At 43.3% G+C, this 142,788-nt stretch overlaps 4 protein-coding genes and 2 long non-coding RNA genes across 11 annotated transcripts in view; 2 read left to right on the top strand and 4 right to left on the bottom strand.

Annotated features, from left to right (window-relative positions):
• Positions 1–37,575: 37,575 nt before the first annotated feature.
• Positions 37,576–64,194, bottom strand: LOC309371838 (flavin-containing monooxygenase 1-like). Of its 3 annotated transcripts, none has more exons than XM_081914907.1 (9): positions 64,035–64,194; positions 51,459–51,595; positions 49,451–49,639; positions 48,573–48,735; positions 46,611–46,753; positions 45,606–45,805; positions 42,225–42,580; positions 40,332–40,404; positions 37,576–39,278 (listed from the first exon to the last, which is right to left on the bottom strand). In XM_081914907.1, the coding sequence occupies exons 2-9, from the start codon at positions 51,588–51,590 to the stop codon at positions 38,936–38,938; spliced, it is 1,599 nt and encodes a 532-aa protein (XP_081771033.1). In that variant the 5' UTR covers positions 51,591–51,595; positions 64,035–64,194; the 3' UTR covers positions 37,576–38,935. The 3 variants fall into 3 exon arrangements, with proteins under 3 accessions (XP_081771033.1, XP_081771031.1, XP_081771032.1); XM_081914905.1 differs by lacking the exon at positions 64,035–64,194 and adding an exon at positions 63,514–63,691; XM_081914906.1 differs by lacking the exon at positions 64,035–64,194 and adding an exon at positions 60,166–60,353.
• Positions 64,195–68,008: 3,814 nt separating this feature from the next.
• Positions 68,009–91,656, bottom strand: LOC309371837 (dimethylaniline monooxygenase [N-oxide-forming] 2-like). Of its 3 annotated transcripts, none has more exons than XM_081914902.1 (9): positions 91,387–91,656; positions 85,087–85,224; positions 83,003–83,191; positions 82,225–82,387; positions 79,038–79,180; positions 78,125–78,324; positions 75,117–75,472; positions 71,055–71,127; positions 68,009–69,283 (listed from the first exon to the last, which is right to left on the bottom strand). In XM_081914902.1, exons 2-9 carry the CDS (start codon positions 85,216–85,218, stop codon positions 68,932–68,934), a joined length of 1,608 nt encoding a protein of 535 aa, XP_081771028.1. In that variant the 5' UTR covers positions 85,219–85,224; positions 91,387–91,656; the 3' UTR covers positions 68,009–68,931. The 3 variants fall into 3 exon arrangements, with proteins under 3 accessions (XP_081771028.1, XP_081771029.1, XP_081771030.1); XM_081914903.1 differs by lacking the exon at positions 91,387–91,656 and adding an exon at positions 85,934–86,058; XM_081914904.1 differs by lacking the exon at positions 91,387–91,656 and having other exon boundaries at positions 85,087–85,244.
• Positions 88,329–103,376, top strand: LOC309371916. Its single transcript, XR_014169348.1, has 2 exons — positions 88,329–88,472; positions 101,765–103,376. It is a non-coding gene; the product is annotated as an uncharacterized lncRNA (long non-coding RNA).
• On the top strand, positions 95,942–98,506 carry LOC309371878. Its single transcript, XR_014169296.1, has 3 exons — positions 95,942–96,362; positions 97,187–97,220; positions 97,641–98,506. It is a non-coding gene; the product is annotated as an uncharacterized lncRNA (long non-coding RNA).
• Positions 98,652–116,303, bottom strand: LOC309371833 (flavin-containing monooxygenase 3-like). 2 transcript variants are annotated; one of them, XM_081914895.1, is made up of 9 exons: positions 116,081–116,303; positions 114,842–114,979; positions 107,504–107,692; positions 105,745–105,907; positions 104,866–105,008; positions 103,926–104,125; positions 101,078–101,436; positions 100,142–100,214; positions 98,652–99,050 (listed from the first exon to the last, which is right to left on the bottom strand). In XM_081914895.1, exons 2-9 carry the CDS (start codon positions 114,971–114,973, stop codon positions 98,708–98,710), a joined length of 1,602 nt encoding a protein of 533 aa, XP_081771021.1. In that variant the 5' UTR covers positions 114,974–114,979; positions 116,081–116,303; the 3' UTR covers positions 98,652–98,707. The 2 variants fall into 2 exon arrangements, with proteins under 2 accessions (XP_081771021.1, XP_081771020.1); XM_081914894.1 differs by having other exon boundaries at positions 116,086–116,302.
• Positions 116,304–130,325: 14,022 nt separating this feature from the next.
• The window catches only part of LOC309371836 (flavin-containing monooxygenase 5-like), a 19,896-nt gene continuing 7,433 nt past the window's right edge, over positions 130,326–142,788 (bottom strand). The window contains exons 4-9 of the mRNA XM_081914901.1: positions 138,712–138,874; positions 137,881–138,023; positions 136,667–136,866; positions 133,911–134,266; positions 132,957–133,029; positions 130,326–130,965 (exon numbers count right to left, since the gene is read on the bottom strand). Of these exons, the coding sequence (XP_081771027.1) occupies positions 130,611–130,965; positions 132,957–133,029; positions 133,911–134,266; positions 136,667–136,866; positions 137,881–138,023; positions 138,712–138,874 (1,290 nt within the window). The 3' untranslated portion in view covers positions 130,326–130,610. The remainder of the gene's footprint in view (positions 130,966–132,956; positions 133,030–133,910; positions 134,267–136,666; positions 136,867–137,880; positions 138,024–138,711; positions 138,875–142,788) is intronic.

Here is a 142,788-nt window from a genome sequence, read left to right as displayed (position 1 = left end):
TTTTTTGAAAAAATGCCTAAGCCGCGCGGTCACAATTTCTTCAAAATTTCTGACGTTCTGCAATTCACTCAAAAATGGTGCCAAACTGTTGCAAACCATCCCCTGAAAGGTTTTTTGGTGGAAACAGGTGGGTTTTTATCATCGGAAACAGAATTAGCCCTCAATGTCTGAACAACTTTTTTTAAAAAAATCCCTAAGCCGCGCGGTCACAATTTCTTCAAAATTTCTGACGTTCTGCAATTCACTCAACAATGGTGCCAAACTGTTGCAAACCATCCCCTTAAAGGTTTTTCGGTGGAAACAGGTAGGTTTTTATCATCGGAAACAGAATTTGCCCTCGATGTCTGAACAACTTTTTTTTGAAAAAATCCCTAAGCCGCGCGGTCACAATTTCTTCAAAATTTCTGACGTTCTGCAATTCACTCAAAAATGGTGCCAAACTGTTGCAAACCATCTTCTGAAAGGTTTTTCGGTGGAAACAGGTGGGTTTTTATCATCAGAAACAGAATTAGCCCTCGATGTCTGAACAACTTTTTTTTGAAAAAATCCCTAAGCCGCGCGGTCACAATTTCTTCAAAATTTCTGACGTTCTGCAATTCACTCAAAAATGGTGCCAAACTGTTGCAAACCATCTTCTGAAAGGTTTTTCGGTGGAAACAGGTGGGTTTTTATCATCAGAAACAGAATTAGCCCTCGATGTCTGAACAACTTTTTTTTGAAAAAATCCCTAAGCCGCGCGGTCACAATTTCTTCAAAATTTCTGACGTTCTTAAATTCACTCAAAAATGGTGCCAAACTGTTGCAAACCATCTCCTGAAAGGTTTTTCGGTGGAAACAGGTGGGTTTTTATCATTGGAAACAGAATTAGCCCTCGATGTCTGAACACCTTTTTTTTTGAAAAAATGCCTAAGCCGCGCGGTCACAATTTCTTCAAAATTTCTGACGTTCTGCAATTCACTCAAAAATGGTGCCAAACTGTTGCAAACCATCCCCTTAAAGGTTTTTCGGTTGAAACAGATCTGTTTTTATCATCGGAAACAGAATTTGGCCTCGATGTCTGAACAACTTTTTTTGAAAAAATCCCTAAGCCGCGCGGTCACAATTTCTTCAAAATTTCTGACGTTCTGCAATTCACTCAAAAATGGTGCCAAACTGTTGCAAACCATCCTCTGAAAGGTTTTTCGGTGGAAACAGGTGGGTTTTTATCATCAGAAACAGAATTAGCCCTCGATGTCTGAACAACTTTTTTTAAAAAAATCCCTAAGCCGCGCGTTCACAATTTCCTCAAAATTTCTGACGTTCTTAAATTCACTCAAAAATGGTGCCAAACTATTGCAAACCATCTCCTGAAAGGTTTTTCAGTGGAAACAGATGGGTTTTTATCATCGGAAACAGAAGTAGCCCTCGATGCCTGAACAACTTTTTTTTGAAAAAATCCCTAAGCCGCGCGGTCACAATTTCTTCAAAATTTCTGACGTTCTGCAATTCACTCAAAAATGGTGCCAAACTGTTGCAAACCATCCTCTGAAAGGTTTTTCGGTGGAAACAGGTGGGTTTTTATCATCGGAAACAGAATTTGCCCTCGATGTCTGAACAACTTTTTTTGAAAAAATCCCTAAGCCGCGGGGTCACAATTTCTTCAAAATTTCTGACGTTCTGCAATTCACTCAAAAATGGTGCCAAACTGTTGCAAACCATCCCCTGAAAGGTTTTTCGGTGGAAACAGGTGGGTTTTTATCATCGGAAACAGAATTAGCCCTCAATGTCTGAACAACTTTTTTTTAAAAAATCCCTAAGCCGCGCGGTCACAATTTCTTCAAAATTTCTGACGTTCTTAAATTCACTCAAAAATGGTGCCAAACTGTTGCAAACCATCTCCTGAAAGGTTTTTCAGTGGAAACAGGTGGGTTTTTATCATTGGAAACAGAATTAGCCCTCGATGTCTGAACACCTTTTTTTTTGAAAAAATGCCTAAGCCGCGCGGTCACAATTTCTTCAAAATTTCTGACGTTCTGCAATTCACTCAAAAATGGTGCCAAACTGTTGCAAACCATCCCCTTAAAGGTTTTTCGGTTGAAACAGATATGTTTTTATCATCGGAAACAGAATTTGGCCTCGATGTCTGAACAACTTTTTTTGAAAAAATCCCTAAGCCGCGCGGTCACAATTTCTTCAAAATTTCTGACGTTCTGCAATTCACTCAAAAATGGTGCCAAACTGTTGCAAACCATCCTCTGAAAGGTTTTTCGGTGGAAACAGGTGGGTTTTTATCATCAGAAACAGAATTAGCCCTCGATGTCTGAACAACTTTTTTTTGAAAAAATCCCTAAGCCGCGCGGTCACAATTTCTTCAAAATTTCTGACGTTCTGCAATTCACTCAAAAATGGGGCCAAACTGTTGCAAACCATCTTCTGAAAGGTTTTTCGGTGGAAACAGGTGGGTTTTTATCATCAGAAACAGAATTAGCCCTCGATGTCTGAACAACCTTTTTTTGAAAAAATCCCTAAGCCGCGCGGTCACAATTTCTTCAAAATTTCTGACGTTCTGCAATTCACTCAAAAATGGTGCCAAACTATTGCAAACCATCTCCTGAAAGGTTTTTCGGTGGAAACAGGTGGGTTTTTATCATCGGAAACAGAATTAGCCCTCAAAGTCTGAACAACTTTTTTTAAAAAAATCCCTAAGCCGCGCGGTCACAATTTCTTCAAAATTTCTGACGTTCTGCAATTCACTCAAAAATGGTGCCAAACTGTTGCAAACCATCCTCTGAAAGGTTTTTCGGTAGAAACAGGTGGGTTTTTATCATCAGAAACAGAATTAGCCCTCGATGTCTGAACACCTTTTTTTTGAAAAAATGCCTAAGCCGCGCGGTCACAATTTCTTCAAAATTTCTGACGTTCTGCAATTCACTCAAAAATGGTGCCAAACTGTTGCAAACCATCCCCTGAAAGGTTTTTCGGTGGAAACAGGTGGGTTTTTATCATCGGAAACAGAATTAGCCCTCAATGTCTGAACAACTTTTTTTAAAAAAATCCCTAAGCCGCGCGGTCACAATTTCTTCAAAATTTCTGACGTTCTTAAATTCACTCAAAAATGGTGCCAAACTGTTGCAAACCATCTCCTGAAAGGTTTTTCGGTGGAAACAGGTGGGTTTTTATCATCGGAAACAGAATTAGCCCTCGATGTCTGAACACCTTTTTTTTTGAAAAAATGCCTAAGCCGCGCGGTCACAATTTCTTCAAAATTTCTGACGTTCTGCAATTCACTCAAAAATGGTGCCAAACTGTTGCAAACCATCCCCTTAAAGGTTTTTCGGTTGAAACAGATCCCTTTTTTTATCATCGGAAACAGAATTAGCCCTCGATGTCTGAACAACTTTTTTTTGAAAAAATCCCCAAGCCGCGCGGTCACAATTTCTTCAAAATTTCTGACGTTCTGCAATTCTCTCAAAAATGGTGCCAAACTGTTGCAAACCATCTCCAGAAAGGTTTTTCGATGGAAACAGATGTGTTTTTATCATCGGAAACAGAATTAGCCCTCCATGTCTGAACAACTTTTTAAAAAAAAAATCCCTAAGCCGCGCTATCACAATTTCTTCAAAATTTCTGACGTTCTTAAATTCACTCAAAAATGGTGCCAAACTGTTGCAAACCATCTCCTGAAAGGTTTTTCGGTGGAAGCAGGTGGGATTTTATCATCGGAAACAGAAGTAGCCCTCGATGTCTGAACAACTTTTTTTTGAAAAAATCCCTAAGCCGCGCGGTCACAATTTCTTCAAAATTTCTGACGTTCTGCAATTCACTCAAAAATGGTGCCAAACTGTTGAAAACCATCCCCTGAAAGGTTTTTCGGTGGAAACAGGTGGGTTTTTATCATCGGAAACAGAATTAGCCCTCGATGTCTGAACAACTTTTTTTTGAAAAAATCCCTAAGCCGCGCGGTCACAATTTCTTCAAAATTTCTGACGTTCTGCAATTCACTCAAAAATGGTGCCAAACTGTTGCAAACCATCTCCTGAAAGGTTTTTCGGTGGAAACAGATGTGTTTTTATCATCGGAAACAGAATTAGCCCTCAATGTCTGAACAACTTTTTTAAAAAAAAATACATAAGCCGCGCGATGACAATTTCTTCAAAATTTCTGACGTTCTTAAATTCACTCAAAAATGGTGCCAAACTGTTCCAAACCATCTCCTGAAAGGTTTTTCGGTGGAAACAGGTGGGTTTTTATCATCGGAAACAGAATTAGCCCTCGATGTCTGAACAACATTTTTTTGAAAAAATCCCTAAGCCGCGCGGTCACAATTTCTTCAAAATTTCTGACGTTCTGCAATTCACTCAAAAATGGTGCCAAACTGTTGCAAACCATCCCCTGAAAGGTTTTTCGGTGGAAACAGGTGGGTTTTTATCATCAGAAACAGAATTAGCCCTCGATGTCTGAACAACTTTTTTTTGAAAAAATCCCTAAGCCGCGCGGTCACAATTACCTCAAAATTTCTGACGTTCTGCAATTCACTCAGAAATGGTGCCAAACTGTTGCAAACGATCCACTGAAAGGTTTTTCAGTGTAAACAGGTGGGTTTTTATCATTGGAAACAGAATTAGCCCTCGAAGTCTGAACAACTTTTTTGGAAAAAATCCCTAAGCTCACAATTTCAGGAAAATCTGACGTTCTGCAATTCATTCTAAGATGGTGCTAAACTGTTGCAAACGATCCCGTGAAGGGTTTTTCTGTGGAAACAGGTTGGTTTTTATCATTGAAAACAGAATTAGCCCTCGATGTCTGAACAACATTTTTTGAAAAAGTCCCTAAGCCGCGCGGTCACAATTTCTTCAAAATTTCTGACGTTCTGCAATTCACTCAAAAATGGTGCCAAACTGTTGCAAACCATCTCCTGAAAGGTTTTTCGGTGAAAACAGATGTGTTTTTATCATCAGAAACAGAATTAGCCCTCAATGTCTGAACAACTTTTTTTAAAAAAAATCCCTAAGCCGCGCGGTCACAATTTCTTCAAAATTTCTGACGTTCTTAAATTCACTCAAAAATGGTGCCAAACTGTTGCAAACCATCTCCTGAAAGGTTTTTCGGTGGAAACAGGTGGGTTTTTATCATCGGAAACAGAAGTAGCCCTCGATGCCTGAACAACTTTTTTTTGAAAAAATCCCTAAGCCGCGCGGTCACAATTTCTTCAAAATTTCTGACGTTCTGCAATTCACTCAAAAATGGTGCCAAACTGTTGCAAACCATCCCCTGAAAGGTTTTTCGGTGGAAACAGGTGGGTTTTTATCATCGGAAACAGAATTAGCCCTCGATGTCTGAACAACTTTTTTTTAAAAAAATCCCTAAGCCGCGCGGTCACAATATCTTCAAAATTTCTGACGTTCTGCAATTCACTCAAAAATGGTGCCAAACTATTGCAAACCATCCCCTGAAAGGTTTTTCGGTGGAAACAGATGTGTTTTTATTATCGGAAACAGAATTAGCCCTCAATGTCTGAACAACTTTTTTAAAAAAAAATCCATAAGCCGCGCAGTCACAATTTCTTCAAAATTTCTGACGTTCTTAAATTCACTCAAAAATGGTGCCAAACTGTTGCAAACCATCCCCTTAAAGGTTTTTCGGTGGAAACAGGTGGGTTTTTATCATCAGAAACAGAATTAGCCCTCGATGTCTGAACAACCTTTTTTTGAAAAAATCCCTAAGCCGCGCGGTCACAATTTCTTTAAAATTTCTGACGTTCTGCAATTCACTCAAAAATGGTGCCAAACTGTTGCAAACAATCCCCTGAAAGGTTTTTCGGTGGAATCAGATCTGTTTTTATCATCGAAAACAGAATTAGCCCTCGATGTCCGAGAAACTCTTTTTTTAAAAAATCCCTAAGCCGCGCGGTCACAATTTCCTCAAAATTTCTGACGTTCTGCAATTCACTCAAAAATGGTGCCAAACTGTTGCAAACCAACCCCTGAAAGGTTTTTCGGTGGAAACAGGTGGGTTTTTATCATCGGACACAGAATTAGCCCTCAACGTCTGAACAACTTTTTTTAAAAAAATCCCTAAGCCGCGCGGTCACAATTACTTCAAAATTTCTGACGTTCTGCAATTCACTCAGAAATGGTGCCAAACTGTTGCAAACGATCCACTGAAAGGTTTTTCAGTGTAAACAGGTGGGTTTTTATCATTGGAAACAGAATTAGCCCTCGAAGTCTGAACAACTTTTTTGGAAAAAATCCCTAAGCTCACAATTTCAGGAAAATCTGACGTTCTGCAATTGATTCAAAGATGGTGCTAAACTGTTGCAAACGATCCCGTGAAGGGTTTTTCTGTGGAAACAGGTTGGTTTTTATCATTGAAAACAGAATTAGCCCTCGATGTCTGAACAACATTTTTTGAAAAAGTCCCTAAGCCGCGCGGTCACAATTTCTTCAAAATTTCTGACGTTCTGCAATTCACTCAAAAAGGGTGCCAAACTGTTGCAAACCATCTCCTGAAAGGTTTTTCGGTGGAAACAGATGTGTTTTTATCATCAGAAACAGAATTAGCCCTCAATGTCTGAACAACTTTTTTTTGAAAAAATCCCTAAGCCGCGCGGTCACAATTTCTTCAAAATTTCTGACGTTCTTAAATTCACTCAAAAATGGTGCCAAACTGTTGCAAACCATCTCCTGAAAGGTTTTTCGGTGGAAACAGGTGGGTTTTTATCATCGGAAACAGAAGTAGCCCTCGATGCCTGAACAACTTTTTTTTGAAAAAATCCCTAAGCCGCGCGGTCACAATTTCTTCAAAATTTCTGACGTTCTGCAATTCACTCAAAAATGGTGCCAAACTGTTGCAAACCATCCCCTGAAAGGTTTTTCGGTGGAAACAGGTGGGTTTTTATCATCGGAAACAGAATTAGCCCTCGATGTCTGAACAACTTTTTTTAAAAAAAATCCCTAAGCCGCGCGGTCACAATATCTTCAAAATTTCTGACGTTCTGCAATTCACTCAAAAATGGTGCCAAACTATTGCAAACCATCCCCTGAAAGGTTTTTCGGTGGAAACAGATGTGTTTTTATTATCGGAAACAGAATTAGCCCTCAATGTCTGAACAACTTTTTTAAAAAAAAATCCATAAGCCGCGCAGTCACAATTTCTTCAAAATTTCTGACGTTCTTAAATTCACTCAAAAATGGTGCCAAACTGTTGCAAACCATCCCCTTAAAGGTTTTTCGGTGGAAACAGGTGGGTTTTTATCATCAGAAACAGAATTAGCCCTCGATGTCTGAACAACCTTTTTTTGAAAAAATCCCTAAGCCGCGCGGTCACAATTTCTTTAAAATTTCTGACGTTCTGCAATTCACTCAAAAATGGTGCCAAACTGTTGCAAACCATCCCCTGAAAGGTTTTTCGGTGGAATCAGATCTGTTTTTATCATCGAAAACAGAATTAGCCCTCGATGTCCGAGCAACTCTTTTTTTAAAAAATCCCTAAGCCGCGCGGTCACAATTACTTCAAAATTTCTGACGTTCTGCAATTCACTCAGAAATGGTGCCAAACTGTTGCAAACGATCCACTGAAAGGTTTTTCAGTGTAAACAGGTGGGTTTTTATCATTGGAAACAGAATTAGCCCTCGAAGTCTGAACAACTTTTTTGGAAAAAATCCCTAAGCTCACAATTTCAGGAAAATCTGACGTTCTGCAATTGATTCAAAGATGGTGCTAAACTGTTGCAAACGATCCCGTGAAGGGTTTTTCTGTGGAAACAGGTTGGTTTTTATCATTGAAAACAGAATTAGCCCTCGATGTCTGAACAACATTTTTTGAAAAAGTCCCTAAGCCGCGCGGTCACAATTTCTTCAAAATTTCTGACGTTCTGCAATTCACTCAAAAAGGGTGCCAAACTGTTGCAAACCATCTCCTGAAAGGTTTTTCGGTGGAAACAGATGTGTTTTTATCATCAGAAACAGAATTAGCCCTCAATGTCTGAACAACTTTTTTTTGAAAAAATCCCTAAGCCGCGCGGTCACAATTTCTTCAAAATTTCTGACGTTCTTAAATTCACTCAAAAATGGTGCCAAACTGTTGCAAACCATCTCCTGAAAGGTTTTTCGGTGGAAACAGGTGGGTTTTTATCATCGGAAACAGAAGTAGCCCTCGATGCCTGAACAACTTTTTTTTGAAAAAATCCCTAAGCCGCGCGGTCACAATTTCTTCAAAATTTCTGACGTTCTGCAATTCACTCAAAAATGGTGCCAAACTGTTGCAAACCATCCCCTGAAAGGTTTTTCGGTGGAAACAGGTGGGTTTTTATCATCGGAAACAGAATTAGCCCTCGATGTCTGAACAACTTTTTTTAAAAAAAATCCCTAAGCCGCGCGGTCACAATATCTTCAAAATTTCTGACGTTCTGCAATTCACTCAAAAATGGTGCCAAACTGTTGCAAACCATCCCCTGAAAGGTTTTTCGGTGGAAACAGATGTGTTTTTATTATCGGAAACAGAATTAGCCCTCAATGTCTGAACAACTTTTTTTTAAAAAAATCCCTAAGCCGCGCGGTCACAATTTCTTCAAAATTTCTGACGTTCTTAAATTCACTCAAAAATGGTGCCAAACTGTTGCAAACAATCCCCTGAAAGGTTTTTCGGTGGAAACAGGTGGGTTTTTATCATCGAAAACAGAATTAGCCCTCGATGTCTGAGCAACTCTTTTTTAAAAAAATCCCTAAGCCGCGCGGTCACAATTTCTTCAAAATTTCTGACGTTCTGCAATTCACTCAAAAATGGTGCCAAACTGTTGCAAACCATCCCCTGAAAGGTTTTTCGGTGGAAACAGGTGGGTTTTTATCATCAGAAACAGAATTAGCCCTCGATGTCTGAACAACTTTTTTTTGAAAAAATCCCTAAGCCGCGCGGTCACAATTTCTTCAAAATTTCTGACATTCTGCAATTCACTCAAAAATGGTGCCAAACTGTTGCAAACCATCCCCTGAAAGGTTTTTCGGTGGAAACAGGTGGGTTTTTATCATCGGACACAGAATTAGCCCTCAACGTCTGAACAACTTTTTTTAAAAAAATCCCTAAGCCGCGCGGTCACAATTACCTCAAAATTTCTGACCTTCTGCAATTCACTCAGAAATGGTGCCAAACTGTTGCAAACGATCCACTGAAAGGTTTTTCAGTGTAAACAGGTGGGTTTTTATCATTGGAAACAGAATTAGCCCTCGAAGTCTGAACAACTTTTTTGGAAAAAATCCCTAAGCTCACAATTTCAGGAAAATCTGACGTTCTGCAATTCATTCAAAGATGGTGCTAAACTGTTGCAAACGATCCCGTGAAGGGTTTTTCTGTGGAAACAGGTTGGTTTTTATCATTGAAAACAGAATTAGCCCTCGATGTCTGAACAACATTTTTTGAAAAAGTCCCTAAGCCGCGCGGTCACAATTTCTTCAAAATTTCTGACGTTCTGCAATTCACTCAAAAAGGGTGCCAAACTGTTGCAAACCATCTCCTGAAAGGTTTTTCGGTGGAAACAGATGGGTTTTTATCATCGGAAACAGAAGTAGCCCTCGATGTCTGAACAACTTTTTTTTAAAAAAATCCCTAAGCCGCGCGGTCACAATTTCTTCAAAATTTCTAACGTTCTGCAATTCACTCAAAAATGCTGCCAAACTGTTGCAAACCATCCCCTGAAAGGTTTTTCGGTGGAAACAGATGTGTTTTTATTATCGGAAACAGAATTAGCCCTCAATGTCTGAACAACTTTTTTAAAAAAAAATCCATAAGCCGCGCGGTCACAATTTCTTCAAAATTTCTGACGTTCTTAAATTCACTCAAAAATGGTGCCAAACTGTTGCAAACCATCTCCTGAAAGGTTTTTCGGTGGAAACAGGTGGGTTTTTATCATCAGAAACAGAATTAGCCCTCGATGTCTGAACAACCTTTTTTTGAAAAAATCCCTAAGCCGCGCGGTCACAATTTCTTTAAAATTTCTGACGTTCTGCAATTCACTCAAAAATGGTGCCAAACTGTTGCAAACCATCCCCTGAAAGGTTTTTCGGTGGAAACAGATGCATTTTTATCATCGGTAACAGAATTAGCCCTCAATGTCTGAACAACTTTTTTAAAAAAAAATCCATAAGCCGCGTGATCACAATTTCTTCAAAATTTCTGACGTTCTTAAATTCACTCAAAAATGGTGCCAAACTGTTACAAACCATCCCCTGGAAGGTTTATCGGTGGAAACAGATGCGTTTTTATTATCGGAAACAGAATTAGCCCTCAATGTCCGAACAACTTTTTTTTGAAAAAATCCCTAAGCCGCGCGGTCACAATTTCTTCAAAATTTCTGACCTTCTGCAATTCACTCAAAAATGGTGCCAAACTGTTGCAAACCATCTCCTGAAAGGTTTTTCGGTGGAAACAGATGTGTTTTTATCATCGGAAACAGAATTAGCCCTCAATGTCTGAACAACTTTTTTTAAAAAAAATCCCTAAGCCGCGCGGTCACAATTTCTTCAAAATTTCTGACGTTCTTAAATTCACTCAAAAATGGTGCCAAACTGTTGCAAACCATCTCCTGAAAGGTTTTTCGGTGGAAACAGGTGGGTTTTTATCATCGGAAACAGAATTAGCCCTCAATGTCTGAACAACTTTTTTTAAAAAAAATCCCTAAGCCGCGCGGTCACAATTTCTTCAAAATTTCTGACGTTCTTAAATTCACTCAAAAATGGTGCCAAACTGTTGCAAACCATCTCCTGAAAGGTTTTTCGGTGGAAACAGGTGGGTTTTTATCATCGGAAACAGAAGTAGCCCTCGATGTCTGAACAACTTTTTTTGAAAAAATCCCTAAGCCGCGCGGTCACAATATCTTTAAAATTTCTGACGTTCTGCAATTCACTCAAAAATGCTGCCAAACTGTTGCAAACCATCCCCTGAAAGGTTTTTCGGTGGAAACAGATGTGTTTTTATTATCGGAAACAGAATTAGCCCTCAATGTCTGAACAACTTTTTTTTAAAAAAATCCATAAGCCGCGCGGTCACAATTTCTTCAAAATTTCTGACGTTCTTAAATTCACTCAAAAATGGTGCCAAACTGTTGCAAAACATCTCCTGAAAGGTTTTTCGGTGGAAACAGGTGGGTTTTTATCATCAGAAACAGAATTAGCCCTCGATGTCTGAACAACCTTTTTTTGAAAAAACCCCTAGCCACGCAGTCACAATTTCTTTAAAATTTCTGACGTTCTGCAATTCACTCAAAAATGGTGCCAAACTGTTGCAAACAATCCCCTGAAACGTTTTTCGGTGGAATCAGATCTGTTTTTATCATCGAAAACAGAATTAGCCCTCGATGTCTGAGCAACTCTTTTTTTAAAAAATCCCTAAGCCGCGCGGTCACAATTTCCTCAAAATTTCTGACGTTCTGCAATTCACTCAAAAATGGTGCCAAACTGTTGCAAACCATCCCCTGAAAGGTTTTTCGGTGGAAACAGATGCATTTTTATCATCGGTAACAGAATTAGCCCTCAATGTCTGAACAACTTTTTTTTAAAAAAATCCATAAGCCGCGTGATCACAATTTCTTCAAAATTTCTGACGTTCTAAAATTCACTCAAAAATGGTGCCAAACTGTTACAAACCATCCCCTGGAAGGTTTATCGGTGGAAACAGATGCGTTTTTATTATCGGAAACAGAATTAGCCCTCAATGTCCGAACAACTTTTTTTTGAAAAAATCCCTAAGCCGCGCGGTCACAATTTCTTCAAAATTTCTGACCTTCTGCAATTCACTCAAAAATGGTGCCAAACTGTTGCAAACCATCTCCTGAAAGGTTTTTCGGTGGAAACAGATGTGTTTTTATCATCTGAAACAGAATTAGCCCTCAATGTCTGAACAACTTTTTAAAAAAAAAATCCCTAAGCCGCGCGGTCACAATTTCTTCAAAATTTCTGACGATCTTAAATTCACTCAAAAATGGTGCCAAACTGTTGCAAACCATCTCCTGAAAGGTTTTTCGGTGGAAACAGGTGGGTTTTTATCATCGGAAACAGAATTAGCCCTCAATGTCTGAACAACTTTTTTTTAAAAAAATCCCTAAGCCGCGCGGTCACAATTTCTTCAAAATTTCTGACGTTCTTAAATTCACTCAAAAATGGTGCCAAACTGTTGCAAACCATCTCCTGAAAGGTTTTTCGGTGGAAACAGGTGGGTTTTTATCATCGGAAACAGAAGTAGCCCTCGATGTCTGAACAACTTTTTTTTAAAAAAACCCCTAAGCCGCGCGGTCACAATTTCCTCAAAATTTCTGACGTTCTGCAATTCACTCAAAAATGGTGCCAAACTGTTGCAAACCATCCCCTGAAAGGTTTTTCGGTGGAAACAGGTGGGTTTTTATCATCGGAAATAGAATTAGCCCTCGATGTCTGAACAACTTTTTTTTGAAAAAATCCATAAGCCGCGTGTTCACAATTTCTTCAAAATTTCTGACGTTCTTAAATTCACTCAAAAATGGTGCCAAACTGTTACAAACCATCCCCTGGAAGGTTTATCGGTGGAAACAGATGTGTTTTTATCATCGGGAACAGAATTAGCCCTCGTTGTCTGAACAACTTTTTTTTGAAAAAATCCCTAAGCCGGGCGGTCACAATTTCTTCAAAATTTCTGACGTTCTGCAATTCACTCAAAAATGGTGCCCAACTGTTGCAAACCATCCCCTGAAAGGTTTTTCGGTGGAAACAGGTGGGTTTTTATCATCGGATACAGAATTAGCCCTCAATGTCTAAACAACGTTTTTAAAAAAAATACCTAAGCCGCGCGGTCACAATTTCTTCAAAATTTCTGACGTTCGGGAATTCACTCAAAAATGGTGCCAAACTGTTGCAAACGATCCCTTTAAAGGTTTTTCGGTGGAAACAGATGTGTTTTTATCGTCGGAAACAGAATTAGCCCTCAATGTCTGAACAACTTTTTTTGAAAAAATCCCTAAGCCGCAAGGTCACAATTTCTTCAAAATTTCTGACGTTCTGCAATTCACTCAAAACTGGTGTCAAACTGTTGCAAACCATCTCCTGAAAGGTTTTTGGTGGAAACAGGTGGGTTTTTATCATCGGAAACAGAATTAGCCCTCAATGTCTGAACAACTTTTTTTTGAAAAAACCCCTAAGCCGCGCGGTCACAATTTCTTCAAAATTTCTGACGTTCTGCAATTCACTCAAAAATGGTGCCAAACTGTTGCAAACCATCCCCTTAAAGGTTTTTCGGTGGAAACAGGTGGGTTTTTATCATCGGAAACAGAATTAGCCCTCAATGTCTGAACAACTTTTTTTAAAAAAATCCCTAAGCCGCGCGGTCACAATTTCTTCAAAATTTCTGACGTTCTTAAATTCACTCAAAAATGATGCCAAACTGTTGCAAACCATCTCCTGAAAGGTTTTTCGGTGGAAACAGGTGGGTTTTTATCATCGGAAACAGAATTAGCCCTCGATGTCTGAACACCTTTTTTTTGAAAAAAACCCTAAGCCGCGCGGTCACAATTTCTTCAAAATTTTTGACGTTCTGCAATTCACTCAAAAATGGTGCCAAACTGTTGCAAACCATCCCCTGAAAGGTTTTTCAGTGGAAACAGGTGGGTTTTTATCATCGGAAACAGAATTAGCCCTCGATGTCTGAACAACTTTTTTTTGAAAAAATCCCTAAGCCGCGCGGTCACAATTTCTTCAAAATTTCTGACGTTCTTAAATTCACTCAAAAATGGTTCCAAACTGTTGCAAACCATCTCCTGAAAGGTTTTTCGGTGGAAACAGGTGGGTTTTTATCATCGGAAACAGAATTAGCCCTCGATGTCTGAACACCTTTTTTTTGAAAAAACCCCTAAGCCGCGCGGTCACAATTTCTTCAAAATTTCTGACGTTCTGTAATTCACTCAAAAATGGTGCCAAACTGTTGAAAACCATCCCCTGAAAGGTTTTTCGGTGGAAACAGATGTGTTTTTATCATCGGAAACAGAATTAGCCCTCAATGTCTGAACAACTTTTTTTAAAAAAATCCCTAAGCCGAGCGGTCACAATTTCTTCAAAATTTCTGACGTTCTTAAATTCACTCAAAAGGTTTTTCTGTGGAAACAGGTGTGTTTTTATCATCGGAAACAGAATTAGCCCTCGATGTCTGAACAACTTTTTTTAAAAAAAAATCCCTAACCCGCCGGTTAGAATTTCTTCAAAATTTCTGACGTTCTGCAATTCACTCAAAAATGGTGCCAAACTGTTGCAAACCATCTCCTGAAAGGTTTTTCGGTGGAAACAGATGTGTTTTAATCATCGGAAACAGAATTAGCCCTCAATGTCTGAACAACTTTTTAAAAAAAAAATCCCTAAGCCGCGCGGTCACAATTTCTTCAAAATTTCTGACGTTCTTAAATTCACTCAAAAATGGTGCCAAACTGTTGCAAACCATCCCCTGAAAGGTTTTTCGGTGGAAACAGGTGGGTTTTTATCATTGGAAACAGAATTAGCCCTCAATGTCTAAACAACGTTTTTTAAAAAAATACCTAAGCCGCGCGGTCACAATTTCTTCAAAATTTCTGACGTTCGGGAATTCACTCAAAAATGGTGCCAAACTGTTGCAAACGATCCCTTTAAAGGTTTTTCGGTGGAAACAGATGTGTTTTTATCATCGGAAACAGAATTAGCCCTCAATGTCTGAACAACTTTTTTTGAAAAAATCCCTAAGCCGCGCGGTCACAATTTCTTCAAAATTTCTGACGTTCTGCAATTCACTCAAAACTGGTGTCAAACTGTTGCAAACCATCTCCTGAAAGGTTTTTTGGTGGAAACAGGTGGGTTTTTATCATCGGAAACAGAATTAGCCCTCGATGTCTGAACACCTTTTTTTTGAAAAAACCCCTAAGCCGCGCGGTCACAATTTCTTCAAAATTTCTGACTTTCTGCAATTCACTCAAAAATGGTGCCAAACTGTTGCAAACCATCCCCTGAAAGGTTTTTCAGTGGAAACAGGTGGGTTTTTATCATCGGAAACAGAATTAGCCCTCGATGTCTGAACAACTTTTTTTTGAAAAAATCCCTAAGCCGCGCGGTCACAATTTCTTCAAAATTTCTGACGTTCTTAAATTCACTCAAAAATGATGCCAAACTGTTGCAAACCATCTCCTGAAAGGTTTTTCGGTGGAAACAGGTGGGTTTTTATCATCGGAAACAGAATTAGCCCTCGATGTCTGAAGACCTTTTTTTTGAAAAAACCCCTAAGCCGCGCGGTCACAAATTCTTCAAAATTTTTGACGTTCTGCAACTCACTCAAAAATGGTGCCAAACTGTTGCAAACCATCCCCTGAAAGGTTTTTCAGTGGAAACAGGTGGGTTTTTATCATCGGAAACAGAATTAGCCCTCGATGTCTGAACAACTTTTTTTTGAAAAAATCCCTAAGCCGCGCGGTCACAATTTCTTCAAAATTTCTGACGTTCTTAAATTCACTCAAAAATGGTGCCAAACTGTTGCAAACCATCTCCTGAAAGGTTTTTCGGTGGAAACAGGTGGGTTTTTATCATCGGAAACAGAATTAGCCCTCGATGTCTGAACACCTTTTTTTTGAAAAAACCCCTAAGCCGCGCGGTCACAATTTCTTCAAAATTTCTGACGTTCTGCAATTCACTCAAAAATGGTGCCAAACTGTTGAAAACCATCCCCTGAAAGGTTTTTCGGTGGAAACAGATGTGTTTTTATCATCGGAAACAGAATTAGCCCTCGATGTCTGAACAACTTTTTTTAAAAAAATCCCTAAGCCGCGCGGTCACAATTTCTTCAAAATTTCTGACGTTCTTAAATTCACTCAAAAGGTTTTTCTGTGGAAACAGATGTGTTTTTATCATCGGAAACAGAATTAGCCCTCGATGTCTGAACAACTTTTTTTAAAAAAAAATCCCTAACCCGCCGGTTAGAATTTCTTCAAAATTTCTGACGTTCTGCAATTCACTCAAAAATGGTGCCAAACTGTTGCAAACCATCCCCTGAAAGGTTTTTCCAGTGGAAACAGATGTGTTTTTATCATCGGAAACAGAATTAGCCCTCGATGTCTGAACAACTTTTTTTTGAAAAAATCCCTAAGCCGCGCGGTCACAATTTCTTCAAAATTTCTGACGTTCTGCAATTCACTCAAAAATGGTGCCAAACTGTTGCAAACCATCTCCTGAAAGGTTTTTCGGTGGAAACAGATGTGTTTTAATCATCGGAAACAGAATTAGCCCTCAATGTCTGAACAACTTTTTTTAAAAAAAATCCCTAAGCCGCGCGGTCACAATTTCTTCAAAATTTCTGACGTTCTTAAATTCACTCAAAAATGGTGCCAAACTGTTGCAAACCATCTCCTGAAAGGTTTTTCGGTGGAAACAGGTGGGTTTTTATCATCGGAAACAGAATTAGCCCTCGATGTCTGAACAACTTTTTTTTGAAAAAATCCCTACGCCGTGCGGTCACAATATCTTCAAAATTTCTGACATTCTGCAATTCACTCAAAAATGGTGCCCAACTGTTGCAAACCATTCCCTGAAAGGTTTTTCGGTGGAAACAGGTGGGTTTTTATCATCGGAAACAGAATTACCCCTCAATGGGTGAACAACTTTTTTTGAAAAAATCCCTAAGCCGCGCGGTCACAATTTCTTCAAAATTGCTGACGTTCTGCAATTCACTCAAAACTGGTGTCAAACTGTTGCAAACCATCTCCTGAAAGGTTTTTCGGTGGAAACAGGTGGGTTTTTATCATCGGAAACAGAATTAGCCCTCGATGTCTGAACACCTTTTTTTAAAAAAAAACCCCTAAGCCGCGCGGTCACAATTTCTTCAAAATTTCTGACGTTCTGCAATTCACTCAAAAATGGTGCCAAACTGTTGCAAACCATCCCCTGAAAGGTTTTTCAGTGGAAACAGGTGGGTTTTTATCATCGGAAACAGAATTAGCCCTCGATGTCTGAACACCTTTTTTTTGAAAAAACCCCTAAGCCGCGCGGTCACAATTTCTTCAAAATTTCTGACGTTCTGCAATTCACTCAAAAATGGTGCCAAACTGTTGCAAACCATCTCCTGAAAGGTTTTTCAGTGGAAACAGGTGGGTTTTTATCATCGGAAACAGAATTAGCCCTCGATGTCTGAACACCTTTTTTTTGAAAAAACCCCTAAGCCGCGCGGTCACAATTTCTTCAAAATTTCTGACGTTCTGCAATTCACTCAAAAATGGTGCCAAACTGTTGCAAACCATCCCCTGAAAGGTTTTTCGGTGGAAACAGATGTGTTTTTATCATCGGAAACAGAATTAGCCCTCAATGTCTGAACAACTTTTTTAAAAAAAATCCCTAAGCCGCGCGGTCACAATTTCTTCAAAATTTCTGACGTTCTTAAATTCACTCAAAAGGTTTTTCTGTGGAAACAGATGTGTTTTTATCATCGGAAACAGAATTAGCCCTCGATGTCTGAACAACTTTTTTTTAAAAAAAATCCCTAACCCGCCGGTTAGAATTTCTTCAAAATTTCTGACGTTCTGCAATTCACTCAAAAATGGTGCCAAACTGTTGCAAACCATCCCCTGAAAGGTTTTTCCAGTGGAAACAGATGCGTTTTTATCATCGGAAACAGAATTAGCCCTCGATGTCTGAACAACTTTTTTTTGAAAAAATCCCTAAGCCGCGCTCTCACAATTTCTTCAAAATTTCTGACGTTCTGCAATTCACTCAAAAATGGTGCCAAACTGTTGCAAACCATCCCCTGAAAGGTTTTTCGGTGGAAACAGATGTGTTTTTATCATCGGAAACAGAATTAGCCCTCAATGTCTGAACAACTTTTTTTAAAAAAATCCCTAAGCCGCGCGGTCACAATTTCTTCAAAATTTCTGACGTTCTTAAATTCACTCAAAAGGTTTTTCGGTGGAAACAGATGTGTTTTTATCATCGGAAACAGAATTAGCCCTCGATGTCTGAACAACTTTTTTTTTGAAAAAATCCCTAACCCGCCGGTTAGAATTTCTTCAAAATTTCTGACGTTCTGCAATTCACTCAAAACTGGTACCAAACTGTTGCAAACCATCTCCTGAAAGGTTTTTTGGTGGAAACAGGTGGGTTTTTATCATCGGAAACAGAATTAGCCCTCGATGTCTGAACACCTTTTTTTTGAAAAAACCCCTAAGCCGCGCGGTCACAAATTCTTCAAAATTTTTGACGTTCTGCAACTCACTCAAAAATGGTGCCAAACTGTTGCAAACCATCCCCTGAAAGGTTTTTCAGTGGAAACAGGTGGGTTTTTATCATCGGAAACAGAATTAGCCCTCGATGTCTGAACAACTTTTTTTTGAAAAAATCCCTAAGCCGCGCGGTCACAATTTCTTCAAAATTTCTGACGTTCTTAAATTCACTCAAAAATGGTGCCAAACTGTTGCAAACCATCTCCTGAAAGGTTTTTCGGTGGAAACAGGTGGGTTTTTATCATCGGAAACAGAATTAGCCCTCGATGTCTGAACACCTTTTTTTTGAAAAAACCCCTAAGCCGCGCGGTCACAATTTCTTCAAAATTTCTGACGTTCTGCAATTCACTCAAAAATGGTGCCAAATTGTTGAAAACCATCCCCTGAAAGGTTTTTCGGTGGAAACAGATGTGTTTTTATCATCGGAAACAGAATTAGCCCTCAATGTCTGAACAACTTTTTTTAAAAAAATCCCTAAGCCGCGCGGTCACAATTTCTTCAAAATTTCTGACGTTCTTAAATTCACTCAAAAGGTTTTTCTGTGGAAACAGATGTGTTTTTATCATCGGAAACAGAATTAGCCCTCAATGTCTGAACAACTTTTTTTAAAAAAAAATCCCTAACCCGCCGGTTAGAATTTCTTCAAAATTTCTGACGTTCTGCAATTCACTCAAAAATGGTGCCAAACTGTTGCAAACCATCCCCTGAAAGGTTTTTCCAGTGGAAACAGATGTGTTTTTATCATCGGAAACAGAATTAGCCCTCAATGTCTAAACAACGTTTTTTTAAAAAATACCTAAGCCGCGCGGTCACAATTTCTTCAAAATTTCTGACGTTCTGCAATTCACTCAAAAATGGTGCCAAACTGTTGAAAACCATCCCCTGAAAGGTTTTTCGGTGGAAACAGATGTGTTTTTATCGTCGGGAACAGAATTAGCCCTCAATGTCTGAACAACTTTTTTTGAAAAAATCCCTAAGCCGCGCGGTCACAATTTCTTCAAAATTTCTGACGTTCTTAAATTCACTCAAAAATGGTGCCAAACTGTTGCAAACCATCTCCTGAAAGGTTTTTCGGTGGAAACAGGTGGGTTTTTATCATCGGAAACAGAATTAGCCCTCGATGTCTGAACAACTTTTTTTTGAAAAAATCCCTAAGCCGCGCGGTCACAATATCTTCAAAATTTCTGACGTTCTGCAATTCACTCAAAAATGGTGCCCAACTGTTGCAAACCATCCCCTGAAAGGTTTTTCGGTGGAAACAGGTGGGTTTTTATCATCGGAAACAGAATTAGCCCTCGATGTCTGAACAACTTTTTTTTGAAAAAATCCCTAAGCCGCGCGGTCACAATTTCTTCAAAATTTCTGACATTCTGCAATTCACTCAAAAATGGTGCCCAACTGTTGCAAACCATCCCCTGAAAGGTTTTTCGGTGGAAACAGGTGGGTTTTTATCATCGGAAACAGAATTAGCCCTCAATGTCTAAACAACGTTTTTAAAAAAAATACCTAAGCCGCGCGGTCACAATTTCTTCAAAATTTCTGACGTTCGGGAATTCACTCAAAAATGGTGCCAAACTGTTGCAAACGATCCCTTTAAAGGTTTTTCGGAGGAAACAGATGTGTTTTTATCGTCGGAAACAGAATTAGCCCTCAATGTCTGAACAACTTTTTTTGAAAAAATCCCTAAGCCGCGCGGTCACAATTTCTTCAAAATTTCTGACGTTCTGCAATTCACTCAAAAATGGTGCCAAACTGTTGCAAACCATCTCCTGAAAGGTTTTCGGTGGAAACAGGTGGGTTTTTATCATCGGAAACAGAATTAGCCCTCAATGTCTGAACAACTTTTTTTTGAAAAAACCCCTAAGCCGCGCGGTCACAATTTCTTCAAAATTTCTGACGTTCTGCAATTCACTCAAAAATGGTGCCAAACTGTTGCAAACCATCCCCTTAAAGGTTTTTCGGTGGAAACAGGTGGGTTTTTATCATCGGAAACAGAATTAGCCCTCAATGTCTGAACAACTTTTTTTAAAAAAATCCCTAAGCCGCGCGGTCACAATTTCTTCAAAATTTCTGACGTTCTTAAATTCACTCAAAAATGATGCCAAACTGTTGCAAACCATCTCCTGAAAGGTTTTTCGGTGGAAACAGGTGGGTTTTTATCATCGGAAACAGAATTAGCCCTCGATGTCTGAACACCTTTTTTTTGAAAAAATCCCTAAGCCGCACGGTCACAATTTCTTCAAAATTTTTGACGTTCTGCAATTCACTCAAAAATGGTGCCAAACTGTTGCAAACCATCCCCTGAAAGGTTTTTCAGTGGAAACAGGTGGGTTTTTATCATCGAAAACAGAATTAGCCCTCGATGTCTGAACAACTTTTTTTTGAAAAAATCCCTAAGCCGCGCGGTCACAATTTCTTCAAAATTTCTGACGTTCTTAAATTCACTCAAAAATGGTGCCCAACTGTTGCAAACCATCCCTTGAAAGGTTTTTCGGTGGAAACAAGTGGGTTTTTATCATCGGAAACAGAATTAGCCCTCAATGTCTAAACAACGTTTTTAAAAAAAATACCTAAGCCGCGCGGTCACAATTTCTTCAAAATTTCTGACGTTCGGGAATTCACTCAAAAATGGTGCCAAACTGTTGCAAACGATCCCTTTAAAGGTTTTTGGGTGGAAACAGATGTGTTTTTATCGTCGGAAACAGAATTAGCCCTCAATGTCTGAACAACTTTTTTTGAAAAAATCCCTAAGCCGCGCGGTCACAATTTCTTCAAAATTTCTGACGTTCTGCAATTCACTCAAAACTGGTGTCAAACTGTTGCAAACCATCTCCTGAAAGGTTTTTGGTGGAAACAGGTGGGTTTTTATCATCGGAAACAGAATTAGCCCTCAATGTCTGAACAACTTTTTTTTGAAAAAACCCCTAAGCCGCGCGGTCACAATTTCTTCAAAATTTCTGACGTTCTGCAATTCACTCAAAAATGGTGCCAAACTGTTGCAAACCATCCCCTTAAAGGTTTTTCGGTGGAAACAGGTGGGTTTTTATCATCGGAAACAGAATTAGCCCTCGATGTCTGAACACCTTTTTTTTGAAAAAATCCCTAAGCCGCGCGGTCACAATTTCTTCAAAATTTTTGACGTTCTGCAATTCACTCAAAAATGGTGCCAAACTGTTGCAAACCATCCCCTGAAAGGTTTTTCAGTGGAAACAGGTGGGTTTTTATCATCGGAAACAGAATTAGCCCTCGATGTCTGAACAACTTTTTTTTGAAAAAATCCCTAAGCCGCGCCGTCACAATTTCTTCAAAATTTCTGACGTTCTTAAATTCACTCAAAAATGGTGCCAAACTGTTGCAAACCATCTCCTGAAAGGTTTTTCGGTGGAAACAGGTGGGTTTTTATCATCGGAAACAGAATTAGCCCTCGATGTCTGAACACCTTTTTTTTGAAAAAACCCCTAAGCCGCGCGGTCACAATTTCTTCAAAATTTCTGACGTTCTGCAATTCACTCAAAAATGGTGCCAAACTGTTGAAAACCATCCCCTGAAAGGTTTTTCGGTGGAAACAGATGTGTTTTTATCATCGGAAACAGAATTAGCCCTCAATGTCTGAACAACTTTTTTTAAAAAAATCCCTAAGCCGCGCGGTCACAATTTCTTCAAAATTTCTGACGTTCTTAAATTCACTCAAAAGGTTTTTCTGTGGAAACAGATGTGTTTTTATCATCGGAAACAGAATTAGCCCTCGATGTCTGAACAACTTTTTTAAAAAAAAAATCCCTAACCCGCCGGTTAGAATTTCTTCAAAATTTCTGACGTTCTGCAATTCACTCAAAAATGGTGCCAAACTGTTGCAAACCATCCCCTGAAAGGTTTTTCCAGTGGAAACAGATGTGTTTTTATCATCGGAAACAGAATTAGCCCTCGATGTCTGAACAACTTTTTTTTGAAAAAATCCCTAAGCCGCGCGGTCACAATTTCTTCAAAATTTCTGACGTTCTGCAATTCACTCAAAAATGGTGCCAAACTGTTGAAAACCATCCCCTGAAAGGTTTTTCGGTGGAAACAGATGTGTTTTTATCATCGGAAACAGAATTAGCCCTCAATGTCTGAACAACTTTTTTTAAAAAAATCCCTAAGCCGCGCGGTCACAATTTCTTCAAAATTTCTGACGTTCTTAAATTCACTCAAAAGGTTTTTCTGTGGAAACAGATGTGTTTTTATCATCGGAAACAGAATTAGCCCTCGATGTCTGAACAACTTTTTTAAAAAAAAAATCCCTAACCCGCCGGTTAGAATTTCTTCAAAATTTCTGACGTTCTGCAATTCACTCAAAAATGGTGCCAAACTGTTGCAAACCATCCCCTGAAAGGTTTTTCCAGTGGAAACAGATGTGTTTTTATCATCGGAAACAGAATTAGCCCTCGATGTCTGAACAACTTTTTTTTGAAAAAATCCCTAAGCCGCGCGGTCACAATTTCTTCAAAATTTCTGACGTTCTGCAATTCACTCAAAAATGGTGCCAAACTGTTGCAAACCATCTCCTGAAAGGTTTTTCGGTGGAAACAGATGTGTTTTAATCATCGGAAACAGAATTAGCCCTCAATGTCTGAACAACTTTTTAAAAAAAAAATCCCTAAGCCGCGCGGTCACAATTTCTTCAAAATTTCTGACGTTCTTAAATTCACTCAAAAATGGTGCCAAACTGTTGCAAACCATCTCCTGAAAGGTTTTTCGGTGGAAACAGGTGGGTTTTTATCATCGGAAACAGAATTAGCCCTCGATGTCTGAACAACTTTTTTTTGAAAAAATCCCTACGCCGCGCGGTCACAATATCTTCAAAATTTCTGACGTTCTGCAATTCACTCAAAAATGGTGCCCAACTGTTGCAAACCATTCCCTGAAAGGTTTTTCGGTGGAAACAGGTGGGTTTTTATCATCGGAAACAGAATTACCCCTCAATGTCTGAACAACTTTTTTTGAAAAAATCCCTAAGCCGCGCGGTCACAATTTCTTCAAAATTTCTGACGTTCTGCAATTCACTCAAAAATGGTGCCAAACTGTTGCAAACCATCTCCTGAAAGGTTTTTCAGTGGAAACAGGTGGGTTTTTATCATCGGAAACAGAATTAGCCCTCGATGTCTGAACACCTTTTTTTTGAAAAAACCCCTAAGCCGCGCGGTCACAATTTCTTCAAAATTTCTGACGTTCTGCAATTCACTCAAAAATGGTGCCAAACTGTTGCAAACCATCCCCTGAAAGGTTTTTCGGTGGAAACAGATGTGTTTTTATCATCGGAAACAGAATTAGCCCTCAATGTCTGAACAACTTTTTTTAAAAAAATCCCTAAGCCGCGCGGTCACAATTTCTTCAAAATTTCTGACGTTCTTAAATTCACTCAAAAGGTTTTTCTGTGGAAACAGATGTGTTTTTATCATCGGAAACAGAATTAGCCCTCGATGTCTGAACAACTTTTTTAAAAAAAAAATCCCTAACCCGCCGGTTAGAATTTCTTCAAAATTTCTGACGTTCTGCAATTCACTCAAAAATGGTGCCAAACTGTTGCAAACCATCCCCTGAAAGGTTTTTCCAGTGGAAACAGATGCGTTTTTATCATCGGAAACAGAATTAGCCCTCGATGTCTGAACAACTTTTTTTTGAAAAAATCCCTAAGCCGCGCTCTCACAATTTCTTCAAAATTTCTGACGTTCTGCAATTCACTCAAAAATGGTGCCAAACTGTTGCAAACCATCCCCTGAAAGGTTTTTCGGTGGAAACAGATGTGTTTTTATCATCGGAAACAGAATTAGCCCTCAATGTCTGAACAACTTTTTTTAAAAAAATCCCTAAGCCGCGCGGTCACAATTTCTTCAAAATTTCTGACGTTCTTAAATTCACTCAAAAGGTTTTTCGGTGGAAACAGATGTGTTTTTATCATCGGAAACAGAATTAGCCCTCGATGTCTGAACAACTTTTTTTTTGAAAAAATCCCTAACCCGCCGGTTAGAATTTCTTCAAAATTTCTGACGTTCTGCAATTCACTCAAGAATGGTGCCAAACTGTTGCAAACCATCCCCTGAAAGGTTTTTCGGTGGAAACAGATGCGTTTTTATCATCGGAAACAGAATTAGCCCTCGATGTCTGAACAACTTTTTTTACAAAAATCCCTAAGCCGCGCGGTCACAATTTCTTCAAAATTTCTGACGTTCTGCAATTCACTCAAAAATGGTGCCAAACTGTTGCAAACCATCCCCTGAAAGGTTTTTCCAGTGGAAACAGATGTGTTTTTATCATCGGAAACAGAATTAGCCCTCGATGTCTGAACAACTTTTTTTTGAAAAAATCCCTAAGCCGCGCTCTCACAATTTCTTCAAAATTTCTGACGTTCTGCAATTCACTCAAAAATGGTGCCAAACTGTTGCAAACCATCCCCTGAAAGGTTTTTCGGTGCAAACAGGTGGGTTTTTATCATCAATCAATCAATCAATCAAACCTTTATTGCATTAGCATACAGCCATAGCAGGATAAGACAAAAAAAATGCTAGAGACAAGCAACCAAACAAGATTCAAAACGATATTACTGGCGTTATGACATTTAAATTACCCTAAGACAATAATGTAAAGATTTAGTTGCCAGTGCCGGGAATCTAAAATGCGGATGTATTGGAAAAAAATTAAGGACTTTTTGCAAAAATATCATAAGTTGTATGAATGTTAAAAATCTGCATGTTTTGGAATTTAGCTCCCGCAACTAGATTGAGAAAACAGGAAGATAAGATATTGTTAGAAAAAGTTGAAGTTTAAAGTTAGCATATTCTTTATTCTAAGGCATAGATTTTGGTTAAAAGATACTTTAAAATTAAAAGTAAAATATATTGAAAGATATAATTAAGATACGAAACAAGGTAATAATTTGCTGATAGGTTTTATTGTAAAGAACGCAGGGGGAGGGAGATGTGGGGAAGTCTTGTTAATAACTTAAAAATGTATTTTGAAAGTTGGAGTATTATTTTTTCTTCTTTTTTCTTGTCTTAAACTGAAAATGTAATAAAAATGTTAAAAAAAATAAATAAATAAAATGCGGATGTATATAAAGCATATGATGGCCCCAAAATAGGCTCGGCACATTAAGTTAAAAAGGTAATAAAGGATTAAAACAGGTCCAGGTCTAGGACACACTGCCCAGTCAGGGTAGCCCTGAGTTTCAAAGCCTGCACTATAAAGATTGCCACCCCACGTGAAATTTGGGGGTTTGCGTCCACAAGAAGTGATTTCAAGCAGTCTTCCTTAGATGTGATGGTGGACGGGATCAAGAGGAGAAGCTTAGTTCTTATTAGCTCATAAATAGGGCAGTAGAAAAAGAAATGTATGAAGTCCTCTACTTCATTCATTGTGCATGGACATAGACGCTGAGTGATAGGGGTCTTAGAATAAATCCCCTGTAAGAAGGCCGTGGGTATAGAATGGAAACGGGCCATGGTAAACGCTCTTCTCAAATTGGGCTCCGTCAGGTCTATCAAGTAGTTGGCAAGTGATCTTACCACTTTCACTTTAGGGAGCCACATGGAGAGGCGAGCTGTGGTGGACTGTGCCCGGTCCATGGCCTCGTCTCTTGTAAGAATCCAGGCCCGGATTTTATGTTGATCCCAAGATGACAGTGTGTCAAGAACTGGGAGGGAGTAGCGTGCAGTAATAGTCTCCATGGCCTTGGACCATTTGTTGGTATGAGAACAAGTTAAAAAGGCTTGCCTGGCTAGTAGGGAATCTGGGGCTTTGATTAATTTACAATAAAAACTGATAATTCTAATGTGGGCTCTCGCAACAATGGAAGAAGAAGAAGAAGAAGAAGAGTTTGGATTTGATATCCCGCCTTTCACTCCCTTTAAGGAGTCTCAAAGCGGCTAACATTCTCCTTTCCCTTCCTCCCCCACAACAAACACTCTGTGAGGTGAGTGGGGCTGAGAGACTTCACAGAAGTGTGACTGGCCCAAGGTCACCCAGCAGCTGCATGTGGAGGAGCGGAGACGCGAACCCGGTTCCCCAGATTAGAGACTACCGCTCTTAACCACTACACCACACTGGCTCAGTGGAGAGGAGGCCCAGTTCTGTTCTTAACTGTGCAGCAACCGAGCCCTTGGGGAGACCCAGTAACTTCCGTGCAAAAGTGTTTTGTAGAATCTCGAGCCGTTGTAGTGTTTTTAAATTCCACCCCCAGATTTCAACCCCATACAGTAACATCGGGAGGACTTTGCTGATAAATGCTTTTCTGATTGGTGGAACCAACTGGCCGCCTTTTGCATAGAAGAATTTCTCCAAGGCTTTGATGGTTCTACGGGCAGCCAGGATGGTCATATTTAGGTGAGCTGACCAGCTAAGCCCATGCTGAAAAGTGATACCCAAATACTTGAATGCTGAACAATATTCAATAGAGTGGCCCTCTAAATTCCAAAATTTCTTCCGAATTTCCGTGCCAAAAGTAAGAATTTTGGTTTTGGCAATATTGACTTTGAGGGAGTTGGTATCACAATATGTCATGAGCCCTCTGAGCATGTTGTTTAAGCCCTGCTTGGTTAAAGTCAGTATCACCATGTCATCCGCATAGAGTAATATGGGGATCTTGCGCTGTTGTAAAGAGGGGGCAGATTGGTTTAGGGCCTTCATGGTTGTAACGATGTCATTGATGTAGAAATTAAATAGAAAAGGGGCCAAGATGCAGCCCTGTTTGACCCCTTTATTCAGAGGGAAAGAATCAGAAAGCGCTCCCAGAGGGCCAAATTTTACTCTGGCCGATATGTCATTATGAATTTCCATAAGAAGGTGGAGGAGTCTCTTATCTATGTTGGTGTAACTAAGCTTCTGCCATAGCCTATCTCTAGGGATGGAGTCAAAAGCGGAGGTCAGGTCCACAAAGGCCATGTGTAGTTTACAGTTGAACCTGTTTAGGTATTTATCAATCAGGGTAGATAGAACAAGACATTGGCCAGATGTACTATGACCTTTACGGAAGCCAGCCTGTTCCGGGTGGAATAGCTTTGTTTCTTCTGCCCACTCGATTAATTTCTCTAGCAAAAATCTAGAGTAAACCTTGTATGATATGTCCAGCAGGCTGATAGGTCGATAGTTACGTGGATCTTGTGGGTCCCCCTTTTTATGTATTGGGATGACTATGCTCTGTTTCCAGTTAGGTGGAATCTTAAGAGTAGCATTAATAGTGGTAAAGAGAGATGCTAAGATAGGGGCCCACCACATCTGGTTCAATAAAAATACCTCAGGTGGAATCATATCCTCCCCCGGGGATTTATCCCCTGATAGCATGCTGATTAGTTGTAAACATCTCTCTGGGGAAACTGGTTCCCAGGTGGGCAAGGCAGATGCTGGAAGAGTGGAGACTATGATTACTTCGGGATCTGGGGCGGAATACATCTGAGCAAAGTGAGAGTGCCAACTGGCTGCTGTGATGTTATTAACGATGAATGAGTGGGGTCTTAAACCTGCATTAATTAAATTCCAGAATTTCTTGTCGTCATGGGTTTTAATGGCCACTGACAGCACCGTCCAGCATTCTTTCGCAAAGAGCAATTTCTTATGTTGAAGCAGCTTCTTGTAGTATGAACGAAATTGGGCTAACTCCCTGATTTTGCTCTGGGAGCTGTCTGATTTCATATCAGACTGAAGAAATCTAAGCCAGCTTCTGCACTGTTTGCATTCTTGGTCGAACCAAGTTTGATTCTTCCAGGTTAGAATCGCACGGGGAGGTTTCGTGAGTGAAGGAAGCAAGTAGGCTAGAATTTGCTGGAAAGTTGAGAAATGATTCACATTCATTGTTAACAGCTGAGCTTTCAAGGCTAGGATCTCAGGGGAATTTAGGAGGACTTTTATGTCTTGCTCCAGATAGGTATCCCACTTCTTACGTCCGGGGGCTAAGATCAGAGGGTCCTGGAGGTGGAGTGAGCTGGGAAGCCCCAGCTGTGTGTGGAGGAAGGAGATGGCGATTGGAAGGTGGTCACTTTCGGTTCTGTTGAACACATTGAAACAATATGCCTTATCATTAAATGCCGAGGAGGACCAGATGTAGTCTATAACGCTTGCCCCTCTCGATCCTAGAAAAGTATAGAATCCCCCGGACCAGTCTTTGGGTGTGCCATGCAAGCTGTGCAGCCCACTGTTTATGGTAAACTCCATTAGTATGATGCCAGCCCTATTGATGGTCTTATCATGTGAATTCCACGTAGGAAACCACTCCTCTTCTATGAATAATTGCGACTTATGGGTGAATGAGCTTATATCTGCTCCGATTCTGGCATTAAAGTCCCCCATTATAAGGATCTCTGACTTTGGAAATTCAGCCACGGATTTATCGAGGATAAATCTTAGATCCTCCCAAAGCTGATTTGAATGAGAAGGGGAGGAGGTAGATGGATTGTACAAGTTTACACATATGAAGTCCCCAACCGGGCTGTTAGTGATGTGTAAAGTTTGAATGGAATTACTCTCTAACCAAAAGAGAGGAGAGATATTAAGTTGAAGCTCCTGCGAAACAAATGTTACCAGGCCACCACTAGGGCGCCCATACAAATGTGTTTTGGTCGCAGGAATCACAAAGGCGTCATAGCCCAGTAGGGATGGGGGGGGGTGATGATTCTAGGCACCAGGTCTCTTGTATACCCATGATCTGGAATTTCGCTAAGAACTCTTTCATATCCCCACCATCCTGTTTGGACGTCCATCCCGCCACATTCCAGGATAGCACTTTAAAGCAGTTTGAAGAGGGACTATGTGCTAGTCAGTTACTCTGGTTGCTGGTGGGAGAGGCATTGCCAAGGGTCTGAGACAGCGCCAGGCGTGATATTGCCGAAGGTATCGAAGGGGTGGTAATTTGATTGATGTGGCCAGCAGGGTCCTCAATAAGACCTGAGCTGTCTCTTTGCGCTGTGGGTTCCTTAACGTTTATGTATTGGCTTGAAGAGGTTGCGGGTAAATAAGGTTCTACCAAAAGAGGTTGACTGGCAGAGGACGAAGAAGTACAGTCATCTGACTGGGCCGCACTGATTGAAGACTCCAGGTCAGGCATAGAAGAATAGGACAATGACAAATTTCCAAGATGAGGGGTGTTTTGCGCATTGCTCTTTAAGACGGAGGGCGAGGTAGTTGATTGCAGATCTATTAGTGGAGGTGAAGTGGGACTGCATTGCGACGGTGTATTAGGAGCTTCCACCAGGCAGACTGCCATATCATCCGTTATTGGAGTCCCAGTATTTGGCAGGGATTTCTCGGGTGTTAGTTCCTTCATGACTGCGTTCCTTTGATTTAGTAGGTTACTATGCCCAGATTTTGAGGAGTTTTTTTCTTGTAGTACATGTGTAAATTGCTGCTTGAGTATATCAAGCCTGTTTATAACTTCCTGCTGTTCTACTAATGGCAACTCGCCATAGGATGAAATAAGGCCCCTCTCCTCTGACGCAGCCAGATGGCTGGGCCCACTTTGGTCATACTTCTCTGTTACTGGAGTAGATAAACCAGGAAGCTTGGGCTGAGAGGGAGGGTGAGGTTCCCGGGTGGACAGCTTGAGTTTCAAGACTATGTCGCGCCAGTCTGGTGAGCGGATACCTTTTTGTACAATGTTACGGAAAAGAGGTGTAATCCTGGTGTCATGAAAGACTCTTGTTGGGAAGATGCCCCAGGTGGCCAAAAACGCTTTACGCCTAACCAGTATGGACGGAATTTTTGGTGACTGGAAGGAGAGCAGTACTTTTTGGAACCGAAGGTGGTAGTTCAAAAGTTTCACTGAGCTAAGATCTATTAGCGGAGGCCAAATCTGAAGGAGTTGCCTTAGATGATCTTTGCTATCTCTCAGATTATTCCACCTTGGGGACCTGGGGTCACTGCTGCATATAGTTAGGCAAATTTTGTTTGCTTGATGTTATGCAATGCAGTGAAAAATGGTGCCCAGCTCTTACAAATGCTCCCCTGAAAGGTTTTTTGGTGGAAACTGAAGGGTCTTTATCATCGGAAACAGAATTAGCCCTCGACGACTGAACTTGTGGAAAAACATTTTTTTGAAAAAAATCTCTAATCTGCGCGGTCACAATTTCAGCAAAAATCTGACATTCTGCAGTTCACTCAAAAATGGTGCCCAGCTGTTGCAAATGCTCCCCTGAAATGTTTTACGGTGGAAACAGAATTCTTTTTATCATCGGACAAAGAATTAGCCCTCGACGACTGAACGTGCGGAATAACATTTTTTTGAAAAGCCTAAGATCACAATTTCAGCAAAAATCTGACGTTCTGCAATTCACTTAAAAATGGTGCCAAGCTGTTCCAACTGCTCCTCAGAGACGTTTTTCGGTGGAAACAGAAGGCTTTTTAAAACAGGAACAAATATCTGCCCTTCACAATTTAACGTGCGTAAAAACCTTTTTTAAAACAGAAGGGTTTTTATCATTGGACAAAGAATTAGCCCTCGATGACTGAATTTGTGGAAAAACTTTTATAAAAAAAAAAAATCCTAAGCCGCCGGTCACAATTTCAGCAAAAATCTGACGTTCTGCAATGTAGTGAGAAATGCTGCCCAGCTGTTACAAATGCTCCCCTGAAAGGTTTTTCGGTGGAAACAGAAGGGCCTTTATCATCGGAAACAGAATTAGCCCTTGACAACTGAACTTGCGGAAAAACATTTTTTTGAAAAGATCCCTAAGCCGCGCAATCACAATTTCAGCAAAAATCTGATGTTCTGCAATTCACTTAAAAATGGTGTCCAGCTGTTCCAAATGCTCCCCAGAGACGTTTTTCAGTGGAAACAGAAGGCTTTTTATCACAGGACCAGAAATATGCCCTCCATAATTTAACCTGCGGAAAACCTTTTTTTTTTGAAATCATCCCTAAACTGCGCAGTTACAATTTCCACAAAAATCTGACGTTCTGCAATTCACTCAAAAATGGTGCCCAGCTGTTGCAAATGCTCTCCGGAAGGTTTTTCGGTGGAAACAGCAGGGTTTTTATCATCGGAAACAGAATTAGCCCTCGACGACTGAACTTGCGGGAAAACGTTTTTTGAAAAAATCCCTAAGCCGCGCGGTCACAATTTCAGCAAAAATCTGACGTTCTACAATTCACTCAAAAATGGTGCCCAGCTGTTGCAAATGCGCCCCTGGAAGGTTTTTCGGTGGAAACAAAAGGCTTTTTATCACAGGACCACAAATCTGCCCTCCACAATTTAACCTGCGGGAAAACTTTTTTTAAAAAAAATCCCTAAGCCACGCGGTCACAATTTCAGCAAAAATCTGACGTTCTGCAATGCAATGAAAAATGGTGCCCAGCTGTTACAAATGCTCCCCTGAAAAGTTTTTCGTTGGAAACAGGAGGGTTTTTATCATCGGAAACAGAATTAGCCCTCGACGACTGAACTTGCGGAAAAACTTTTTTTGAAAAAATCACTCAAAAATGGTGCCCAGCTATTGCAAATGCTCCTCTGAAAGGTTTTTCGGTGGAAACAGAAGGCTTTTTATCGAAAGTGGAAATCAACCCAAAAACGTTTTCCGACCACAATGCTGTAAGGATGGAGATGAAGCAAATAACAACTGGTTCTTTCAGATGGGGAATGAATGACACCTTATTTAGAGATGAAGAAGTGTATAAAAAGGCCCCAAAACTCTGAGAGACTTTTTAGAAATAAATATGAAGACCAATGTGGAAAAAAGAGTAATCTGGGACGCAAGCAAAGCTGTTATGAGAGGGTTTTTGATACAACAAAATGCAATAAAGAAGAGAAGCCATAATGAGAAACAGATAAAATCTTGGAGAAGATAAGAAAGGGGGAAAAGAAACTAAGAGCGAAACCAAAGTCTCAAGAGATTTTGAGAGAAATCAAGTTATATCAAACACAATATATGGAATTGATGAATCAAGAAATAGAATGGAAGATTAAACAAATGAGGCAAAAGACATTTGAATCCGCAGATAAATGTGGTAAACTATTGGCTTGGCAAATGAGGAAAAGACAAAAATTAAATACGGTTACAAACTTAGAAGTGGAAGGAAAGAACATTTATAACCCAATTGAGATCAGAAATTGTTTCCAGAGGTACTTTAAACAATTATACTCACAAGGGCCACAGAATGAAATGGACATAGACCGATTTCTTGAGACAAATGGATTACAAAAAAATTCCCATAAAGTAAAATACTGTTGAATCATAAAATAACTGAACAGGAAATAGAAGGTGCCATTCAAAACATGCAATTGGGCAAGTCTCCGGGACCGGATGGGCTGACTTCCAGATATTATAAAGCTTTGAAGGAGTGGCTACTACAACCTTTGAAGGAAGTCTGCAATGAAATTCTGGAGGGGAAAAGGGCACCAGAAACGTGAAAAGAGGCTTATATTACACTTATGCCGAAAACAGAGACTGAAAAGACTCAACTTAAGAACTACCACCCCATTTCGTTATTAAATGTGGATTACAAAATTTTTGCTGACATTTTGGTTAAGAGATTGAAAAAAGTGTTGATGGAGGAGATTCATGGAGACCAAGCGGGCTTTCTCCCGGGAAGACACTTGTCAGATAACGTGAGGAATATAATTGACATTTTGGAAAAATTGGAAGTGAACATAAACACTAAAGCAGTTTTGATATTTGTGGATGCGGAGAAAGCCTTTGACAATATTTCTTGGAGTTTTATGAAAAAGAATCTTCAGGGGATGGGGGTAGGCCAAGGATTTGAAAACGGTATAGGTGCAATATATTCTGAGCAAAAAGCTAAATTAATCGTAAATAATGTGGTTACGGAAGAATTCAAGATAGAAAAAGGGACACGTCAGGGGGTGCCCAATTTCCCCATTACTTTTTATATCAGTCCTGGAGGTTTTGTCGAACATGATCAGAAGGGACCGGTTGGTTAAAGGTATACAGGTCGGAGCTAAACAGTGCAAATTGAGAGCATTTGCAGATGACCTTGTACTAACATTACAAAAGCCAGAATCTAGTACTAAAAGGGTTTTAGAATTAATTCAAGAGTTTGGTCAAGTAGCAGGATTTAAACTGAATAAGTCAAAACCTAAGGTTTTAGAGAAAAACTTAACAGCTATTGAAAAAGAGAGGTTTCAGAATGAGACAGGTTTAAATGTGGTTAAGAAGGTGAAATATTTGGGGATTAATATGACAGCCAAAAATGTTAATTTGTTTAAAGATAATTATGAGAAATGTTGGATAGAAGTGAAAAAAGATTTAGAAATCTGGTCAAACTTGAAGCTTTCCTTGTCTGGTCGAATTGCGGTTATAAAGATGAATGTATTGCCTAGAATGCTGTTTTTGTTCCAAACATTGCAAACTGTGGACAAATTGGACTGTTTCAAGAAGTGGCAGAAAGATATTTCTAGATTTGTCTGGCAGGGCAAGAAGCCCAGAATAAAATTTAAGATATTAACTGATGCAAAGGAAAGGGGTGGATTTGCCCTGCCAGACTTCAAACTTTACTATGAATCAGCAGCATTCTGCTGGTTGAAAGACTGGCTGCTTCTCGAGAATACAGACATTTTGGATTTAGAAGGTTTTAACAATATTTTTGGGTGGCATGCATATTTGTGGTATGACAAAGTTAAAGCTCACAAAGCATTTAAAAACCATATTGTCAGGAAAGCATTGTATAATGTTTGGGTTAAATACAAAGACTTGTTGGAAAATAAAATCCCAAGGTGGTTGTCGCCAAGGGAGGCAAAGGCTGTGAAAAGACTTAATATGGAGTCCAAATGGCCGAAATATTGGGAAATATTGGAACAAGAAGGAGACAAATTGAAATTGCAGAGTTTTGAGAAATTAAAAGATAAAGTGCGAGACTGGCTTCATTATTATCAAATAATGGAGGTTTATAAGTTGGACAGGAAAATTGGCTTCCAGGTGGAAAAATCAAAATTGGAAACAGAATTGTTAGAACCAAAAAGTAAGAATTTGTCAAAGATGTATAACTTGCTGTTGAAATGGAATACGCAGGATGAAACGGTTAAATCAGCTATGATTAAATGGGCACAAGATGTTGGTCATAACACTATGTTTGCTGACTGGGAACAGTTGTGGACCACTGGCATGAAATTTACGGCATGCAATGCCTTAAGAGAGAATATTATGAAAATGATTTATAGGTGGTACATGACCCCAGTCAAGCTTGCAAAAATCTACCATCGGCCCGATAATAAATGTTGGAAATGTAAAGAAAATGAAGGTACATTCTTTCACCTTTGGTGGACGTGCCCAAGGATTAAGGCTTTCTGGGAAATGATATATAATGAAATGAAAAAGGTATTTAAATATACCTTCCTGAAGAAACCAGAGGCCTTTCCCCTGGGCATGGTCAGCCAATTGGTGTCAAAGAAGGATAGAACATTTTTTATGTATGCAACAACAGCAGCAAGAATACTCATCGCAAAGTATTGGAAGACACAAGATTTACCCACCCGGGAAGAATGGCAGATGAAGTTGATGGACTACATGGAACTGGGGAAATGACTGGCAGAATCCGAGACCAGGGAAGAGAGACGGCGGAAGAAGATTGGAAGAAATTTAAGGACTATCTTGGGAAATATTGTAAAATTAATGAGTGTTAGAATGATGTTGGATTAGAAATTAAGTGGTCTACAGCTGTAATGATTAAGTAAAAAGAAAAGAAAGGTTGAAAATTAAATGGAAATTAAGGGTGAGGATTTGCTGAATTAATAATTAGAATTGGAATACACAAAGGGGAGGTATGAGGAGGTCTGGGAAGTAAGGTATAAGAAAATAAGGGAATGAAATTTTACTTGTTTTTCTTAAATTGTTTTTAATTTTGTATTTTTTCATATTTGATATGGTTTTTTCGTTTGTGTTTTGTTTTTATTGTTGTCTTTTTTGTAAAATTTTTGAAATGTCAATAAATATCTTATAAAAAAACAAAAAAGGCTTTTTATCATAGGACAAAGAATTAGCCCTCGACGACTGAACTTGTGGAAAAACATTTTTTTGAAATAATCCCTAAAACGTGCGGTCACAATTTCAGCAAAAATCTGACGTTCTGCAATTCCCTCAAAAGTGGTGCCCAGCTATAGCAAATGCTCCCCTGAAAGGTTTTTCGGTGGAAACAGAAGGGTCTTTATCATTGGAAACAGAATTAGCCCTCGACGACTGAACTTGCGGAAAAACCTTTTTTTGAAAAAATCCCTAAGCCGTGCGGTCACAATTTCAGCAAAAATCTGACGTTCTGCAATTCAGTCAAAAATGGTGCCCAGCTGTTACAAATGCTCCCCTGAAATGTTTTTCGGTGGAAACAGAAGGCTTTTTATCACAGGACCAGAAATATGCCCTACAGAATTTAACCTGCGGGAAAACCTTTTTTTAAAAAAATAATAATCCCTAAACCGCGTGGTCACAATTTCAGCAAAAATCTGACGTTCTGCAATTCAATCAAAAATGGTGCCCAGCTGTTGCAAATGCTCCCCTGAAAGGTTTTTCGGTGGAAACAGAAGGCTTTTTATCATCGGAAACAGAATTAGCCCTTGACGACTGAACTTGCGGAAAAACTTCTTTTTGAAAAAATCCCTAAACCGCGCAGTCACAATTTCAGCAAAAATCTGACGTTCTGCAATGCAGTGAAAAATGGTGCCCAGCTGTTGCAAATGTTCCCCTAAGCCGCGCGGTCACAATTTCAGCAAAAATCTGATGTTCTGCAATTCACTCAAAAATGGTGCCACGGCCACAGGCTAATGCTGCCTGTGGTTTTCCTGCCTGGGTCTCCGCTTCGCCGTAGCGGACTACCCGTTTCTGCGGAGCTTCCCCTTCACCGGGTGAAGAGGTCCGCCATTGCTGTTCGCGCCGCCCCGGAATGTTAAAGTGATGCAGGATAGGGAGACAATGTGGCATTAGTGACAAAGCTGAAAAAATGTGCAAAGAAGTTTTATGAACAACAAGTAAAGAAACACAGTTGAATTAATCAAATGATGGGGGATTAGAACATAAGTGGACAGCAGTGGGAATGGTTAATTTAAAAGAAATTAAGAAATATTAAAATCAGTTAAAATAGAGGAAGAATTTGCTGAAACTAAATTGGAAATTTGAATACAGGAAAGGGAGATGTGAGGAAGTCAGGAAAGTAAGCTATATGAAATTAAGATTTGAACGTATATATTTTGTTTGGTTTTTGTGTTTTTTATTGTTTATTGTTTGTTGTTGTGTTATTTTGTCTTGTTTGTTACTATAAACCTGTTGAAACTTTAATAAAAATCTTTTTAAAAAAAGAAAAGTTTTTCGGTGGAAACAAAAGAAATCTCTAAGCCGCGCGGTCACAATTTCAGCAAAAATCTGACGTTCTGCAATTCACTCAAAAATGTTGCCCAGCTGTTGCAAATGCTCCCCTGAAATGTTTTTCAGTGGAAACAGAAGGGATTTCAGCAAAAATCTGACGTTCTGCGAGTAGAACATTGGTGAGACATCTGGACCTCCGGGATGCCGCGGCCACGGGAAGGAGCGCGAGGCTGCCCTCTGGGGGGGTCTCGAACAACACGGAGGTCTAGAGGGGTCACGAAGGCTCCGTGAACCTCGAAACCTCAGGAGGATTTTTCTGGGGGACGGAGTACCCAGCGACGCTGCTTGTGCTCGCCTGTGTTGTCGGCGTTTAACAGGGCTGTTGGTCACCAGGGGTATTGTGTATATAGTTTTCACTCAGGTCCACGTCAATTAATTTAGGCGGGAAACCCTGGGGTGTTGTTGTTAGAATGTTGACGGCTGGCTTCCTATAAAAGCAGGCCGGCTGAGCTGTTCAGTTCAGTTCAGTTCCAGCTTACTATAAAGAACCACTTGGAGAAATCTCTGTATCGTCTGCTTTGTCAACCCACTACTTAATAATTACTGGCAACCCTCACATCTTGTTCTGCTGCTACTGAATGCCCTGATAGGCCACAATAAAATATTCCTCCATGACTTGATCGGGGATGAGGGGGCTGACCTGCTGTCTTCCTCACCAGCAATATTATTTTCTCTCTCCAGGATAACAGAATATAGTTTGGTGAAAAAAGAACTGGCACTGCTATACCAGTTGCTAATGGTGATTTCAATTCATATATATTTGATGGGCCTATCAAAAAACATGAGTCTGCTGAAAGAAAAAAACAGCTTATGTAAGAGTTAAGGATAAAGTACAATATCCCCCATGAAATTCAATAAAACACTTTGCTGTGAAATTTAAACATATTTATAAAATCAGCAAGTCCTTCTTTGAAATTTCTTAACATATGCAACCAGTTAGTTGTATCTAAATGGCATGTTCCTAAAGGAGACATAAACCACGAAATTACTGAAGTATCCAGTTGAGGCAGGGAAGAAGGAAAGCAAACTTTTGAATTATATTCATTGTCATTTATTGATAGAAATATCAATATAATTTAAACAAGCATGATTCTTTTGACTATATAATAAAATCATCTGTTTTAACATCTGGTTTTTCCATGTAGCAATATAATAAGCCCCATTATTTTTTCATTCTGTACCTGCCCTTTTCAACTGAAGCTGAAATATTTGCGATAGTCTGTGTTATAATGATATTCAAAGTTGTTGATACATAATTTTGTTTTTTTGCAGAGCAAAGTCGCAAAGGTATAGCTGTATAATTGACAAGCCCTAGTGCTATGAATCCACCAGGGCTATGATTTTTGGTTTGGGTGAAAGAGGACTCAGGTGCAAATCTCAGACAAGCCGCGACTTGGTGGGAGAAGATGGATGCACCTGACTCTCTTAAGATGTTCTTTCAGGTGACTTTAAAAAATGATTAGATAAATTCATGGAGGAGAGGCCTGTGAATGGGCGCTTCCAGACTGTCACTATTTTCAGGTGGGATTTGATCACATACTGGCAAATTCAGGTCGCATTGATCACATACTGGCAAATTCAGGTTGATTTGGAAGTCTTGCACGACATACCTGCTTCCTCAAAAGATCAAACTTTTTGCAATAAGGAAAGTGATTGGGAATGCCCTGGAAAGTGTGCTGTGACACTTGCTTTGAGGTAACAACATCTAAGCTTCCTTCAAAATAATAATAATAAATCAGAATGAATGCTCATTAAATAGCTAACGATGCCTAATCTCCCTACGAATAGATCAGAATGAACGTTCAATAATCAGGTTCTCTGGAAGCACCCAGGGACTATTAAACAGAATACCTAAAGAAAACCTTCAAAACAGAGACAGCATAAATACCATTTGCTGGGAAGGCAGCAATCCTTTGCAACCTGGGTGTGGGTTTTCCAGAGGTATCTGAGACACTGTTGAAAACCGAATTCTGGACTAAATGGACTTTTGATCTCCTCTAGTAGGGGTCTTCTTATGCCCTCAATGTAAGTAGCAGCATAACTTTAATAAAGAGCACTATGTCTTACAGAGTAAATGAATATCAAAATAATAATTCTGTGCATTTATAATAGCCAAGCATGTAGAGCAGATTTCTTTGTGCATTGCACACAGCAGCGTGCAAATAGTGCGCCAACAAGAGCACATTTTCATGTTCAGGTGTCAAAGATTTGTGCTTCCATTTTGATTTTTTTAAACCTCGGGTATAAAAATGTCAAATTGTCCACATTTAGATTTGAGTATGTACTTTAGAAAAGGCCCTTCTTTCTTTTCTTACTTCTGGAAGGTGAAGTATCACGTAGGCAGAACATATGCATCTGGAAAGATACAGGTAATAATGCTGTAGAACTGGCGAAACTAATTGAAACTGAAGAAAATCCCGACAAAAATAGCAAAGATGGCAAGGACTTTCAGTAGGTATGTGAGGAAACTTCCAGAGTCTTCCACCACTCGGATTCTTGTGGGCTTCACTGTCCTCTCCCACTGGGTCATGATGGCGTTTCTGGCCCCATCCCACTTCCCTGGTCCACTCAGGCGGAATTGATAGGCAGAGCAGGGGCCAAAGAAGATCTTCAGGGCCAGTTCTGGATCTTGGAGAAGGAGGGCTGGCACACTCGGTTTTATGCCGATGTAGGAAGCAAGTTGGTCCATGTATACAAGGCAATCTGTTTTCAAAACCTCATCAAAGGTCAAGCCAAACCTAAATGAAACAATATACAAGGGGAAATGGGGAGGAGTGGAATGGTTTGAAGCTGAACATAAGTGTGGACAAGCCCTTGCGCTTGTTGTGTGTTCATTGGCTTTGCCTTTCTCCCACACAACTGCACAGCCAGCTGTAAGGTAAAAGGCAAAGGAGCCCTGGACGTTTAAGTCCAGTCAAAGGCGACTATGGGGTTGCGGTGTTCATCCCACTTTCAGGCTGAGGAAGCCGGTGTTTGTCCACAGACAGCTTTCCAGGTCATGTGGCCGGCATGACTAAACCGCTTCTGGAGCAACAGAACACCATGATGGTGTGGTACCTATTTATCTACTCACACTGGTGTGCTTTCGAACTGCTAGGTCGGCAGAAGCTGGAACAGAGCAACAGCAGCTCACCAAGTCGCGGGGATTCAAACCGCCAACCTTCTGATCGGCAAGCCCAAGACGCTCAGTGGTTTAGACCACAGCACCAGTCTCCAGCTCACAGCAGCTGTAGCTGGGTCTGTTACAGGCTTTGTCAAACATGCCTTTAGCTGTGGCACATTGGGCAGACATTCACATATTTACGTCTGTAATGTGAAAATCTCCACCCCCTGTTTTCTAAAGATCAAGCAGCAGCTGAAGGCACAAGAACATCTCAGGCTTTCTTTCTGATCAGCTGCCACCCCTCATGCACCTCTATCTGACCAATGAATAATAATAATAATAATAATAATAATAATAATAATAGTAATTTATACCCCGCCCATCTGGCTGGGTTTCCCCAGCCACTCTGGGTGGCTTCCAACAAAACACTAAAATGCAGCAACCTATTAAACATTAAAAGCTTCCCTAAACAGGGCTGCCTTCAGATGTCTTCTAAAAGTCTGGTAGTTGTTTTTCTCTTTGACATCTGGTGGGAGGGCGTTCCACAGGGTGGGAGCCACTACCAAGAAGGCCCTCTGCCTGGTTCCCTGTAACTTGGCTTCTCACAGCGAGGGGACCGCCAGAAGGCCCTCAGTGCTGGACCTCAGTGTCCTGGCTCAACGTTGTCGGGTCATATGTAGGAGCTTACCAGTTGCGCTTGTTTTTCTTCTTTTCGTTGACCTCCTCCATCATTTCGGTCACTGGAGGCAACTTACACAAGCCTAGAAGACAGGAAGGATTTTTCAGTGAGTCACATTTATTTATTTTTTTGAGGTGAGTCAAAAGGGACTTTCTTTTTGCAGAGGGGTGAAAACTGAGCAGGTGCCTTCCAAGCAGAAGTACAGGCTGTCCAATTATTAGTAGCATCCATTTCTGCCTGGTGTGAGACGAAGCAGGGTTTCAAACACAACACATTGCATGTGAGAGAGACCCCTTCAAATAGAGACAATCGTGGTATTGTCCACCGATGGGGTGAGAATCCTGGTTAGCCTCGAAACTGGGCTAGGAAAACTAGTCTATTTCCCTCAAAAGGCTTCAAAGAAGGTTCCAGATTCAACCCCAAGCATCTCCATTGGTCCATTTAGTTCAGCATTATCAACACCAACCTTCGCCAACTGGGTGCCCACCAGAGGTTTTGGACTAGACCTCCCATCAACCCCCAGCCAGCAACTGGAGGGCACCCAGTTGGCGATGGTTGGTGTTGATAATGCTGATCTAAATGGACCAATGCTTTTGTCCAATGTAAGGTGGCTTTAGGGACGCGGGTGGCGTTGTGGGTTAAACCACAGAACCTAGGACTTGCCGATCAGAAGGCCGGTGGTTCAAATCCCTGTGACAGGGTGAGCTCCCGTTGCTTGGTCCCTGCTCCTGCCAACCTAGCAGTTCGAAAGCACCTCAAAGTGCAAGTGGATAAATAGGTACCGCTTTTCTGTGCGCTGCTCTCGTTTGTCAGAAGCGGCTTAGTCATGCTGGCCACGTGACCCAGAAGCTGTCTGCGGACAAACGCCGGCTCCCTTGGCCTATAGAGCGAGATGAGCGCCGCAACCCCAGAGTCAGTCACGACTGGACCTAATGGTTAGGGGTCCGTTTACCTTTACCTTATATTATGGAACTGTCATTGCAGTGGAGTGAGGCATTCTGTGAATTTTGAGGAATAATATGTGCTTTAATAAAAACGAGAGAGAGAGAGAGAGAGAGAGAGAGAGAGAGAGAGAGAGAGAGAGAGAGAGAGAAGGACACATGATGCAGCGCCCTTGCTGAAGCTCAGGAGATCTGGGTCTAAAGTCAGTACAGTAATGAAGTAATTTTACTTTATTGACAGTACAGTCAATAAACCATCACCACCAATAACAACCTTGGGTGTCCCTGAGCTCTGCTGAGCTTCAGTACTTCTCTCTAGCCCACTGAATGGGAGCAAATGGCAATCTGCAGAAAACCTGAATAGATGTTTGTTTGTTCTGATTGAGTGTTCAAAAGCAGGTTTTCCTGGGGAAATTGGCTAGGAAGAAGAAGAAGAAGAAGAAGAAGAAGAAGAAGAAGAAGAAGAAGAAGAAGAAGAAGAAGAAGAAGAAGAAGAAGTGGTGCTTGGACAGGCATCCTTTGGCCCACCAGATGTTTTGGACTACAATTCCCATCATCCCTGACCACTGGTCCTGTTAGCTAGGGATCATGGGAGTTGTAGGCCAAAACATCTGGAGGGCCAAAGCTTGGGGATGCCTGTGCTTGGACATGGGGCTTTAAAGCCCAAACCAGTGCCTAGAAAGTGCTGGGCAAAAGCTAAGGGGGCACAGCACAATGTTGACCTTCTGTCGCCCTCCAGATTTCTTACTCTAAAATTCTCATCCCTTCTGGCCATTGGCTATGCTACTTAGGGCCAATGGGAGGGTGAGTCCAATAACATCTGGAGGGCCACAGGTCCCCCCTACCCATGGCACCGAGAGTAACTGCCTGGTCCAGATGACAGGTTGAGCTTCCCTAGGATTTCCACACACATCCAAGCACCCCCTGGCCTCCTAGGGTGCTGGTATCTCCCCCTTCCTACCATTAAAGATGCGTGTGACCCAGCGCGCTTGAGTTTCCACAACAGGCATCACCGCCCCAAATGGCCTGAGGAAGCCGATGAAGGCGAGGGTCGGTTTCTCTAGCCGAGGGGGGAAGATGTATTTGTACAAGGAAGCCTGCTGGTTTTCCACCTTGACAATCGACTCGTCGATGAAAGGGAAAGAAGCTTTGTATCCCGTGGCGAAGACAACGACGTCCACTTCTTCTGCCCCAGGAGCGTTCACAAACACAACGGCGTTTTCTCTGAACTCCTTCACCTCGGGCCTAACAGACACCTTCCCACTGATGATGCAGGACGGGAGCTCGTCATTCAAAAGGGGCTCTCTCATCACCGTCCTACAGGGAGGAGGAAGAATGGGAAAGATTGCCAAATAAGGAAGCTGCAGACAAAAGAGAGCGGTTCTGAAATATACTCAGAGTCGCAAAGTGATTTCATGCTCTTTTATTCAGCTCATAGTGGTGAGGAGGAATGAATGGAAGTCCCCTCAAAGTATCTGCTTTATATACATTATTTACACAATGGGCTGCACATGATTGGCTAATTCCGGAATTCTACTGTAAGCCAATCAGGTTGTGGATTCACTTCTATCTGGAGCATGATTGGGTGGTTCCTGCCAACCAATCATACTGCTGCATTGTTCTAGGACCAATCAGACTGCTGCATTCTGAATCCTATTGTTCTAGGACCAATCAGACAGCTGCCTTTTGGATCCTATTGTTCTAGGACCATTCAGACTGCTGCAGTTTGGATCCTATTCAGCTCAGTACATAACAGGTTCAGTGTGTTGTTGCCAGTGGTTTGATTCTGCATGCCTTTGAGTACCCCCAGAAAAAAGCACTGGTTGTTGCCATGCTGGTTTTACAAAATGTGAGGCAAAGAGTGGTAGCCCCTCCCCCATATTACTCGCTTTCCTTCTCTGCCCTTCATTTTATTACAACCCCTTCAGCAGCCAAATGCTCCTGGGAAGTCTCTAAGCATCATATAAGGATGACCACCCATCACCTGTTGTCTCCTGCACCTGTTCAAAGGTACACTGCGCTTGAACCTGGAGGTTCCATGTACCTCTCATGGCCAATAGCTCATCCTCCACGAATGTGGCAGCTAAGCTAGTAGCCATCACCACAACTTGTGGCCAGAGGTGGAGCTAGCTGCTCTGGCACCTGGAGCGGTGCACATGCTGTGCACCCGAGGGTGGGGCCATGGGGCGGGGCAAGCAGCCCGGGGGGGGGGGAGAAGCCCATGGGGTGGAGTGAGCCACCAATGGTGGGCTGCTTCCTGGGCGGAGAGCCACGCAGCTTTGCCAGAAGCCTTCCTCCCTTCCTTTTGACAGCTCAGGGGAGGCTACCCCCCCCAGGAAGCAGCCCAGAAGCGGGGGCCAATGGCGCTCCACCCGCCCGCAACGTCCAAGCCTCCCCTGAGCTGTCAAAACGAAGGGAGAAGGGGGGGAAGGCCGCTGGCAAGGCGGCACAGCTCCGGTTAGGTTTCTGTTTATGCCACTGTGCAGCTTTTGGAGTCACAAGACTCTGTTTACATTCCAGACTGTTGGAAGTCTCACGGGAGATGGATGTTGATGTTACTGGTTTCCTTTGTGCTTGCTGTGCACTGACTCTCACAGAGAGCAGATGCATATTCTTTTTCTGTCCTGCATAAACATATCGATGTAGCACATATTTCCATCTCCTTCTGCTGTTTGGATACTCTGCGTAATGAGGGAACGTGCCTGAAGTCTCATTCAAAGGCTTAGGTCGTTAACCACCGTCGGAGGAGAGCCTCGATGGATTCCGAAGTACAGTGGTGCCTCGCAAGACGAAATTAATTCGTTCCGTGAATTTTTTCGTCTAGCGAATTTTTCTTCTTGCGAAGCACGAAATCCCATAGGAATGCATTGAAAATCAATTAATGTGTTCCTATGGTCAAAAAAGTCCAAACAAAGCCAAATTTGGTACAACAAGAGTTTATTAAGTGCTCTTTAAAGTCACACATACTGTAAAGAGCATTTCAAAATTCAAACCCAGATTTTTTTTAAAAAAACAGCAGAGTGGCCCAATGGTCACAGAAAATCATAAAAATGCAGGGGGGAAAAACAAGCTTCCAGATTCTTGCAAACCCCTCCCCAACTGTTCCCCCAGCACCCAGCACACAGAAATTCAAATCCAGAATTTTTTTAAAAAAACAGCAGAGTGCCCCGGTGGTCACAGAAAATCATAAAAATGCAGGAAAAAAACACAAGCTTCCAGATTCTTGCAAACCCCTCCCCAACACCAAGTCCTTGAATTCCAAACACCCCAACCCAAAATCCAAAACCCCCCAAAAAGTTTTAAAAGCTTAACTTACCAAATGGCTGCAAAAGAAGTTTTGGAAAAGCATCAAAAATCACCAAAGTCTTTAAAAACCTCAAAAAAGGCTACTATGTACACTGCGTTCTATGAGTTGCTCCTCGAAGTCAAGTCGCAACTGTATTAACGGTGTTAAGAAAAAGGAAACAAACTTGCAAGATGTTTTCGTCTTGCGAAGCAAGCCCATAGGGAAATTCGTCTTGCGAAGCAGCTCATAAAACGGAAAACCCTTTTGTCTAGCGAGTTTTCCGTCTTGCGAGGCATTCGTCTTGCGGGGCACCACTGTACATCGTGTGGGAGAGCCATTTCAGCTCGGTCGTATGGAATCTCCGACAGCTCCGCCCCTCCCCTCCCAATGGCTGGGGGTAGGCTTGGGAGTCGCGGGCGGCGTGCCGAATGTCACCCCCCTCAGTGATGACACCCGGGGCAGACCACCCCCACTGCCCCCTTCCTCCGCCCCTGCTTTTGGCAATGAACCCCAGATGCATTGTGTCTAAAAAAAAGAAGTCATAAAAACTGTATTAGGTAGTTGCTGAAACAACAGGCCATCAGTTTCACTGTGACGGGGGGAAACGAAATAGTCTCTTGTCCACTTCTTCCATAACATGCATACATTTTTGTCTCTAAGGTTATTATTATTATTTATTAAATTTGTACACTGCCCTATCCCCGTAGAACTCAAGGCAGTTCGTGAAACAAAACCACAATATAAAAAACTCAAAAGGTTATGTCAGTGCTGGGTTTTGGGGTGCTTCTCCCACACAGGGTGCCGGGCCGAATGGGTACATACCTGAGAAGTTCCATAACTGAGAAGATCCATTTGGGGTCAACAAATGTTGTCCTTGCTCAGGGGGCCATATTACCCAAGATTACCCAGGTCCGCCCCTGGTTATGTCAATATAACCACAGGGACAGTTCTGTTACCTATCACAGAGAGCCAGTGTGGTGTAGTGGTTAAGAGCGGTAGTCTTGTAATCTGGGGAACCGGGTTCCCCACTTTCAAACCTGTGTTGATGCCACGTACCTGTCCTTTGGAATTAAGCCATAGTTTGCATGGTTAAACCACTGGCTCACTCGGTTCTCAATTAGCCATCCTGTGAAGCGCCCGGGGAGGATATTTCGAACAATGTTCATAAAACGGGTTAGGAACACCATGTCCCAGGGGTAGCCATTGTCAAAGACACGGCTTATCACCCAAGCCCCTCTTTCTGTGCTGAGCATCACCTAGAAAGAAAACAGCCTGGTATAGTTTATGGAGCAGACCCAGAGTTTTGTTTTTAAAAAGGAAGTTTGGTACTTAGAGCAAGGAGCAAGGGAGATGTATTTCAGAGAATTCCAACTAAAGCAGAAGAGGAAATTACTGATGTTCGTGTCCCAAGCCTGAAACGGGCATCTATCCAGCAAATGCCAACCAGCAATGCTTCCTTTCTGGTATAATAATAATAATAATAATAATAATAATAATAATAATAATAATAATCCTTTTGGGCAGGGGTCAGCAAACTTTTTCAGCAGGGGCTTGGTCCACTGTCCTTCAAACCTTGTGGGGGGCCGGACTATATTTTGAAGGAAAAAAATGAACAAATTTCTATGCCCCACAAATAACCCAGAGAGGCAGTTTAAATAAAGGGACACGTTCTACTCATGTAAAAACACACTGATTCCTGGACCATCCGTGGGCCGGATTGAGAAGGTGATTGGGCCGGATCCGGCCCCCGGGCCTTAGTTTGCCTACCCATGTTCTGGACTAACTACGGAAACAAATAATATTTACAGTGCCATACCCAACTTTTCCCACTAGGTGGGGCCACCACATCTCCAGATGAGAGTTCAAGCTGTGCTTTCCTTACAGCAATAAAAACTTACATAACCCTGTTGCAAAGCTTAATTGTCTAAAATAAGAGTATTTCAGTGTCTGGAAAGTGTTAGCATCAGAAATGTCTAACCTGAATAAGAACAGCAATTCTATATTTAAAAGGTGAGTGAACGTGCCCAGTTTAAAACATGCAACTGGTCTGAGGCATGCTACCTTTTTTGCTGTCTGAGTTGCTTCCACGGCGATGTCGGTTCCAGAATTCCCCATGCCAATCACAAGGACTCTCTTATCCTTGAAGACCTCTGGGCTTTTGTAGTAGCGGCTGTGGAAATACTGCCCCTTGAAGTTGTCTAGACCTGTGTGGAAATGAGGACATGCCCCGGCAAATAATAACTGAAACAGCACCTATAATTCAGTCCTCTGCATGTTTGTTCAGAAGTCAACCCCGTGGGTGAGGTTTATTCTCAAGTACATGTGCCCATGACCGCAGATTTAATTTAATTTAATTATTTATACCCTGCCCGTCCGACTGGATTGCCTCAGCCACTCTGGGCAGCTTCCAGCACATATAAAAACATAATAAAACGTCAAACATTAAGAACTTCCTGATATAGGGCCACCTTCAGATGTCTTCTAAAAGTTGTGTAGTTCCTTATCTCCTTGACATCTGCTTGGAGGGTGTTCCACGGGGCAGGTGCCACTACCGAGAAGGCCCTCTGCCTGGTTCCCTGTAACCACAGTGAGGTAACCGCCAAAAGGCCCTCAGAGCTGGACCTCAGTGTCCGGGCAGAACGATGGGGGTGGAGATGCTCCTTCAGGTATACGGGGCTGAGGCCATTTAGGGCTTTAAAGGTCAGCACCAACACTTTGAATTGTACCCAGAAACGTACTGGGAGCCAATGTAGATCTTTCAGAACCGGTGTTATGTGGTCTCAGCGGCCGCTCCCAGTCACCAGTCTAGCTGCCACATTCTAGATTAGTTGTAGTTTCTGGGTCCCCTTCAAAGGTAGCCCCACATAGAGTGCATTGCAGTAGTCCAAGCAAGAGATAACTAGAGCATGCACCACTCTGGTGAGGCAGTCCGTGGGCAGGTAAGGTCTCAGCCTGCGTACTAGATGAAGCTGGTAAACAGCTGCCCTGGACACAGAATTGACCTGCGCCTCCATGGACAGCTGTGAGTCCAAAATGACTCCCAGGCTGCGCACCTGGGATTTATGCAGTGCTTGTCTAGTGTAAAGGTAAAGGGACCCCTGACCATTAGGTCCAGTCGTGACCGACTCTGGGGTTGCGGCGCTCATCTCGCTTTATTGGCCGAGGGAGCCGGCGTACAGCTTCCGGGTCATGTGGCCAGCACGACTAAGCTGCTTTTGGCGAACCAGAGCAGCGCACGGAAACACCGTTTACCTTCCCACCGGAGCGGTACCTATTTATCTGCTTGCACTTTGACGTGCTTTCGAACTGCTAGGTTGACAGGAGCAGGAACCGAGCAACGGGAGCTCACCCCATCACGGGGATTCGAACCGCCGACCTTCTGATCGGCAAGTCCTAGGCTCTGTGGTTTAACCCACAGTGCCACCCACGTCCCTTATGTCTAGTGTACAAGGTGCTAAATATACATTATTTCTATTACAGCAGAGCCACCCTTGGGCAGAAGGGATGTGCCACACCCTGGATGGCCTTTTCCACACTTGCCTTTTGCCCTGCTCCATGTCCGAGTGCTCCCCCTTCCCTGAGCTTCCCCCCCCCCCAAACCCGCTCTTTAAAGCTAAATTGGAGCACACTGCAATTCAGGGTTTCCAGAGACTGCTGTCTCCTCCAATTCAACTTTAAAGAGCGGGTTTTTGCGGGGGGGGGGGGAGGTCCCCTCGTGCTATCGTGGGGGAAAAACATGCTGATTTTCTGCATCCAGGAATCATTTTTGTTGGAGATGGAGCTTCAAAAAGCCTGAAATGTAATCAATCACTTTGAACTGTTGTCCTGAGAGGGACATGCACAGTTTTGCTTATATTTATACTTCAAAATATCTCTTTTAGGAAGACAAGCACATCTTTGGACCCTCGGGTACATGGAAGCAATATGAACTTTGCTTTTGTATGTGTTGCTTTTCTTCCTGAACGCATGCAAGAGCTTTTTAAAGCAAGCACTAAACAGAAAGAAACTCCAGATCAGCTATACCAGGGAAAGACTTGAGTGGCACTGAGGGATCGGCAAGATAACCAATGCAAACCATGACAGCATCAAAGATGGCAGATTTCTGTTTCCCATCAGTCTCCGTGACAACATCCCACTGGCCGGTGGCAGAAAAGTCGGGGCACTTCCTTACGCTGATCACGGTACTCTGAAATATTTAAAGGAAAGAACCAATTTCAACGAGAAACTAGTGGACTTGAAAATAAGAACAAGATTTAGGAGTCTGGCTTTACTAAGGTCATAGGCATCTTTTCGAACTAGAAACAAATATGCTTCTTGGATTAAACAGTGCAGGGTGAAAGACTGGAATCTTCAACTAAACATCTGGAAGAACTTTCTGACAGTAAGAGCTGTTGAACAGTGGAAGGACTCTCCCTCATTGGAAGTTTTTAAACAGAGGTTAGATGGCCATCTGTTGGAGATCCTTTAGCTGTGATCCCTGCTTTTCAGGGGTCAGCCAAGATGAGTCTTTGTGTCCCTTCCAACTCTACAATTCTATGATTCGAGCCAGGTTGGTTGCATACCCTAGCAATTTCTCAGCCTGAGTTTCAGATGCTTTGGTTTTGAGTTGTAAAAAAACTCAAGAAGAAGAAGAAGAGTTTGGATTTGATATCCCGCTTTATCACTACCCGAAGGAGTCTCTGGGAGGTGAGTGGGGCTGAGAGACTTCAAAGAAGTATGACTAGCCCAAGGTCACCCAGCAGCTGCATGTGGAGGAGCAGGGAATCGAACCCGGCTCACCAGATTATGAGACTACCGCTCTTAACCACTACACCACACTGGCTCTCACCAAGGTCCTTACATAGAAATATTCTGAAATGTTAACATGTTAATTTCAGCAGTTCATGGGGGGGGTGTCTTACCTTGAACTGAATATGCTTCTGAAGATCAAAATGTTTTGTATACATCCTCAGATATTCCAGGAGCTTGGCGTGTGGTAAAAAGACGGGGAAATCTTCTGGGTATGGAAAGTCAGCAAAAGCTGACATCTCTTTACAGGTGTTACTGACCACTGATCTGTAGAGGCTGGCCCTTCCTTCTTCGACATCCTCCTGGGCCACAAAACAGCACAAGAAACATTTCTCATTATTTATTATTTTTATTGCCTTATTATGCAGAAATCAACAGGAAGTGTTGGAAACACCGTTAAATAGATCCTTTCTTTTCATCCACCTCACATACCAAAAGTTGTATATACCGTATTACAAGATTGCCAAGGTATCCAAAACTATGGACCAAATGTGGTCCTAAAAGATCAGAAACTATAGGCATACTTAACCTTGCCCCCTTCACGTGCTGGGAACTATGGTTTGGTGAGGATGCTCAGAATTCAGGTGGAGACCCATCCATCTGGATGTGTGCGGAAGGCAGTTCAAAGTGGATTCAATTCACCTCAGGTGTGCATGTTCTTCCTGTCATCCTCATCTAAGTGGCAGACTGCACTTTCTACCCATTCTATTCAGATTTCTCCGATAATAAGAATAATAATTCTTTATTTATACCCTGCCCATCTGGCTGGCACTCTGGGTGGCTTCCAACAGAATTAAAAGCACAATAAAACATCAAACATTAAAAACTTCCCTAAACACGGCTGCCTTCAGATGTCTTCTAAAAGTTTTTTATTTCCTTGACATCTGATGAGAGGGCTTTCCACAGGGCGGGCACCACCACCAAGAAGGCCCTTTGCCTGGTTCCCTATAACCTCACTTCTTGCAGTGAGGGAACCACCAGAAGGCCCTTGGAGCTGGACCTCAGTGTCTGGGCTGAACAATTTGGGTGGAGACGCTCCTTCAGGTATACTGGACCAAGGCCATTTAGGGCTTTAAAGGTCAGCACCAACACTTTGAATTGTGCCCGGAAACGTACTGGGAGCCAATGTAAGTATTTCAGGACCAGGGTTATATGGTCTCAGTGGCCACTCCCTGTCACCAATCTAGCTGCCACATTCTGGATTAGTTGTAGTTTCCGGGTCACCTTCAAAGGTAGCCCCACATAGAGCGCATTGCAGTAGTCCAAGCAGGAGATAACTAGAGCATGCACCATTCTGGCCAGACAGTCCGTGGGCAGATAGGGTCTCAGCCTGCGTACCAGATGGAGCTGGTAAACAGCTGCCCTGGACACAGAATTGACCTGCGCCTCCATGGACAGCTGTGAGTCCAAAATGACTCCCAGGCTGTGCACCTGGTCCTTCAAGGGCACAGTTACACCATTCAGGATCCAACCATCCCATCAAGCAGCACTGTGAAGAATGCTAATGCTGATTTTTCACTAAAAAGCCAAAATGCTGCATCTGCTAGATAACCGCAAACAATGCAGATCTGCTTACATTTATATTTAGAATGGCTTCTGGTTAGGATGCTCATAAATAAGACAGCCTGCAGCTGGAATATGGTTTATTTCCATGCTTCAGCAGGTCTAGAACTTGTTTACACCTGTTAGTGGTCAGGATGTGACCTGTATTGGAAAACTGGGATGCTTTTTTTTTGGGGGGGGGAGAGGCAAGTAGAGGAGAAAGTGTTCATAATTTGTTTCTGTCAAAGAGGACCCAACCAATGGGCAGAATATTCACAAAAATTTAAAACTGTACAATACTTTGGTTCAGGTTTTGAATGTGTTGCAAAATCCAAGTGTTTATAGATTTATTAACAGACGCCAAAATTAACAGACACCAAATGCAAATATTAAATATTTGGCTACTATTTTGGAATCACATGCTGAATAGTCATCAGAATTTGCAGAGGATTTCGCTCAATTTGTTTGTTTATTTTGAATAGGATTATTACTGACGACTGACTAGCCCTGCTTAACCCAAATGTGAGCTTCTTCAGTTGAGCAACCCTAGTCAGAGATCAAAGCCCCTCCTCAATTTACCGTGAATCGCCACACGCCCCCAATGTCATCGCTCCTCTCGAAGCAGGTTGGCTCCAGTCCTTCATCCAGGCAACATTTGATGGATGCCAGTCCACTCACTCCTGCCCCAACAATCGCTACTTTCTTGGCCATGGTTTCTTGAGGCAGAAAAGAACAAAAACACAGAAAGAAAGTTTTTAAAGGGTGAGTTTGCTTTGCTGAATTTAGATTTTAAAGCTACACCTTTAAAGTCTGTTTCCTGACACATACTCGAATATATGTACACAATGGTGCAGTTAGATAATATAAGACTCTGGACTTAATGGTCTTACGGGGGGGGGCTATCGGGTGGGGGCCTCATCCGTCCATTCTACATTCCTTTTATGTTACAGCAAACACTAAAAACAAAAGAAGCTGCTTGCCAACTCTAATAAAAAATTTAAAAAATACTCTGAGCACGTGCAGTTTCACATTTTAAGCTCACTTAAATCATAGCACCATCTATAGGCCTGTAGAAATAAAATACCTTGGTTTTCAAACAGCTTAGCTCACGAACAAGTTGGAACTCGAATGCTGCAAACCCGGAAGTAGGTGTTCCGGTTTGCGAACTTTGCCTCGGAAGCCGAATGTCCAGCGTGGCTTCCACAGCTTCCGAGTGGCTGCAGGACACTTCTGCAGCCAATCGGAAGCCATGCCTTGCTTTGCGAACGTTTCAGAAGTCGAACGGACTCCCGGAACGCATTCTGTTCGAGAACCAAGGTACGACTGTAGAGCTTGCTTCTGTTGCCCTGATACAATAATAATAATAATAATAATAATAATAATAATAATAATAATAATAATACAGTCATACCTCGGGTTACAGACGCTTCAGGTTGCGTTCTTTTGGGTTGTGGACCACCGAAACCCGGAAGTAATGGGTTACTTCCAGGTTTCAGCGGTCGCGCATGCGCAGGAGCGCAAAATCACAACCTGCGTGAGCGCAGACGTGTTGCTGCGGGTTGCGGACTCCGCGGGTTGTGAATGTGCATCCCGCACGGATCACGTTCGCAACCCAAGCATTCACTGTAGTAGTAGTAGTAATAATAATAATAATAATAATAATAATAATTTGTTATTTATACCCCGCCCTTCTGGCGGGGTTTCCCCAGCCACTCTGGGCAGCTTCCAAGAGAATATTAAAATACAATAGTCTATTAAACATTAAAAGTTTCCCTAAACAGGGCTGCCTTCAGATGTCTTCTCAAAGTCTGGTAGTTGTTTACTAAACCCATTTGCTTGGGAATAAGTATGCTTTTGGCGTCCAGTGGGTAAAGAAAGAAAAAAATAGGAACACAATGAGCATCTGTAACCATGTACATGTTCTGAAGAGATAGGTGTCAACAGTGGCGGCTGGGGCACTGAATAGCACAGGAGTAAGGGTAGAACATGGTTGTACTCAGAATCTGAGGATTGAGTTTGGCGAACATGGCAAGGGAAGGAAGCAAATGGCAAGACTTCTCAAGCCAAGCTGGAAAGAGGTTGTCCTTACCCTTAAATATACAGACAAAAGACCTCCCCATGTGATGCTGACACAACCCCCCTACGCTAAGAATAGGCAATAGAATGAAAGAACAAGACCCCCACCTCTCTCCCCCACTCCTCTCCCCCAACAACAAGATGTCTATAACATAAGTGCCTCTCACCAAATGTAAACGAACTGTGAAAAAGACTATGAATTAAAAATGGAGACCACAGGTGTACCACTCCCTGTTTATCTGTTTGCTTTGTAACACAAAAAAACCTCAATAAAAACTAATTTAACAAACAGAAAAAGAAAACACAGCACAAAAGGAAGTCTACATGAGCCCTAAATGTGAACTCAGTTGAATTTCTTCCCCATCCCTAGTCCTAACAACCTTGTTTGTGAAAAGATTCCAGTAGCACTTCATGCCACAGGCTGACTGCAATCTGTAAGTACAGATCAGATTGCAACCCCACAACCCACAAAGTGCACATTTATTATTATTTTAGCTCAGATGGAAACCAGTGGCCCAGATGCCTATTTAGTATCTGAAGAAGTGTGTGCACACGAAAACTTATACCCAGAATAAACTTAGTTGGTCTCTAAGGTGCTAATGGATTTTTTTAAAAAAATATTTATTTATTTTGACTGCGTCAGACCAACACAACTACCTACCTGAATCTGGCCTGTTATGATTTAGAATAAAGTGTTATTTTTAAATACTCTGCTGTGACATAACTAAGGGTGCTGTTGCTAGAGGCAAAACTAAGCTTTATTTCACTTGGGTCAAAGACCCACTGGCATTTGCGTACACACCCACCCACCCCACCTACAGGCTGGGGCTTGCCGATCAGACGTCGGCGGTTCGAATCCCCGTGACAGGGTGAGCTCCGGTTGCTCCTGCCAACCTGGCAATTCGAAAGCACGTCAAGGTGCAAGTAGATAAATAGGTACCACTCCGGGGGAAGGCAAATGGTGTTTCCATGCGCTGCTCTGGTTCGCCAGAAGTGGCTTAGTCATGCTGGCCACATGACCTGGAAGCTGTCTGCGGACAAACGTCGGCTCCCTCGGTCTATAGAGCGAGATGAGCGTGCAACCCCAGAGTCGTCTGCAACTGGACCTAACGGTCAGGGGTACCTTTACCTTTTTACCTACTGCTCTGGCTGTTGTCACCAAGCTCTGGAGTAATCACTTCACAAGGGCAGAACTTTTGGTTGCACAAGAGTTCTTGCTGATCAAGCCAGAAGTGGTAGTCAGAGGCTTCCCATGCTATAGCATGCATTGTTTGGTCATGTAAGTGAATGTGATGTGCTGAAAATTGGATTTGTGCAGCTTCTATCTCCTCTATAGAGGAGGGATGCCCCCAGATGTTGTTAGGTTCCAACTCCCTTCATCCCTGATCATTGTCCATGTTTGTTGGGGCTGATGGTAGTTGGAGCCCAACATCCTCTAGATGTGCACAGGCTGTGCCAATGCTCAGCCTTGGCTGGCTTCCCACTTCATTGATAAACACAGCCTGATGTGGAAGACAGTGGCATAGCGTGGTTTGCCAGTGCCCGGGGCCATGCTGAAATAGGAGGCAGTAGAACAGGTGGAATATGCTTATGCATTCAACTGGCCAATGGCACCTGCATCACCCAGGAGACTGCAGCCACAGAGAAAAGAAAAGAAGAGTCATTCTGTTGTTTGGAGAGGCCACTTGCATGGAGAAGCCATTTTCGACAGCCCAGTGATGCAAGCACCCAGCTGTACTGAGTCAGCATTGGTTGCTGAAATTTTGTGGCTCTAACAATTTTGCATGCGGGGCAACCACAATGCCACTAATGGAAGAGACTGAATACATGAATGACATGATGATGTGGGAGAAAAAAGCCTGCTTGGGTTAAGCCACAGAGCCTAGGGCTGTTCGAATCCCCGCGATGGGGTGAGCTCCTGCCAACCTAGCAGTTCGAAAGCACGAAGTGCAAGTAGATAAATAGGTACCGCTCTAGCGGGAAGGTGAACGGCATATCCGTGTGCTGCTCTGGTTCTCCATGCTGGCCACATGACCCAGAAGCTGTACGCCGGCTCCTTCGGCCAGTAAAGCGAGATGAGTGCCGCAACTCCAGAGTCGTCCACGACTGGACCTAATGGTCAGGGGTCCCTTTAACTTTACCTTACCACATCACATAAGTCACTAATATGTCATTGTAAACCAGGAGAACCCACACCCACCCCCCGATTGGGCAAAAAGAGGGAAGGAAGAGCTTGTGAAAGAGTTGAATGAGGAGAGTTACATGGTCATGGTTGCTCCAGGGGCATGTATTTTGAAATTTAATAGTTTCCCATCCTGTAAGCATGAGGGCTAGAAATGAATAAATGTAGGATTAGGGCATGCACCAGCAGCCCAAGAGCAGAAGTTGGTCAGAAGACATGGAGGGTAGGGCTCCTGGAGCTTTAAGAGTTAAGAACTCACTAAATTTCAGCAGGTGCAATTTACTTCTCTCTCCTAGATAACAAAGGCTGTATAACCTGTCTGTGTAATAATTTCCCTCTGGTCCCCCTATCTCACTTATCACATTGGGTAGAATCTGTACAATGGTTGCCTGATATGACAGCTCTGGAGACTGAAATGACAGGCATTTCCACATTGTCTTCTACTGAAATTACCACCATCATTGTTCTCAAGCAAGTCCTATTTCAACATCCAATTAGTTCACCTGAATGCTGACAGACTTTTCATGTCCAGTTGAAAATAGATTGTTCCCAGCCTTATGGAATGTCCTTCATGAAAGAATGCCTTGAGTGAAGGTCCTTGAGTTCTTGGGCATGACCTATTCAAGCTTGTGGACTTTAAAATATGTGAGGTAGATTGGCCAAAGTACTCATGGCACCGGGGTTTTTCTGCCAGCAGATATGCATTTTATCAACTTCCTCAACAGAGAAAGTAAATATTCCCTCCAAACTTTGGTATCTAATTGCTCCCTTCAAGATAGGAATCTCAGAAGGCCAGGCAGGCATCTACAGAACTGAAAAGGGTTTGTGGGAAAGTCATAAACATGATTACCCTATGTCTGGTGTTTGTTCATCCTTAAAAGGGATCTACTTGCATTTGCCAACTTTCCTCTTACAGAACTCCTGCACCTTGTGGATCAGAACATGGAGCCACTCCGGAATCCACAATCCTCTGAATTCTGTGAGATGGCCTTGACAACGGCATGGTTCCATCATTGCAAGTATTTCCACTTGCACAATGAGACTTCCCTTTCTCCTCTTCCTGATGTGCACCCCACCCTCCCCAAATCTTCTCCAGAGGTTGATGGAGCCCCCAGAACAGATTTGGGGGCACAAGGCGGGAGGAAGGCAGAAAGAGTCCGTAGCACAAACACAAATCTTTGTGCTGAAGGGACAATTACTTTATGCTACATGTGATACATGCCAAATTTATTCTTCCTTTCGCAGGAAAGAATTGTTTGGAGTGGCTAGAAAGCATATACCGTATTTTTTGCTCTATAAGACTCACTTTTTCCCTACTAAAAAGTAAGGGGAAATGTGTGTGCGTCTTATGGAGTGAATGCAGGCTGCGCAGCTATCCCAGAAGCCAGAACAGCAAGAGGGATCGCTGCTTTCACTGCGCAGTGATCCCTCTTGCTTTTCTGGCTTCTGAGATTCAGAATATTTTTTTTCTTGTTTTCCTCCTCCAAAAACTAGGTGCGTCTTGTGGTCTGGTGCGTCTTATAGAGCGAAAAATACGGTAGCTTTGCTTCAGTTCACACTTGAATGTGACTCTACTTAATCCACACTTCTGAAAACAATCCTAACTGAAACCACAGCTATCCTTTGAAACCTGCAGTTCTCCAACAACAACAAAAAGTGTACGTATTAGGGGGAGCAGTGGTGTAGCGTGGGGGGTGCAGGGGGGCCGGCCGCACCGGGCGCAACATCGGGGAGGCGCGCTCACACTAACTAATCTAGTGGAAGAGACTCGAGTGCTAAAATCCACGGGTTAGGGGGCGCAAATTACTTGCCTTGCCCCGGGTGCTGACAACCCACTCTACACCACTGAAGGGGAGTACACATAAAATGCATGCTTTCAATTAAAAGTACATTAAAATGCATTGCTATTATATTTACAATCCATTTAGATTCCAGAAAAAGACAAAAGAAATGAACAGATAGCCAGCTCTGAAAACATGCAACAAACTTCCATACCAGAATCAGGACCCAGCATACAGAAATCACGAGATTCCAGGTAATATATATGGATCGTTAAGCTTGTTACATCAGTAAACACTCGTTACTAAAGCTGTGTTCTCTTTCATCTGCTATACAAAGGACATGATTGCTTTTTGAATCTAACAACATGCCAGACTACCCAACAAGAGTTAAATTGCTATGTAATCAATGTAAGGTGCCATCCTGTACATACTTTTGGAAATAAAGTGTTGAACTCAGCTGGGCTTACTTTTGACTTAAGATCAGCATTGCATAAAATGTTATATACTGCTAGATTGTAAAAAAAAAAAAAAACCACAACCCTCAGTGTGGTTTACAGTAAAAATAAAACAATAAAATCATTAGTGAAGACAGTTCTTTGAAACATTCAACAGATAAAATCAGCAACAAACAGATTATAACATACTTCAGCACCCTACATGCCTGGGTAGACTTGTCTAAACAAAAATGTTTTCATCAGGAGCTGAATAGTGTAGTGAAGACATCTGCCAGTGTCAACAGGCGGGGAGTTCCACAGTGTAGGTGCTCCCACACTAAATGATTGATATCACTAAATGATTGATATCTTGCAGATGCAGAACAAGTAGTATGTGGCACCTGTAATAGTGCCAGACTGTTATTTACCATAGTCAATTTATAGACCCACCCTTCAGTAACATGACTCTCTGGCCGATATCCAGTTTAATCACACTCACCCACATACCCCGCTTCCGAGCTCCAGGATGCAAATTCCTGGGTAACAGGAGCTGGAAGTAACATAATAAAAGCAGCCTGATTTGTCACAAGTAGGGGGAGTGGGTGGGTTGTAAGACCAGCCAGCCGTGAGTGCCAGCACAGCGACAAGTTTTGAGAAATGTGGCAAGGAGGACTGGAAAACCACAGTACAGGTATGTTCAAGCAGCACCAAAAGGCGCCTGCAGGGGACATTGTGAGAGCAGGTGACGCTCCTGGGAGCATTGCACACTTACAGAGCTTACTTTAAAAGACAGGGTAGCAGGGCCAATGAGACTCTGGGGTTGTGCTCTCATCTCGCTTTATTAGCCGAGGGAGCCGGCGTACAGCTTCCGGGTCATGTGGCCAGCATGACTAAGCTGCTTCTGGCGAACCAGAGCAGCACACGGAAACGCCATTTACCTTCCCGCTGGAGTGGTACCTATTTATCTACTTGAACTTTGGCGTGCTTTTGAACTGCTAGGTGGGCAGGAGCAGGGACCGAGAAATGGGAGCTCACCCCATTGCAGGGATTCAAACCGCCGACCTTCCGATCGGCAAGTCCTAGGCTCTGTGGTTTAACCCACAGTGCCACCCACGTCGCTCCCTGATTCTGTAGGGCTCCTATAAAGTACACTTTCCTATCAACCTCTTCCTGCCCAGTTGAGAAAACTAGGTCCAGTGTGTGGCCTGCCACATGCGTTGGGTCAATGACCTGTTGATACAGCCCCATGGTCGTTACGGCAGCCATGAAGTTGTAAGCCACCCCAAAGTCAGTTGCCATGCCATGGATGTTGAAGTCCCCCATAACCAGCAGTCTGGGAGTCCTCAACTCCGCCTCCGAGACCAGCCTTGTCTCTTTAAAAAAAAGAAGAAAAGAATTATTTATACTTTTCAAATTTATACATTTCACTAATTTTACAATCCTTTTGACCTTTCAAAGCTTGACTTCCTTCTCCCTCTTTCTGTGGTTCCTTAAATTTATTTTTAATACCTTCTGCATATCCAAATTAACTTAATTTGCTCAGTTATTCATCCTCTTTAAATATATACTCTTATGAAGCTGCAGGTTATTACAATAATCCTGCCCATGTTGAAAGTACGATAAGTACGATAATACGATAATCTTGATTGTCATTGTCCCATACAGAACAACGAAATTGAAAATCTACATCAGACATTCGGAAACCAACAAGCCTGCTATCCCAGCCTGGTTAGCCCCCTAAAAACTCTGATACCCCATAATTAAATACAATATACTCTCATAGAGACTACCTTACACTGCGTTTAAAACCAAAATCGCATTTGGATAGAAACTGTTTCTCAGGTGGCTAGTCCTAGTCCTTATAACCCTGTATCTTCTTCCAGAAGGCAGAAGTTGAAAGAGATCATTTCCAGGGTGCGCACTATCCTGCACTATCTCTGCAGCTTTCTTATGGCACCTGGAAGCATAGATTTGAGCCAAGGTGGGAAGGGTGCACCCAATTATTCTCTCTGCAGTCTTTACAACCCTGGACAACATTGTTTTCCCCCGTGCAGCTCCCAAACCACACACACGGATCATAAGTTAATACACTCTCAACAGTACAAAGGTAAAATGCCATCAACAGGTCCTTTGGTGTTCTTATTGGTTTAAATATTCGATAAACCATTTCCATTCTTTTGTTTAAAAAATTGGGAATTATAGGGATAAAACTACCTAAACAGTATAGAAACTTATTCATGTATGCTACTATAGCTGCAAGAACGTTGCATGCCCCCAAATGGAAAGAAGTAGAAGTCCCAGTAAAGGAAGAATGGATACATAAACTTACAGAATATGCAGAAATGGTGAAACTTCCCAGAAGAAGAAATCAAGATAAACTTTTTATAAAAGGATGGAAATGTTTTATTGAATATTTACAGACAAATTATAAGTAGATAAGAACATGGGCAGGATTATGGTAACCACCTTAAGTTTTATAAGAGTATATATTGAAAGCAGATGAATAAATGAGCAAATTGAGTTAATTTGGATATGCAGAAAATATTAAAAATAAATTTAAGGAACTGCAGAAAGAAGCAAGTCAAGTTTTGAAACGTTAAAACGATTGTAAAATTAGTGAGATGTAGAAACCTGAAAAGCATAAATGATTTGTTTATAAAAGTGGCATAGACCATATCAAGGCTCCTCATCCACAAATCAGGTCACGAAGGTCTTATTCAGAGCCGAGCTGACCTTCTGCCCCAGCAAATATAGCTGACTCTACAACCTGTGAGCTCAGTGCAACCCATTCCAGACTTTTCCCCATGACTTACCTGGCTAAACAGCACACTTCCAGAAGTCTTTGCTATGGGTTTCCCCAGCGTGGGTGAGGACAAAGAGGATGTGGAAAACCAGTTGGCTCTCTCTTAGCTGTCTTTTGAAGTTCTCAGAGTCATCATTTAAATGTTACAGTCCATATCAAGCTATGTCAATAGTCTCAACTGAGCATGCGTTCAATGTAATCCTGTTGTCATGAGCAGAGAGCCACCTGATTTTAGAAGAACCAGGCTAGCAGCCGCCGTTTAATCCAATGGTACTTGTTTTTTTCCAACCAGTGCTAATGCCTGCCCTTGCTGAACCAGACCCGCCTATCCTCTAATTAAAGATTTACAGTGTCTACTCATCTTCTACATTCTTTAATAAGCGGAAGTGTCATCGGAAGAAAGAACACAAACCTTTTGATGTGTACTCAGCTCCCGATATAGCTTAACATTCCTTCACCTCTATTCCAGAGGGATAACTTAAACAACCCTGTTGTGTAGGTTATGAGTCACTGGCCTGAATTAGGAGTTTTCATAGCCTGAAATTTAATTTGTGAGTGTCCAAAGTGTAAACTTGTCATTCATTATACCATGCTAGTTCTCATTTTGGCTCCACTTTGCTTCAGTCCTGATGTGCTTCTATGGTGTTAGAAGTAGACACATCTTTTGAATGCATGTGCATTTAAATGTCAGGTTTGGGGGGCAAAAATGGTCTGCGCTGCTGTTGTTACAGTAGGCTTAACGGTAGCAAGAAGTGCTTAGATTCTGCAATCTCCAGTAAAGGTAAAGGTAAAGGGGCACCTGACCATTAGGTCCAGTCATGACCGACTCTGGGGTTGCAGTGCTCATCTCGCTTTACTGGCCAAGGGAGCCGGCGTACAGCTTCCGGGTCATGTGGCCAGCATGACTAAGCCGTTTCTGGTGAACGCCGTTTACCTTCCCACCAGAGAGGTACCTATTTATCTACTTGCACTTTGACATGCTTTTGAACAGTTAGGTTGGCAGGAGCAGGGACCGAGCAATGGGAGCTCACCCCATCGCAGGATTTTGAACTGCCGACCTCCTGATCGGCAAGTCCTAGGCTCTGTGGTTTAACCCACAGTGCCACCCGTGTCCCACAATCTCCAGTAGTAATGGTAATAATCATCATAGTAACAGTAAGAAAAACCTAGATGCTATACAACAGCCTATCTCAAACTGGCATTGGGTAGGACTGATGGGAGTTGTAGACCCTTCTGGAGGGCACCAGGTTCAGGACAGCTGCTATACAAACACTTAGAACTGAGGTTTCCAACCTTTTTGAGTCCACCGCTCCCTAGACCAACTGCATTCTTTCTGAGGCACCCCTCAGGAGCGCAGTTATGTCACCCCTTTCCTGCAGAGCTGGCAGCCTCTCACACTTTTTAGAACACCCTCCCCTATGGATATTATTATTATTATTAATAATACCCCGCCCACTCTGGGCAGCTTCCAACAGAGTATTAAAATACAGTGATCTGTTAAACATTAAAATCTTCTCTAAACAGAGCTGCCTTCAGATGTCTTCTAAAAGTCTGGTAGTTGTTTTTCTCTTTGACATCTGCTGGGAGGGCATTCCACAAGGCAGGTGCCACTACTGAGAAGGCCCTCTGCCTGGTTCCCTGTAACTTGGCTTCTCGCAATGAGGGAACCGCCAGAAGGCACTCGGCGCTAGACCTCAGTGTCCGGGTAGAACGATGGGGGTGGAGACGCTCCTTCAGGTGTTCCCTCAGCCTCTCTCCTCTCCGCTCTCCTTGGGAGTCTGCTGCTGCCACACCTGGTCTCTGAGCCTCCACCCCACAAGAAAGGTGCCTCTTCATACTGCCCCACAGGGGCCTGGGACTTGTCCATTCCCAACAGCAAGGGCTGGTGGTCTGGCTGGGCTCCCTGGCCTGCTACATGCAGAGCTTGTGGACAGGGCTGCTGCAACAAGAGCTATGCAAGCCATTGGGAGGAAGAAACACAAGAAGGTATCAGAGGAGAGAGGGAAGGGAAGAGGGACAGAGGCCAGTGTTGCCTGCGGCACCCCGGACCATCATTCAAGGCACCCCAGGGTGCCACGGCACACTGGTTGAAAGCCACTGACTTAGAAAGACCCGGCCTTGTTCAAATGGGCTTTGAAAAACAATGGAACACAAATTGATGAAAACCTGTAGGAAGGGAGTGTGAAACTTAAAACCACAATGCGTTATACATAAGCATGCTGAAATACGCGAGTCAGGCAACAGCTTTGAAGAGAATCGATTGACTGGAAATCAACTAGCAAAAAGGATTGTGTGACTAACAGCCATAAGAGAAAGATGCAAAGCAGAAGGGAATCATCATAACTTAGAGATAGAGGTGAATGCTAAGCAAGAGCTAAAGAATGGACAGATTTAAATAACATAACTATGAACTGAAACCATAATTTTTAAATTTAAAGTGGAGAAATATAGACATATGTATTTGTGGAGAACTTCAGGCAAGAGAATGCAAGAAGGAAATAGAAGAAGACATGCATTGGTCTTGTACATTTCTACTTAAGAGTAAGAAGAAATTCCCACTGCATTCAACAGGATTTACTTCCAGGTAGTAAAGGGGGAGAAATTTGATTCAGTTTACATTTAAAGCCGCATTTTTTCAGATTTTCACTTTCGGAAACATATTGTACCAAAACGCAGGCATCCGAAATGTGCACTTTTGCAATGCACTTTTCCAATCAAATTATTATTTATATTTTTAAGTGTATACACTAGGGGAAAGTGTGCATAACAGTGAACATAACAAACAAAAATACATGCTATTAGGAGGAAATGCTTGCAGAAATGTGCATATTAGTCAAAACTGCATGCAACAGTGTTTATTAAGAGAAAATCGCATTACAATGAATTGTCATGAGGATTTTTTAAATCACAAAACCCTGCAGAAATATGGAGAGCTGGATTTAAGATTGGAAAAATGAGAAACAGAGAGGAAACCCAAATGGACAGGTCTTTCTATCCCTCAGAACCTCTCTTTCCCCCAAATAAAATCTTGCTGTATCACCCACCAAACTCTCCCAAATTCCAGAACCATTTCGAAAAGTAAAAAGTTCCCTTGGGTTTGGCATGGGCTGCTAGGCTCAATTTGGCCAATTTTGGGGAAAAGAGACCTTTTCCTATGACAGCAATTGGAGACAAAAAAAAGGCTGCTTTTCTTGTTCAGATGGCAACCTTAGGTCCCTATTTTCATTATACCTCTGAGGATGTAGCCTCTAACTGTATGTATAAAATATGAAGCAGCATTTGACCATATTCCTCCTAGGCTCCCTTTCCTCCTCTGAACTGTCTACACTGAAAGACCAACAGGTTACCCCTCTCTTACCTCAACTTTACAACCTGCACTGGAATACAGTATGCAGAAATTTCATAAGCTTTCCCAGGCACCTCTGGAGGGGTTTGTTCCTGATCCTAGCCGATCAACTTTTGAAAAGCCTATGAATAACATCCCTCATGCACAAAAGTCCTTCTGGAGAGCATTACATAAGCAGACTCTGTTGGCTGGCTCTGTCGGGATGTGGAAAGGGAACCCTTTGATCACTGTCCAGATTTAACATGACGAAAGGCATGTGTAAAAAAACAAATAAAAATTAGCATCACTTTGGTTGTTTCCAAATACCGCTTTAACCAGAGCTTAGAACCAGAGGGGCAGGCTGCTGTTGCGAAACGTAATGTTGTGACATCTTAAAATCTAAATAACAACATGTCTAGCTGGGAGGGGTGATCTCCAAACTAGTCCTGCAAGTTATTTGATTCCCAGTAGCTGCCAAGTTCTGTAAATGCTTTTTGCGCAGAACCTCTTGTACAGAATCTTAATGCATAGACGTTAGAAACATTAGTACTTACCTCCACGCTGCGAAAATATTCACCCCTGACAGCCAAACGAAACCTGCGATGGAGATGGAGGTGTTGACATGTTTCCCCCACAGCTGTGGCAAGTAGCAGCTGAGGCAAGATTTTCAGTGCTGAAATGGTACAAGCCTGTTGGTCACCTCCCTCTCCTCAAGCTATAGTCCTGAACGCATCTACGGCTGCTATTTAAAGAGGAAAAAATAATTGAAGATGATAGAGATGCATATAAGCACTTCCAGCATCATTTTGAATTTGGCCTATTACTGTTCACAGAAAAACCCAATCCAATTTTTCTCCAGTCCAGCTTGTATTTAAAACCATAGGAACCCCAACCTTCCTGAAATAAAGATTGAAGCACCATGTAACCAGCTGTGCAATCCCAATTAATTTTGGAGTTATGTTTCTCTCTCTCTCTCTCTTTCTTTTTTTTAAAAAAATTGTTGGTTTTTCCATGTATACATCCTCTAACAATATTTCTCTAACAGTTTTCCATATTTCCCCCACTCCTCCCCTAGACTTCCCTCATATTCCCATTTTCTTTTATTTCCATATTACTCATCCTGTGTGTAGTTTCCCAAAATTTTCCCAATACATATAATCTTACTTTTCGTTATATATAGTTGTGCTTGTTTTCTAAAGGTATGGCGTTTTCTGACTACTATTTATTAGAATCTTTGCTTTTGGAATGTTGCAAATGAGAAAAAATCATTGAATCAGTTTAGTCCCAACATCATATATTTGAATACATCCAGCAGAAAAGACCATCTAGCCCTGTCAAATGCCTTTTGGGTATTTAAAAACACACACAGGCGCTCTCTTTGTGTCATTGTACTTAGTCTTAGTAATCCAATGTCACACTTTCTAACATTGATATAGTGTTTCCTGTTGTTAACAGAGCCAATCTGATCCACCAGGAAATAATTTAACACCATCTGACTTAGCTGGGTTGTACATATGTGTGTATTCTAAAATTTAGCATATGTCCTCCCCCAGTACCTTCTGGTCTATGCAATTTAAATCAAAGGAAAAGCTGCAGTTTTCATGCTGGAGATGGACGTGAGTGTACATTGATCTTCTTGGTGCTCCCCATGCATGTAGTATCATTTCCCCGAGTTAGTCTTCATGGGGACATGCTGTGAAGCAGGCAGTCTATGTCACATTTCATGATGTGTCACTGTTGGTGTTCCACTTGCTTTGTTTTTAAAATACTGCAATTGGACAGAAGCCCTGCACTTACAGTGGCACCTCAGGTTAAGTACTTAATTCGTTCTGGAGGTCCGTACTTGACCTGAAACTGTTTTTAACCTGAAGCACCACTTTAGCTAATGGGGCCTCCTGCTGCTGTCGCGCTGCCAGAGCCCGATTTCTGTTCTCATCCTGAAGCAAAGTTCTTAACCTGAAGCACTATTTCTGGGTTAGCAGAGTCTGTAACCTGAAGCGTATGTAACCTGAAGCGTATGTAACCTGAGGTCCCACTGTATTTTCTTTCATTACTGTCTGTTCTGTTAAAGGTGATTTACTAATCTGTTTGAGCGCAAGACAAACAGGCCAATGCACATTGTCATCTTGAAGTCCTCTGCTGTCTCCAGTCACCCTCTCCAGGTGGGTGCAATTGAGCATACCCATACTAAGACAAATATACCAGACCAGAACTCGCAATTCTGAGAGAATAAAACACATCAGGATGGAAGATGCACAAAAGTGTGACAATTTGTTGTTGACAAAGGACAGCTGGACATATAAAGGGCCCCATTACCTTCAGTAGCTTAGGCCTCATCAAACCTAAATCCGGCCAATTCATACCAATTACTTTCTACCTTTAAAGATGGAGTTGTTTATGTGTGAGAGGAGGCAGATGATCTAAATATAGGGAAAAGGAGATGGTGAAACATGGAGATACAGTTATGGCACTTCTGGTTCTAGGTGATTTGTCCTGAGTACCTGTTTTGCCTCATTGATATGTTTCTTTTTCCACTTCATTGGGTGGATATTGTTGTTTTAAGAATGCCTGATGAGATATTTTCAGATGTTTGTCTTTAAGGTGCCAGCGGTACCTTTAGTTAGTTTTGCTTCAACACTTTTAACACAGCAACATCTCTGGAATGTGAATGTTTAGTTCCTCATGTGCAAAACTAAGAATTGGCTGCTTGTACCCTCATTCTTTTATTCACAAGTGCCCCAAACTAGGCTCCTTTAGCTGCCAAGAATTTGTTTCCCGGCTGGGTGGGGAGGAGAATATCAGGTTTTAGCTTTGAAAGGAGGTGTCTGGCAATGTTACAGATGGGCAAAAATGGAGAATTCTAAGTGGAAGAAAACCCACACACTTTGACCTTTGTACTAAGCCCTTTGTAATATAGTACCTCAGTATGTACAAAAACTGGACTAACTACACTGTTCTGCCCTCCCCGCCCCCCCGCCCAGAAAGTGATTCTAAAGTTACTTATCAGTCACTGATAGAAGTATTTACTTTTGCATTATTCTAGTAAGCTAAGGAAGTCAAAAGTATATACCGTATTTTTCGCTCTATAAGACGCACCAGACCACAAGACGCACCTAGTTTTTGGAGGAGGAAAACAAGGGGGGAAAATATTCTGAATCTCAGAAGCCAGAACAGCAAGAGGGATCGCTGCACAGTGAAAGCAACAATCCCTCTTGCTGTTCTGGCTTCTGGGATAGCTGCGCAGCCTGCGTTCGCTCCATAAGACGCACACACATTTCCCCTAACTTTTTAGGAGGGGAAAAGTGAGTCTTATAGAGCAAAAAATACGGTAAATCTAAGAGTGGGAACTAAGCTTTACATTGACAGCAGAGGATTCCCAACAACCCATGTCCAACCTGTAATGCTAATGTCAGTGAATTGATGGGAATTTACTTCTATCCGAGAATGGCAATTGTCCTCTAGAAACGTCTACTCAGATCTGCATTTGAATGCATGAAATGAAATTTGATCCCCACATCTCTTTTCATAGGATGACTGAAGGAAAAATGGAGGGGGGGGAGTTGAAGAGAGAGAACAGGCTGTTTAAGCCCCCCTTTTTTTCTTCCTCCCTCACATACCTATTATAAAAGGATAAAGAAACATGGATAATTCATTCTGGTCTTGCCCTTGAAGACTGGGATATCAGATCAATTATACTGTTTGCTACCTTGCTTTGCAGTAACAATAAATAAATAAAATTATTTATTATAAATATATAATTATATAATTATATAAAATTATAAATAAAAAAATATTATTATTATTATAACAATAAAGCGAGATGAGTGCCGCAACCCCAGAGTCATCCGCGACTGGACCTAATGGTCAGGGGTCCCTTTACCTTTACCTTTTAAAGTGTGATATAACACATCAAATAAATAAAACCCATCTATCAAGCCCTATAATAATATAATAATAATAATTTATTACTTATACTCTGCCCATCTGGCTGGGTTTCCCCAGCCACTCTGGACAACTTCCAACAGGAGATTAAAAATAGATTAAAACATCAGACTTTTTTTTATAAAAAAAAAACTTCCCTAAACAGGGCTGCCTTCAGATGTCTTCTAAAACTCTGGTAGTTGTTTATTTCTTTGACATCTGATGGGAAGGTGTTCCACAAGGTGGGAGCCACTACCAAGAAGGCCCTCTGCCTGGTTCCCCATAACTTTGCTTCTGGCAGTGAGGGAACCACCAGAAGGCTCTCGGAGCTGGACCTCAGTGTCTGGGCTGAACAATGGAGGGTGGAGACACTCCTTCAGGTATACTGGGCCGAGGCTGTTTAGGGCTTTAAAGGTCAGCAGCAACACTTTGAATTGTGCTCAGAAACGTACTGGGAGCCCTGTCTTCATAGCAAGAGTAACAAAGCATATCCCTTGATGTTCAGCATGAAATAAACTTGAAGGAACCAGGGGCTCAGCTCCTATAGAACAGAATGATGCACTGGTCTGAATGGCAGTGTTAAATGAGTGATTAAAAACACATACAGTTTTGTTTCTTTGCGCACGATTTATTTGTAAACTCTTGCATTTTAGGTATTTGTCAGGCATGCAGAGGGTTTTAGTGGCACAGGTGCAATGAGTAACTGGAGCTCGGGGCAGGGGGTTCATGAGAAAGGGGGAAGCAGCACTAAAGAGATTCACCCTCACTGACTCTCTCAAGCCTTACATAGACCACACAGTTCAAATGTCCCTTCAAAGGACCAGAAACATACTTTTCTAAAAAATAAAAGCTACAATTCTAAGTTGCACCCAAAAGGCACAAGACCTTGCTGGCCTAGCCAATTGGTTTACCAGCCCATTCTCCCTGGTGTGTGTGTGTTTTCCTGACTTCACATTAGAAATGGGAGTGAAGCCCATTCAATTCACATTTTCAGGCAAATGTACCTATTTTGTGGGTCCTGAAACAGCTATCCTTCAACATTCACACTTCTCCTAATATACGTCTCTTTGTTCACTTTGTTGTTGTTGTTGGAAAACAACACCATTGGGAGAAGGTGCACATTCAAATGCACATATTTGTGAAAATAGCATATCAAAATGAACTGCATTAGGGAAAATTCCTAGCAAAAATGTATTAGGAGGAATGCTCACAAAAACATTGATGAATTTTCATGAGACACTTTTTCTTTTTAAGCAAGTTGATCGGGAAATGTGCAAAGTAAACTTGATAGGAAAGCATGAGGAATCGAGAGAAACCGAAACTGACAGATTTGCCTATATGTTCCTGTTTCATTGTTTCCCAGACATTTCCTTCTTTCCATTTGCTAAGTTTGTCGGAAACAGGAGACCCTAAGAGGGACACAAGTTTGAGAGTGGAAAGTTGGCCCTGTGTGACCCCTATACATGCATTGAAGAGCAAGCAGGCATCAGTAAAGCAGCAGTTTGCCATTGCTGCATCATTGGGTAGAGTTCAGCGCTGACCAATGGATAGGAAAACTGCAACCAAGAGAGCAAGGAAGCCAAGGATTTTAAGCAGGGAGAGCAGAGCGTTACTCGAGGAATTGCCCACTGTTCGAGTTTTTGTGGGCTTGATGATCCGCTGTGTCTGGGTCAGGATGGCGTTCCTGGCTCCAGCCCACTTCCCTGGTCCTATCAGGCGGAACTGGAATGGACTGCAGGGTCCAAAGAAAATGGTCACGGCCAGCTTGGGATCTCTCAGCAGGAGCTTCAACAGGTTTGGCTTTGCTCCTGTGAGAGCAGCAAGCTCGTCCAGATACTCAATGAAATCCGTTTGGATTGACTGGCTGCGGCTGGTGCCAAACCTTTGAATGTGAAGAAAGACATCAATCACACCAATATCTGAGGCGGAGAAGGCATTTCATGGTTTTATCTTGAGCACATAATTTAGGCAAGAACAAGTCTAGTACAGTGGTAACCTCGGGTTAAGTACTTAATTCATTCTGGAGATCTGTACTTAACCTGAAACTGTTCTTAACCTGAAGCACCACTTTAGCTAATGGGGCTTCCTGCTGCCGCCGTGCCGCCAGAGCACAATTTTTGTTCTCATCCTGAAGCAAAGTTCTTAACCTGAAGCACTATTTCTGGGTTAGCGGAGTCTGTAACCTGAAGCGTATGTAACCTGAAGCGTATGTAACCCGAGGTACCACTGTAGCAGAAAAGCGGAGGTGGGGGCATTCATCTTGAATCTGGCAGATGGAAGCTATCTATATTTGTTCCCCAAGCCCTCATAGCCTATCTTTCTTAACTACTTCATTCAAATGCTGATATTGTATCCATGTTGTTAATTTCCCTGATAATTCCTTAAATTCTTTCAATTGATACTCTCCTCCCTCCTGTTTTAATAAATTTCTATGTTGTCCACCCTTCTATTAATAATAATAATTTATAATAATTTATTATTTGTACCCCGCCCATCTGGCTGGGTTTCCCCAGCCACTCTGGGCGGCTTCCAACAGAAATGAAAAATACACTAAAATGTCACATATTAAAAACTTCCCTGAACAGGGCTGCCTTCAGATGTCTTCTGAATGTCAGGTAGTTGTCCATCGCCTTGACATCCGGTGGGAGGGCATTCCACAGGGCGGGCGCCACCACCGAGAAGGCCCTCTGCCTGGTTCCCTGCAACTTGGCCTCTCGCAGGGAGGGAACCGCCAGAAGGCCCTCGGAGCTGGACCTCAGTGTCCGGGCAGAACGATGGGGGAGGAGACGCTCCTTCAGATATACTGGACCGAGGCCATTTAGGGCTTTAAAGGTCAGCACCAACACTTTGAATTGTGCTCGGAAACGTACTGGGAGCCAATGTAGGTCTTTCAAGACCGGTGTTATATGGTCTCGGCGGCCGCTCCCAGTCACCAGTCTAGCTGCCGCATTCTGGATTAGTTGTAGTTTCCGGGTCACCTTCAAAGGTAGCCCCACGTAGAGCGCATTGCAGTAGTCCAAGCGGGAGATAACCAGAGCATGTACCACTCTGGCAAGACAGTCTGCAGGCAGATAGGGTCTCAGCCTACGTACCAGATGGAGCTGGTAAACAGCTGCCCTGGATACAGATTTGACCTGTGCCTCCATGGACAGCTGTGAGTCCAAAATGACTCCCAGGCTGCGCACCTGGTCCTGCAGGGGCACAGTTACCCCATTCAGGACCAGGGAATCCTCCACACCTGCCCGCCTCCTGTCCCCCAAAAACAGTACTATATTCTTTTTCCACCCCCATCGTTCAGCCCAGACACTGAGGTCCACTTCCAAGGGCCTCTGGTAGTTCCTTCCCTGAGAGAAGTGAGGTTACAGGGAACCAGGCAGAGGGCCTTCTTGGTAGTGGCGCCCGCCCTGTGGAACGCCCTCCCATCCGATGTCAAGGAAATAAACAACTATCTGACTCTTAGAAGACATTTGAAGGCAGCCCTGTTTAGGGAAGTTTTTCGTGTTGGATGTTTTATCATGTTTTTAATATTCTGTTGGGAGCCACTCAGAGTGGCTGGGGAAACCCAGCCAGATGGGCGAGGTATAAATCATCATCATCATCATCATCTGATCTGGAGCTGATATTAACCATAAAGCATTGGATGTTTCTCTTACCATTTGATCCTCTTCTCGTTCCTCTTGGTGGTGTCAGCCACCATAGTGCTCTCTGAAGGCAGCAAACTTAGCCCTAAAAAGATTAAGAGTTGGGGCTAAGGTCATGTCTACAATATATATTCTTGGGAGGAAGTCATGATAGTGGAGACCAGCTCTTTTGCCCCACTTCTTTTCATAGCTTCTCATCCCACCACCCTCCACCCCAATCTATTCTTTATGAGTTTGTGGGTGCCAGACCTTTCTAATGCCTGGACCCAACAAGTCTTGAAATATAAGCCAGGCTAGCTTTCTGACGAGGTCATTGCCTGGGATGATGAACTATTAAGAAAGCAAGGAGAGGGGGCTGTGTGCCGGATAGTGATAGGAAAGCGGAAGGCTGAAAAGCCAGAGAGGCTGAAGTCCTTCCCTATGGGGAAAGAAAGACCCTTTAGGGGTGTTAATCAACCTCTCCATTGTAGGCTAAGGTTATTTGTTTGTTTGTTTGTTTGATTGATTGATTGATTGATTGATTGATTGATTGATTTATATACCACCCTTTATTGCAAGATCTCAGGGTGCAAATGCAAGTGTAAATAACCCATATATCCTAAAGACACCACTGTGTCTCATTCCCAGAAGGAAACACGGAGCCTAAATTCCTAGAATCCCTGGAATCTCGCACCACCCAGAGACTGGGGTGGTGTGCAACCCTATTTTGCTTTTATATATAGTGGTACCTTGGGTTAAGAACTTAATTCATTCCAGAGGTCTGTTCTTAACATGAAACTGTTCTTAAACTGAAGCACCACTTTAGCTAATGGGGCCTCCTGCTGCTGCTGTGCCGCGGGACCACGATTTCTGTTCTCATCCTGAAGCAAAGTTCTTAACCCAAGGTACTATTTCTGGGTTAGTGGAGTCTGTAACCTGAAACGTATGTAACCCGAGGTACCACTTTACATCTTTAATAAGAATGATGTGTAGCTTTCCTCGCTTTAATAAAGTGGTGCTCCAGAATATTATTACTGATTTCTTTAACTCTGATAATGGAAAGTTAATATACTGCAAAGCAGTTACATTTGCAAAGAATCTTGGGAACTGGAGCTGTGTGAGGGGTGAACTATAGTTCCCACAATTCTTGGGGGGGGGGGAGCCAAGTGCTTTAAAATGTATGTTGTGGTTTGACCATAGACTGGAATGCTTTTCTTAACCTGTGTAGCGAATATAATGAGTTACGCAGCACCATCAACGCATGTTGTCTTTTACAGATTGACAAGTCCCAATCTCAACGAGATCCCAGTCAAAATGTTTATCACTGCCAGGAGGGAAAAGGGAGCAGGAGGAAGAAAACCAAGAGACAAGCAATGTAAGGTGCACAGAGCAACACAGCCAACTGAAATCATAGTTTGACCCCTTTTGCCACAGCCACAACATCTGGCTCATTCAAAATGCACCAGAGCGAATCAGAAGAGATCTACGGCACATAAAAGTGCTTTGGTTTTAATGTGCAACAGGTGGACCCACTGTTTTACTGAATGATGCTATAAGGAGCAATCTGGCTAAAAGAACAGCCAAAAACCCTCAACCCTCATAAAATCATAGTGGAGGGAGGCGTCCCCAAGAGACTAAGCCATCAGAGATGGGACCGTCCTCAGAAGGAGGTCCTTCTTGAGACTGGGCCCCTGGACACACCCCTGACTAAGTAGGTTTTGTTTCTTGGTCTAAGTTTCATTTCTCTAAATAGGCATCAGGGGTCACAGCCAATCAGGAAAGGGGGGTGGTGGTTAAGGAATTATATAAGCATCAGTGCAAGAGGGCCCTAGGCACTTGATTGGCACTGCTGAACACCCGCCCTCCCACCCTTAGTGTAGGTTCTTGGCCTTGCTTTGGACTTTGTGTGAGTCGCCTGTCTTGGGACAGGGGCCGGGTAGGAATTGTTATCCATCTGGCAAATTGGCACTGGCCACTTGGTTTTTTGCCTACCCCCTTAGCAATCATCACAACTTTCCAGGTTTGGCGGTTAGGCATTGGTTTAATTTTGCGTGTGTAGGGGAGGTGTGGCCATCACCTGCCCCTCAATGATCAAAAGGTATTCCATTAAAGGAATCTGGGGGTCCTGGATCTCGTCCGAAGTCCACTTGATGGGCTAGGGCCATGCCAGGATCACAGGAAGAGTTTGGATTTGATATCCCGCTCTATCACTACCCTAAGGTAGTCTTAAAGCGGCTAACATTCTCCTTTCCCTTCCTCCCCCACAACAAACACTCTGTGAGGTGAGTGGGGCTGAGAGACTTCAAAGAAGTGTGACTAGCCCAAGGTCACCCAGCAGCTGCATGTGGAGGGGTGGAGAAGCGAACCCAGTTCACCAGATTACGAGTTTACCACTCTTAACCACTATGCCACACTGGTAAGCTTCTGTCGGGCAAAACCCCGATGTTGCTGCCCCAATGGGTTTACCATAGACTCTGTCAACTGGGGCAGTAGTCCATTATAGTCTTCAGCCAATGCCTATGCCAATACCACTCACATTTAATTTGCAATCAATAAAGTTGTGGCCTTAATTTTACCCATCAACCTTAATTGTGTCCGTGTGTAGTTATTTCATGGGGCACTGGCTTGGGGCCTCAAGACGCAACTGCCATTCCAACAGTTGCAGGTCTGCAACAGGTCTGCAACTTGGCCGTGACCCCGTTAACAGGTCAAGAAGTAAACGAGTTCCATTCCTTCCCCAGCAAGTGCCATTGGCCAAGTGCCTCTACTTTTCCCACCAGCCAATTCTTGCTTCACAGCCTTGGAGTCTATCTACCCCATGATACTGAAAGACAGAAAGACCACATATTGTCCCACCCAATTTCCTTCTCCCTTCCCCTAGTGCCCACGTAGGCATCCCAAGGCTGGGAGAAGATGTCTGTGCTTGATGGAGTTCCCAGTTCAAATCTCATTATTTTTTTTCTTAAAAGAAGAGTTTGGATTTGATATCCCGCTTTATCACTACCCGAAGGAGTCTCAAAGCGGCTAACATTCTCCTTTCCCTTCCTCCCCCACAACAAACACTCTGTGAGGTGAGTGGGGCTGAGAGACTTCAGAGAGAAGTGTGACTAGCTCAGGGTCACCCAGCAGCTGCATGTGGACGAGCGGAGACGTGAACCCGGTTCACCAGATTATGAGACTACCGCTCTTAACTACTACACCACACTGGCTCTCAGTTCAAATCTCACTTAAGCAAGCCACTCATCTCTCATCTACAGCTGCTGGTTTGTAGTGGTACAGTGACAACATCGACCCATTTCAGAAAGCTGTAGGTGCAATTGCCAAGATAATGTATGTGCAGTTCTTGGGCAGCTTTATATAAATGCTGATTGTCATAACCATTATTATTACAAATCCATGATCAAGCTACCCAGATTTTGGATATTGGATTTTTAAAGTTTTGATCAGGATTTATGGTGTCTTTGGCTGTCTGTTTTGATGTTAAACTATGTGTGCCTACAACTCGTGTTTCAACAGCAAAACTGGATTTTATAATCAAAGAACTATCAAAATATCCAAATTTTAAATTTGGGGACATGTCAAATGTGTAATTACAGTGGTACCTCGGGTTGCAGATGCTTCGGGTTACACGTTTTCAAGTTATGGATGCGCCAAAACCCGGAAGTATCAGAACGGCTTACTTCCGGGTTTTGGCGCTCGCGCATGCGCAGAAACACTAAATTGTGCTTTACGCATGCACAGAAACGCCGAATTGCGTCACACATGTGCACAGATGTGGCGCTGCAGGTTGTGAATGCTTCGGGTTGCGAACATGCCTCCCACACGGATCACGTTCGCAACCCGAGGTTCCACTGTAATCTGATATCCTAACTTTGAAAATTGCCAAACTACATGAGTAGCAAGGCAAAGCAAAACAATGCTTCACCAAAGGTGTAATTGTTATTTCCTGTTTACCTCCGCATTCACCCCCTTCTGCTTCTTATTTTGTTTACTCTATTGTAAAATGTTAGATTGCAACCTCCTCAAGGCAAGGAACTGTTCTTTTGTACTATGCACCCTGACTGAGGTGCTGTATAATCAGAACCAGAATCTTACCCTTAAAGACTCTGGTCGCCCAGCGAGCTTGCAGCTCTGCAGTGGGCATGATAGGCCCAAGGGGCTGGATGAGGCCAATAACAGCCAGCGTTGGCTTCTCCAGATGAAGAGGAAAGACGTGTTTATACAACGGGACCCGATTGTCTTCCACCTTGATCACTGACTTGTCCAGGAAAGGAAACGCAACAGTGTAGCCTGTTGCAAAGATGGCAATATCCACATTCTCCTCCACAGTTCCATCTTCAAAAATGACGGAGCTCTCGGTGAACTCCTTGACGAGTGGTTTCACCATCACCGCACCACAGAGGATACGGCTAGGCAAGTCGTCATTGAAGACTGGCTCTTTCATCAGGGATCTGGAAGGCAAAATGAGAGTGGAGAAACATGCTCAGAAACCGGAAGGGATAACACTGTTCTTATTCTCCACCAATAATACAGTAAGCCAGCAACCTATGTGCATTTTACTTGAGTGCATTTAACTTTTCGTGGGGGGGGGGGAGATAGTAAAAATTGATAGAAAAGGGGTGGAAAGAGGGCAGGCGTCCCTACAACTTCATGAAAAGGGGCAGGGGTGGAATGGGGCTGAATGGGGTTATATGCGCTCCACCGAAGGGTGAAGTGTCTGGAATGGAGGTAAAGGTAAAGGGACCCCTGACCATTAAGACCAGTCATGGACGACTCTGGGACTGCAGCGCTCATCTCGCTTTACATGCCAATGGAGCTGCCGTTTGTCCCCAACAGCTTCCGGGTCATGTGGCCAGCATGACTAAGCCGCTTCTGGTGAACCAGAGCAGCGCACGGAAATGCCATTCACCTTCCCGCCAGAGCGGTACCTATTTATCTACTTGCACTTTGACGTGCTTTCGAACTGCTAGGTTGGCAGGAGCAGGGACCGAGCAACGGGAGCTCACCCCATTGTGGGGATTCGAACTGCTGACCTTCTGATCAGCAAGCTCTAGGCTCTCTGTTTTAGACCACAGCGCCACCCGCATCCCTACATCTGGAATGGAACCCACATGTAAAACAAGGATTGCTTGTATATGCAATTTTGGCTTCAGGTGCAATCCCTGGAACACAACTCCTCTATAGTGCTTCATAGCTTCCTCAAAGTGCTTCACATACCGTACTTTTCTGTGCATTCAACGAAGTTTTTCTCTTTAAAAAAAAAGTTATAAATTTGGGGTCTTCTTATACATGGATAGTTGATTGGCGGGACTTTTGATTGGCTGCTGTGCCTATTCGGAGACTGTCAGAGGTGATTGAGTGTGTGAGTGGTGGCTGTGGCAATGGCTGCTGTCGATTGGCTGCTGCTGCAGGCGATTGGAGGCTGTTGGTGGGGAGTGGGTCAATTCCCCTCCCAAAAAAAGTTCAATAAATCTGGGCAATCCTCCACCCCACCCCCCCAAAAAAGCTTAACAACTCTTGGTAATCTCCCTCCATTTTCTTCATTTTGAGTCCCCAAAAATAGGGGGTGTCTTATACACGGGACGCAGGTGGCGCTGTGGGTTAAAGCCTCAGCGCCTAGGACTTGCCGATCGAAAGGTCGGCGGTTCGAATCCCTGCGGCGGGGTGCGCTCCCGCTGCTCGGTCCCAGCGCCTGCCAACCTAGCAGTTCGAAAGCACCTCCGGGTGCAAGTAGATAAATAGGGACCGCTTACCAGCGGGAAGGTAAACGGCGTTTCCGTGTGCGGCTCTGGCTCGCCAGAGCAGCGATGTCACACTGGCCACGTGACCCGGAAGTGTCTCCGGACAGCGCTGGCCCCTGGCCTCTTAAGTGAGATGGGCGCACAACCCCAGAGTCTGTCAAGACTGGCCCGTACGGGCAGGGGTACCTTTACCTTTACCTTATACACGGGGGCGTTTTATACATGGAAAAATACGGTACTTACATTTCCCAAAATGTTGGTGCAAGTTGGACATGTCCAGGAAATTTGGAATTCTGGATGCGTAACACACAGGCTCTTGGAGACGGGTGTGCGTTATTTCCTCATTCAAGAAAACACACTCTAGGCTTTTTCTAGCACTCACCTTTCAAGAGAAACGTTGCAGCCCAACCACAACCAGGTTTAACCGGAAACATGGCCAATTAAATAGGGATTTATTTATTTTTAGTTAGTGTGCTTAGACCTTATCTGGGACTGCCAAATCCTAAGCTGCTGCTCCTCTCCCTTCTCTACCATTCATGCCATACCCATCATTATCTATGTCCCAGACTCTCCGAACACAAAAATAGCTCTCTCTAAGCCTTGGGGCTGAAGGCCTGCTTCTTATAGGAACAGTTCTGTAACTAACCATAACTGTGCCTGGGTGCAAACAATATATTGTGCACCCCCTGCCCCATTGCTATTTGCATAAACAATCAAACAAAAATAATAATTTGCAGGGCAGTCTTTCCTTGACTTGAAGTCAGACTGGACCTGTTACACTTACACCCCCCAAAAATGTACTTTTTATAAGAATGCTTATAAGAAGTAAGGGTCACCTGTCCTCAAAGGAGACTAGTTTCTGTATTTCTGTTTGTGAATCTATTTTAGGTTTACTCTGCTGGCTGGACGGTGGAAAGCCCAGATCAGCGATCCATGCAGAGACTGAATGAATTATGAATGAATGAATCCATCAGCGATCCATGCAGAGGCACAACAGGTAGTAGCATCCTCAGTTGGTGCAAAATTCTTCTCACAGATTTCCCAGTCTAAACACAGGGATCACATGCCTTTTCAAAAAGGAGGTGGATGGAAGCATAGGACTGACAGAATTTGCGTCTAACTGATTTTCGTCTCTTGTTGTGTCTTGCAATAACCCTGGCAACAAACCCAGGTCAGATCAACCCCCCCCCCCTTTGAAGCAAAATGACCAGCTATATCAAGCCTAGGCAAACTCGGCCCTCCAGATGTTTTGAGACTACAATTCCCATCACCCCTGACCCCTGGTCCTGTTAGCTAGGGATGATGGGAGTTGTAGTCCCAAACATCTGGAGGGCCGAGTTTGCCTATGCCTGAACTATATACCTGTTTCGAGGCACCAAGCCATAGTTCTCGTGGCTAAACCACTGGTTCATTTTCCGTTCCGTCATCCATTGCAAAAGGAACCAAGGGACAGAATTTCGGATCAAGTCGTTGAAGCGAGTGTGAAAGATGGTGTCCCAAGGATAGCCATTGTCGTACACTCGGCTCATCACCCAGGTGCCTCCCCTTGTGCTGAGGAAAACCTGTGGGGCAGCAAGAGAAGCCGATGAGCCCCCAAAACTCTCTCAAAGCTTCTTCTCTCCTTCACAAATCCAGTGGTGTAGCGTGGGTTGCAAGGGTCCCGGGCCACATAGAGGCGAAGGGGGAGAGAGGGAAAGGGACTTAGTATGCATGCAAATTCAACTGCTTAACAGCGTCTGCATCACCCAGGAGATTGCAGCCGCAGAGATAAGACAAGAAGAGTTGTTTCATTGTCTGGAGAGGTCACTTCCTGGTTCACAGGAGGAAGCCGTGTTCAACAGAGCCCTGTGATGGAAGAGAACAGCTGTACTTAAGTAGCACGGGGTGTTGAAATCTTGTGCCCCTAACAATTTTGCACCCAGGATATATGTTTTTGTATATGTATGCTCAGTTGCTTTTTAATGTTTTCCGCTGCTGATCTCTTAGCTGTTCTTACTTTATCAGCAAGCGGATTTGAGTTCCTGACAGGCAGGGTATATATAAAATAACGTTTACTGTTACAATATCTGTTTACATTTATCCTCCTCTGTAAACCTTCTTCCCATTCCTCCTCCTCTCTCTTTGCTCCTTCCTTCAATCAGTGGGTCCTGCTGCCAGCCATCGTGTGGGTAAGTCCACCTTAGGTTGGATTCCACCTATTTTATTTTGTAATCCATGCCTATCAAGACGATATCTAAATCTTCACATCATCCCTCTCCCCAAACAGCCTCTTTACCTTCTTTGCCTTCCTGCAGATCTCCACAGCGATGTCAGCAGCCGAATTCCCCATTCCAATGATCACAACAGTCTTCCCATTGAACCCATCAGGGTTTTTGTAATTTCGGCTGTGGAAATAGTTTCCCCGGAACTTTTCAAAACCTGCCATGAAGCAAAGAGTTGCTACAGCACTTGCAGAATAACTTAATAGTTGCAAAAAAGTTGTTTTTGGATAGATTCCAGATCGGGATATCACAGCATTCAGGTACAAGACAAACTTTGCTTGGCTCATCTGCAGCGGAAGAATGCTATTCCCTCAAATATATCTTCTCACGAGAGGAAAAAACTGGTAAAAACAATATAGCTTTAGCCAAGTGTCTACCCGTTTTGTGATCAAACATTGGTGCAGTATGCAGTACAAGAAAGCAGCCTTTTAGAATGTGAAAGTCAATGACTTTAAATCAGTATATATTTGTAGAGTCAGTGATCTAGTGGCGCTATGGTTGTTGTTTTTTTAATTCCTATTTTTATTTTACATCCAAAGAGCATGCTAAGGACAAAAACATGTTAACTATGGCCTCTTCTTTTTTCTTTTTTTATTATATATCATGCTTTTAATACAAACTTTAAAAAATCTGGAACAATAGAAACTGTACAGATTTGATCAACCTTTGTTGTTTTTTAACTAACTAAATCTCTAGACACGCCAATGTCCTGTTCCAAAATATTGCACAACATTCTGAATACAAAACTCTGGTTGTATTCCTCCTTCGCTAGAGAAAAAAGAAAGAAAAAGAACGAAAAACCCCTCTGGATCCTTACTCACTGGCCCCCTGCATGTAAGAACCAAAAAACCAAACAAGAACAGCATGGACCTCTGCATTAAAAAACATACATAATTCTGTCCTCTTTGTGTCCATCCATACTCCAAGATCACACGTTGCTGATTCACTCTTCAAAAAGGGTCAGGAAGGAGGGAAGCGAGGGGAGTAAAGGAGCTTTCACTGATGCTTTTTTTAAATTTTCCTGAAAAAAATATTTTTTTCTCTCTCCTCTAAGAAAAAATCTTGAAAAGAAAAAAGTTCATTTTTTTTACGTTAGAAATATATATATATTATATATACCTCTTACATTTTACAAATGTAGCAAATTATTCAATATAAAGGGACAACAAAAAAATTAACACAAACCCATAAAAATAAAAGTTTTTTAAAAATCTCTTTTTCTTCCTAAGAAACCAGGTAAATTAGTGCAGGTTTTTAAAAAAAAATTGAAGCTGAACGTCTAAATCTTGACCAAAAAAGAGGCCGTGAGTTTCATTGTCGCCAGGACTGGAAATGCTTCTGGAACGCAGACTTCTTTTCAAAAAGCAGTGAAACATCACATGTTGCAGGTGCTAATGAGGTTCTTTCTCTCCCTTCAATATACTTAAGCTTGAGAAGGGTACATAACCCTACCCAAGGCAATGGCTCAGGTCAGCTTTCTGCTGCATGTAGTAGTTCTCGGTGGAGATTATGCTGTGGAGGGTTTGCTTGTTTTCTGGCAGCAGAAGGGTGAGCTTGATTATGTCTCCCTCTGAGCCATCATTTTCTGCCAGATCTTCTATCCGATGTATCCCCTCCTTCCCCTAGGACAGGGGTCTGCAACCCGTGGCTCCGGAGCCGCATGTGGCTCTAGCGAGGGGAGGAGGCGCATTGTGCGCCCCGACACTCCCCACTGTGGCAGGCGCTGTACTGGCTGTGACGCCGCATGGGGGCGGTGCGTGCGTTAGTCACGCACCGTCCCGACGTCACCTTCCCGCCCGCCCGCTACATTGTAAGGGGCATGTACGCTGGTCACTGTTTTGAAGGGGAGTGAAGAACACACACACACAAAAAAAAGGTAACTTGTTAATTTAACGTTTATTTCTATGAGGAGGAGTAATTCTGAGGGGTCAAACAAAGAAATAATAAAAAAGTGACAAAAAAGTTATTTTTATAATGACAAGTTTTGGGGCTCCCAGGTTTTTTTTCTTCGGAAACGGGTCCAAGTGGCTCTTTTTGTCTTAAAGGTTGCAGACCCCTGGCCTAGGAATTCCAAGTGTGAGTTGGCTAAGAGAAATACATTTGGAAATTTGACATGGGTGGGAAAAAATCCAGAATTTGGGGAAAAAATATGCAAAAGTTGAACAAATTAGGCAACAATGCATGATTTGTTTTCACCACGTAGCACAACTGGGGATGAAGAGACATGTCAAAAACATATATTTGAGATAGGAAAAGATTTCTCATGTGGAATTGTGGGGGATGTAAGGGCAAGGGACGCGGGTGGCGCTGTGGGTTAAACCACAGAGCCTAGGACTTGCTGATCGGAAGGTCAGTGGTTTGAATCCCCGCAACGGGGTGAGCTCCCGTTGCTCGGTCCCTGCTCCTGCCAACCTAGCAGTTCGAAAGCACATCAAAGTGCAAGTAGATCAATAGGTACCGCTCCGGCGGGAAGGTAAACGGCGTTTCTGTGCGCTGCTCTGGTTTCGCCAGAAGCGGCCTAGTCATGCTAGCCACATGACCCAGAAAAACTGTCTGCGGACAAACGTCAGCTCCCTTGGCCAGTAAAGTGAGATGAGCACAGTAACCCCAGAGTCGTTTGCGACTGGAAATAACTGTCAGGGGTCCTTTACCTTTACCTTTCAGGGCAAGGGAATGAGGATATTTATCTGCACAGGCATATGAAGGACCTTAATTCCTACCCAGGGCTGAGCTAAAATTTTCTTTTGCTCATTCCAGCCCTTCCCCCTGCAGAGAATAACTACAGCACATTCAATAAGAGTTGACTGCAAAACCCTTTTCTTGTTTGCATTTGTCATTTTTGTCCCTTCATTTCTCCCCCTCCAACTTTCAGCTGTCTGTGGCTGAGGCCAATTGTGGAGATCAGAACACTCTTGATCTTATCGCCCCCCCTGAAATGGTGTTGATCTGCTAAGCTGCCTCTGTTAAGCTGCCCCTCCTCCAAAAGTTCAAGCAGCAGCTCTCTCCTTGAAAGCTCATAACTAAGGTGAGAAGAGTCTCTTGAATTCTGGCACCCTGGATGCTTGCCTTACTTGCCTCTTCTAGTTGGTCCAGCATGACCTCATGCCTGGTCACTGAACCTCACAAACCCAACCAGACGCTGTGTTGTCAACTGAAATAAGTTCAGGGTTTCAACTCTCTGTTAGGCTGAAGAAACCTTACCAGGAAAAGACTCCACTGGGGTGTATGCTTCTATCTGGTGGCCAGTGCAGATCATGACAGCATCGAAGATGAATGACTCCTGCTTTCCATCTGTCTCTGTGACCATGGTCCATTGGCCAGTGGTAGCGTAATCTTGGCTTTTTTCTAAACTGATGACGGTGGTCTACCATAAGCCAGAAAAAATGACACTATTACTTTGCAACCAGTTCTCTCTGACACCACGTTCCTCACTCCCCACTTCATTGAACAGCAGGAAGTTCTGAAGGGGAAATTTTTGAAGGGCTTTTGGAAGGATATTGAGAAGCTGGACGAGGACGGCCAAGATGATCAAAGGTCTGGAAACCAAGGAACTACTTATGAAGAACAGTTGAGGGAATTAAGTATGTTTAGCCTGGATAAGAGGAGGTGGAGAGGAGATATGATAGCCATCTTCAAATGAAGGTGGTGGACTCCCCTTCCTTGGAGGTTTTTAAGCAGAGGTTGGGTGGCCTTCTGTCATGGTGCTTTAGTTATGATTACTACACTGCAGGGGTTTGGACTACGTGGTTGTAACTGCTAGTAAGTGTTGATACTGTATGAAAAAAAGCGGACTCGTTCCATATGTGGTGGATGTTCTACAGACATCAAACATTTTGAAAAAGAATTGTCCAAGCATCATCACTAAATGGCACTAAATTAGCACTAAAGCTAATGGATTCTTTTGTCTTCTTAACATTATACCAAATTTAGTTCCCAGAAAGAAACAGGAGATAGTATTGAGTGAATTAAATCAACATACCTTGAACCTGATATACTTGAGCAGACCAAAGTGCTTTGCATAGAGTCGCAAATACTCCAGGAACTTGGAGTTGTGCAGGAAGTTTGGAAAGTGGTCAGGCATTGGAAAGTCACTGAAGCAGGACATCTCTTTGGAGGAATTGGTGACGACAGAGTTGTAGATGCTAGCCCTGTTTTCCTCCACCTTTTCCTAGGGAGCAATAAGAAGATCTCTGCTTGATCAGCTGCCTCCCAGAATCCCACACACATAGCATGAAGCCAAAAGCTCTTAACCATTGTTTGCCAAAAGCTCTTCACCATTGTGAGAGCTGGACCATAAAGAAGGCTGATCGCCGAAGAATTGATGCTTTTGAATTATGGTGCTGGAGGAGACTCTTGAGAGTCCCATGGACTGCAAGAAGATCGAACGCATCCATTCTTAAGGAAATCAGCCATGAGTGCTCACTGGAAGGACAGATCGTGAAGCTGAGGCTCCAATACTTTGGCCACCTCATGAGAAGAAAAGACTCCCTGGAAAAGACCCTGATGTTGGGAAAGGTGGAGGGCACAAGGAGAAGGGGACGACAGAGGACGAGATGGTTGGACAGTGTTCTCGAAGCTACCAGCATGAGTTTGACCAAACTGTGGGAGGCAGTGGAAGACAGGAGTGCCTGGTGTGCTCTGGTCCATGGGGTCACGAAGAGTCGGACACAACTAAACGACTAAACAACAATTGTTTGCTTCTCAATCAACTGTTGCCAGATGGTTCACTATCTCTGAACATGGAGGCTCCATTAAAGTGCTATGACTAATAACCCAATTGGCCTCAAAATCTCCATAGAGATATAACGCATTCCCAGCAAGGTGTCACAACCAAAACATTCATCTCCCTATCTACGCAATCCAGTGCACCCATGAGTCATCTGACATCCCCAGCAGGATAAAAAATATTCCAAGAGAAGCCATTTTGAACAAGTTTTTGATATATGTATTGAACAATAATAACAACAAAAAATCCACCCAAAAGGGAATCCAGTTCATCCTCAGTTGAAAGCTGTTTACATACTATAAAGAAATAGAATGGGGCGCTCCCAGTGTTCCTAGGATGCCATTATTCCAAAAAGCACAGTAGAGGGTAAATAATCCACATGACTACAATCAATTGGTCACAGATCTTCCAGTTCTAGGAGCGAGGGTGAAACAATCCACCCAGTTATGTTCAGCAAAAGTGGAGGGCATTTATTAAACCATCAGCACATTGTTTGGTTTGTGACTGCCGAGGGACAAGCCAATTTTATTTTGGCACAATTCAGGATGAAAAGCAGCTCTGTCATAAGGCAAGATGAAATTTCTACCTCAGGCGGCAGATTATGTGTGCCGTATGGGCAGATCTGCCTGCTGGGGCATAATCCACTGCACAAAGTTCTCCTCTCGCAAACATTGCTCGACAACTTTGATTTCCTGAAAAGAAAGCTCGACAAATTTGGCTGCCCCCTCCCCTAACAAAAATCCTGGCTACACCCATGTGGAAGACATGAATGGCATGAAACTATTTACATTATTGAAAACATATTTCACACCTGGTTTGGCCCTTAGTGACCAACATTGGATGAGGATGGGTCTGGCAGTATATTCTGCCGTGTAATGTCCCGGCACCTATGCACACAATTTCAGCCACTTCTTTTCTGGACCAATGCAATTCAGCCAGAAATTTGAGTGCTGGCGAAGGTGAAGACAACTACCAGTTGATGCAGACTTTTAGAACTAGGTGCCTTCCGACATATTGGTGGCAGCTGAGGTCAAAAGGAGCTTAGCCACAGAACACAACTATCCGAATTGGGTGTGTCCCTCTGTGGGTTGTAGTGGAAGCAGTGGCGTAGTGTGGGGGGTGCAGGGGGGGCCGGCCGCACCGGGCGCAACATCTGGGGGTTAGGATTAGGGGGCACAAATCCACGGGTTAGGGGGCGCAAATCCACGGGTTAGGGGGTGCAAATTACTTGCCTTGCCCCGGGTGCTGACAACCCACGCTACACCACTGAGTGGAAGCTTCCCAAGATACATTCATTCAGTGTTCTAACCTTTCAAGCAACAAGTCTCCTGACTTACTGTGAATCTCCATAGTCCCCCGATGTCACTGCTTTGCTCAAAGCAAGTGGGCTCAAGACCTTCCTCCAGGCAGCCTTTGATGGATGTCAGCCCGCTCACTCCAGCACCGATAATGGCAACTTTCTTAGCCATGGTCCCCTATGGGAAGGAAAGATCAAAGGCACAGCTTACATTTCTCCCTTGAATCAGAAGGACACTTCTGGAAACCAGAGGTCTTCCTCCTGGGCATGGTCGGCCAATTGGTGCCAAAGAAGGATAGAACATTTTTTATGTACGCAACAACAGCAGCAAGAATACTCATCGCAAAGTATTGGAAGACACAAGATCTACCCACTCTGGAAGAATGGCAGGTGAAGGTGATAGACTACATGGGATTGGCAGAAATGACTGGCAGAATCCGAGACCAGGGAAGAGAGGCGGCGGAAGAAGATTGGAAGAAATTTAAGGACTATCTTGGGAAATATTACAAAATTAGTGAATGCTAGAATGATGTTGGTTAGAAATTAAGTGGTTTTCAGCTGTAATGAATAAGATAAGTCGGGGGTGGGGGTGGGAAAGAAAGAAAGGTTGAAAATTAAGTGAAAATTAATGGTGAGGATTTGCTGAACTAATAATTAGAATTGGGATACAAAAAGGGGAGGTACGAGGAGGTCTGGGAAGTAAGTTAAAAGAAAATAAGTGAATGGAATTTTATGTGTTTTTAAATTGTTTTAGTTTTGTATTTTTTGTATTTTTGTTATATTTTGTTTTTTCTTTTTGTATAATCTTTGAAAAGTCAATAAATATATATTTTTTAAAAAAACAGAAGGACACTTCTGTCCTCTTATTAACACTAGGGGTGTGCTACCTTCGCTCAGAGGCTTGGACAGACACTGTGCTTCACCCCAGATCTGTGGACAGTGGTCATTTCTCGAAGCCTTAGATGTCTTTCCCATTGACTGGAATGAACCAACAAAGGCATATCACTTTTCATTTGTTGGCAAATTTGGATGAAATGTGTTTGCGTTGATGCCCCTTCTGGGGAGTCTTTGCCAAGAACCACACAGTTAAGAATAGTGACATTGTGCCAATCGGGGCAGATGATTCGAGCAATGTTCACATCACATTGCAAGCAGCATGATCCGGGAAGCGTCCACATCACATTTCAAATGACCCGAGCGGTGTTCACATGATCCTTCACACAGGCTTTCTTTGCATAAAAGGGAGAGGGAAGTGAGGGGCAGATGTTCCAAGCCATGTTTACATGACCCTCCCCACAGACATATGATCCAAGAATCTAAGCATATTTCAAATGATCCAAATAGCAGCCACATCACATCTTAAACTCGCAGCACTCAGACCTGACAGTTTAGAAAGTACATTCACACTAGCGTTTTAACGATCGCTTAATGATATTGGAAAGTGCTCCAAGCTACTAAAATCAGGGGTGACGCAAGGGGTGTGTGTGGGGGTGCGGTCTGCCCCAGGTGTCATGCCCGGGGGGGGGGGTGACAAAAACCCCCTGGGCGGATCAGTGTGGTGGTGCTTGCACCCGTGTCGAGCGGATTTTTGCAATTGGAGTGATTGGCGTCGTGAAAATCCGCCCGCTGATCGCACAAATACGCCCAGCGATCAGCTTGGCACCCCCCGGCGGGCAGCGCTCACATCCCCGGTGGGCAGTTTTATGCAATCAGCGGACAGGTTTTCGCAATCGGCGGGTGGTGCTGGCACCCCTGGTGGGCAGTGCTCGCACCCCCGGCTGGCCAGCACCCCCCGCCGATAGTGAAAATCCAACCGCCGATCGTGCAAACTACTGCCTCGTCTGATATACAGCAACTAAAGGAGACTGTGAAACTTGCCACAAGAAAGTTTTCACCATTAATTGTATTAATTTTATACCCACTTCTCCCATTGGTGAGAAATCTGTGGGTAGCACTACCAATTTACAGTGCAACGCTGTACATGTCTGCTCTGGGGCAAGTGTGCATGGGTATAGGCAGGGCTTTTTATCAGTCGGAACTCAGTTTTGGCACTTTCCAGGTGGGCACCATGGCCATTATTTATGTGATCGTCAGTTGGATTTGCGCAAACTGCGGGCGTATCTGTTTCATGGCCAACCCTTCCTAATAAAACCTTAACAACTTTGGGTACCCTCCCTAAAAAGCTCAACAACTCTGGGCAACATTCCCAAAAATTGCAATGTGGGGTCCAACAGTAGAAGAATGGCAGATGAAGATGTTAGACTTTTTGGAGCTAGCCGACCTGACTGGAAGAATCCGCGATCAGAAAGAAAAGGAATATCAAGAAGATTGGAAGAAATTCAAAGACTATTTAGCCAAACATAAGATAAGTAGAAGTCACTTGAAAGTATCAAACAGGCCTAGGATTAGAGTAAGAATGAAATGTAAAATACTATGGATTTAGATAATTATGAAAAGAGAAAAAGATAGTAAATCAAAGGAGTTAATTTGATTAGAAAGAAGATATTGGAGAGCTGTTACAAGGTGATTCAATGAAACTCAGTAAGGGGGTATTCATGGAAGTCAGTTAACCATGAAAATTAAATTAGGTCTTAGAAGTAATATGTGTCTATATGTTTGTTTTTCCTTTTCTTTTTTTTCTTCTTTTTAGGATTGTAATGTGTTTTTTTCTTGGAGTGTTATATTCATTATAAATTTGGAAAATCAATTAAAAAATGGGGGGGGGGAATTGCAATGTGGTGTGTGTGTGTGTGTGTGTGTGTCAAAAAAAAATTGCACTGGGTACCACCTCACCTTGCTACGCCTTTGACTAAAATGTGACATTTCATCTGCAGAAATTCAACTTCAACATGGAATGAGATGAAGAGGGAACCATCCATAAATTATGTCGCATGCCTTATGGGGGGGAGAAGATAGCAAAGGGTGGGTTTTTCCCGGGAAAAGCACCGGGACAAAACAACAACAACGATGCTTGGACATGAAACTTTAAAGCATGGAACTGTGCCTCAAAATGCAACACCAAAGGAAGTCTGGATGAGACCATAGTTGAGGAGAAGAGATATTGGTTATATTGGATTAATGTGTGACATGGGAATTGGGATTTAAAAAATGGTTTTGCAACTTGCAGTCCCTTCTATTGCTTTCTTATCACAGCGAGGGATTGTGGGAGATTCGTTATCCACTGAAGCCTAGGAAAGGGGAGAAATGAGTCAAACCTCATTCCCAAGGTTAAATTCATACTTCTATAAGCATTATTATTCTTTCAGGCTATGGGGTAAAAAAGCTTCTCTGCTTTGCTGTCACCTTAAATTGAACGTCTAAATTCAGTTTAGAGTCAGGATTACAGGAAAACAACAAATTAGGTAGGTACAGAGCAGTGATCCCTGGAATAAACTTGAAGACTAAATTCCTCTGGCTTAAAAAATTGTGAGTACGGTATATTTATTGACCATAATCCAACAGAAACTTGTACACATTTAAGCCTGTTTATTTCAGTGACATTCAGAACGCTTAATTCTATGTTGGGTTATGGCTGGTGAGTATAAAGCTGATCTCATGGTTACAGCATAAATTTCACGCATCTGAGCACCATTAAAAATGTGTTTTTATTTTTATATATCCATATTCAGTTAAAGTTGTGACAGACAATTTCATTTACATAAAGCTATTCAGGCTGCTGCTCATTATTTTAAAAAGGCATTGATTAACACAGTAATTAATTAAAGAAAAGTCAGCTATATTTATAAGAAAAGGCAAAAAAGGAAAAGAATATAGGACTGTACTCAATGAAATATTCAGCTAATATTTATGCAGCTTGGATATTTGAAGGAAAATGTTTTGCAGCAGTACCCAGAATTAAACTGGACTCTTAGCAACAGCTGGTATACTAATAGCCACACAATGAGAAGCAGCATTAAATATTAGTTGATAAAACCATGGGAAAATAGATATAATGACAAAGTGAACATATTTGTAACAGTAAAAAAGAGGAGGGGATAACTAGAGACCTTTTATAAAATTCATTGACCCAAATATAAACAGAGGAAATATAGAATGAGGTTCCCTAGGTTGGGAAGGAAATGAAGGGAAAATATGGAATGATTTAATCTGTATCATGTAAATTATGTAAGTCAAATAATGCAAATTAGATATTAAGAAAGTGAATATAAAATCTGGTTAAAGGAAGAGCAGGTATGATTAAAGTATAGCTGGTTTTGGATAATTATGATGTGTTTTCTTGTTCTTTATTTGAAAAATGTTACCAATGTGATCTTTTGATATTTCCTTATGGGGGAAAAAGAAAGAAAATTAATGAAATTTTGTGTAATGGATCGACTTACGTATTAGTAGATTTTGCCAAATATTGACTTCTTAAATGCAGATAGGAAATGGGATTTGGAATTATGACAGTAGCACCCCATAATAGTAAATATTGGTGGCACTTTAAGAACCTAAGAGGATTCAAGAGAGATATCTCAGATTTTGAAGTGGTTTGCTGTCCAGGAAAGCTCATGATTGAGTAGTTTGAAAAGGTAAGTTGTATGACTTAAGATATATGTTTGTTTGTTTTTTTCCAAATACATTTTTATTAACATTATATACATAACAAGCATACAAACAGATACAAACAAATACAAAAAAAAAATTTCAACAAGAAAAAAATAAAAATATACAAGCCAAACTTTTTTCCTCTCTCTAACTATACAAAGAGAGATTAATCCGGCTACTTCACAAAAAAAGGAGGAAAAAGAAAAAGAAAAAAAAAACCAAAAACAACAACAACAAAAAACAAACAAACAAACAAACAGACAAACAAAAACCCCTCCTGGACTTCCTTCCATCCTTTTGGTAAGTATCAAATATTTACTTCCATTCACGTATTTGATTTTTGAACTGTAAACCTAAATTCACACGCTGGTAGTATTGTTCTGACCCCGCCAATCACATTAAACATTCATTCCAATGTAATTCCAGTATTTACTCCAATTTTTCAGAGATTTCTGTTCATCATGGTCTCTTATTTTACCTGTTAATTTATCAAGCTCAGCATATTTTATCATTTTAATTTGCCAATCATTTATATTGGGGATAGTTTCCACTTTCCAATATTGTGCCAACAGAATTCTCGCTGCTGTGGTGGCATAGAGGAATATCGTTCTATCTTCTTTTTTGATCTCTTTATCCAACATTCCCAACAAAAAGGCTTCGGGTCTTTTGGGGAAGGTGTATTTAAATATTTTTTTAAGCTCATTGTAAATCAATTCCCAAAAGCCTTTCACCCTTTTACATGTCCACCATAGATGATATAGGTCACCCTCCACCTCCCCACATTTCCAGCATTTCTTATCCTTTAATCTATACATTTTGGCCAACTTCACAGGGGTGTGACTTAAGATATATGTTTGTACTTTACATAATAGTGTATAGTAGATATATTTGTACAATACTCATATATGTCTCTTAAAATCATTCAAGTAAACTTTCTAATGTTATTTCAACTTGTCATGCAGAAATTATGATTATGGTAACTTTTGGCTGCTGGTTGCAGATGGACCTATTTACTTCGGACTTTGGGAAAGTTTGACATTTCGATCGTTTTTATATCATTTTTATCATCTGCTTTCATTCACTGCTGATGTTCTGTATTTCAGCATTGTGAAATGTTTGCAGTTCTTTGTTTAATGATTTCGATTGTGAGCTGCCCTTGTACCATATGAGATAAAACAATTACCGAAATAAAACGATGGCTATAAATCAGAGTACTTCAGCACACACAAGAGAGAAATTCCTCATTCTCTCTTCGGGAAACAGAGAAAGCAAAACCATTTTTAAATGCTCAACGAGAGCACAAAAATCCTAACTGAGCATTTAGAAAGAACAGGTTAAACCTCACATGTTGGTGAGAGGTTTGTGACCAGATCTCCCCTTCATTAAATTTGATTGGTGCAGCAGTCCTGCTGAAGGGGGTTTTAACACATTACTCTGCACTACTTTGACAAATCAAAACTGTCCCCTGGCCTGGCCAGAGATTACAGGTACAGTATTTGTATTTGGTGGAGGAGAGTGTGAGCATTGTAGGCGCGATAGGTAGATCTAGAAAATAGCAGAATGGGGGAAAGAGTGGAATACTTCTGCCTCCAGCACTGCTCTGAGCACAACGAGAGAGAGAGAGAGAGAGAGAGAGAGAGAGAGAGAGAGAGAGAGAGAGAGAGAGAGAGAGAGAGAGAGAGAGAGATGGCTGATCTGGTCACAGATTTCTCAAATATGTGGTTTGACTTGAAGAGTCAAGAGATAAAAAGGTTGAAGAGCCAAAGTACCGTAGGGAAACGGCAATTCTTACCTGGCTTTCTCTGTTGCTTGGATTAAGCAGATTGTCCCTTCAGTGTCTAGAGGGAAATCCACACTCCAGCTGAGCTCCAGAGACTTTTGACAAGGGGGCAGTCCATGCTCACGTGGTTCTTTATCTCTCAGGCACAGAGCACTAGGAGTTAACTTGTTGATGCAGATAGATGCCCCTTTCCCCTGGAACAGTCTTTAGGGGCACTGGGGTGTGTCTGTGTGATAAACAGAGTTGCCTTAAAATGTTCTGTGGATGTTTGTGAGCAACCTTCTTTGAAAACACAAGGAGTTTGGCAACCTTAGCCAAGGACTAGGGTTACACAATCACATGGAATGTGGGACTGTGGATTTGGGCTTATATGTTCTCCCTTTAATGACAGCTATAGGTAGTGGAGCGGTGGAAGCTGAACTTGCTGGCTTCCCTTGAAAAGACAACAAGACAACTGAGAAGCAGCTGCCGTGCCTTTGCTCTACCTACAGCTTGGAAGAACAGCCTGCCCAAACAAAGGATACTCAACTTAGACGAGTTCCAGCTGGTAGCAAAGTCCTCCTCCGTGAGATTTCCCCCTCTGCATCCCTTTCCTAACTCTATTTTTATAAATCATTTGTCCAACCATAGTTCAAATTTTTACTACAAGTTTTCTGTCAATCCTACCAATGTATGTAACTCTTTACAATAGCTTTTCAACGGAATTATAAACTTTCCCCATTCTTTATTAAAGAGGTCCTCTTCCTGGTTTCTAATTCTGCCGGTAAGCTTTGCCATCTCGACGTCGTTCACCAGTTTTGTCTGCCCCTCTCCTTTGGTGGGAGTTGGAGACCCTTAGGATCATCTAGTCCAACCCCCTGCAAAACACAGTCAGTCGTAGCAAAAGCAGCATGGCTCCATGAGTGCCGGATTTCTGTATAAGCTAAGCCAAAATCCCTTATTTTGGCTGCTGGCCCCTTATTTTCGAGGCTGCTGGTCCCTTATTTTCAAATCTGTAAGTTGACAGCTATGGGTTTTAGTCAACCAGAACCCAGCCTCTCCAAAGCTAAATAGTGATTCATTCCTAGCAAGCAAACCAGCTTCTGAATTCCCTTTGTCCCCAGGGCTCTTGGCACAACCTCAATGCACTTCTTCTTGGCTGACTCACCTTTGCAGGTAGAACCAGGAGCAAGAGGAAGCTGACGCAGCAGGGCATCTTTTCCATGCAGCTGTCTTGTTTAAGCAATATCTGCTCTTGTATCTTAGGTGCTGAGCACAGGAAGCAGAGAACAGGTAGGGATAGGCGCCAAGTGCTTCTCCCTGTATCTTGCAGGGCTGGTTCCAGGTTCCTGGAGCAGCTTGGCCTCTCTCCTTTCTCCTCAGATCATGTACTGTATTATTTGCTCTATAAGACTCACCTTTTCCCTCCTAAAAAGTAAGGGGAAATGTGTGTGCGTCTTATGGAGCGAATGCAGGCTGTGCAGCTATCCCAGAAGCCAGAACAGCAAGAGGGATTGCTGCTTTCACTGTGCAGCGATCCCTCTTGCTGTTCCGGCTTCTGAGATTCAGAATATATTTGTTTTTGTTTTCCTCCTCCTAAAACTAAGTGCGTCTTGTGGTCTGGTGCGTCTTATAGAGCGAAAAATACGGTATATTCTCCTTGATCCCACCCATTTATACTATAACAAATTGAAACAATAGTACAGCGCAACAACACGGGCTTTGCTAGTTGTTTCCCCCGGTCTCTTTTCCCCCTTCTTTTTCTAACTTTATTACATTTTTGAAATTTTCAAAAAAAAAGGTTAAAAAGAATAAATTGATCCTAAATTACATATTCTAAGATAAGAAAGTAATAATAATACAAAATACATAGTAAAGATGTATAGAGATCTAGGATAAAAAGGACAACAACGAATAAGAAAATAATACCCCCCAAAATTGATAAAAAGAAAAGAAAGGAACAAAACAGTAAAAAATCAACAATTTTTTTTTTGTCAAAACCAACATCTTTTAAGAAGTACAAACCATAACTTAAAAATTCTATACACAAAATCCTAAAAAGATATTACCTTCGTACTGGTTTGAGTCCCTTATAATTTTGTTGACTCTATCTCTTTGCAGTTTCAACTCAACTATTTTTTTTTCCAAATACGTTTTTATTAACATTATATACATAACAAGCATACAAACAGATACAAACAAATACAAATGAAAAAATTACAACAAGAAAAAAATAAAAATATACAAGCCAAACTTTTTTCCTCTCTCTAACTATACAAAGAGAGATTAATCCGGCTACTTCACAAAAGAGGAGGGGAAAAAAAGAAAAAAAAGAAAGAAAAAGAAGGGGGAAAAAAAAACCCTCCTGGACTTCCTTCCATCCTTTTGGTAAGTATCAAATATTTACTTCCATTCACGTATTTGATTTTTGATCTGTAAACCTAAATTCACACGCTGGTAGTATTGTTCTGACCCCGCCAATCACATTAAACATTCATTAAACATTCATTCCAATGTAGTTCCAGTATTTACTCCAATTTTTCAGAGATTTCTGTTCATCATGGTCTCTTATTTTACCTGTTAATTTATCAAGCTCAGCATATTTTATCATTTTAATTTGCCAATCATTTATATTGGGGATAGTTTCCACTTTCCAATATTGTGCCAACAGAATTCTCGCTGCTGTGGTGGCATAGAGGAATATCGTTCTATCTTCTTTTTTAATCTCTTTATCCAACATTCCCAGCAAAAAGGCTTTGGGTCTTTTGGGGAAGGTGCTGTATTATACTGTATTTTTTAAATTAGTGTTTTTATAGTTGTTTTGATTTTGTGTGGAGTGCCCTACCTGGGTGGATGGAGCAGCCAAGTAATTTCGTTGTCCCCGAGAGGGGACAATGACAATAAAGATATTATTATTATTATTATTATTATTATTATTATTATTATTATTATTATTATATCTTTTGTTGGTGTTGACTCATTTTTCCAATATTTTGCTATTAAAATTCTGGCTGCTGTTATTGCGTAGAGAAACACTCTTTTACTAATAAAAAAGGTAAAGGACCCCTGGACAGTTAAGTCCAGTCAAAGGCAACTATGGGGTTGCGGCGCACATCTCACTTTCAGGCCAAGGGAGCCGGTGTTTGTCCACAGACAGCTTTCCAGGTCATGTGGCCAGCATGACTAAGCCGCTTCTGGCTTAACGGGACACTGTGACGAAAACCAGAGAACACAGAAACACTGTTTACCTTCCCATCGCAGTGGTGTCTATTTATCTACTTGTACTGGTATGCTTTCAAACTGCAAGGTTGGCACGAGCTGGGGCAGAGCAACAGGAGCTCACCCCATCATGGGGATTCAAACCACTGACCTTCCAATCAGCAAACCCAAGAGGCTCAGTGGTTTAGACCACAGTGCCACCCGCTCCCATGTAATATATTATGAAAGGTCTTAATAAAATCTTATTGGGGAGAGGGACCACCTGTTGCCATGGTCTTCTTCTTTGGCGATGACTTGTAGCCGAGTAAGAATGTCTTCTACGAACACGGTCTTAACCAGTCATAGTCAAACTCAGCCCTCCAGATGTTTTGGGACTATAACTCCCATCATCACTAGCTAACAGGATGTGCTGGTCCCGGGGGGCGGTTACCATGAGGCCTGGTCAGGGGCCTGGGTTGAGGGTCTGCAGACTGACCTCCAAGGGCGAAGCGGGGTCCAACGCGAGAAGCTGGGCAAGGACGGGAACTCTGGAAGAACAGGTCTGGGTGCTGGCCGAAACAGGTCTTCAACGACGTTGCTCCCGCAACCTGGGACCGGGCTGACTGGCCTTTATCTTCTCTGAGGCCAGGGGTGGTCCCAGCCCCCAGGTGACTCACCTCTCCTGGCCTTAAGGTGAGCACTCCTCCTGGGAGAAACCAGTTCCCTCCGCCTCTCTGCCCTGAGCCTCTGCAGCTCAGGAGAGGCTGGAGGGTTACTGGACCCAGGGGGAGACTCACCTTCCCCTGACAGGGCTGGGAGAGGCGCACCTGTAGGCAATGTGTCCTCAATCACCTCCAGAGCCAGAGTGGATTCACCTGGTGCCTGCTCCTGAGGATCCAGCACAGGTGCAGGCGCTTCAGATCCAAGGTCCTGCCCCAACTCAGCCGGCCCTGGAGGCGGGGACTCCCGTGCAGGCTGGGATTCCTCCAGTTCAGCCTCTGAATCGGATTCCCAGGCCATCACACAGCACCAGTGGTCAGGGATGGTGGGAATTGTAGTCTCAAAACATCTGGAGGACCAAGTTTGCCTGTGCCTGGTCTTAACAGTGAGTCTGTAAGTGACTGTGGAGGCCAATTCTGGATCCACACATCCTTCCACAGTGGGGACATAGGTTTCCGGGTGGGAGTTGATCACAGGGTCGCCATGGTATTGCTTACGCAGATAGGAGCATGTTTTTGGTAACCAACGAAAGTGATCACAGTGCTGATCACATTGTGTTCACGTGGAGCTTTGTAGAGGAGCCATAAAAATATGAGCCCTGTGCCTTGGAAAGATGTGCTTTGGGGTTTTAACACATCTGTTCCTCTCTTGAAATAAACTTTTCACAACTTTCCATGCCAGCAGTGATTTATTGGTATTTTTGAGTCTGCCCAAGAACTTTGCTACAACTTCATGACAGAGTGTGGCTTTCTGCTGCTCTTTGAATCCAATGATGTGCTTATAGAGAATAGGCCCTTTTGGGATGTGAATGCTGTATATACCATTAAGACACCAGTCTCCACTGTACCTCACTGTCCGAAAGGAAACTCAGACCCTTTTAAGGGCACCTGAAACCCCCTGAATCTTGTACCGCTCAGACACTGGAGTGCTGTGTAGCAGTATTCAGGCCCCAGAGTATTTGGCATAGCATTATTGTGTTAGTTTTGGGGGTGGGAAGAATATGCCCTCCATGAATTACAGTGATCTTGGGAGATGAGTGGGCAGATTTGAAGCATTTGTGGGCAGTGGGTGGATGTGTTTTAAAATCTGAGGTAACTTACAGGTGGTACATGACCCCAGTCAAGCTTGCAAAAATCTATCATTTGCCCGATAATAAATGTTGGAAATGTAAGGAAAATGAAGGCACATTCTTTCACCTTTGGTGGACGTGCCCAAGGATTAAGGCTTTCTGGGAGATGATATATAATGAACTGAAAAAGGTATTTAAATATACCCTCTTGAAGAAACCAGAGGCCTTTCTCCTGGGCATAGTTGACCAATCGGTGTTAAAGAAGGATAGAACTTTCTTTATGTATGCCACAACAGCAGCAAGAATACTTATCGCAAAATATTGGAAGACACAAGATCTACCCACTTTGGAAGAATGGCAGATGAAGGTGATGGACTATATGGAATTGGCGGAAATGACCGGCAGGATTCGAGACCAGGGAGAAGAGTCAGTGGAGGAAGATTGGAAGAAATTTAAAGACTATTTACAGAGATATTGTAAAATTAAGGAATTTTAGAATAATGTTGGATTGGAACTAAGTGGTTTCTAGCTGTGATGGGTTAAAAGAATATGAAAAAATGGGTTTATATAAGTAAAAATCTAAGATTGTAATAATTTAAGAATAAGATCTGGGTAGTAAAAAGAGGGAAAGAAATTGTTGAATTAATAATTTGATTTGGAATACAAAAAAGGGTGGTATGAGGAGGTCCGAGAAACAAGTAAATGAAAAATAAGGAGATGGAAAAATTGATTGTTTTTAACATTTTTTGTTTGATATTTTTTTCTTTTTTCTGTTTTTTCCCTTTTATTTTTTGTAATGTAAAATCCTTAATAAAAATTATTATAAAAAATAAAATAAAATCTGAGGTAACAGAGAGTCCTGTCCCCCTTCTTTATTTAGGTACACCAGGGGTCTGCAACCTTTAAGACAAAAAGAGCCACTTGGACCCGTTTCCGAAGGAAAAAAAAACTGGGAGCCGCAAAACTCGTCATTATAAAAATAACTTTTTTGCCACTTTTTTATTATTTCTTTGTTTGATCCCTCAGAATTATTCCTCCTGATAGAAATAAACGTTAAATTAACAAGTTACCTTTTTTGGTGTGTGTGTGTTCTTCACTCCCCTTCAAAACAGTGACCAGCGTACATGCCCCCTTTCAATGCAGTGACCAGCGTACATGCCCCTTACAATGTAGCGGGTGGGCGGGAAGGTGACGTTGGGATGGTGCGCCTCCTCCCTTCGCTAGTTTCCGCCCTGGAGCCGCGGCAAAGGTGTAAAAGAGCCACATGCGGCTCCGGAGCCGCGGGTTGCAGACCCCTGAGCTACACAAAAGCCTTATCACTACTTTGTGGCAACTCAACTCCTCTGGCCATGTTGTTGAGCTGGTTTCGGGGGCAGCTCCACTCCCAATAATACCCCTGGGAATTATGCTATGGCATATTGTGGTGCCACTTCAAGGGGAATTCTGCCCCAGAAATGTGGCTGCAGCACCCATGCAGCTGCTTGAAGTTGTTCCAAGGCTGCATCATCTTCTCTGGTAGAATACCCTCAGCCATTTTGTAGGTCAAAGCACGAACCTTTCTCCTCAAATTCTTAAAATTTGCCCTTCCCAACTCCTGAAAATATCTCTTTCACAAGGGACAAATAGTTCTCCAAATGGAGACAGGATGTTCAGCCCATACGGAATGGTCAGATAAAATATGGAAAGCTGGCAACCCCCAAAGGATGGAATAGTTCATGTTTGTTCTCTGTGGCATGCTGACATTTTATACCTGCAATAAATCTAAGATGCTGCCTCTTTTCTGACAAGTTATGTGTCGGTACCAGAGAGGAACAAGACTTAAACAGAGAAAGACTGCAGAGAAAGAAGGCAAAAGCATTTTGAGTATGTGTGCGAAATTGCGTAAAATGGGGAGTTGCTTGTAGCAGCTCAGCTGAGAGCTGTCCCTCCAGCTCGCATGCATGAGAATAAATGTAAAATAATGGAGAATACAGACTCCCCGTCAATGATTTACCTTTGAGCAGCTTCTGTCCCCAAATCCTTTTCTCCTCAGACCAGCTAGGAATGTTCTGAGCAGGGGAAAAGGTACTTGACAAGTAAGGCTGTGGTGAGGTGGGGATGCCTTATTTATTACTACTACTACTACTTCTACTATTACTGTTGTCAGCCCTTCTTTCCCGCCTTTCCTATTTGGCTTCATGTTCAACATCATGTGCACTGATTTCTGTATCTCCCCTACCATGCTTCACTTATGTTTATGCATGCTATTTGCTTTGGGGGTTTTTTTCCCTCTCTCTTGCATGAAAAATAACATCTTCAATAAAAATGCAGCTTTTCCAACAAAAACCACATGGGATTCTGTCACGTATATTTTGGCACTGCAGTCACTCAGTTGAACATCATGAAAATGGCAAGAAGGAGAAGGGGGAGGGCGAGTATTTTGAGCATAGAGAAGAGCGGGAAAGAATTCTGGTCGCCCTTCACGGCACGGGTTCTTGTGGCCTTCAGCGTTCGGTCCCACTGCGTCAAGATGGCGTCTCTGGCTCCGTCCCACTTCCCTGGTCCGGACAAACGAAACTGATATGGACTGCAGGGGCCAAAATAAACCTGCCAAGCCAACTTGGGATCTGTCAGGAAAAGGACTGGAATATTGGGCTTCACACCGATACTGGAGGCGAGTTCATCCATGTAGACAACGTAATCTGTTTGTATGGTATCGCTCTGGCCGTACCTGAAAGGAAAGGAAAGGGGACGTTTGGTAGATGTATTTCTAAGCAGAACAGGGAAAAGGCAGAAGAAAACTGTCAGGGAACTTTATTCCCATGTGGCTAAATTGTGCCATCTAGAATATCTGGGATTTTACACACCCTGAAATGAACCCAATCCTTTGCTTCTGAATAAGCAGAAGTGAAGCTCATTGAAAGAACTCTGTGTCTAGCTGGAATTGGCTAGCTCTTTTGACATGCGCATGCAAAATCATTTAGGAGATTATTTTTTCATAATTTTCTGATTGGCCGTGGATACCAATGGCGTAGAGTTTGTGACTGGGGCAAAAATCCAACATAGCTAAATGGAAGCATAAAAGCCAACAAAACCAAACAACATATTAATTGTAAAAACACAGCAGCAGCCTAAAACACTCGACAACAGTGATTATCCCTCATCCCCTTCAAAAGCTCTGTTACCTGGAGTTATGGAGCTCCACAACACAGGGGCCACTGTTGAAAAGTCCCTCTCCTTTGTGGCTGCTGAGGGCTTCTCCATACTTTCCCTTCCGCTGCTCTTTCCAGGCAAGGCCAACAATTTAAAGTTCCATGTCTAAGAACCCTTTTCTTTTTTGCTTCGGAGCTTTCCCCATGAAAACCCGCTCTTTAAAGCTCAATTGGAGCAAAAGTCAGTCTGCGGAAAACCCCAATTGCCATTTGCTCCGACTGAGCTCTAAAGAGCAGTTTTCGCCAGGGGAAAGCAGTGGGATTGGTGTGGGTGAGCCCTTCACCTCGCATAGAGTTGGGACAGATAGTGACCTAAGAAGGCAGCTTCATATAGGATCAGCTGGTCCTTCAGGGTTGATGCTTTCAATATTTCCAAGAACGTTTTTTGTGATCTGCACGGAGGACCACCTGGGGCAACTGTAGCATATATACATGAGGACGATGGACCAATTGAAGCATATTGTAAATTTTAGCATAGAATCCTCAAACCACCTGATTGCAGGAAATCAAAGAATCCTTTAAAATGCAGGGAGATAGAGGAGTTTCGTCCTAGGTGAGCAGAAAACTAAAAACAAACAAACAAAATCTAATATGTGTACTTAAAACTCACCATTTGAGCTTTTTCCCCATTTTCTCATCTATGTCATCCATCATGCTGCTCTGTGGAGGCAGCTTACATAAACCTGAAAAATAAGAAAGAACTAATGATCCCCTATGTCCCTTGAAACTCACTTTCCCAAATACAAACAAACTTATGCACAAAAACACACCAATGTGCATGCAATCTGGAATACCCAGGTGAAGACGCATAATAGGTTACTGGATCATAGGAAGCAGCCTTAGACTGAAACAGACCACCAGTCTATCTTTTTGTAGGAAGGGGGAGTTAAATGCAGACTTTTCCGGGGGGGGGGGCTGTTAAAAGTCCCTTTTCAGCGCTGCATGACCAAATTGGTTTGTTGGCTACTTTTAACTTTAAACAAGCAAATAAACATGGGAGATCTTGAACATGGATCTCCAGTTTAAACCCTCAGTTTAAGTCAGCTTCCTATGTTCATATTAAGATAGGAGATAGCGACTTGTTTATTGCCACCTAGTATGTTAACAGAAGAGGGACGCGGGTGGCGCTGTGGGTTAAACCACAGAGCCTAGGACTTGCCAATCAGAAGGTCAGTGGCTCGAATCCCCGTGACGGGGTGAGCTCCCATTGCTCGGTCCCTGCTCCTGCCAACCTAGCAGTTCGAAAGCACGTCAAAGTGCAAGTAGATAAATAGGTACCACTCCGGCAGGAAGGTAAACGGCGTTTCCGTGCACTGCTTTGGTTCGCCAGAAGCAACTTAGTCATGCTGGCAACATGACCCGGAAGCTGTATGCCAGCTCCCTCAGCCAATAAAGCGAGATGAGTGCCACAACCCCAGAGTCAGCCATGACTGGGCCTAATGGTCAGGGGTCCCTTTACCTTTACCTATGTCAACATAAACATTGAGATTTGAAACAGGGGTTTCCAGCTCACAGGCTCGTTACTTAGCCATGATGCCGTGCTCACCTTTAAACACTCTTACGGCCCACCGGGCCTGAAGGTCTGCGGTTGGGATAGCTGCCCCAAGCGACTGGACTAAGCCAATAACCGCCAAGGTGGGTTTTTCCAGCAGAGGAGGGACAATGCTTTTGTACAAGGTGACTTGGTCATTCCTGCATTTGATGATGGACTGGTCCTCCATGAATGGGTAGGCAAAGCTGTAGCCCGTTGCAAAAATGACATAGTCAAGGCCTTCCTGTGCAGTGCCATCATGAAATATCGCAGACGTTTCCCTGAACTCCTTCACATTTGGCTTAACAACCACGGTTCCGCATGCGATGCGGCTCGGGAGGTCATCGTTGAAGACAGGCTCCTTGCGCGAGGTTCTGGGGTAGGGAGAGAAGAAGAAGAGGAGGAGGAGGAGGATTTGATATCCCGCTTTATCACTAAGGAGACCCTAAGGAGTCTCAAAGCGGCTCACAATCTCCTTTTCCCTTCCTCCCCCACAACAAACACTCTGTGAGGTGAGTGAGGCTGAGAGACTTCAGAGAAGTGTGACTGGCCCAAAGTCACCCAGCAGCTGCATGTGGAGGAGCGGGGAAGCGAACCCTGTTCACCAGATTACGAGTCCACCGCTCTTAACCACTACACCACACTGGAGAGAGACAGAAACCAAAGCAAAATCCAAACAGGCTCTCTTCTCCCCCAACCCAGGTTAAGAAGCCATCTGACCTGGAAATGAGTGCTTGGTAGTTGTGGAAAGGAGTGGAGTGCAGCTGACCTCATGGCACCCTGGGAAATTTCTCTTTCATCCAGAGAGTAGGTAGGTACTGAAGAAATCAAGTATCTTTTGCAATTTGACTGCAGTTTATTCCTACATCTGTGCTGTGGCTCATGCAAAAGGCCCAAGAACTAATGTGGCAGAATACTACTCTTCTGACTTGGGATTACCTTGGAGCAGGTCCCAGCCACCCAGAAAGCGTTCCTAAAATCACTCAGGATTTTTGCATAGGGTCAAAACAAGTTCTGAGAAAAACAAAAACAGTGGTTCTCTAGCAGTTGGGGATTGAAGTGAGCTTTGTGGCTGATTTGAACTACGTTGGTTTGTTGGGATTTGGCAAGTCAGTCTTAAGACATTGCTTGTAGGGTATGTTTTCCTGGTTGGGTTCTGGCCAAGATGATTTTTCTTCTTCTTTAGAAGTTTCTGTGAGCACTGGCTATTCTCTTCTAATCTCAAAGTTTGTATAAAGTTAACAGCTTGTACAAATCAAATTCACTTCAGAAGAGCATTTGAAATATTTTGCAGTTCTGCCACACCTCTTACTTGGCTATTTACATAAGAAAAATAATTCTTAATGTCTTTCCAGGAAAAGATAAGTGTTTGTTGCTTGATCTCATAAATGTTCTTGGCTAGAATATTGACTGAATATTTCGTTATATAATTGTTTTGTTAACAACTATATTTTTTCTAGAGGGTATGAAGGTTATAATTGCCCGTAACAGAAAACCTAGATTCCACACCCACATGTCCCTTCGTGGTTTCTCATTTAGCAGACCTTTGTCTTGCTTTATAATTTTTATTTTCACTGAATGATTATGTAATCAAGTTTTCCAGAATTCAGGTGACAAGCCTCCAGCCAGAGTCAAAGCGGCCTCTGGGCATCAAAAGTTTTTAACGGCACAAAATACATCAACTTTGCTGAGTTGTTCTCTTATGGGTACATCTTTTTCTGCACCAATCATCTGCTGCTGCAGTTTTGTACTTATAATGCAGTTTTAATTAATGTACTGTTATAAGGGGGGGGCAAATCTCCCCTAAAAATATCAAGAGGTAAAGAGCAGAATGACTCAGCCATTAACCCAGGCTTCCTCAACCTTGGCCCTCCAGATGTTTTTGGCCTACAACTCCCATGATCCCTAGCTAGCAGAACCAGTGGTAAGGGATGATGGGAATTGTAGTCCCAAAATATCTGGAGGGCCGAGGTTGAGGAAGCCTGCATTAACCCATTAAGAATGCCATTAATAGAGACTCCCTGGGCCAGGCAGAAAATGGGAAAGCCCTTCCCTGAGGTGAGAGATAGTTAGCAGAGACAAAAGGCCAGAGTTTTGGGATGGATGGATGGATGGATGGATGGACAGAATTGCAGTGGGGGATGAGGTAAGTGAACAGGGGAAAAGGGTGTCGCTTTTGCAGTCTGTTTTATGATGTTTGGAGTCTCTTGGAATCTGAGGCTGCAGGGGTGGGAGGAACAGGACCCGCTTGGGATGTGAATGTGTTGCACTGTCTCCAACTAGATACAAGCTGTATATATGTGTGTGTGTGTGTGTGTGTGTGTGTGTAAATAAGCCATATATCATAAAGACACTACAGACTCCACTGTGCCTCATTGCTGGGCACAACCAATGCACTTCAGAGAAAAAGTTACAGATCAGATAAGCCACATTCCTCAAAAACCCCTCTCCTCAGCTGCCTTTCTCTTTGATGGATGAAAAGAAACAGATTGACTTATCTCTCAGGGAGGGAAGTAGCTGGGGGAAGATTCTGAACAAAACAATGGGTGGCAAAGAAAGTTTCCCCCACCTCTTCCAGTTCCTTCACTCAAGCTACAAACACCTCCTTTAGAAGACATCTCTCAGCGACACACAGCCACAAAGCTGCGTGTAACTAGCTGCTCTGGTTTAATACGATTCTGCTTTGTAGGGTTGTTGTAAAGAGATTATCACAAGATCCTGTATGTGAAGTACTTTGCATGTTCAAAAGCGGCATTCAAATGCTCCAGGTCATTTCATTTGCCCACCAACATGGGATTTGGCTCCAAAGTGTTTGCGTTTTCAAAACTAATCAACCTACAACCTCTTTAGTTTCCAATATTACCTATTAAGTGGCATCAGGCCATAATTCTCATGTTTGAACCATCTGTTCATTTGCTTCACATACAACCAGTCACTGATGGCTGTTGGGAGGGTGTTCCTGAGGAATGTTTCAAAGCGACTGATGACCACCATGTCCCAGGGATAGCCGTTGTCCCAAACACGACTCATGACCCAGGATCCACTTCGAGAGCTGAGATAAACCTTTAAAAACGGGTAAGAGACAAGGCGAGAGACACACACAAAAGAGGTTCACGTTACCAAACATCATTCTTGTGTAACTTCTTCCTCACTCCATTCAACGGAGCTTGCACATGAGCGAGCTCAGATGACTGCATCCTGGTAAGTTGTGCCCAAAGGTTGCTAAATGATTGCAGCGGAAGTCTCCAAAGACTATTCTATTTCAGTGGTCTAGCATGAGCATATTTTGCCCGTTTCAAGAGACAGATGATGGTATAAACCATACATGGAAAATCTGTGCTCCTTCAGTTGTTTTGGGACTCCAACTCCCCTCTGGGGAGCTCACGGAAACGCTGTTTACCTTCCCACTGGAGTGGTACCTATTTATCTACTTGCACTTCGAGGTGCCAACTGCTAGGTTGGCAGGAGCAGGGACCGAGCAACGGAAGCTCACCCTGTCACGGGGATTCGAACCTCCGACCTTCTGATTGGCATGCCCAAGAGGCTCAGTGGTTTAGACCACAGCGCCACTAGTATTCTACATGCAAGACATAGGATTCATCCCTTCCCTATAACCCCACATTCCCTCCCCACCAATTAGCGCTTCCACAGCAGCCAAAACCTAAACATTTCCAAGTCCATTAGACTCAAATGGGGCACTTAATATCTCTCCCACTGTAATTAATGGGACTTAATAGTGCTTACCCTTTGGCTGCCATTTATTAAGCAGAATGGGAGCTCCCAAGCGCTGTGGGAGAAGGTACCTGCGAGGCTGTGGCACTCAGCTCCACAGCAATGTCACAGCCAGAATTCCCAAGGCCAATGACCAGGACTTTCTTCCCCTTGAATTTTTCGGGTCCCTTGTAATCCCGGCTGTGGAAAACTCTGCCCTTGAACTTCTCTATCCCTACGCAGAAAAGTGGAAAACGAATAAATGTTTTAAAGAAACAAAAAAACCAACAATGCATCTTGTTGGCATTAAGGCACTGTGAAATGCAAGACTTGATTATCTGGGCTCTTGATGACTTTGGTAGCAAAACTGTTAATTTCAAAAGTCCTCAGACAATTATTCAGACCCTGAAAACTGATCTCGTAATAAACTCTAGGCCAGGGATAAGCAAACTCTGGCCCTCCAGATGTTTGGGACTACAATTCCCATCATCCCTAGCTAACAGGACCAGTGGTCAGGGATGATGGGAATTGTAGTCCCAAACATCTGGAGGGCCGGAGTTTGCCTATGCCTGTTCTAGGCTGTATTTGTTTGTTTCGCCTTGTTAGTGGCCTAACTTGAATCCTTCTCAGTGACTGACATACTTTCCATTTTCTTGCGGTGGGGATGGGTGTGTAGCCAGACTTGGACATTTGGGCACCTGAGGTGGGAAATCTGAATCAGTGCCATTGCTGTGGTAAAATATAGTAACAAACAAAACTGACCCCCTTGAATGTGCTGCATGAAGTGACCGCTTCATTGGCCCTCACCCTTAGCCCAGAGGAACCTTCAACAATGCCTGAAGTCAACTGGACTTTAGCTCTATCCTCCACCAAAAGACAGTATAAGGCATAGAGGCCTCTCACACCACAGCAGTTCGTGAACTGGAGCTCATATTATGTTTAATCATATATATTTTTGTATCGTCACTTACCAGGAAAGCTATTCTTTGGAATATTCGGATAGACATGATGTCCGGAGCAAATCATAACAGCATCAAATACGACTGATTCCACCTTCCCATCCTTTTCTATTACGACTTCCCATTGGCCAGAAACAGGGTAATCCGGGCGTTTCCTAATTTGACTCACAAGAGTCTTTGAGGAAATGTTCAAGAAAGTGTATCAGTGTGGTTTCGGCTTGAAAGATAGACATAATTAAGTCGTGAGTCCAGGGTCTGAGTTACCAGAAAGGGCTGTGTCAGGCAGGGCTTGTCTAAATGTCACCTGATTGGAGTAAGGGATTTGACAAAGGAATCCTGCATCAGGATCCACACTCTCTTCCTAGTCCTGCGCAAGCTAAAATGCAACACCCCTTTGGCAGAAAGGCCAAAAGCCGCAGGACAGAGGAGAAGAGCACACAGACACAAAGGTTTAGCCCATGGCAACCATGCTGGTGGATTATGGGCTGAACTTGCTCTTCCTGCCTCCACACACAGAACTTCTGGAACCATGAAAACATGGCTTCCTGTGGAGAGATTGCTTCAATGCTTCAATTAGATATTTCTAATTTGGGTGCTGCCTGTCTGTAGGTCTGCTGCTTCTAAATTAACCTCAGCTTAGGCCTTTCCTGTTGGAATGTTTAGGGAGGCAGGAGAGGATATATTGTTTGATTATAGCCTTTCCAACTTGTGTAAACAAGTTCACAATTTAGCAGAGTAACATTCCCCTTTTTAAACTCACAGCGGATGCATTTGCTCAGGCTCGCTAAAGCCTCTATAATAACTGTTCTGGTATTTTCCCCTTATTCCCTCAAAACAGATAAGACACGACACAGTCTTCTATAAAAGTACACAAAGAGTTTACTCACATTCTGTTCACAATTGGATCCCAGAAGGCAGACTTATCTTAGAAAAGTAACATACACCCGGAAACTATCTAATAAGGAGACTGTCCCTTTGTCCTCTCTTGGCTGGAGGCCAAGAGAGCATCTTTGGCTAAGCAGATGTTGCTTCTTTGACAAAAGTAGTCACAGAGAGAGCGATGGCTGCCCTGCCCTGTGCTTTTGTTGTTACCTGCACAGGTGAGGTCACGCCCACCTCTGGTCACATGCAGAGGAAGTCTGTGCCAGCCCAAAAGGAAACAGGAAGTTTACCTGCTGCCTGGACAAACATTCCTCCCCATGTGTAAACATGTTCACTCTAGGAATGTTGTACTTGACTGCTCTTGTGTTTCACATCCCCCATTTCCTCCATGCTTTCCAGGCACAGCCTGCACTTTAAAGCTCCATGTCCAAGCGTGCTTTTCCCTTTCCTTTTTTTTATTTGCTCTGGAGATCTCCCCACAAACACCTGCTCTTTACTGCTGAATTGGAGCAAATGACAAACTGTGGAAAAACCCACACTGCCATTGGTTGTGCTTCAGCTTTAATGTGCTCCAGGGCAGAGAAGAAAAAAGAAAGAATGGTCCAACATGGAACTTCAAAGCATGCGTCTGCAAAGAGCAAAAGCTTACATGTGGCTAAGCTCTTAGCAGTTGTCCCATCAAGCTCTGCTTTTCAGCACCCTGGACCTGTAGAAGAGAGCCCAGATCATGGATGCTGATATTTTCAAATGCTCTGGAGGAGCTGTTTGCACTCTTGCAAAATGATTTGCCCTGCTGGGGCCAATTCTTGTATTCACAGATAATTGTCATGGCACACAAGCCCCACGCATACCCGCGCAATCTCCTGTCAGTTCGATTGGAATTTCTTACCTTAAACTTTATGTATTTGACAAGATCAAAGTGTTTGGCATACAACTGGATATATTCTTGAAGCTTGGAGTTGTGCATGTAATTTGGGAATTCCTCTGGGAAAGGGAAGTCTGGGAAGCACATCATTTCTTTGCAAGAGTTGGTGAACACAGAGTGGTAAATACTGGCTCTGCCTTCCTCTGCAGACTCCTAATGGGAAGGCAAGACAAAGCATGAACAGTAGAAAATAAGCACAGCTTCAGGAAGTGAAAATCCTTACAGTTAACATGCAACTGGGATGTTACACGTCCAGCTTTCCTCCCAATACAATACAGTGGATTTCTCATCAAAAGATGAAGGTACTAATGCTATTCTAGGTTGCATCAACAGATATTGTGAATCACCCTGAGATCTACGGATGAACAGCAATACACAAATTTAATATATAAGATATATAAAAATAAAGTATAGTGACCAGATCAAGGGAAGTAATAGTACCACTCAATTCTGCCTTGGTCAGACCACACCTGGAATAAAGTCAAGGTAAAGGGCCCCTGACAGTTAAGTCCAGTCACAAATAACTCTGGGGTTGCAGCGCTCATTTCGCTTTACTGGACGAGGGAGCTGGCTTTTGTTTGCAGACAGTTTTTCCGGGTCATGTGGCCAGCATGACTAAGCCGCTTCTGGCGAAAACAGAGCAGCGCATGGGAATGCTGTTTACCTTCCCGCCGGAGCGGTACCTATTTATCTACTTGCACTTTGACGTGCTTTTGAACTGCTAGGTTGGCAGGAATTGGGACCAAGCAACAGGAGCTCACCCCATCGCAGGGATTCAAACCGCCGACCTTCCGATCGGCAAGCCCTAGGCTCAGTGGTTTAGACCACGGCGCCACTCTGGAATACTGTGTCCAATTCTGGGCACCACAATTTAGGAAGGAAGTTGACAAGCTGGAACATGTACAGAGGAGGGCAACCAAGATGACCAAGGGTCTGGAAGCCAAGCCTTATGAAGAATGGCTAAGGAAGTTGAATATGTTTAGCTTGGGAAACAGGAGACTGAGAGGAGATATGACAGCCATCGTCGAATATCTAAAGCGTTGTCCTTTTGGAAGATGGAGCAAGCTTGCTTTCTCCTCCTCCAGTGGGTAAGACCAATGGCTTCAAGTTATAAGATAGAAGATTCCAACTAAACATCAGGAATAACTTTCTGATAGGAAGAAGAGGAGTTTGTATTTGATATCCCACTTTATCACTACCCGAAGGAGTCTCAAAGCGGCTAACATTCTCCTTCCCTTCCTCCCCCACAACAAACACTCTGTGAGGTGAGTGGGGCTGAGAGACTTCAGAGAAGTGTGACTGGCCCAAGGTCACCCAGCAGCTGCATGTGGAGGAGTGGAGATGCGAACCTGGTTCACCAGATTACAAGTCTACCGCTCTTAACCACTACACCACACTGGCTCTCCAGTGAGAGCTGTTCAGCAGTAAGTAGAAAAGACACCCAGAAGAGATGGTGGACTCTCCTTCCTTGGAGGTTTTTAGCAGAGGTTGGATGGCCATCTGTAATGTATGATGTAGTTGAGATTCCTGCATTGCAACGGTTGGACTAGAGGACTCTTGGGTTCCTTCCAACTTCACAATTCTATGATTCTTATATTCTATGCTGCCTACCTCCTTTCAAAAGTCCGGAACAGATCAGTGGTGAATGGTTGGGATTACATTACACTTTCCATCACTTTTTCCATAAGTGCCCCATGCAATTGGACACCTTGCTTTTTGGGAAATCCCAGATTGTATGTAGAGAGCCTACACATGCCCAGCTTGCGTACATTCTGAGCATACAAAGGGGATGCACAGTGGTCAAGTCAGGTGTGGGAACAGCAGGAACAAGCTCCTGCTCCCCCTGTGTGCCAATAATAATAATAATAATTTATTATTTAAATCCCACCCATATGGCTTGGTTTCCCCAGCCACTCTGGGCGGCCTCCAACAAAATATTAAAATACAGTGGTCTGTTAAACATTAAAAGCTTTTCTAAACAGGGCTGCCTTCAGATGTCTTCTAAAAATCTGGTAGTTGTTCTTCTCTTTGACATCTGTTGGGAGGGTGTTCCACAGGGCGGGTGCCACTACCCAGAAGGCCCTCTGTCTGGTTCCCTGTAACTTGGCTTCTCGCAGTGAGGGAACTGCCAGAAGGCACTGGACCTCAGTGTCCGGGTAGAATGATGGGGGTGGAGACGCTCCTTCAGGTGTACTGGGCTGAGGCTGTTTAGGGCTTTAAAGGCCAGCACCAACACTTTGAATTGAATACGGAAACGTATTGGGACCCAATGTAGGTCTTTCAAGACCGGTGTTATGTGGTCTCGGCGGCCGCTTCCAGTCACCAGTCTAGCTGCCACATTCTGGATTAGTTATAGTTTCACATCATGCTGCTAGCTTGTCTGTACAGTGGTACCTCAGGTTAAGTACTTAATTCGTTCCGGAGGTCCGTACTTAACCTGAAACTGTTCTTAACCTGGAGACCACTTTAGCTAAAGGGGCCTCCCGCTGCTGCCGTGCCGCCGGAGCATGATTTCTGTTCTCATCCTGAAGCAAAGTTCTTAACCTGAAGCACTATTTCTGGGTTAGCAGAGTGTGTAACCTGAAGCGTATGTAACCTGAGGTACCACTGTATCTGATGTAGGGGAGCCCTACATGTTTCCATCAGTCTGTCCCTTCATACGTTTGTTTGTTTGTTTGTTTGTTTGTTTGTTTGTTTGTTTGTTTGTTTGTTTGCATGTGAGGCAGGGACTCTTGGCCACAGGAAGGAAGAAAGGTTGAGACAACCCACTCACATGTGTTTTCAACATATTATGTGAACCTCCCTAGAGAGATCGTACGCAGTGCTGCAGCATTGGGGGGTTCCAGTGAAACCAAAGGGCTTATGCTACTATATGTAAGAGTAACTCAGTTTAAAGAATTTGGAAATCATAAGCCATATATTGTCATACTTTGCTTCATAAACTGGGGCGGGAGGGAGTTCTCTTGTACTGGTGTTACAAGTAGGGTGGATAAAAATCAATGATTTTTTTTAAAAAAAAAATCAGATTTTTTTTATTTAAATTGGGTTTTTTTTAAATTTAAATTGGATTTCTTTGATTTAAATCAGATTTTTAAAATAAAATAATCGGGGGGGGGGATCTTTCTAAAGAGAGTTTTCCATTTAAGTTACATTATATTCCAAAGGCTATTCATCTGCAAATAAGGATTTGTTTAAAGCTTTCATGTGTGCTAAAACTCAGTCTAAGTTTTTTGTTTTTGTTTTTTAAAGTTTAACCATATCAGTTAACAAACATGGATATGCTGTAATGTTACTGTTTTAGTTAAATAAATTGTTTAAATTGTTATTAAGGAAATGATTATTTTTCTCCTTCCACTAAAGTAGAGCAGAAAAGTTGTCCAAATATAAACAGTTAACTTATTAAACCTCACAATAATTTCATAATTATCTGTCAATGTATTTCTAATAGTATAACCAAATCAGTAATTTTTGATTTTACTGTAAAAACTACTCTGAAAATTTGTTATTCCAAAAATGAAACCTTCCTCTGGTTGTAAATATTAAGATTATACCAGCAAGAATGAGTCTTTCTGTAAAATAATAATAATAATAATGATTTAAATCAAGTCTTACTGACTAGTGATTTAAATAGATTTGATTTAAATCAAATCCACCCTGCTGATTCTGAAGCAGGCAGAGCGTTCCTCCTCACATCTGCCAGGAACTGAGTGAGTTAAATGTCCCTGGCAGAGGAACTGCATTGATCCACGCTAGATCACGCTAGCTACACGCCCTGTAAAAATTCTTGGAACCAGGGTCAGGGCCATGGAACTGCTGACCCCAGTTCTACCTTCCCCCACAACAAGGCCCTAGTGCAAACAGCTCGAGCCTTGATGACTTCGCTTTCTAACGCCAGCTTTAGATCAGTGCCCCAATGTGGAAATCTTGACATGAAACTGCAGGCTACCCAGGCACACTTGCGTGTGAGGATTTCCCCACATTCTCATGGTGGGCTGGGTGGGGCAGAAGGAAGGGGACTCAAATAAAAATAAAAAACAAATTAAAGACATTTTACTGGCATTGAGGCAATTGCCACTTTGGAAGCAATCTAAAGATTAAGGCAGGCTATTGTCCAGGCAGGCAGTTTTTCCGTGTTCTCTGTTCTCGGATTACTCTTCTGTAAATAGTTAAGAATGGTTATATAACAGACAAAAAAACAGCATTCATTCGCAAGCAAGGAAAAAGGAGAAACCCAGGTGCTTCTCGACTGCTTCTTAACTGCACTCTAATCAGCAGGTAAAGAGGCTTATGTGATTTTTATGGCCTCTCTGGGAATCTTCACAGCACCCAGAGCACATTTTGCTTTTTATTTTATTTTATTTTTTTGCTTTAAAAAGAGTATTGGTGTCAGGCTCCCTTAAATTCCTAGCTCAAGCGGGTGTTAGAATTTGGTGGGGGTTAAACTGGATGCCAGGACGAGGGTGGCACTGTGGGTTAAACCACAGAGCCTAGGACTTGCCGATCAGAAGGTCGGTGGTTTGAATCCCCGCAACGGGTGAGCTCCCGTTTCTCGGTCCCTGATCCTGCCAACCTAGCAGTTCGAAAGCACGTCAAATTGCAAGTAGATAAATAGATACCGCTCCGGCGGGAAGGTAAACGGCGTTTCCGTGTGATGCTCTGGTTCGTCAGAAGCGGCTTAGTCATGCTGGCCACATGACCCGGAAGCTGTACGCCTGCTCCCTCGGCCAATAAAGTAAGATGAGCGCCGCAACCCCAGAGTCAGTCACGACTGGACCTAATGGTCAGGGGTCCCTTTACCTTTTTAGACTGGATGCCAGATTCCGAACCCAGCTTCCTGTGTTCAGGAATTCACCTGGGGTGATGGGTCATTAGGAGAAGAAAAACAAAAAAAACCATGACAACCATTAGGAAAGTGAAAGAGAGGGGGCTCTGCACCAGACAGCGAATGGGAGGGAATCCTCGCTCAACTCAGAGTTAGTATGGGGGGGAAAAACGCAGAGTTTGAGGCAGAGCTGAGAGTTGGCTGGAATGTGACCAGTAGGATAGAGAGGGTCAGAGCAACGTCTGATTTCTGTTTGAATCCAAGGCTGTGGCTGTGGGAGAAACAGGACCCCTTTGAGTTGTCAAGGCTGTGAACCTCTCCATCACAGACTCAAGTTTTATATATGTATAAATACACCATATATCCTAAAGAGAAAGACGCCTAGGACCCTTGTACCTATGGGACCACCTCTCCTGGTATGTCCCACAGAGGACCTTACGGTCTTCAAATAAAAACATCTTGGAGGTCCCGGGCCACAGGGAGGTTAGGCACGCCTCAACCAGAGCCAGGGCTTTTTCGGCCGTGGCCCTGATAATAATAATATTAGCCACCAACTGACTGGGTTGCCCCAGCCACTCTGGGCAAATGAACCCCTGGATTCACTTAAAGAATAAAGAAATTGGTTGTTATATTGATATATTGGACACTTTTCAATTTCTAGTATGTGAAGGTTAATCTTAGGGACAAGTTACTTAATCTTCTTAGAAGATCAACCATTTCACATCTGACTTCGTTCAGAACTCTTGGGTGGCTGCCATCTGGACCTGATGATTTGTCTTTTTTATTTTATTTTGTTAAAATGGCCTAGGACGTCATCTCCCTGTTGCCACTATTTGACTCCATGGAGGAGAGAGAATTATGTTTAACACATCACAATGCCTAACCTATAAATATCCTCTTTTACTCTTTTGCTATTCAAATGGAAGGGTACATTTTAGCAACAGTTCACGAAACAGCTGCTCAAAATGCATGCTTATAAGAATTTGCAGAATGGTCACACTGAGATGGTCAACTTCTATTGCAAACCATTCCACTTTAGATGTCAGGTTGGGCCCACACAAGTGAATACGGTAGTTCTTTGCTGCTAAAATCCCATTCACATAGAAAACTACTAGGAAGAAGAGGTCCCACTGAGTCTTCTCCCTGACATGCTAGCTTTTTGTGAGCAGGGACTTTTTGTATACTGGGGGTCCTGCACCCTGGACCCTTGGCACAGGTTTAAAATAGAGACCTAGGCCTATTTCAGGTGGAGAGTGGCATCAGTTGTTTTCAGAAAGTTAAAAGCAGTTTGAAAGAAGGATTATTGCTTGTATACCAATCCCACTTTCTTCCAAGCTAAACAAGTTTTGCAGGGGTTTCAACTGTCTGTAAAAGAAAGATGTATGTTCAGCATGAGCAGCACTGCCTCTCTTAAACTGGAAAATGCCTTAAAACCACATGATTAGCAGCAATAAAGGTTATTCCGGGTTTTGCAGCAACCAGCTGGAGGGCAATAGTCACATTGGCAAATCTATGAAATTCCCTGAACTTATTAACTGTTCTCAGTTGATGCCCGACCAGTTATGCATTTTACCCTGGCTGACTCTGCTGAACTGCTGAACTGCTGCAAAGGTCTCTTGTGTTTGCAGACTAAAGTGACTCCTTGTGCCTTTTTAATCCCCACCAAAAACTGTCCGATGAATCTGGCGCATAGCACAATAGATGGCAAAACAACTCATAATGACAGAACAAGCAACACTTAAGAAGTTTCTTCCATGGGTTCCTCCATGTTCATCTGCCCAAATTAATTTTTGGAAGTCAAATGCACATTTGCAACAAAATGAGTTGTAAAACAGGTTCACATCTTTTATCAATCAATCAATATGCACGTTTTTTGTAATCATCAAGTTGACACATTTTTACAACTAGATATCTGTGGCGCTGTGGTCTAAACCACTGAGCCTCAATGGACTTGCTGATCAGAAGGTTGGCGGTTCAGATCTGCACAATGGGGTGAGCTCCCATTGCTCTGTCTCAGCTTCTGAAAACCTAGCAGTTCAAAAGCACACCTGTGCAAGTAGATAAATAGGTGCCGCTGCGGCAGGAAGGTAAACAGCGTCTACATGTGCTCTGCTTTCCACCACGGTGTTCCGTTGCGCCAGAAGCTGTTATGCTGGCCACATAACCCGGAAAGCTGTCTGTGGACAAATGCCAGCTCCCTCGGCCTGAAAGCGAGATGAGCACCACAACCCCATAGTCTCCTTGGACTAGACTCAGCTGTCCAGGGGTCCTTTACCTTTACAAGTCAAAATCTCTAAGCATGATTGCAGCTCCCCATGTCTTGTGGTTAGATCTAATACCAAAACACATTAGGCCAGATTCGGCCAGCCAAATAGGTTGGGATTGCATGTTTCAGTCATAAGTAGGGAAATATGTAACAAGCTACAAGACCAGCACATTCAGTGGACAGATGGGACATTTGTCCCTGAATACACACTCACCGTGAACCGCCACAGTCCCCCAATGCCATCACTCCTCTCGAAGCAGGTGGGCTCCAGTCCTTCATCTAGGCAGCATTTGATGGATGCCAGTCCACTCACTCCTGCTCCAATAACTGCTACTGTTTTTACCATGGTCACCTAGAACAGGGGGAATTGTACAGATCCTTCCTCAGAACCAGTTAAAATCATCATCATCAACAACAACAAAAACACCTTCCCCCTTTATTTCATTAAAAAAACAGTACAATAAAACACAACTTCAGCACATTCCGTTTGCCCCAGTGATGCCCACCCACCATTTTGACTCATTTGGTGTACCAGTGTAAACTCCCCATGAACCACCTGCCCCTCTCTGTTTCCCCCCACCCCCAAGGACTACTTGAAATCATTGGGAACCAAGAAATCTAAAACAGATGAAATAGAAAAAAAGATAAAATAAGGGGAAGCAAAAATACAGAGAAGAGAAAAGAAAGCGTATCTCCTTTGCCATTTTATATGCAGTATGTTACGAGTCTCCAAAGACCCCCCCAAAGGAACTTGGGCTCCCATGCTAAATGCTTTTCCAAACCCCGACACAACTCACAACCAAAAAGCTCGCCCTTCTCTCCGTGAGCATTCACACACACCCTTGCAAACCGGGACCATACACTCACAGCATGAATGCAAAGTTTCCCCACTTCTGACTCTAAAACGACCAGCGATAGTTGGTATTCCCAGCCTGGCTAGGCTCCCAGTGAGCCAGCTTCCCACCACTGCAAACATGTCCTGCACCGTTTCTTTAAAAAACAAATTTTATTTAAAAAATTTCTGAGGTTACAAAAAGGTTATGTGCCCCTCTCTTTTCTTTTCAGGTCTTTTCTGCAGATCAGTTCCATTCGATGTGAGAAAAGGAGGACACAGCCACTGGAAACTGCCTCAAAAAGTCCACAGCAGAGCAAGGCTTGTACTCCCATCACATTTTTGGTATTAGGGTCAGGCTACCCCTACTCAAGCCCTAGAGATGCCATGGGCTTGCAGAAGCCCCTGTGGCTACAGGGCTTTGAAACACGAACATCTGTACAAGCAGCAGAGCTGCTTACACGAACCTTGCCCTTTCCTCCAGCTGCAGCCTGTTAGGGCTGTAACTGCAACAGAATGAGGATTTGGCAGATACAGACTCAATGAGTCTGGGGAAAGATGCTGCGATTCGCCCCCTTCCAATTCCAGCTCCACTTTCCCTTGTGTTGCCACTAGTATCACCTTACTTTTCCTTGTTTGCTGCTCCTCTTCTTCCAGTCCTGCCAGCTCCCTGTCCGCATGCAAGTGGGATTCACCAGAGAAGGCAAAACTTCTCCCTCTTAGCTTTGGAAATGTGGGAGGAGTTTATTTGAAAGCCAGGAGGCATGACATACATTATCTGGGCTGACTCTGGTCCTATATCCATTCCCTGTCCTCAGGGAAATGTTGGTTTGGATAGTAGCTCACTTCTGCCCTAAGTCGTGTTCTAGCGCTGTCATATTTTGAAGAGCAAAAAAGAGGGCAGATGTGCCGGGACACATTTATAGGTGGGCCGAGGGGGGAGGAGAGGGGGGAGGAAGAAAAAAAAAGCAGTACTAGTGTGTGACAAAAGGTGTATGGAAATATTTAATAATGGTAATAAAAATGAAAGTTAGAAATAAAAATGAGGGGGCAATAATTAAGAGGTGTCAGTGAAAGCAGAGTAGAAAGAGAAATGGAGAAGGGGATTAAAGAGAAAAGGAGGGGGGAATGGCTAAAAATATAAAAATGAACCAAAAAAAGCTGTATGTGTGTATATATAATCAGGATGAGGATGGTTATTGTCGTGTCTCGAGGTTGGAGCCGTTCCTGAGGGCTAGGATCGCATCATTGAGGGAAAGCTCTCGTCAACTCAGGCCTCCCCAACAGTGGCGGAGGAAGGGGGTGCGGTAGGCACGGTCTGCCCTAGGTGTCACTACTGAGGTGGGTGACTAAATGCCGGGCGGCACTCACCGCGGGGCCTGCAGCGCGCCCAAGCCATGCGTCTCTCCTGGAAGAGATGCGGTGGCTTCGGTGCGCGCAGGCTACATGCTGCCCAAACAGTCCGCCGACTGCCGACTGCCGCCCCTCCAGCTGTGGGGTGGCTGAGTGGGAGGAGGCAGGCAGACTCCCAAGGCCCTGCAGTGCACCCCGCCGCTGGGCACCCCGCCCCAGGCACCCGAGTGTTTTCCTCCGCCACTGCTCCCCTGTGGGTGCTGCCATTTTTAGTCTGCTCTGCACTCACCCACCTAAATAGATAAATAAATAAATGCGACCAAGCCAAGCAATCCAAGGCAAAACAAAACAAATTACTCATTGGTTGGGCATGGGGAGTGGGTCTGATCTGCAGCAGCAGGCTCCTGGGGCTTAGCTGTCCGGGGATCGATGCAGCAGCTGTGGTCCTGGGGGAACACGAGTGGCACTGTGGTCTAAACCACCGAGCTTCTTGGTCTTGCCAATCAGAAGGTCCTTGGTTCGAATCCCCACAACGGGGTGAGTTCCCATTGCTCTGTCCCAACTTCTGCCCTCCTAGCAGTTCTAAAGCACCCCCGAAAGTAGATAAATAGGTACCGCTGTGGCGAGAAGGTAAACGGTGTTTCCGTGCGCTCATGATGTTCTGTTGCACCAGAAGCAGTTTAGTCAAGCTGTCCGGAAAGCTGTCTGTGGACAAACGTCATCTCCATCGGCCTGAAGTGAGATGAGCGCTGCACCCCATAGTCGCCTTTGACTGGACTTCACCATCCAGGGGTCCTTTGCCTTACCTTTACCTGGGAGAAGCAGCACCAGGAGCCACCGTGCTCCCTCTGCCATACATCACAGGTCTCGGCTCTCGGTCCCTGGCTTTGTGGCACTGGGTTGGCAACCCTAGCTGTTCACATCTTTCTTTACTATGTCGTAGGACGTTGGTAGAAAATATAGATACATAAAATAAGTTATGGCATCTTTCTGTTTGTTTGCTTAAAGAAGGTAGAATTCCAGGAGGGCACTGAGTAATTTTTTTTCTTTCTGAAAATGGGGCGGTAGGCCAAATAAGTTTGAGAACCTCTAGGCTATATGATGGCAGCTACGGGGTGACATTTCAGAGGAAGTCTGGACACACATAATGAAGCATGTTTGACCAGACTGTTTTGCTAAATTGCCTGCCTCAGCAGCCCAATTCTGACCCTAAGGTGGATAAAATAGTAACTTGAGGTGGCAAGCTGGTCAAAGGCAATACAGTGGTACCTCGGGTTACAGACACTTCAGGTTACAGACTCCGCTAACCCAGAAATATTACCTCAGGTTAAGAACTTTGCTTCAGGATGAGAACAGAAATTGTGCTCCGGCGGCGCGGCAGCAGCAGGAGGCTCCATTAGCTAAAGTGGTACCTCAGGTTAAGAACAGTTTCAGGTTAAGAACAGACCTCCAGAACGAATTAAGTTCTTAACCTGTGGTACCATTGTATATATTAATTACCATACATTCTTTGCAGCATTTGACTCCCACTCCACCCCCCAAACCATTCGCTTTATCCTACATTTGGACCCAGCTCTCCTTTGTTCAGGTTTGCTAGGCTTTGAGTGAACAAAATACGATGCATTTCTTGGCTGTGCGTTTGGTATGTCTTGGCCTCATCTTTGAGCTAAAAGTTCAGAACTTTTAGAAGGGGAATTTATGGTGAAAAAGGCAAAGCAAATTTACTCTATGGCAGATGTTTATGTTGACCTTAGCAGCCTTCTCTAAATCAAGGAAGGTTTCTACTAGGGTACTACAGGACTCCTCTGATTCAGTGGTTGAGAATGAGCTGAGACTATAGCGGCAAGAGTCTTATTAGCACAAGGATGGAAGAATGAGGAAATCCCAACGAAAGAACAGTGGCAAGAAAAACTGATTTGGAACTGATCAAATTGACATATAAACTATGTGAGGACAATTGGGACTTCAAAGAAGATTGGGAACTTTTTACAAATTATTTGAAAAAAAACAACAAAATGACTTGGACTCCTTGGCAGGTTTTGAGTAAACATCCACAAGTTTATTAATAGAATATATGACAGATAAGGTAATGATATGTACAATTCTTAACATGCAGAGAATAACAAGTGCAAACAAATCATACCTCCCTTTCAAATCAGAACCAGTGAAGGCGGTGAAGGTCCTGTGTGAGTGTCTGGAGGCGGTTGGAGGATGGATGGCGGCTACCAGATTGAGGTTGAATCCTGACAAGACAGAAGTACTGTTTTGGGGGGACAGGAGGCGGGCAGGTGTGGAAGACTCCCTGGTCCTGAATGGGGTAACTGTGCCCCTGAAGGACCAGGTGCGCTGCCTGGGAGTCATTTTGGACTCACAGCTGTCCATGGAGGCGCAGCTCAATTCTGTGTCCAGGGCAGCTGTTTACCAGCTCCATCTGGTATGTAGGCTGGGACCCTATCTGCCTGCGGACTGCCTCACCAGAGTGGTGCATGCTCTGGTTATCTCCTGCTTGGACTACTGCAATGCGCTCTATGTGGGGCTACCTTTGAAGGTGACCTGAAAACCACCAGATGTCAAAGAGAACAACAACTACCAGACTTTTAGAAGACATCTGAAGGCAGCCCTCTTTAGGGAAGCTTTTAATGTTTGATGTATTATGGTATTGTAATATTTTTTTGGAAGCCGCCCAGAGTGGCTGGGGAATATCATCATCATCATCATCAGAGAAGGGAGCTGAGGGAAGTCTCGGGAGGGAACGAGAGGGAGGGATGGGGAAGGGGGGATAAAAAGGGGAAGAAAATAATGCAATTGATTACTTGGATGGATAATTTGTTTTGTTGAAATTGTTTAATAGAAATATATTTTAAAAAGAGAAAGAATGAGCTGAGATTCACTCTGGGCCAATTCAGACCTGACCCTTGAATCCAAATCAGAATTCAGAAATCCAAATGGGAAACCAAAATGTCTGTAACTTTTTTTCTAACACAATGAAGGAATACACGATTTTGGACAAGTTCTTGTTGTAGGGCTTCCAGTGAAATCTATTTCCGTGTTTGGGCATCCAGTAACTAATTCTATGTATCAAGTTTCATATCAATCAGAACATTAACGGAAGAGATATGCATGAAAACCCTGAGCACTATCCCAGGAAACCTCAGCTTCCCTCACTTCCAGTTGTGGCTTTCCAGCTGAGAATGAATCTTTCCTTCCTTATGCAAAAGTTCAAATCTGTCCACTTGTTTTTCAGTAAGCATTGTTTGATTATTCAATTTTAATTTCCACACCACTTAATATATTAAAAATGTCTCCAAGCAGAGGACAAAAAAGAAGCAACGACATGCAACTCAAACAAAATATTACAAAAATATTACAGTTACATATGAAAAAGTTACATTAATACAAAGTTACTAATATATATAAATAAATATAATTTCATTTTCCTTCTGACGTACCCACCCTCTCAGCCTCCAGGTTCACACCCAGGGTCCAAACAAATTTTCCGCTCACCCACAAAAGTCTCACAATGAGAAGATTTCCTGGGAACAGCGGACATCACCTTAGTGTCTCGCTCTGAAATTGCTTTTTATGGAAAGGGCTCAAGGTACGTGATGCTCAGGTTGCCTACAGCTGTGTTCCAGGTGCAGCAAGTTTGTTGAGGTTCCAGGTGGTCCAAAGGATGGGGAAAGGTTCCCCCTCCACTCACAGCTCTTCCTTCACCCTCTGTCATCTCCTCCTCCTCTTCCTCCTCCAGCCACACACTACCACCCAAACATACATACTTCACTAAATTAGTGATTAAAAACAACAACATAGAAACACCAAAGCCATTTAACCTCTTCATGAGGACTTACTGTTCAACAAGATATCAATAGCTTGACTTTAACATTTAATGTTAAACGGCCTCGGTCCACTATACCTGAAGGAGCGTCTCCACCCCTATGGTTCTACCCGGACACTGAGGTCCAGCTCTGAGGGCCTTCTGGTGGTTCCCTCACTGCGAGAAGCCAAGTCACAGGGAACCAGGCAGAGGGCCTTCTCGGTAGTGGCACCCGCCCTGTGGAACAGCCTCCCACCAGATGTCAAAGAGAAGAACAACTACCAGGCTTTTAGAAGACATCTGAAGGCAGCCCTGTTGAGGGAAGCTTTTAATGTTTAACAGACTACTGTACTTTAATACTTTGTTGGAGGCCACCCAGAGTGGCTGGGGGAACCCAGCCAGATGGGCAGGGTATAAATAATAAATTATTATTATTATTATTATTATTATTATTATTATTATTATTATTTATTAATTATTATAATGTGTACAGAATTACACAACCATATCCACTAAAACCCACTAAAAGGTTGCCCTGATGGAAAAGGAGAAGGCAACAGTCACCAGGCCCTTTGGGAAAGGTAAGAATGTGTAGTTACTCCCTGCCACACACACACATACACACCCCAGCTCTTCAGAATGATCTAGTCAGCAAATCACAATGCCAATGAGAGGTTTTTATCCCATTTTTGCTTCCAGGGAGAAGCATCAGGCATGTGACTTTTGCTGTTCTGTGCATGACATATTAATTCAATACATGTTCAAGCCTTTGGCACCAAGAACATGGCTGGGAGTTTATTTTTATCAATGCTCCTTTATTTTCTCTATCATTCTAGTTGTACTCTCTGCTGCCATTGAACCGTCAAACAAGCAAATAAAAAACACCCCACACATCTAAATAAAGCTTGTGACAGAAAAACTGAAGGGCTTGATGGCCAAGAGAAAGACAAGTTCTCAAAGCACTTACATCCCAGTAGTCTTTCTGAGTTCAGTGTTGCTACTCTGGTGTAAGGAGTAGCTTGACATTACCAGGCCCAGTTACATAAACTAGGGCTAGTAAACAAAAATGTTCCCTCTATCCTAATTAGATGCAGACATTTCCCTTGCGGAGACTTACATCTTCTGGAATGAAGTTCAGAACATTTTTTGGAAACATTAAAATCGTTTGTTTCCAGCTTTTTTTGGACTACTCTTTATTTATCATCATAACCCATAGAAATTGGATATTAGACTGTAGAGGAAGCCTGGGAAATGGACTCACTTTCTGCATGGTTCGTCCACTAAACTGGTTTTGACCAGGGCTACTTTAAAAGCAGAGACATCACCTTGCCAACAAAGGTCCGTATAGTTAAAGCTATGGTTTTCCCAGTAGTGATGTATGGAAGTGAGAGCTGGACCATGAAGAAGGCTGATCGCTCAAGAATTGATGCTTTTGAATTATGGTGCTGGAGGAGACTCTTGAGAGTTCCATGGACTGCAAGAAGATCAAACCTATCCATTCTGAAGGAAATCAGCCCTGAGTGCTCACTGGAAGGACAGATCGTGAAGCTGAGGCTCCAATACTTTGGCCACCTCATGAGAAGAGAAGACTCCCTGGAAAAGAACCTGATGTTGGGAAAGATGGAGGACACAAGGAGAAGGGGACAACAGAGGATGAGATGGTTGGACAGTGTTCTCGAAGTTACCAGCATGAGTTTGACCAAACTGTGGGAGGCAGTGGAAGACAGGAGTGCCTGGCATGCTCTGGTCCATGGGGTCACGAAGAGTCGGACACGACTAAACGACTAAACAACAACAACAACTTTCATGGAGCTTGTGGCTCTGCACAACTCCTCCAACCACACTGGCTTGACCAACATTTCCAATTCCAAGAGCTGTGCTGAGTACCTTTGAAGACCTGAAAGGACCAAGTTGCTTGAAGAACCATCTCCTCCCACATGATCCTATCTATCTACTCAAGCTTTTGAAGAAGTCTCTGCTCTGCATGTCCCATCATCGCCATCAAAGGTGTAGTTGGTGGGCATGTGAAGGAGAAGCTTCTCTGTCATGCCACTGAAGTTGTGGGACTTCCTGTACCTGGAGATTAGATTGGTCCCATTTCTCATCTCATCTAGATTCCTGGTGAAAGTTACAACTTTAGTCTGTTTGGCTTTTTAACTATTTGTTGCTAACTCATGCTGCTTTGTTATCTGAATTGTAGTGTTGAGGGAGTTGGAGAGGGCAAGACTTATTAGGAACAGTTGAAAGAGCTGGGTATTTTTAGCCTGGGAAAGAGGAGACTGAGAGGAGATATGACACCCATCTTCAAATATCTCAAGGGCTGGCACATGGAGGATAACAACAACAACAACAACAACAATTTATTATTTATTTTCTACCCCACCCATCTGGCTGGGCTTCCCCAGCCACTCTGGGTGGCTTCCAACAAAATATTAAAATATAGTAATGGATCAAACATTAAAAGCTTCCCTAAACAGGGCTGCCTTCAGATGTCTTCTAAACATCTGGTAGTTGTTCTCTTTGACATCTGGTGGGAGGGCATTCCACAGGGCGGGTGCCACTACCGAGAAGGCCCTCTGCCTGGTTCCCTGTAACTTGGCTTCTCACAGTGAGGGAACCGCCAGAAGGCCCTCGGCGCTGGACCTCTGTAGATCCATGGGTGTGGAGACGCTCCTTCAGGTATACTGGGCTGAGGCCGTTTAGGGCTTTAAAGGTCAGCACCAACACTTTGAATTGTGCTTGGAAACGTACTGGGAGCCAATGTAGATCTTTCAAGACCGGTGTTATGTGGTCTCTGTGGCCGCTTCCAGTCACCAGTCTAGCTGCCGCATTCTGGATTAGTTGTAGTTTCCGGGTCACCTTCAAAAGTAGCCCCACATAAAGCACATTGCAGTAGTCCAAGCGAGAGATAACTAGAGCATGCACCACTCTGGTGAGGCAGTCTGCGGGCAGGTAGGATGGAGCAAGGTTGTTTTCTCCTGCTCTAGAGGGTAGGACCCAAACCAATGGATTCAAGTTACAAGGAAGGAGATTCCAACTAAGTATCAGGAAAAACTTTCTGACAGGAAGTGGCACGTTCTCCCTCCAGAGGTGGTAGATTCTCCTTCCTGTCAATATTTTCATACTCTCCCGTTGCTGGATGTGTGATTGTTACATCACATGTCTGTGTTTACCTTCCATGCTTGGAAAGTGTGGGAAACGGAAGCCAGTTCTTTCTCTTCCGTTGTATTGTACTTCCTTCCTTCTCTCTCTCTCTGTTGGAGAAGATGTGAGAGGACACCATGATTGCTTTGTCCTGTATATATTGCTTAATAAATGACTTAGATGCCACACCTCATAGCCTCAGCTTCCAACTTTACTCTGCTATTTGAGGGTGCACATATTTTGGGATATGTGTCACTGCTGCGCAATGGGACTGAAGAGGTATGACCGTTCCGTGCTGCGTTCCAGAGGAAGATGCTCGGAGATGCTTATCTCGATCTGGGGGCTATGTGGTGCCCCCCGGCACTTCCTTGGAGGTTTTTAAACAGAGGTTATAGGCCATCTGCAGGGATTCTTTAGCTGTGATTCCTGCATGGCAAAGGGTTGGAACAGAGGACCATTTTGGGTCACTTCCAGCACTGCAATTCTATGATTAGTCTGTTGTATAGCTTTTTTCTTTTTCTAACCATATGTTATTAGCCACTTCTGAGCATCTCATTATGGCCATTCTGAACCCTTTTGTTCCTCTACCCAAAATCTCCTTTAACCTAAACAACTTTGCAACAGTTTGCAGCCATGCCTTCTTTCACCATACTTGGATGGGAGCTGTTAGCATAAGTTCAGAAGTGTTTCCAGTTGAGCAACCACCCCCAGTCAAGGTTTGGAACATGCCCATCTTCTTGTTTTTGAAGAATAGGCACATCGGTGCAAATAGGAGTCACAGAACCCAACATTTGTGTGTGTCTCTTTCTGAAAGGTATTGGAAAATGAGCATTAAACCTGCTGCATCTCAAGCCAAATGGACATTTTTGTAAAGTCAACTGGCCAACATTAATGCTGAAGTACAGGAAGAAACATCACGGACAGAATAATTGCCACACGCAGGAAGAATAAGGACATAGTTTGAGTGCCTCACCTGTAGTTTCATAAATCACTTAATGTGTCAACACAAATTGAAGTTGTATATGGGATTGTTATCTTGACTGGAGTGTAATTGAAATTAATAAGAATTTGGAATGCAGAAATAAAGCACATCACCAAACCATCAATTCTAGCACATGGGGGGCCACCTAAATTATATAATTCGGCATCTGAATTATTGATATTAGCAATTGTATTATAATTTGGCATTGTTATAATGAGGCTATTAAAAGGCAAAGGTAAAGAGACCCCTGACCATTAGGTCCAATCGTGACCAACTCTGGGGTTGTGGCGCTCATCTCGCTTTATTGGCCGAGGGAGCCAGCGTACAGCTTCCGGGTCATGTGGCCAGTATGATGAAGACGCTTCTGGCGAACCAGAGCAGTGCACGGAAACGCCATTTGCCTTCCCGCCGGAGCAGTACCTATTTATCTACTTGCACCTTGATGTGCTTTCGAACTGCTAGGTGGGCAGGAGCAGGGACCGAGCAATGGGCGCTCACCCCATCGCAGGGATTTGAACCACCGAGCTTCTGATCAGCAAGTCCTAGGCTCTGTGGTTTAACCTACAGCACCACCCGTGTCCCCTGGTCCCGTGTACTAGTCCCTAAAACAGGGGTGCAAAAATGAATAGCACAGCTATAAATTGCTCATCCACAGCAATCCATGCTTGCCAACTTCCGTCAGGTGGTGGATATAAGGCACCATTATAAGCTAGCAAATGGTCAGTTATTTTGTTTACGTCTTTAACAACATGGGGGCAATTCGATTCCACAAGTCTTTGATTACACGCTGGAGCAGGTTAAAGATAATATGTGAAAACCAATCCACGAAACATGTGATTTGACCCATAAAATGTCCTTCTTTTTTGGGGGGGGGTGTAGGTATTCAATAAAAAAAATGGTCTCGCATTGCTTGCAGACATGAACTTATTTATACTTCCCCAAAACTAAAATTACTCAATTATGGGTTTAACCGAGTTAATACAATTAATTGTGGGAGCTAATTGCTAGGTGTGGTAGAAATTATAGGTGGCCATTGGGGCAGTTAGCAATTACTCCGTTGTGACTATGTGCTTGGTGATTATATCTCAGCTGTGTTGTGAATAGATCCCATGAATAAAATAATCTTGCAAAAGCAGCAGTTTACAGCAGACAGATCTGACCTCTGCTGCTCTGCAAAGGGGTTTTGGAAAGGGAAACATAAAATCAAACAAACATGGAGTTTCATGTGCAAAAAGCAGGGAGCTGAACTGCTAAGGACTAAGTTGCTCAAACACCAAGATAGGAATCACCACATTTTAGCCTTAATTGTATTGTGGATAGGCTGTGGCAAGATACTCAGTTGTGAGAGGAAGGCACTGTCTCTGTCTCTGTCTCTGTCTCCCTCTCTCCTCCCTCTCTCTCTCTCTCTCTCTCTCTCTCTCTCTCTCTCTCTCTCTCTCTCTCTCTGTGTGTGTGTGTGTAAGAGAGAGAGATTTTCTTTGCAAAGCATCTACAAAGGCATATGCAAAATACATGCAAGACAACATGCCACTTATGATTTCTTTTCCAGTGGTATGTTGTAATGTTTTCTGAAGCCTGTTTTTTGTGCTTAGCATTGAGAACCACAGCAGAATTGGAGCTTTACAATGGTGCTGCTGCTCAAGGTCCCTAAATTGGGAGCAATGGCAGTAAATGTCACAGTTATATGCAGATGTGTCTATTGTATATGTAGCACCAATCACTAAACATGCAGAAAAATGAAGCATCGCCACCTGCAAGCAGAGATGGTGGCTTTCCAAAGCTGTGTACAGCATGTTCTGATCTTCTTTGTCCTTAAAGCAGAACACCTAGCCAGCAAGTCAATAACCTCCTGGGCATGCTTCAAAATTTGTTTGTTTGTTTGTTTGTTTGTTTTTGCCTGGAACACCTATGCTTGAGTGCAAATTAATTTGTAAATGAATTGGCTCTGTAATATATGACTTAATCTACAGACTCATTCACATTACCATTATTCAAAATACTGTCATCAATGTAATTTGACTTTTCGAGCTGTGGATGTATGAGTTTTCTCTTAATCCTGGGAGCAATTCAGTACTGGGCCAATTCAGTAAACGTGCAATCAAATATAAATTTCAAAGTTATTTCGGCAGACGTAAATCTCTCTCTCTTTTTAAAAACACTTGACCAAGATTTGACAATGTCAAACCGTATAACTGTCACATCTGAGCAAATTGCGGCAGAGGCACCAAGTGTTGGTTCCTACATCTGATCTCTGCCTGGCCACAAACCACCAACTCTCTGTGTCAGACTTAAGAGTTCCTGGAAAACGATTGCAAGCATTTTTCAATGGACATAAGTTAAAGGTGTATGTCTATGTGGCCAACTGAATGCTACAAAACAGTGTGCAAATGTTTGTGTTCTCTAGAACTCTTTTATCAGGCTGGCTATTAACAACGAAAGCGGGGATTTTTCAACAGAAAGAGCTGGAGCCCAATCAGTTGTGGATCTCAGGCGACACCTTGTGGAAGGCAGAAGAATGGAGGGGTTTAATGCTCAAGCCCTTCTCTGGGCCTGGACCTGTGGCGCTCGTGAGAACTGTAATTCTCTGAAGAGTGTAGAAGCAGCTCTTAGAGAATTCTCAGTTCCTTCCTGCAAAGGAGGATGCAGAGACCAACTTTTGCGCCTCTCCCATTCTGCACATTTCGTCCTCTCTAACTTTCAAGCTTGGGGCTTGCAGAGCGTCCTGCAACCAGCTTATCATTGGGCATTTGGGATGTGCGTCGCAAAGCGCTATGCTCTGACACATGGCAACCACCTGCTGTCATTATGACATCAGATGATCATGACACCAGGAGATTGACAAGTGTGTGCTCCCCCTCCCCCCTTGGTTCAAGGAAATATAAGGAGGAATTCGGCATTCCGCTCTTAGAAAGGTCTGTCTGTGTAGGCACTGCTGCTTGGCCAATGGAACAATCTCCCCTCTGCTCCCCTGCATGCTATCCTGGGATTCTCCTCACACACACACACCAAGTCATTTTGGGCCACGGGGGGGGGGCAGAAAGTGGGGAGAGGTGGCACTGCTCTAGCACAGTGTCTTTGTGTGGGCATCTGCTAAGCAGGGCTAGCAAGCTGAATCTGGCCCCATGTAAAGGTAAAGGTAAGGCGCTCATCTCGCTTTACTGGCCGAGGGAGCCGGCGTACAGCTTCCAGGTCACAGGGCCATCATGACTAAGCCGCTTCCGGTGAACCAGAGCAGCGCACAGAAACGCCATTTACCTTCCCGCCGGAGCGGTACCTATTTATCTACTTGCACTTTGATGTGCTTTCGAACTGCTAGGTGGGCAGGAGCAGGGACCGAGCAACGGGCACTCACCCCGTTGTGGGGATTCGAACCACCGAGCTTCTGATCAGCAAGTCCTAGGCTCTGTGGTTTAACCTACAGCACCGCCCGTGTCCCCTGGTCCCGTGTACTAGTCCCTAAAACAGGGGTCAGCAAACGTTTTCAGCAGGGGGCCGGTCCACTGTCCATCAGTCCTTGTGGGGGGTCACACTATATTTTTTGGGGGGGGGGAATGAAAGAATTCTAGTGCCCCACAAATAACCCAGAAATGCATTTTAAATAAAAGCACACATTCCACTCATGTAAAAACACCAGGCAGACCCCACAAATAACCCAGATATGCATTTTAAATAAAAGGACACATTCTACTCATGTAAAAACACGCTGATTCCTGGGCCGGATTTAGAAGGCAATCGGGAATCCATGGGCCAGATTTAGAAGGCAATCGGGCCTGATCCAGCCCCCGGGCCTTAGTTTGCCTAAAGGGACCCCTGACCATTAGGTCCAGTCATGACCGACTCTGGGGTTGCGGCGCTCATCTCACTTTACTGGCTGAGGGAGCCGGCGTACAGCTTTCGGGTCATGTGGCCAGCATGACTAAGCCACTTCTGGCGAACCAGAGCAGCGCACGGAAATGGCGTTTACCTTCCCGCCGGAGTGGTACCTATTTATCTACTTGCACTTTGACATGCTTTCGAACTGCTAGGTTGGCAGGAGCAGGGACCGAGCAACGGGAGCTCACCCCGTCACGGGGATTCGAACCGCCGGCCTTCGGATCAGCAAGTCCTAGGCTCTGTGGTTTAACCCACAGCGCCACCCGCATCCCTTAGTTTGCCTATCCATGCCCTAAAAGCTTGCCCATCCCTGCTTGATATCTTACCGATAATATTTCATTTCATGCACTTCAGTAAACAGTCACTGTGATTAGCTCAGCATATTATATGTTTTATTTCTTAGAAATTCAACAAGCATCCAGTTTTGACATTTCTCCGTCTCACAGAAGCTTAAGCTGCTAGAGTTTCCCAGGGCCTTGTGGCATCTTAAAAGACGGGCAGATTTATTGTGTTATAAGCTGTTGTAGACTGACAGCTGCATGAATAAAATATTAACGTGGCTATTGCTCTGTAATTTCAAAAACTGTTTATCCTCACTTCTCAGCAGTTCACAAGCCTGATCTGTGCAGGAAAAGATGGGGGCTTTTTATTATCTTCTATCATAACAGGGTTTGATTTCCTTTGGAACTTTTGAATGTGAGAGTCCTCAGAATAGGGTGCTGAACACATTGAGAGAGCCAGGCTGAGAGGGAAAATGATGAAAAAATGTTATTTATTAGGACAGAGTGACTTTTGCAGCTGTTGTGAAAGTTGCAAAATAACGAAGCACGGGACAGAGGGAGAAATTTCTGGAACCACAATGGGATATCAGCTCCGCCCAAGGCATGATGGATAACAGCAACAACCAGGAAAAGGCAAACGTAACATTTTACATGGACAGGAAGAAACACCATGGACAGAATAACTGCCACACACAGGAAGAACAAGGATTATAAAACTTGTAGTTTTATAAATCATTTAATGTGTCAGCACGAATAGAAGTTATTAATATTGCAGTTGTTGTATAAGGGAATGTAATTAAAATTAATAAGATTTTGGAATAAAGAAAATCATCAAACCATCAATTCTAGCATGCGGGTGGGTCACCTTATCTAAATTATATAATTTGGTATTTGAACAATTGGCATTAGTAAACGGGTATTGTTATAATGAGGCTATGATTGGACTGTAATTGAAAACTAATAAAAATTATTATTAAAAAAAAGAACAAAAGCAAAAAAGAAGTGCAAGTATTATCCTGAATATGCCTGTGAGGACAGAGTCCCCTTGGTTGTGTGAATGTTAACAAGCAGACTAGTGTAAGGGAGAAGACGTGGGGGGAGGGAATTCTGGGGAACTCATTGCACGATCTGCTTGCTGCTGAACAAGCTAGAGTTAACGTGTAACAGATTCTGCTCTCTTTAAAGCCACACCTGTTCTTTCCAGCATCCTAGATGTGTGCCAGCTACAAGGGTGTGGAGGTACAATGGTGCCTCGCAAGACGAAAAGAATCCGTTCCGCCAGTCTCTTCGTCTTGCGGTTTTTTCGTCTTGCGAAGCAAGCCCATTAGCGGCTTAGCGGATTAGCACTATTAGCGGCTTAGCGGGCTTAGTGAATCAGCTGTTAAGCGGCTTAGGGGATCAGCTGATAAGCGGCTTAGCGGATCAGCTGATAAGCGGCTTAGCGGATCAGCTGTTAAGCGGCTTAGCGGCTTAGCGGATCACCTGATAAGTGGCTTAGCGGCTTGGGGAAAAGGGGGGGGAGGGAAAAAACCCGCAGGAACTCGCAAGACATTTTCGTCTTGCGAAGCAAGCCCATAGGAATTTCGTTTTGCGAAGCACCTCCTAAACGAAAAACCCTTTCGTCTAGCGGGTTTTCTGTCTTGCGAGGCATTCGTCTTGCGGGGCACCACTGTACAAGGAAATGGGTTCCCCTCTGGCTCCAATCTACAGGTAAGCTACTAGGATGGCAAAGATGGCCAAACAGCCAAGCACTTTGATGAAGAAACAAGGCGACGAAGACAGACTGGTGCCCATGCAACTCTGCAGGCCTCGGGTCTTGGTGGCCTTGACAATCCTCTCCTTCTGGGTCAGGATGGCGTTTCTGGCCCCCTCCCACTTTCCAGGCCCCGTCAGACGGAACTGCGCCGGAGAGCAGGGCCCAAAGAACACCTCCCAGGCCAGCTTTGGGTCCGTCAGGATGAGACGCGGCAGGTTGGGCTTCACTCCCGACAGGGATGCCAGTTCGTCCATGTGATCAACATACTGCACCTGCAGCATGGTGTGCTGGCTTGGCACATATCTAAGGAGAGAGGGGGGAATTAGCAGGCATTAGTTAGACCCCAAGGAGACCTTAGGGATGCGGGTGGCGCTGTGGGTTAAACCACAGCGCCTTGGACTTGCCGATCACAAGGTGGGTGGTTCGAAACCCCAGGACGGGGTGAACTCCCGTTGCTCAGTTCCAGTTCCTGCCAACCTAACAGTTCGAAAGCACATCAAAGTGCAAGTAGATAAATAGGTACCGCTCCAGCAGGAAGGTAAACGGCATTTCCGTGCATTGCTCTGGTTCGCCAGAAGCGACTTAGTCATGCTGACCACATGACTTGGAAGCTGTACGCTGGCTCCCTTGGCCAATAAAGCGAGATGAGCGCCGCAATCCCAGAGTCGGTCATGACTGGACCTAATTGTCAGGGGTCCCATTACCCTTTACCTTTAAGGAGACGTTAAACCAGCGGTTCTCAACCTGTGGGTCCCCAGATGTTGTTGGATTACAACTCCCATCATCCCTGAGCTCTGGCCTTGCTAACTAGGGATGATGGGAGTTGTAGTTCAACAACATCTGGCTGCCTTAACCCAGTGTTCCCCAACCTTGGGCCTCCAGCTGTTTTTGGACTACAACTCCCATCATCCCTCGCTAGCAAGACCAGTGGTCAAGGATGATGGGAATTGTAGTCCAAAAACAGCTGGAGGTCCAAGGTTGGGGAACACTGCCTTAAACCATGGGTAGGCAAACTAAGGCCCGGAGGCCAGATCCGGCCCAATCACCTTCTAAATCCAGCCCGCGGATGGTCTGGGATTCAGCATGTTTTTACATGAGTAGAATGTGTCCTTTTATTCAAAATGCATCTCTGGGTTATTTGTGGGGCATAGGAATTCGTTCATCTCCCCCCAAAAAATATAGTCCGGCCCCTGACAAGGTCTGAGGGACAGTGGTCTGGCCCCCTGCTGAAAAAGTTTGCTGACCCCTGCCTTAAATGCAGCTCCAGCTTGGTCTTCCTACAGCCACCCCCTCTCCCCTTTGCCATGTTTGGCGCATTTGGCTGCTTTTAATCCCAGGGAGCAAGACTCATCATTTCCAGTGGCAACACACTCACTACTTCTGCGAGAGGCTTCAGGACAGAACTGCAGGGTTCCCTTTCCTGTGGATGGGAGAGCATTGGAGACTTATCTTCTCTTGTGGATATTTGCTTTGTTTACAAATATCCAGGCTGGGCAGAGGCTGCACATCTTAGCAGGCAACAAAGTTGGTACCGTATTTTTCACCCTATAAGATGCACCAGACCACCCTATAAGACGCACCAGACCCTATAAGACGCACCACCTAGTTTTTGGAGGAGGAAAACAAGGAAAAAAATATTCTGAATCTCAGAAGCCAGAACAGCAAGAGGGATCGCTGGGCAGTGAAAGCAGCAATCCCTCTTGCTGTTCTGGCTTCTGGGATAGCTGCGCAGCCTGCATTCTCTCCATAAGACACACACACATTGCACCTTTTTAGGAGGGGAAAAGTGAGTCTTATAGAGCAAAAAATACGGTAATTCTGCATCAGGTCACCAAAGAGCAACTGTGGACTGGAAGGATGCTTCAGCCTCAGTCAACTCACTGCTCTTTCTGCTTCCCTGACTCCTAGTTGAAAGGGGAAACTAGCCCCAAACTGTTCCTCTGCCCCACATCCTATTGCTCAAGCGTTACTAGTCTTCCCACATTGGTGGTCAAAGGTCACACACTTGCCACCCTATTCAAACACTGGGGGAATCCTGCAGGGGGAAAAGTTTGTACACTGGCACAAATATTGCTTTTCTGCCGCATTTTATCAATGTGCATGTTCCCACCAGCAATGTAGAGGTGAAAAACGACATGAGCTAATGGGAAGCTCTGGCAAACGGCACATTTGAAGAACACTCTACAAAGCTAGAAATGAGACTCAAGCTTCCAAGACCATGAAAATTAGCATGCTGAAGTCCCAGGAGAAATCAACATCCCTCACTGTAAGTATGGAAAGATGGCACAACCTACCGTTTCTCATTATACTTGACCTTCTCGGTAATGTCAGCCATCATTTCATCCTCTGAAGGCAACTTGAGCAGGCCTGAAAAATAACACACACATATGTAAGTATTATTTGTTTCGCAATTGTTTCGCAGTTCTCTTTCTCCTGACCAAGAATGCAAAAAGCTGCTCATTCCTTCCTGTCCTGTTGGGTAAAACTCTGGTTCAAGCCCTGGTCTCCTTGCCTACTGCCAGTGGCGTAGAGTGGGGGGTGCAAGGGGGTCTGGCCGCACCAGGCGCAACATCTGGGGATTAGGGTTAGGGGGCACAAATCCACGGGTTAAAGTAAAGTAAAGGTACCCCTGCCCGTACGGGCCAGTCTTGACAGACTCTGGGGTTGTGCGCCCATCTCACTCAAGAGGCCAGGGGCCAGCGCTGTCCGGAGACACTTCCGGGTCACGTGGCCAGCGTGACATCGCTGCTTTGGCGAGCCAGAGCCACACACGGAAACGCCGTTTACCTTCCCGCTGGTAAGCGGTCCCTATTTATCTACTTGCATCCGGAGGTGCATTCGAGCTGCTAGGTTGGCAGGCGCTGGGACCGAGCAGCGGGAGCGCACCCCGCCGCAGGGATTCGAACCGCTGACCTTTCGATCGGCAAGTCCTAGGCGCTGAGGCTTTAACCCACAGCGCCACCTGTGTCCCCACCCGGGTTAGGGGGCGCAAATTACTTGCCTTGCCCCAGGTGCTGACAACCCACGCTACGCCACTGCCTACTGCAACCTCTCTCTTAACTCAGTCCTCTCCCAGACACACACATGGTTGGATTAGAAGCCACCTTTTCACACTCATGAGAATCCACCCATAATTCTTTGTTGTTCCAGCATGGATCAGGGAGTTCATTATACAGAACAGAGCCCAAGCTGGAGACCTTAGCAGAGCAGTAGCTCGGGAATGCCCAGTGTACTCCTCTCTTCCTTACCCTTGAAGATTCTCGTGGCCCAGCGAGCTTGGAGTTCAGCTATTGGCATGATGGCTCCTAAAGGTTGGAGGAGGCCAATGATTGCCAGTGTGGGCTTTTCCAGCTGTGGTGGGAAGACAAACTTATATAGCGGGATCCAATTGTCCCTTGTCTGGATGACTCCCTCCTCAACAAAGGCAAATGAGTAGTTGTATCCTGTGGCAAAGATCACCACGTCAATGTCTTCCTCTCTGCTGCCATCTTCAAATATCACTCCTCTCTCAGTGAACTCCTTCACGTTGGGCTTCATGAGCACCCTGCCAGAAATTATGGCGTTCGGAAGGTCGTCAGCTGCAATGGGATACCTACTGAGGAACCTACGGGGCAAAGAAGGAAAGAGACCTTGAAGTGCTGCAACCTCTGGGTGGGTTGTTCTGTGCTTGCAGAAATTTATTAAGATTTATTCCTTGGCTGTTTGCCAACCTCCAGTGTGCATGGCTCTTTACGGAGCACAAGGGGAGAAGCCTTTGCTTCTCTGTGTGTATGTGTCAGAGACTGGAGTGAGGAGGAACGACGGGGACCACCACCCCTTCCTGAATCTTCCCAAGAAGAGGAGGACAGTATAGATTTAGAACAGTGGTTTGCAGAAGGTCATAGTTCAGAGGCTGCAGAGCGGAGAAGCTAGGAAATATTGGGAGAGGAGAAGCAGGAAGAAGAAGCACCAGGGGAGATACAGCTAACAGACTCAGTGTCTTTAGAAAGCATTCCTGAACACACACCCCTCCGAGGACCGGGCGTGAATTGAGAGTAGTAGAACAGAAAGCTCAGAGGCGGAAAGCACAGGTCAGCTGACACAGGGATGACGTAGAATAGGAGAGACGGAAGGGGTGGGACTTTACTTGGAGCAACACCATTATCTAAGAGTGATGACATTTCTGCATTCTCTCTCTGTGAATACTGAATAAGGACTTGGTAAGAACTAAGGGGGAAAGTGTGTGCATCTTATGGTGCGAATGCAGGCTGCGCAGCTATCCCAGAAGCCAGAACAGCAGGAGGGATTGCTGCTTTCACTGCGCAGCGATCCCTCTTGCTGTTCTGGCTTCTGAGATTCAGAATATTTTTTTTCTTGTTTTCCTCCTCCAAAAACTAGGTGCGTCTTGTGGTCCGGTGCGTCTTATAGAGCGAAAAATACAGTATATATTTTCACGCACGTGGACAGAAAGAAGAATGGATATGAGATTCTTACAGGTGAGGCCAGAGAGACTAGCTGCATGTTCCCTGTGGTGCCGGCCAGGATGGGGCGGGAAAGGCAGGATGTGTCAAAGGATGAGGGGACTCTGAGAATGGAAGTGGCGAGAGGTCAGGCAGTGATGTGGGAGAGGAGGAATAAGAGAGGGGAGCTGGTTGAATCAGCCCCATCCATTTGGCTCTCACCGTTGGAAGCTATAAAGGTAAAGGGAGCCCTGACCATTAGGTCCAGACGTGACTGACTCTGGGGTTGCACGCTCATCTCGCTCTATAGGCCGAGGGAGCCGGCGTTTGTCTGCAGACAGCTTCCAGGTCATGTGGCCAGCATGACTAAGCTGCTTCTGGCGAACCAGAGCAGCGCACGGAAACGCCATTTACCTTCCCGCCAGAGTGGTACCTATTTATCTACTTGCACTTTGACGTGCTTTCGAACTGCTAGGTGGGCAGGAGCTGGGACCGAGCAACGGGAGCTCACCCAGTCGCGGGGATTCAAACCACCGACCTTCTGATCGGCAAGCCCTAGGCTCTGTGGTTTAACCCACAGCACCACCCGTGTCCGTTGGAAGCTATAGGGGTAAAGAAAAAGAATCTGATAGAAGGGTGGACAACTTAAAGAAATTTATTAAACCAAGAGGAAGGAGAGTATCCATTAAAATAATTTAAGGACTTATCAGGAAAATTAACAACATGGATACAGTATAATCATTTGAATGAAGTATTTAAGAAAGATAGGATACAAGGGTTTGGGGAACAAATATCCCAACTGAAGAGAGATCTGTTGGAAAGTAATGTAAAAGTCCTGTCTAAAGTGTATAAAATATTATCGGAATGGGAGACAAAGGATGAGCAAGTAAAATCCTCAATGATACATTGGGCAAAAGATATTGGTTATAATATAGATATGGAAGCATGGGAATGATTGTGGAATATGGATATAATATTTACAGCATGTTATGGTCTAAGAGAAAGTTATATGAAAATGTTATATTGGTGGTACTTAACACCGAATAAATGGCAAAAATGTATAAATCAATATCAAATAAGTGTTGGAAGTGTAAAGAGAAAGAAGATTCTTTTTTACCATATGTGGTAGTCTTGTTGTAAGGTTAAAGCTTAACTGGGAAATGATATATAATGAATTGAAAAAGATGTTTAAAATAATGTTGGTAAAAAAACAAACAAACCCAGAAGCTTTCCTTTTGGGAATTACGTATAGGGACAGAACTACCCAAACTGTATTGAAATTTATTCATGTATGCGACTACAGCGGCAAGAATGTTCCTTGCCCAAAAATGGAAAGATGAAGATGTCCCAGCGAAAGCAGAATGGATATAAAAACTTATGGAATATGCAGAAATGGTGAAGCTTACTGGAAAAATAAGAAATCAAGATAACAAACTTTTAATAAAAGAATGCAAATGGTTCCTTGAATATTTACAAGAAAAAGAAGAAATGCTAAAAACAGCAAAGAAAGGCAGAATTCCCCACGCTTCACAATTCTCCGAGATTAAAAAAGACTCCTGCCTTACCTGTGCTGGGGTTTTATACCATAGTTCTCATGATTAAACCTCGCGTTCAGCTTCTTCTCTCCCCACAGGTTCACCAGAGCGCAAGGAAGCATATTGCGAAGGAGGTTTTTGAAGCGTGTAAAATGAACCACGTCTAAGGGGTACCCATCATCGGAGACACGATTCACCACCCAGGTGCCAGTTCTGGTGCTCAGAAAGATCTATGCGGAGGAGACAGGGGCAGGTTAAGTAAGAAAAACCCACCACAGAGACCTACTGAGAGCCAAGTGTAATGGAATCACATGTTCAGGCATAACCAACACATATATTAGAATGTGCTGGCAGTGTCCTTGTAGCGGTTTGATACACTATCCTTTGATACACTGCAGGTGGGGAATACCATTTTGGAATATTATCCTACAGGGGGAACTCCAGTATATTTTCCCCTGTGGGTGAAAAAGCAGCTGAGGGTTGGTAGGGGCCTCAAGCTATTAGCAATCCCACCCTCTGTGGGGCCACTGCTTGTCAGGGAACTGCCATCGGAGCCAGAGGGAGAGGGAGGGCTCCAGAGGGATTCCGGAGAGCGTCCCGGGAGGGAGAGAAGCAGCCCATCTTCTGGGGAAGAAAATCAGCGTAGCACCAGTTGAGAAGGGGGACAGATGGGGGAATCGGAGAGGTGGCTCCATGACTCCTCGCCGGAGACCAGCGGGGAGAGCACGGGTCCTCCGCTGCCCACACCCTCCCTGCGCAGAAGGCTTCCGCACAGGGAGAGTAGGCGGAGACTAGGCGTCAAAGAGCTTCTTTGCTGGAAGAAGTTCAAGAAACACCCACTGACGGATTCTGCCAGCGATTGAGACAGCCACGGGTGAGAGGCTGTCCAGACAGAAAGAGTCCACCCAGGTCACCCAGCCAGGTGTGGCGCCGATTTACGCACGAACAACCCCTAGAACCATTACACTGCTCAACCTTCACCCATGAATTGCTTTGGGTTTTGTTTTTAAATTGCATATTTAGGAAAAAGATTCTGAGGCATCAAGTCACATTGAGTTAAGTGAGACTTTCTCACAAATAAACACTTGCAGAATTAAGCAGTTAAGTGTCGCTAGCAGGAGCTCACTTCTCTTGGTTTCAGTGGCACTACAGGGCCCAAAGCTTGAGAAAGGTGCCCCAGAAAGGTGTTTAGGAGAATATAAGGCAAATGATTTATTTGTTTTTTTTTCTTAAGTGAGCAGAACCTGCTTAGTGACATGGCTGAGGTCCACGGAGATGTCTGCTCCAGAATTTCCCAAGCCTATCACGAGAATTCGCTGGTCCCGGAATTTTTCAGGATGCTTATATTCTCGGCTGTGCATAATTTTCCCCTTAAACTTCTCAACACCTGTGAAAAGGAGAAATAAACTATTTTGCATGATGTTGAGCAAGGTGTATCCTTGTTGCTTCGACTTGTCAAGGGGAAGCCTCAAATTTAAACATCCATACAGGTTTCACAAAGTTATCTGTGCCCCTAGCAAGGATTGTCAAGGCTGACATTGCCCCAGGGAGGAAATGTTCCTCCTCCAAGCAGAGATAATAATAATAAAAAATATGCAGCCTAGGACCCACGTACCTACTGGACCACCTCTCCTCACCTCTCCTGGTATGCCCCGCGGAGCACATTAAAGTCCACAAATGACAACACCTTGAAGGTCCTAAGTCACAAGGTGGTTAGATTGGTCTCAACTAGGGCCAGGGCCTTTTCAGTACTGTCCCCAACTTGGTAGAACGCTCTGTCACAAGAAACTAGGGCCCTGCGGGACTTGACATCTTTTCGTAGGGCCTGCAAGACAGAGCTGTTCTGCCTGGCCTTTGGTTTGGACTCAGCCTTATGTTTCCCTCCCCTTATGGTTTTGATCTAGTGCCTTAAATATTTGAGGTTGTCGATGTTACTATGTTATAAATATTCTAAGACACCCAAATACCCTAAAAAGAATAGCGGGGTGAACCATACTCCTGCCACGGGGATTCTGCTTTCGTAAGGGTTCCCCAGAATTCTCAAGCAGTTGACCACATCAGAAAATCCCACCTACCAGGAAACAAATCCAGTGGAAAATAAGGATCTATGTGGTGTCCAGTGCAGACCAGGACAGCATCAAAGATGGCAGATTCCTGCTTCCCATATATTTCACTTACAACCTCCCATTGGCCAGTAATGGGGAAATCTGGTCGTTTCTTTATACTGCAGACACAGGCCTTGAAAGACAACGGAAATGGTTATTATGCTTGGCTTTATATGCACATTTCACAGCAATGAAGCACATGAATTAAAATATGCTCACAGAGGCCAGTGAGTGGGGTTGCAAAGTGGAACATTTATCAGATTGGGGGGTCACGGAGATGAGGTTCCTTTGAATCATTTTGGGAACTGCACATACAATGAATATCTAGACGCAGGGCCAGATTTAGGTTTGATGAGGCCCTAGGCTACTGAAGGTAATGGGGCCCTTTATATGTCCAGCTGTCCTTTGTCAACAACAAATTGTCCCTTTTTTGTGTTGAATATATGCTATATGGTAATTTATAGACCTAATACAGTGGTGCCCCGCAAGACGAACGCCTCGCAAGACGAAAAACCCGCTAGACGAAAGGGTTTTCCGTTTTGGAGGCGCTTCGCAAAACGAATTCCCCTATGGGGTTGCTTCGCAAGACGAAAAAAATCTTGCATCCCCCCCCGCGGGGTTTTTTCCGCTTTTTTCGCCCTTTTCTTAAGCCGCTAAGCCACTTATCAGCTGTTCCGCTGATAAGCCGCTTAACAGCTGATCGCTGGAAGCCGCTTGACAGCTGTAGCGCTAATCCGCTAAGCTGTCAATGGGCTTGCTTCGCAAGACGAAAAAACCGCTATACGAAGAGCCTCACGGAACGAATTAATTTCGTCTTGCGAGGCACCACTGTAGGTATCTAAAGCCATTTGCACATGCAGAATGTAGGCACCCTATATATAGAAATGAGAAAACCAGTGAAATTTTAGGGAGCAGGCTAGCAGGCGGGGCCCATTACTTACATCATAGGAGCCTACACAACACAAAACACTGTTGCTGTATGTCGGTTTTATTTTATTTGTTTTTTATCTAATATTTTGGAAATGTACATCCAGGTTGTTTTTTTCCTTTAAGTTTTTTGGGGGCCCCAAGAGAGTGGGGTTGTATGCTATAGCTTGTTTAGCTTATACATATATATGTCACTGTCATTGAGCTCGGCCTTGGCTGGGGAGGGTGGGGTATAAATAAATTATTATTATTATTATTATTAGACATAAAGGCCACCCCCCGCCACTGCCACCCCTCAATGAGGTGTTATAAACCTGTTCTTGGAAAAGACCAGATCAGGTTCTAGGTGGGAGCTTACATGGCTAAATCGTGCTCTTCCGCACAGAAAACAAGAACAGCCATTGTGCAAGTTTCCAAGGTGCGGGAGCCTTATAAAAACTGTACCACTTGAGACAAGATCGAACGTCCACATAAAATTATGTGAGGCCTCATCTACAATCTCATGTGGTACGACCCGTACTAGAGGAAGCTGACAAAACACGACTGTAGTTGCTGTCCACATTCAGAAGGCTCCGGTGCAATACTTGGCACTCCCAGGAAGGGCGGGAAACTGTGAGGGAGCGCTGCTTAGCAGTCAGAGCTGATGAGAAGGCTGAACTGGATGGGCCAATAATATATCATACATAAAGGGAAAGGGAAAGGGACCGCTGACCATTAGGTCCAGTCATGGCCGACTCTGGGGTTGCGGCGCTCATCTCGCTTTATTGGCCGAGGGAGCCAGCATACAGCTTCCGGGTCATGTGACCAGCATGACTAAGCTGCTTCTGGCGAACCAAAGCAGCGCACAGAAACGCCGTTTACCTTCCCGCTGGAGCGGTACCTATTTATCTACTTGCACTGTGTGCTTTTGTTTTATTTTTATTTCTTTTTATTGAGTTTCACTTAAATAACCAGAAGAAAAAAAAAAAACAAATCAACAATTTCAAAAGAAATATCCATACATAGCACAAAAATAACATCAGTTTTCGTTACAGTTCTTTGTCTTCTTCCTTGAATTTTTATATCTTTAGATATTTAAATGTTTCCTCTACGCACCTATTGACCTCCTTCCCTCCCGATTTCGGGCTTCTTAATAAAAATTCTTTCTTTTTTCTGCAGCTATTACTTGTTAATGGTTTGCGCATCGGAAGATTTATATCAGACCTGCTATAGTTTCTATAATTTCCTTCAATGTATTCCATAAATTTATTCCAGTCACCAATAAACTTTGTATTTTTTTGGTTTCTAATTTTTTGTGTCATTTTTGCTAATTCAGCATATTCGAATAATTTTGTTTGCCAATCTCTGATCGTTGGGGTGTTTGAACTTTTCCAATTTTGTGCAATTAATATTCTAGCCGTGACTGTGGCATACTGGAATAGTGTCTTATCTTCTTTTTTAATTTCATCCCCAATTATTCCTAGTAAAAAGGCTTCTGGTCTTTTAGGGAAAGTGTATCTAAATATTTTTTTTAACTCATTATAAATAAGTTCCCAGAACCTCTTCATTTCTTCGCAGGTCCACCACATATGGTAGAAGTTGCCTTCTTTGATTTTACATCTCCAGCAAGCCTTATTTCCTGTTTTGTATATTTTCCCTAGTTTTGCCGGTGTAATGTACCACCTATACATCATTTTTTCCAAATTTTCTCTGAGTGTGACACATGCCGTGAATTTCATTCCACTAGTCCATAATTTCAACCACTTATCATATTCTATATTGTATCCCAAGTCCATTGCCCATTTTGTCATGACCTCCTTTATTTCTTCATCTTTAGTGTCCCATTCTAGTAATATGTTAAACATTTTAGATAATAACTTGGATTTACCTTCAATTATTTCTATCTGAAATTTAGATTTTTTTCTCATTTATCCCTACTTTTTTGTCTTCCTTCCATACTGCATTTATTTTATGGAATTGCAGCCAGCCTGTTAATTTGTCATATGTTCTCAATTGTGTGCTTTTGAACTGCTAGGTTGGCAGGAACTGGGACTGAGCAACGGGAGCTCACCCCGTCGCGGGGATTCGAACCGCTGACCTTCTGATCAGCAAGTCCTAGGCTCTGTGGTTTAACCCACAGCACCACCCGCGTCCCATATTATACATAATGAAATCATAAAATATATATAATAAAATATCACTGCATGAAATATCAAGTTCATACCTCAAACAAATCTGGGAGGTTGGGGTGGGGTGTCAAAATGCCCCCCAACCCAACCACTCCAAATGTGCTTTTAGCTTATTATATCAGAGGCTGTCTTTTTAGAGCCTGTAACTTTGTGCTTCTTTAGAGTATAAAATTTGTGTGGTTTGGGTTTTTTTACTAATTTCCCTTGAAACATGTTGAAAGTTGCCTTTGTGGCTTTTTATTTGTGTGCCTGTTTATATCTTGCCTTTACCCCAAGGCAACTCGTAACATGAAAACAGTTTAAAAACACACAAAGGATACACACTCACCCACAATTAAATAAAAAAAACTTATTAAAAGCATCATTTGAGTTTAAAACCATTTAAAGGAAAGGAAGTGGGAGGCACGGCAGGAGAATCTACTTCTGTTTTCCATTCCCAGCTGTTTTCCACCATCTCTACTGAGATCATGCTTGGTGCTGCCTTGGTAGCCAGAGAATGGGTAGGCAAAGATCACAAGGCTCCAAAAATAACAGATTGGCAGATCATATTACAGGAATTGGTGGAGATGGCTCAGTTGACTAGCAAACTCACAGGAAACTCAAAGCAAAAATACAATAATAGTTTTGACTCCGTGCTAGCATTCGAGTGATAAAGGAACTAAAAGGAGGTGGACAACAATGAAGGATTTATTATGTTTTCAGAATGTATTGGAAAATTTATATAGAAAGGTTTATTGTTTTGTGTACATTTGATTGTAAGATAAAATATATGCAAAGGGACTTGACAGGAAGTCAAAGGTGAAGAAAAGATTTTATAAGATAAAAGGGGGGAATATTTACTTTCATTATTATCGTGTGTGTGTGTGTGTGTGTACATATGTGTGTTTTTGTATGGAATGTTTGGGAGGAAATAAGACGGTAAATAACAAATATCAAACTAAATATTGATGTA

Source organism: Podarcis melisellensis (assembly GCF_964234715.1).
Source record: "Podarcis melisellensis genome assembly, chromosome: 6".
In the NCBI taxonomy this organism is placed as follows: domain Eukaryota; kingdom Metazoa; phylum Chordata; class Lepidosauria; order Squamata; family Lacertidae; genus Podarcis; species Podarcis melisellensis.
Note: the sequence above shows the minus strand (reverse complement) of the source record. Positions and strands in the feature narration are given on the sequence as shown.

What these genes read in the sequence shown, in the direction of transcription:
- LOC309371838 (XM_081914907.1), bottom strand. Translation starts at nt 51,590, where the DNA reads ATGGCCAAGAAAGTAGCGATTGTTGGGGCAGGAGTGAGTGGACTGGCA. An exon ending in GCCACTCAAGTCTTTCCCTG is followed by an intron (nt 46,754 to 48,572) that starts GTATAGCTGATC and finishes ATTTCCACACAG; the next exon opens with GTCTAGACAACTTCAAGGGG. An exon ending in CAACTCAGACAGCAAAAAAG is followed by an intron (nt 45,806 to 46,610) that starts GTAGCATGCCTC and finishes TTTTCTTTCTAG; the next exon opens with GTGATGCTCAGCACAGAAAG.
- LOC309371837 (XM_081914902.1), bottom strand. Translation starts at nt 85,218, where the DNA reads ATGGCTAAGAAAGTTGCCATTATCGGTGCTGGAGTGAGCGGGCTGACA. An exon ending in GGCGACCAGAGTCTTTAAGG is followed by an intron (nt 71,128 to 75,116) that starts GTAAGATTCTGG and finishes TAATCTTTTTAG; the next exon opens with GGCTAAGTTTGCTGCCTTCA. An exon ending in AACGAGAAGAGGATCAAATG is followed by an intron (nt 69,284 to 71,054) that starts GTAAGAGAAACA and finishes TCACATTCAAAG; the next exon opens with GTTTGGCACCAGCCGCAGCC.
- LOC309371833 (XM_081914894.1), bottom strand. Translation starts at nt 116,139, where the DNA reads ATGCGGACAGGGAGCTGGCAGGACTGGAAGAAGAGGAGCAGCAAACAA. An exon ending in GGCCTGATGCCACTTAATAG is followed by an intron (nt 101,437 to 103,925) that starts GTAATATTGGAA and finishes TCCCTACCCCAG; the next exon opens with AACCTCGCGCAAGGAGCCTG. An exon ending in GGCCGTAAGAGTGTTTAAAG is followed by an intron (nt 100,215 to 101,077) that starts GTGAGCACGGCA and finishes CTTATTTTTCAG; the next exon opens with GTTTATGTAAGCTGCCTCCA.